Source organism: Bufo gargarizans, chromosome 5 (assembly GCF_014858855.1).
Source record: "Bufo gargarizans isolate SCDJY-AF-19 chromosome 5, ASM1485885v1, whole genome shotgun sequence".
In the NCBI taxonomy this organism is placed as follows: Eukaryota; Metazoa; Chordata; class Amphibia; order Anura; family Bufonidae; genus Bufo; species Bufo gargarizans.
In genome coordinates this window covers 104,591,849-104,736,027 of record NC_058084.1, presented here as the reverse complement: position 1 = coordinate 104,736,027, position 144,179 = coordinate 104,591,849, and the positions used below count along the sequence as shown (strand labels likewise).

General features: G+C 45.4%; 2 protein-coding genes across 4 annotated transcripts; one reads left to right on the top strand and one right to left on the bottom strand.

Annotated features, from left to right (window-relative positions):
- Positions 1-3,426: 3,426 nt before the first annotated feature.
- On the bottom strand, positions 3,427-37,244 carry COPS5 (COP9 signalosome subunit 5). Its single transcript, XM_044295146.1, has 8 exons — positions 37,067-37,244; positions 31,780-32,014; positions 17,874-18,002; positions 17,306-17,371; positions 17,064-17,149; positions 16,341-16,452; positions 6,506-6,654; positions 3,427-3,737 (listed from the first exon to the last, which is right to left on the bottom strand). Exons 1-8 carry the CDS (start codon positions 37,204-37,206, stop codon positions 3,653-3,655), a joined length of 1,002 nt encoding a protein of 333 aa, XP_044151081.1. The 5' UTR covers positions 37,207-37,244; the 3' UTR covers positions 3,427-3,652.
- Positions 37,245-40,985: 3,741 nt separating this feature from the next.
- On the top strand, positions 40,986-143,608 carry CSPP1 (centrosome and spindle pole associated protein 1). 3 transcript variants are annotated; one of them, XM_044293029.1, is made up of 32 exons: positions 40,986-41,062; positions 52,704-52,816; positions 54,160-54,271; positions 56,360-56,463; positions 59,130-59,153; positions 69,215-69,295; positions 70,815-70,937; positions 74,012-74,394; positions 88,881-88,970; positions 90,038-90,139; positions 92,579-92,667; positions 94,832-94,928; positions 96,021-96,078; positions 98,230-98,522; positions 99,808-99,926; positions 102,841-102,931; positions 103,673-103,790; positions 103,900-104,047; positions 105,721-105,858; positions 106,744-106,856; positions 107,432-107,581; positions 107,821-107,979; positions 108,952-109,056; positions 109,702-109,768; positions 115,676-115,802; positions 120,669-120,811; positions 135,633-135,776; positions 136,519-136,562; positions 136,770-136,833; positions 141,474-141,583; positions 142,831-142,984; positions 143,151-143,608. In XM_044293029.1, the coding sequence occupies exons 2-32, from the start codon at positions 52,718-52,720 to the stop codon at positions 143,372-143,374; spliced, it is 3,873 nt and encodes a 1,290-aa protein (XP_044148964.1). In that variant the 5' UTR covers positions 40,986-41,062; positions 52,704-52,717; the 3' UTR covers positions 143,375-143,608. The 3 variants fall into 3 exon arrangements, with proteins under 3 accessions (XP_044148964.1, XP_044148965.1, XP_044148963.1); XM_044293028.1 differs by having other exon boundaries at positions 40,992-41,039; positions 106,708-106,856; XM_044293030.1 differs by lacking the exon at positions 59,130-59,153.
- Positions 143,609-144,179: the final 571 nt, after the last annotated feature.

The following is a 144,179-nucleotide window of genomic DNA, read 5'->3' as shown; positions in this document are numbered from 1 at the left end:
TGAAGATTGGAATACCCCTTTAAAATGGGTTGTCCGGGATCAAGATTGTTTTTTAAAAAAACGTTAAATCACTGTTAATGGATTGAAGGTCCCCCCAGATGTTTTTAGGTATGTTTACACTTCAGCTGGGCTCCTACAGCCCCCCACTGATCGTTTACCTCTATGTTCAGGTGTGCGGTAACTTCCAGCACAGCATCGCCTTGTTTCCTTTGTGCAGCCGTCCCCCTAATTCATATGCCGCCTCCTGCTGCAACTATTCCTCCCTCTTAGTCACGCCCCTAAGCGCCTCCTGGCTCAGTCCCTTCATCCTTGCTAAGAATACTCCCTGCCCAGGACGTCACCGGACCAGAGGGGCAGGGCTTGGCGCAATGTTTGCTGCCTAGTTTCCGCCCCTCAGTGCGCTCTGCATAATCACTGAGGCTGGCAGTGACGTCACCGGGCTCCCTGCGAAGCGGAAGCAGAGGCTTCGCTCTGCAGAAAGGGACCCAGTACGTCACTGAATCTTTGAAAAGTGGCACTTCCAGCAGAGAATTTAGGACAAGAAAACGGGGCATCAGAAAAGTCTTGCAAAGGTACGACAGGACTGTATGTAATATTTATATGCTTGGTGTGGTCTTACAGCAGTGTTCCCAATCCCGGACAACCCCTTTAACTGTTTTACTGGCTGTGTGACTGGTACTTTCACTTTGTCATCTATAAACCCCTATCTCTAAGCTACTGAGAGGTTATAAACACTTATTTAAAGTATAACTGTCATATATATTTTTGGGGAGTATTGGATTGTGGTGATTAATATCTCCTTGGTGGCCCTATTTCAACTTTCCACTGTGTATTCAATTACCCCTTAATTCCACAGTTTTGTTCCCTGTACTGCCTATTTTTACCTGTGCTTAAAATCAGGTTGCTGAGCATGGTCCGTCCTCTGTGTTGAAGGACGGAGGACGCAGAAGCACGGAGCCTGCAAGGTCACATTCCTGACAGCCAGGGACTGTAAGTAAATGATTAAAGCCAGGTCCTCCCCAGCAGCTGATAACAGGGCCTGGGCTGTGTGCACTTCTCCCTGGCCCTGTGCTTGGCAGACGCTCCCTCACTCAGCAGAGCTGGAGAATGCAGAGTTGAAGCAGCACAGACCAGGGAAGGGAGATCTGCAGTCTGCTCAGTGTATAAATGAAAGCAACATGTGGTAAGAGGATCCACATGTGCTGCAGGAGATTAACCCTTTAGGAGGGAGGGCTCTGGTTACTGACACTTTTGGGGGGCTATTGTTACTAGCTAGTGAGGGCAGGCAGGATTAGCCTCAGGGTGAGGGCAGTGGCGGTCATCTTAACAGAATAGAGAAATTGCAGTTTTATGCAGACTGGTTGCTAAGGGCTGAATCTTATTAAATATGGGGTAAGTCAGTCTAATAGTAACTGATTCTGGAATATCATGTTATTAGTAACTACATATATGAAAATTTTAATTAGGGTCTAAGTGTGACAGTTATCCTTTAAGCCACATTCTTATCAGTAAGATAAGAACTGTGCTATAATTCGTGTTTAGAAGGTCAAAGAGCAGAGATAAGAAGTCTGACTGCTCCCCAGATGATGGAAAAGACCGAAAATCTAAAGGGTGCTACTAGAGCATGTCAGCTCTGTACAGAAAAAAGGACACCATATTTTTTAGATCAAATTAAATAATTATTTTTAGCTCAAAATGTGCACAATGCAATAATAAAAAAAATTGCCCCCAAAAGGTGTACATAGCCTTTAATGTTGGCTGAACCTGATGATTTCTGCAGGATCAACTGACCATCTAATGTCAAATGGGGACCTCTTGACTCTCCCCAGAAGGCAGATGTCAGGGGAGACATAGGTTGGGTATTTGAACTGCAACATGTCCGATCTGTTTATTCTCACCAAGATAAGCTGCAGTCAGCAGTGTGTGGTAGAACATGTGTATGGGGATATTGGGCCAGAAAACTGTTGGTCAACTGAGTGTTCATCTGACATATCTAAGGCTACTTTCACACCTGCGTTAGGTGCGGATCCGTCTGGTATCTGCACAGACGGATCCGCACCGATAATGCAAACACTTGTTTCCGTTCAGAATGGATCCGTTTGCATTACCATGAAAATAAATAAATAAATAAATAAATAAATAAATTCATGATAATGCAAACGGATCCGTTTTGACTTACATTGAAAGTCAATGGGAGACTGATCGGTTTTCAATTGCACCATATTGTGTCAGTGAAAAGGGATCCGTCCCCATTGACTTTGTAAGTCAGGACGGATCAGTTTGGCTCTGCATCGTCAAGCCGACATCAAAACGCTGCAAGCAGGGTTTTGGTGTCCGCCTCCAGAGCGGAATGGAGGCGGAGTGGAGGCAAATTGACGCATTCTGGACAGATCCTTATCCATTCAGAATGCATTGGGGCTAAACTGATCCGTTTTGGGCCGCTTGTGAGAGCCTTGAAACTGATCTCACAAGCGGACCCAGAAACGCCAGTGTGGAAGTAGCCTAAAGTGTATGACCAGCTTTACGTTCCAGGCACAACACAGCAGTGTGTTAGAAAGTGTGAAGAGCCAGGTGACCAATCAACAGTCAGGGCACACTCGCATGGGCTGATGCCCAGGGTAATGATTGGGAGCGAACAGTGCGTTCCTGATGAGTGCCCACTCATTCAGCTGCATTCACATGCAGGCTCACCCTTTGTTGGCAGAACATCCCAGAAGGATATTGATACTTTGGAGAGAGTTCAGAGAAGAGCTACTAAACCAGTACATGGATTGCAGGATAAAACTTACCAGGAAAGATTAAAGGACCTTAACATGTATAGCTTGGAAGAAAGACGAGACAGAGGGGATATGATAGAAACTTTTAAATACATAAAAGGGAATCAACAAGGTAAAAGAGGAGAGAATATTTAAAAGAAGAAAAACTGCTACAAGAGGACATAGTTTTAAATTTGAGGGGCAAAAGGTTTAAAAGTAATATCAGGAAGTATTACTTTACTGAGAGAGTAGAGGATGCATGGAATAGCCTTCCTGCAGAAGTGGCAGCTGCAAATACAGTGGAGGAGTTTAAGCATGCATGGGATAGGCATGAGGCCATTCTTCATATAAGATAGGGCCAGGGGCTATTCATAGTATTCAGTATATTGGGCAGACTAGATTGACCAGATGGTTCTTATCTGCCGGCACATTCTATGTTTCTATCCCCATTTACGCAGGGCAGTGTGCTGCCAACAAACAATGTGCCAAGTGAAACATGCAATCATCTGGTAAACAAGTTTGTTCATCAAGTGATCGCCGGCGTCTTTTTAAAAAGGGCAATTATCAGGAGCGAACATCCGTAGGAACGTTCATTCCCAATTATTGTCCTGATCCTCGGCACATGTACAGCAGTCCTTCGCTGCAACCCCTTTTAAAGAAAATAATCTTCCACGGTTTGAACAAAGACTTTATTTTGCACAGAAAGCAACCCTGCTGAAAATGCTCAGTATTGGTGAAGTTATATTACACTATGCTTTCTGTTGCTAAAACTAGGGAGGTACAGTAAGTGTTACCTGGTGAGGGTTTACAGCTTCTGCATAAAAGAAGCAACTTACAGGCACAAAAAAAAAAAAAAAAAAAAAAAAAAAAGACACAAGAAACAGAGGAGAATGACCTTAGAAAGTGTTAATTTGATTAAACAATTTATCTTTTATCACTTGTGACATCAAGCCATGGATTGCTTCAATTGTTGTTTTGCAGCTGAAATAAAAAAAGAAAAGAGAAAAACAAGCAAATTAGTGATAAAAAGATGCAACAAGCTGAATGAAGCTGGCTATACAATTTAGATAAAAACTGGAAATCACCTAAAGATCATGGGGAACACCAGCAGGCATGTTGGATTGCTGGCCCAGGCTGGGGGGGGGAATAGCTGTCAGGCGAACAAGCATTTTACCCACAGTCATGTCATCTGTATGGTCAGATTAGGGCTCTTTTATATGGGAAAAGATTAAAGGGGTATTCCCATCTCAGACAATGGAAGCATATTGCTAGTATATGCCCCCACTGTCTGATCAGGACAGAACCCGAAAATAGCCAAGCAGCGCGCTCAACTATTTTTGTTATGCCTATAGAAATGAATGGGAGCGCACCACGCTTGAGCGGCCACCGCTTCTATTCACTTCTATGGGGCCGGCGGAAACAGCTGAGCCAGAGCTCGGCTATTTTCCACGGCCCGATAGAAATGAATGGAGGTAAGCCGCGCCCTCCTTCACTTTGCCGGCTGGGTTTATGAGATAGGTGCAGGTCCCAGAGGTAGGACCCGTACCTATCAGAACGTTTGTACACTTGTTTGTCGGAAGACCGCATCTTTCATGATGTACCTAAAATCCTAATTTCTCAGCAGCACATTGTCCTGTGTACAAAGGAGATGTGCTGCCAACTGGATGGGAGACAGTCATAATAACCATTCGTCCCCCATTCCTTTTGCACACTGACCCTTTAAAAGAGTAGCGATCAACTTGTATATCGTCAATCACTGCTTGTTATTGGCCTGGCATCAGCTAAATGACAGGACACGTAAAATGTGGGTTATATACGCAGATTTCTATCGAGTTATCTTAAAGGGAATCTGTTCTGTTATCTGCAGTAATACATGAGTATTACTGCAGATAAGGAGCCCTGAAGAAAAAAATTTCAATTTTTCTACTGCCTCCTATTCCCCTGCTCTTAAAGGGAACCTGTCACCAGTTTTATGGTGTCCTAACTAAGGGCAACATAAATAAGTGACTGATTCTCTTAGCAAAATGCTGGGTCACTTTCTTTAATTGACCCAGTCAATCTGCCAACATCTTGTATTGAAAAGCTCCAGCTCATAATGATGAGTCGTGAATATTCTTGAGCTCCTGACTCTTCCCGCCTACCTGCTGCTGATTGACAGTTATTTTCCATATGAATCAGCAGCAGGTGGGCAGGGGAGTGGCTATAGCTCCGAATTAAATATACGCTGGACTCAAATCAGCTCATTAGCATGCAGCATCTTTGTGTGTATATTATGAGGTAACCATCTGTCACACCAGTAAGTGAATACATCTAAGGCGCTTTTTAGTAGTTAATGATTGTATATAATTAGCTAGATTATAATCAAATATCCACATGACAGGTTCCCTTTAAGTTGCACTGAAATACACAGTGTGGACAACAGTGCTACACTAACATAATGGAAAGGATTCCTGTGCATATGCACAGCAGTCCTGACAACGCATTTCAGTGCAGCTATAAGCGCTAACAGCAGAGGAATGGAGGTTAATTGTTTTGCAATCTGGACTCCTTACCTACTGTACTACTGCAGATAACAGTCCAACATCGCGGTGACAGACTCCCTTCAAGCTTCATGTTTACAGCCAATTAAATGACCTTACAGATTATGACATTGGTCTGAATAGGCCAATTACATCCACATCTGTTATAATTTATTCCTTATAATGGAGTTGTCTTTCAGTCGCTGTACACGCTACAGTCATTGTGATTGGCAGAACGACCTTTTCAGCTGACTGCATCTTTTATGTGGGCCAATAAATCGCTGTGATCAGGGAATGTGCTGCAGACAGTAAGCAAACTGTATGGGGACAGAACAGTCGTACTAATGACCATTTGCCCCCTACAGTTTGGTTAATGTAACAATTTGAACAAGCAAAAGGCAATTTTTTAAAATTGTAAATTAGCATTCGTTCTGTCCTGAAATCGGCCCATGTGAAAGGACCCTACGGCTCACGCGCAACATGGAGACTGCGATATCGCATCTAATGACTGTCAATGGAGTCATGATGCAACAAGCGAGTCACAAAAAATCCTGCAATGTGGAATTTTGTTCACAAGTGACTTTGCCATCAAAGATTACAATTAGAGATGAGCGAAGTGAGTTTCGGATGTTACATCCGAAGTCTGTTTGTTCATAACATTCGGATTAATACTGTACGGAGATCATTCTCCATACAGTATTAAAATGTATGGGCTCTGAGCCAAAGCAAGTTATTCACGACATCGCGCGTGACTTTGTTGAATAATTCGGTAATAGATTTTGAAAGTGAAAAACGACATTAAAACTTGAAACCGGACTCTGTTCGAGGTATCAGTCGAAACCGAAGGCGAGTTCGGTTTCAAGTTTTAAAGTGGTTTTCCACCTTAATATTACCAAAGTTATTAAACGAAGTCATGCGCAACTTCGAACAACTAACTTGAGCTCATCGGAGCCTATACATTCTAATACTGTACGGAGACAGATCTTCTAAGTTAGGAACTAAGCGACTTCAGATGTAACAATCGAAGCTCGCTTCTCTTATCAGTAATTACAATGAAGGTCATGCGCGACTTCAAGTTGTCTGAGATTTGGCTGTCTATATCTATAGTCAGATCACAGTTGTAAATAGTCAAGTGACACAAACACGAGTTTTCTGAAATGGCATGGTTCGTCGCCGTGTAGCTCCAGCCTCACAGGTGGCGATTTGCACACATGTATTTTGATAGATTACCTGTCTCTTGTAGCTTTAGCTAGTTTGTCTTCAGACTTTCTATCGTGAGTTTCTAATCCCAACATGAAGCTTCCACGGCCGAGCTGAGCCTCAGATTGCTCTAGTTTCTCAGACAAGTCAAATACCTGTCCCGTTGTGTAGTCAGCATTCTACAGGGAAAAAAAAATATATAACATTTTATGCCTATCACAATAGTAGATGATTAGGATCTTATCAGTAGCAACTGTCCACTAAGATGCTCATAATGCAATTCCCTTGACCAACACACACTGTTAGGACCACAAAACATTTCTCTAACCCTTTTCATCCCCATATCCATCCTGTCTAGTGATATTTTTTATTTATTTATTTTATTTTATTTTTTACTGCAAAGATGCATAGACTTAATGCAAGGAGAGGAATTCTAACCAAAAAGAATATGAACTGAATTACCGATACAAACAGAACTGCTTGAAAACGGTGACCGTTTATGCAGCATGGATGGACCACATCAGTACTCCGGATTTTTTTGTTGTTGGGGCCCCCGTTTGTAACATCTGTAAGGGTTAAGGACCGATAATCTGCCATAGGTACATGCTTGTTAGCGATTATCTAAAAGGTGTAAAAAGTGCCGCCGATTACCCAGTGAATGAGCTAAACGCTCATTCATCAGGCAATAGATCATTCATGCAGACACAAAAATAAACGTTTGCCAGCAGCAGATCGTGCTGTGTAAACAGGATCTGCTACCGGCAAACAATGAGTCAGTGTGGAGGAGATCACTGCATGTAAATACAGCCATCTCCTCCACTGACAAGCAGGTGATTGCCGGGAAGGAACGGTTCCCTCCCAACAATCACCTGCTGTATTGACCCGTGTAAAGGGACCTTTATGGCAGCACAGTGAAAGCACTTACCGGTCTCTTTATTATGCATTAAATGACTCTGTAACCGCTGCTGCAGGATCATGTGACGGAGACTGTTCACTGCATCCTCTACACAGGTCTATGAGGGTCACATCTAGGCTCTCACAGACCTGCAGAGAGAATCTGACTTCCTGCTGACATAGACGCTGAATCAGCCCAGTGTGAGGGGTCTGGCATATGGGGGGGGGGGGGGGGACATTTGTTAGTCTAGGATAACCCCTTTAAAAGGGAATCACCAATATACGTTTTAAACTGCTCCTGGCGCCCTCTAGCTTACATACACCCTTATCCCAGTGGTGACAGAATCCCTTTAAAGCACATTTACACTTGCTGACTGAGCAGGCAATTATTGGGAAGGAACCGATCCTTCCCGATAATTACTTACTCGTCAGTGGATGTAAACAGCTGCATTTACATGCATCAATCACCTCCACTGTATGGGGACGATAGACGACTACTGCCATTGCTCGTCCTCATACAGATTCATTGTTTCTGGAGGGCAGATCACAGTTCACACAGCACAATCTGCTGACCAGAAATGATGATTGAGGTGTCCACATAAACGATGATTTCACACGACGAACAAGCGGTGGTACTAAGGTTTATTCCTGTTAGCAATATTGCTAGCTGGATTTACACTAACAGGGCCCCTAACAAAAAAATTCAGAGTGCTTCTTTATTGCTGTACACAGCGTGGAGGGCACAATAAAACACCTAACAGTAGCACAAGGGCACCTAGTTGCCTTTAAGGATTTTTAGAACTATTACAGAATAAAATGAAAGGGATTTCAGTCTGAAATTCTGGAAAAATTCTATAAAATCGAGTATATATGCTATGGATCGACCGATATTGATATATTTTTTATTTTTTTTTACTAACTTTTAGCCCCCTTAGGGACTAGAACACTTGTCCTATTCACTCTGATCAGGGTAAATAGGATCTCACACTGTCCCTGCTGCTCTGTGCACACAGCAGCATGGAGCTTGCCATGGCTGCCAGGGCTTCAATAGCATCTTGGCTGCCATGGTAACCGATCGGAGCCCCAGGGGAGAGGGGACCCTGTGGCCACTGCCTCCAATGATTAATACTGGGGGGCGCACTGCGCCACCAATGAATATAACTCTCTCGTTCATTCATATACAAGGAGGCGGGAGCTGGCTGCAGAATCACATAGCCGGCTCCCGACCTCTATGAGCTGTAGCTGCGATCCGCGGCACTTGAGGGGTTAACTACCGCAGAGCGCAGCTACCGCTCATAGAGGTCGGGAGTCGGCTACGCGATTCTGCAGCTCCCACCTCCTGTATATGAATTAATGAGAGAGGTATCTTCATTGGTGGCGCAGTGGCCACAGCCCCTCCCCTCCTCTTGTCCTCCTTCCTCTCATTGGCGGCAGCAGCAGCACAGGGGGAGGGAGACACTGCTTCCTTCTCCCCTGTGCTGCTAAGGGGAACACGGAGAGCGCTGACAGCAGCGCGATCTGTGTTCCCAATAAGTTATCGGAATATCTGCAAAATAAATGCCGATAACAGTCAAAATCCTCAATATCGGCCGATAATCGGTCGATCCCTAATCTATGCAAAACAAGCATCTGGAATTTGAATCTACCGCATAAGCAAGCAAGCACTAAATATAAGCCATTATTACATTTATAATCCTAGAGTTAGGCCTGATGCACACGACTATGTATTTTGCGGTCCGCAAAAACGAGATTTTTGTGAACTCACCTGTAAAATCTCTTTCTCGCGTAGTTCATTGGGGGACACAGACCGTGGGTATAGCTGCTTGCTGCCACTAGGAGGCGACACTAGGCTAAGAAGTGATAACTCCTCCCCCGCAGGCTATACCCCCTCCAGCCTGGAGAGAGTATATCAGTTTGTGCCCAAGCAATAGGAGTAGGAGAAAAAAAAAAAATCAATAAGGAAAATACAGTACACCACCCACAACTGACAAACATCAGTCGGAATGCACCAGAACTGAGGACCATACTGGCCCACCAACCGCCAATATGTGCGGCAACAGAACACTGGGTGGGAGCTGTGTCCCCCAATGAACTACGCGAGAAAGAGATTTTACAGGTGAGTTCACAAAAATCTCGTTTTCTCGCTAGTATCATTGGGGGACACAGACCGTGGGACGTCCCAAAGCAGTCCACGGGGAGGGAAAAAAAAAATAAAATCACACGCCCCTGGAGAAAAAACGCCCTCGAGGATGCGGCACCCGCTGCCGCCTGCAAGATCTTGCTGCCCGGAGCAGCAACAGATGATGGCCAGAAAAGACCCCCGAAAAAACCCGGTGAACTTGCCGGAAGACCAAGACGCTGCCCTCTAGAAGCGATGTCTGGAGTAGATGAGCCCGAGAAAGAACGACCGCTGGACGGCCAGGCCATCACTCCGCCAGGAAGCAACCGACAGGCAGACATCCCAGGAAAAAAAGCATCCCGTTGGAAGACGCCAGCTATGACAAGGACCTCCAAGAAAATCAGGCAGAAAACCCATACAGCGGAACGCGCCAACGCGCCAGATATGGACCAGCAAATCTCAGAGGCCAAAATAGAAGGCTGATGGAGCGCCCGCCCTTAAAATACGAGGGAGTAAGAAGAGAAAAACCATGTCCGAGAAGACCCGAAAAGCGGTGACCTTCCGCCAGAAAGAAAATTCGGGCGGAGCACTGCCTGATGCAAATGACAAAGGACAAATGGACGTACAAAAAGTAGAAGAAGTCCCAGAGGGGGGGCTTGCTTGTCCCTGAAACGCCCCCAGCGATCCACCGATCGTCGGGGCGAAGCCGGTTGTAGACCACAACTGTGGGAGCGGAACCAAAATCCAGGTTCGCAGGATCCTCCTCTGGTTAAAAGAAACCGGTAATGGAAAAAACCCCATAACTGACATATATTGACTTCCGGGCAGAGACCAAGATAAGAGAACACTCTCAGTGGAAAAAAATAGATCCCGGATTCCATAGCTATACAACCCATTGCCACCGGTCGAGGAGACCGAAGGGAAAAGGTGGTCAGCAGTCCAGCTAGAGGAAGGACAGGAAAGAAAAATAGGGGTGTTCCGTTCAGGGAACGGAATCCCTACCAGTGGTGACAAGGTGTGACAGTCACCCGCTCAGCCTGGCTTGGGGGGACCGTAGTCCACCCCCGGAAGGAGCAGTGAAAGGAATGACCACCATCGCTTGATGTGACACAGAAGTAACCATAACTGCAGGAAGGAATCACTGTAGTGGTAGACGAGTGCCACAGGGACTAAGTAAACATATCTGACAGACAGTATCACCGTAGTGGTAGACGAGTGCCACAGAGACTAAGCTACCCAGTCGAGCGCGCCCAAGAAGGTGCTGATAGCTATGGCACTGACGCCAATGCAAAACCCGAGTAGACGACACAAGAACAATAGTCGTCAGAGCAACGGACAGTTAACAGTAATGAAGACCGTTGAGAGGTCAGGGCAAAGCCCATTGCCATCAGGGACTGGCACTGTACAGATGTCTTTGAAATGAAACACACCCTTGAGGAGGAGCCCATACAAAGGAAGCTGCCAGAGTAACGCAAAGGCCACACTCCAGCTGAGGAGGATGCCACACCGTACAGGATACCAATCCCAGAGTCGGAAGAAACCGCCGTCTGACGAAGGAACTGTGCAATAGGGATGTTCAGTAGGAACCCTAGCATGTAGTGGAGATGCAAATACCCGTTGTACAGTAATAGCTACCGCCTGCTCCTCCCAGCGTAAAACTGAGGGAGGGGCCTAAGGACACCCAGAAGTAGCATGGAACCAAGCTAACTCAGTCAACCAGAGCCATTCTGAGGCATTCCATCTAAAAAGGGGGCAAAACCAGGGCAACCGCCGAAGCAGTGTCAGGGTAGAACACCTATCCGGGGGGGGGCTGACCCACTGCCCTGAGTCCGATCTCCGGCCCTTGTGAGAACTACCCTTGCTTTTTTGTCAGAAGTGGGATCTGAACCCACGCCTCCATTTGGAGACCCGAACACCCATACACGGAAGAGATTAACTCTTGAGTCTGGCACCTTAGACCACACGGCCATCCTGACTTAGAGAACACGCAGTAGTAGTCAATGCAGAATGCCAGCAAAACACCCTCACCTAATGAGGAAGAGTGGTGGCCCAGAATACAGAGTCAGTGCAACCTTGGGCTCGCTGGGTCGTAATCCCAACATGTGTATAATGGCGTGCACCCACACGCTGTAGAGGACCAAGTTCTGACCGACCTGAATGGTGGAGGCCCATAGGGATGGGAATCTAGGGCACCAGAAGAGCTGCTGAACGACTCCCTCAAGAGAACAAGGAACGACCTATCTGCGCCAACCACCAGTACCAGAAGAGACGGGAGGATACAGTATGGGAGCAGTCCCAGTATCCATATACCTCTAGATGAAGAGTACCAGGCACCAATGGCAACGACTGTTGCCGCGGCCCACCCGTGAAGGAAGCCACGGCATCTAGTGCGGAGGCTTAATTGAATTAAAGCATGCATAGATGCTCAGTGATTTCCCGTTAGATGTAGAAGGGGGTAATGCCACGACTGTTGAATAGTATTCAGTGGTAGCGCAACCCTCCGTCAAGGAAGGAAGGTAGGGAGATAACAGAACCGCATCCAACGGTAGTGTACGTAACGCGTACTGTAAGCACTACCCACAATGGAAGTGCAACCACTCCACCTATGAAGGGGAGAAAAATATATAGGGAGTACTGTATCTTGAGGTTAGCGCCAGTACCTAACCTATGGCAGGGGGTAATGCACCCCGTAGGAATTGACCCCCATTGCAGAGAATCACCCCCCTAACGAAGAGGCTAATGCATACGAATAGTCCCGTTCCCGGTGGGTAGAGAATTCCTCCACCTAAGCAAGGTGGTAATACTTACAGCAAACATTGCCACCCGCGATAAAGCTATAACGCCTCCTATAGGAGAGGCTAATGCATAACGCCAGTATTGTACCAGTGGAACAGCAATCCGTCAACAACCGAAAGGGGAGACGCAAATGGCTGGCACTGACCAGTGCAAGTGCCGCCAGTCCACCTGTGGAAGGAGGGAATACAAAGGGTAAGTACTGTATCCAGTAGCAAAGCAAATGCCGCCTAAGGAAGGGGCAATGCAGACAATCAGTACTGCCATGGATGCAGTCTAGAAGGTTCATATCAGAGTCCGCAGAACTGTTCCCTGTTCCCTCAGAACCAACCCGTCAGAAGGGAGGGTTCTGAATATCACCCTAATGAGGAAGGATGGAGGTGCGGAGGAGACCGAGGAGGAATGTCCTGCTCATGCGCAGCTCTACCTCTTAGTATCCAGCCATGGCAGTTGCAGGCTGTGACAGCGGTGATATAGCCATCAAAACACCCAGGAGGTGGAATCGGCGTCCCTACCTGACCGCTCACAGGATTGTGTGGGCGGTACTCAATCGACCCACAATCCAGGAGGGTGGATTGGGAACTGCCAGAGGTCCTCCATTGGATTGCGCATGTGGATTAACAACCAAATGACCCAAGAGGGTGGATTGGGAATCCAGCAGCTGTGCTCCCCTGGCTTGTGCCGGTGGAGCATTGTCAACCAAACGGCCCCGTAGGGCGGATTGGGAATCCTGCATCTGTGTTCCCCCGGATCCGTGCAGGTGGAGCATTATCAACCAAACGGCCCCTTAGGGCGGATTGGGAATCCTTCAGATGTGCTTCCCCGGATCCGTGCAGGTGGAGTATTATCAACCAACGGCCTCAGCGGGCGGATTGGGAATCCTCAGATGTGCTCCCCTGGATTTGTGCAGGTGGAGCATTAATCAACCAAACGGCCCCGTAGGGCGGATTGGGAATCCTTCAGATGCGCTCCCCTGCATCTTTGTAGGTGGAGTATTACCAACCAAACGGCCCCGTAGGGCGGATTGGGAATCCTCCAGATGCGCTCCCCTGCATTTTTGTAGGTGGAGTATTATCAACCAAACGGCCCCAGCGGGCGGATTGGGAATCCTCCAGATGTGCTCCCCTGTATGTGTGCAGGTGGAGTAATATCAACCAAACGGCCCAGCGGGCGGATTGGGAATCCTGCAGATGTGCTCCCCTGTATTTGTGCAGGTGGAACACTATCAACCAAACGGCCCGTATGGCGGATTGGGAATCCCTCAGATGTGCTCCCCTGGATTTCACAGGTGGTGGCCTATACACTAGACGACCCAGAAGGCGGTCCGGGAAGTCTTCCTATGTGCATTCTCAACTAAACAGCCCCGGAGGGCGGATTGGGAAACTGTGAGCAAACCTCCCCTGTCCAGATAGGACAAGGGCCCAGCCCCATACCCCACCACCAGGGTGGACATGCCGGCAGGAAGGGGTTAGGGTTAACTTCCTAATCTAAGGTAATTGGCCTGCAGCAAGGGGACACTCAGATAATGCAGTGCCGGCTGCAAACCAACGACTTGCCACAAAGGGTTAACCCAGCTCAGAGGACCAGATGCAGAGCCCAGCGGCACCTGGGGGAGGAGCGACAGCTAGTCGGGGAGAATCCGCGCCAAAAAGACGAACCCGCCCCCTCCATAACTGGAATGAAAGTTGCGGCCTAGTAGGCCGCAAGCCGGGACATAAAGTTCGGCGCACAGCCGACCGGGCGGTACTGCCGGCCGGTTACCACAGCGGGGCCTGAAGAGCAACCGCCGATGTCTGCCCACTGATTTGGGGGGGGGAGTGTACACTCTCGCTGCGGGAACCCATCCCGTGCCGCTAAAACAAACGCACGGGCTGAGTCCCGGTAGGCCCGAAGAGGAGCCGGGGGCTAAATTTTTGGCGCCGGCCAAACGAATAGCCGGCCGGGAGTGGAGTGACCGGAGCGGCGCAATGCAAGTGCCCTGAACATCGGCCGCGGGAGCTCACCCCGCAGGCCGTACAACTGGACCAGAATCTGAGGAGAAACCAGGCCCCCCGTCTGGACAGAAGCCCAAACCTACATTGGGCCTGAGGTAATGTGGGGCCCTCACCATGAATGGCCCACCTGAGGAAAAAGGTCCTCCATCTTATGATTAGGTGACCGGGGGGGAAGGGAGAAGGGGGAGGGGAAGGGCCGAGGTACTTACCCAACACGGACTACTCACCCCATCTTCATCCTCTTCTCTTCACCCTTTCTCAGAGTACCAGCAGGGTCACCTCTTCAGCCGCTGGCACACGAAGTGGCAGGAGACTGGAATGGCGGAGGGTCTCGCCGGATTCAGGTGACCCCTTGGCTGGCGGGAAGCAGGGGAGCTGGGCTGCCCTGGTCCACTTCCGTTTCTTGGGGAGGGCGAGCGGTGAGGGGATTCCGACACCGGCCTTGCTCCCGGGGTAGACAGAGTGGCTAGGCGACTCTGTTTCCCCAACCTAAAAGAGGAAAAAGATAAAATAATAAAAGTAAGCCGCCCTGCAAAAGCAGGGAGGTCTGCCTCCTACGACACTAAGCTAAAAACTGATATACTCTCTCCAGGCTGGAGGGGGTATAGCCTGCGGGGGAGGAGTTATCACTTCTTAGCCTAGTGTCGCCTCCTAGTGGCAGCAAGCAGCTATACCCACGGTCTGTGTCCCCCAATGATACTAGCGAGAAAAAACGTTTCCGCAAAAAAATACGGATGACATGCATGTGCATTCTGGGTTTTGTGGAACGGAACAGCTGGCCCCTAATAGAACAATCCTATCCTTGTCTGTAATGCGGACAATAATAGGAATAGGACAGGTTCTATTTTTTTGCGGAACTGAAATACGGACATACGGAAATAGAATGCACACAAATTACCTTCCGTTTTTTTTGTGGACCCATTGAAATGAAAGGTTCCGTATATGGTCCCCACAAAAAAAAAAAAAAAAAAAAAAAAAAAAAAAAAAAAACAACAACAACACATGGAATGAAAATACGTTTGTGTGCATGAACCCTTAGTAAAATGGATTCCAGTTTGTTTGCCCTAAAAGTAGTGCATGGCGATAAATGGTTTCAGAGCCTGCAAAATACTAGTAGCATTAACACGTTGTTTACCCAGACATTAATTAGACGAGGCAGAAAGCATTACCAAACACGCTCTGTTTGCCGAGTATCCATTTCACCTATGATATATGTAATCCAGTCACTCCGCCTGCCCACACATCTTGCAGTGACCAGAACAGCTTCAGCAAACACTGCACTAAATGCTATGACCCTCCTTCAGGCTTTAGCATGTCGTTTGCTTTTTGGAAAATCTCTCATTTTGTTTGATTTTGGTCTCCGAATACAAAAGTACGGCAGTGCAGGAGCCTAAGAGCCACATGCGGCACAAAGGGATTACCAGTGTTTACCGGCCCTTGGAGTCTGTGGCCCATACACACAAATCTCTACTGGAATGTAAAGTCATTCGCGTCTCTCTGAACTGCATCCAACAGGTCTCAGCCTGGCATGTGCGACACATACATACAGCAACCAATGTGCAGAAGATCCATGCGACACGCAGATCCTGTGTTACACAAATGTGCTGCAGATCCATTTTTCCAATTCAAATAGAAAAACATCCTGAAGCACACAGACGACCACATTTTTCTGACTATAAGTCACACCTCCCCCCACCCCCCAAAAGTGAGGTAAAAGTGGCAGTGCGTCTTATAGTCCGAATCATAATCACCGCTTCCATTATGGAAGTAGTCATCAGCATGCGGGAGCCGCGGGAGACGGCGAGGGAAGCGCTGTGCTGGCTCTACTGACCCTTGCACTGGGTTGCACTGCTGCAGCAGCATCAAATGTCAATGAACAAAGGCTTCAAGTTGGGTTACCAGAGTGAAATATCACTATGCAACACTAGTCCAACCATTTCAGTTGCTTTTTCTTTACGATTTATATTTTGTGGATAATAACATGGGATGTGTTGCTGGAGCGCACAAAGATAATACTGAATACTTCATGTACTGTGAAGTTAGTCAAGCATTTGGAGGCACTCACCGTTAACAGACTGGAAGAGCTTAATGTATTCACCCAGTACTTATTCCACAGAAGTTCCAGCAGCTTGCGGTCAAGAGAAGACTTGAAATATGCGACCTCCAAAGCATAATACCTAAAATAAGGCAAAAATACTTGGTCTTTCAAGGCAAAACATTAAGAATATTTCTCCTTTAGTTTATTGTAATAATGCATATGTAATTATGCAGCGGAACAGCATGAGGAAAAGCCACAGCATTTACGGTGGTAGTGAAGTGGAGATTTTAACAAGAGTCCCTAATTAAATCAGCACATAACATGCACGCGTGTTATTGTGGCACGTGACAAGAGGAGCCGGTCACTGCTGTGTCCAGCGATTGACTGCAGTGGTCTCATGCCCCCCTATCAGTGCACTAGGGAGACGAAGAGTCAGCCGCGGAGTGTCAGAAACCAAACCCAGCAGCGGGGACTAGGTAAGTGACCACCGCAGGTCAGCCACTCTGTGAGGTCGGATGTAATGCTGGATAACACCTTTAACAAAGGCGGCAGACTTGTTGCAAACATTTCTGCAAATTAAAATCAGTTCCATTTATCTGAATGGGGCTGCTTAGGCTACAAGAACATGGATTTCTGCAAGCCCAATTCATGTGAATGGGACAGCTTCAGACATTTCAACAAATCTGCCACATGAGAACGTGTCCCAATAATGACCATCAGCTGCTGACACGTTAAACATAAAGCGCTTACTGTTTACAATGCACGCCAAAATCTTCTATTTTATTCAAGGGGATGGTCTGATATTCTGATGGACCTTCATCTGGAGGCTTGTACCCCTAGTGATCAGAAACAAAGCAATATTAAAATGATCACATATATAGATGAATATATATTCTACATGCTATCTGGATATACTGGATAAAGTATCCCATACACATCTACCAAGGCAGGCAAACACATGCTACCTGTACAATGGCCGGTAAATATATTACCTTTGGGTAAGTTCTGAAAGCCCCGAGATTCACTTTGCCAGCAGATATTGTCCTAGTTGGATCGATCTAGGGAAGAATGTGTGATGGTAACAGAAGTATTTATCATGAAAGGATCACTTTGTACAACTGCTTTCACCAGGGTTGTTGGAGCACTACACAGGAGCCGATAAAATCAGGAGTATAAGGCTGGGCTCACATCACGTTTTTTGTCATATGTTTAACGTACACGTTAACGGAAACCTCAGACAGATGCCTCCATTGTAAAAAAAATAAAATGTATACTTTGTTTTTGCTGGACTTTGCAGGATGGAAAAACATGGTACACTACGCTTTCCCATCCTGCACAGGCCTGCAACGTCTTTTGCTTACAATGGAACTCTACGGTGATGGATGCCACAGTATGGCATCTGTCTGAGGCATCCGTTAATGTCTATGTTTTTTGTGTACGCTAAACATATGACAAAAATGTGATCTGAACCCAGCCTAAAACGTAGTCTAGGATTATCTTTACTTCTTCTCAGAAATACTTCCCATGTGATTTTATGATCATGCATATGACAATACTCACCACAACAGCAACAAAAGGTTCCTGGAATTGCTGATTGAGCATCTGAGTGCTGACATCTATTCCTGAGAGCCAGCAGCCATAGCCAGGGTGACTGTGGTACCATCCAATTGCATTTTCAAGTCTTCCAACCTGAGAAAGAGAAGGCAATCAGCAAGGTGTCTGCTGCCCTCTAGTGGCATATTTAATCTAGGCTTCTGGGTGGCCAAGTCCAGATATCGCAGATAGTTTCTGAGGAGCTTTTGCCAATATCCTGTAGCAAATCTGCATGCGTTACACATGGATCATCCATGAGCATTGGGCACTGCAAAAACTGATATCTAACATAATGAACACACTGTTACAGCAGTTCCGCCATGTATGGCTCCAGCCTTAAAAGGGACACTGACAGGCCCAATAAGCAAATTTTTATAAAAAAAATATATATTACACACACACACACACACACACACATACATACACAGGTCTTATAAAGTGTATTCAAATCATCTAAGTATCCCCCCTGTCCACCTTATAAATACAGTAAACTGAAGTTTTATAACTTGCTTGAATCGTCTTCAATCTGCCCAAGGGACGGCGTTCCATCTCCACTTGCGCCCAGCCAGCCGCTCCCAACTGCCGTTTTGAAGCACCGACCAGCTCATCAATATTCACTTCGCTGGGTGGCTTCTGCTGTCCCCGACTTCACAAGATCCGGCGCATGCCCAATACAATCCTATGGGCATCGGCCTCCGTCTCATCTTCAGCGCATGCGCCGGCACCCTCACTGGCCGGGATCACATCGCGCCTGCGTAGTCTGCATCTTAGAGGCCGCTTCAGCCTCTGCATTATGCGCATGCATCGGGCACTGTTCAGCGCAGCGCTTCAGAGCGGGGACAGCAGAAGCCGCCCAGCAAAGTGAATATTGATGAGCTGGGCGGCGCTTCAAAATGGCAGTTGGGGCGAGGCTGGATGGGCGCAAGTGGAGATGAAACGCCGCCCCTTGGGCAGATTGAAGGCGATTCAAGCAGGTTATAAAACTTCAGTTTACTGTATTAATAAGGTGGACAGGGGGGATACTTAGATGATTTTAATACACTTTCTAAGACCTGTACTGTCATATATATACCTAGATATGCTTATTGGGCCTGTCAGTGTCCCTTTAAAGGGGTTCTCCCATGGAGAAGACTCAAGCAGCTGCTACTCGGAAAATGCCTGTCTGGCCTCAGCTTCCCCAGCAAAATCAGCTGTTTTCTGGGCCTGCCAAGAGTGGGACCCCAAGCAATCAGCTGGTCGCCCCAGTGGTTGATGGCTCCCAACTACCAAAGTACCTCGCAGCTCTGGACATCATACTCAATGCACCTGAGATCCTATCTAACGGACAAGCTCAGAAACTTCCATAAAGAGTGGAGGAGAGATGGGCAGGCCAGACTGCTGCTGCCTTGACTCAAACGGTCTATTTGCACTGGCTCAGCAATTTCCATAAGCCCAGTAGAAGTGAACGGACCTGTGGCTGTGCTTGCGCTTCAAAATTTATTTTAATGGGACTTCTGAAAATTTTCGGCGCTCCCATAGGAATGAATGGAGGGCGCTGCACATGCGCGTTGCGCCCTCCAGTAGGGCTGGGCGATATGGCCTAAAATCTATATCAAAATATAATTTGAAGCATGTGCGATAAAACGATATATCGCAATATATTATTTTCTTCTGTATGTATACAAATTACATGGCCATCATCATCATCCATGTCCCCCAGCCAGCGCCATCAGCCCCATGCCATTGCCACCATAATCATGTCCCACAGCCAACGCCATCAGCCCCAAGCCATTGCTACCATCATCATGTCCCCCAGCCAGCACCATCAGCCCCATGCCATTGCCAGTTTGCCACCATCATCATGTCCCCCAGCCAGCGCCATGCCATTGCCACCATCATCATGTCCCCCAGCCAGCGCCGTTCTTTAAAGGAGTTTTCATATTGATGACGTCACACTGCCTAGGAAGAGGCGGAAGCACCCACGGCTCATACAGCGGATCGGCAAGGTATGTTAGCAGTCAAACCATTGATCTGATATTGATGACCTATCGTCAGAATATACCATCAATATCACAATCCCAGAGAACCCCTTTAAAAAAAATATGTTTAACATAAAAACATGATTTAAAAAAAACTAGGTCATTTTCTGCTAACACATTCCCTTTAAAGGGGTTGTCCCTACAGCAGTTTTACTTATGGCCCTGAAAGTGCTCAGTCTGAAGAAAAATATTGGATTACACTTACTGGTAATCGTTTTTCTTTGAGCCTATGACAGCACTCCTGGAGAGACCGCCTCCTCCTCCGGACAGGAAACAGGAACCAGAACGCCTTTTTAAAAGAGGGGGTCCTCCCCTCCACCTCCAGCCCTTTCTCAAGAACTTAGAAACATAACTCCTCCCCCCCCCCCCCCCTTTTTGGGGGTGGGTGGGAATTAACCGGGTGCTGTCATAGGCTCAAAGAAAAACAATTAAAGTATAATCCAATATTTCTCTTTCCACTATGACAGCACCCCTGGAGAATAGAAGGATAGACGCTCAGAGGGTAGCTGTAGCCTATAATGCCTAAAAGAAAGTATAAGGAGAACTCAAGGTAGCTGCTCTACAAATCTGCTCAATTAAAGCTCTCTCTGCCCATGATGTGGAGACCGATTTCACACGGGCGAGTTTTCTGTGCGGGTGCGATGCGTGCGGTGAACGTATTGCACCCGCACTGAATCCGGACCCATTCATTTCTATGGGGCTCACCACGGTGATGGACCATGTGATCTGACGTCACCACAGGTCCTTTAGCCCACAGCTCATTCAAGAAGTAAAGAGACCGGGAACTACGCGATCAAGAGGAGAAGGTTAGGAGAGTTAAAAAAAAAAAAAAAAAAAGTTAATAACCCCTCCAGCACTATTATACCATGCATTCTGTATTCAGAATGCTATTATTTTCCCTTATAACCATGTTATAAGGGAAAATAATACAATCTTCAGAACATCAATCCCAAGCCCGAACTTCTGTGAAGTTCGGGTACCAAACATGCGCAATTTTTCTCACGCGAGTGCAAAACGCATTACAATGTTTTGCACTCGCATGGAAAAATCGCGCATTTTCCCGCAACGCACCCGCCTCTTATCCGGCCCAAAAAACTGACGCCCGTGTGAAAGAGGCCTAAGCCCCAAACCCGAGGGCGGAACTATTCCCTTAGAAGAGTAAGCTAAGGCAATGGCCTGTCTGATCCACCTAGCAATGGTCTGAGAGGAGGCAGCAGAACCCTTCTTAGCTCCCTGACACAAAAGCAGCAGACGAGAGGATGCTCTCCAAGACAGAGTATCCTTCAGATATTGTAAAATACACCTCCTAATGTCTAGGCAATGGAACTCTTGATTCTTTCTCATTCTTAGGGGAGGCACAGAAGGAAGGTAGCACTAAATCCTGAGTGGTGAAAATGAGAAGAGGCTTTTGGTAAAAAAAGGAGATTTTGTATAACTTACCAGTTAAATCTCTTTCTCGCTCTTCCTTGGGGGACACAGACCTTGGGTATAGCTCAGCTCCCTAGGAGGCGTGACACTAAGTAAAACTGTTAAGCCCCTCCTCCATCAGCTATACCCTCAGCCTGGAGATAGAGGCTACCAGTTGCGTGTCCAAGTAGTGAAAGGATAACAACCAATAACGGAAACAACCAGCCAGCAACCCAACGGGGCGCCAGACCATAACCCTGTAACAAAACACAGAAGGGTGGGTGCTGTGTCCCCCAAGGAAGAGCGAGAAAGAGATTTAACTGGTAAGTTATACAAAAATCTCCTTTTCTCGCCCATTTTCCTTGGGGGACACAGACCTTGGGACGTTCAAGAGCAGTCCAAGAAGGGAGGGACCACAAACCCAAGGCGGACCACCACCGGAGCATCAGGAAACCGCTGCCTGCAAAACCAGGCGGCCCAAAGCAGCATCCGCTGATGCATGCGTATGCACTCTATAGAACCTCGTGAAAGTGTGCAGAGAGGACCAAGTGGCTGCTTTGCACAACTGTTCAGCCGAGGCCCGATGCCTCTGCGCCCAGGAAGCTCCGACTGCTCTGGTGGAATGAGCAGTGACGCTGAAAGGCGGAGCTCTACCCTTGGCTCGATAAGCCTCAGACACCGCCAGTTTAATGAAACGGGCAATAGCCACCTTGGAGACCGCCAAACCCTTGCGCGAACCCTCCGGAACCACAAACAGGGAGTCCGTGCGCCGAAAGGATCCGGTGACCTCCAGATAAATCTTCAACGCCCTGACCACATCCAGACGGTGCAGTTCCCGTTCTCTGGGGTGGGAAGGAGAGGGACAGAGCGACGGAAGGACGATGTCCTCATTGATGTGAAAGGCGGAGACCACCTTTGGCAGGAAGGACGGGACAGGCCGAAGCACAACCTTATCCTGGTGGAAGATCAGGAAAGGTTCGGAGCAAGAAAGAGCCGCTAACTCCGACACCCGTCGGAGAGATGTGATGGCCACAAGAAAAATGACCTTGCAGGACAGAAGGCGAAGGGAGACCTCCCGTAAAGGCTCGAAGGGGGCTGATTGGAGCGCCGAGAGCACCACATTCAGGTCCCAGGATGGAACTGGAGGGCGGTACGGCGGAACAGAGTGAGCCACCCCTTGTAAGAAGGTCTTAATTGGCCCCAGAGGGGCCAGGGGACGCTGGAGAAGAATAGACAGCGCCGAAATCTGTCCCTTCAGAGAACTGAGGCTCAGCCCCAGGTCCAGACCCGACTGGAGGAAGGACAGGATCGTGGGAAGAGAAAACCGGAGAGGTGGGATGCTCCGGGACTCACAGAACCCCAGATAGGACCTCCAAACCCGATAGTAGATCCTAGAGGACACGGGCTTACGAGCACGGATCATGGTGCGGACTACGTCCGCGGAGAAACCCCGTCGCGTTAAGACGGCGGTCTCAATAGCCACGCCGTCAAACGTAGCGAGCCTAAATGCTCGTGGAAGATCGGTCCCTGAGAGAGAAGGTCTTCCCTGGAGGGCAGTGGCCACGGTGCGTCTGCCAACAGCAACATTAGGTCGGCGTACCAAGACCGGCGGGGCCAATCCGGGGCGATCAGAATCGCGGGAACGCCCTCTGCCGCGATCCTCCGAAGAACCCGTGGCAGGAGGGGGAAAGGAGGAAAAACGTACAGAAGGGAGAATTCGCGCCACGGAAGGACGAGCGCGTCGGCGCCGTACGCCTTCAGGTCCCGTGCCCTGGCCAGGTATCGGGGGACCTTGTGGTTGAATTTGGAAGCCATGAGGTCCACGTCGGGGCGACCCCAGCGAAGACAAAGGGCTTCGAACACCTCTGGGTGCAGGGACCATTCTCCCGGGTCGATGGTGGACCGGCTCAGGAAATCCGCCGCCCAGTTGTCCACCCCCGGGATGTAAATTGCGGATAAGGCCGGCACATGCGCCTCCGCCCAGAGGAGAATGAGGGTCACCTCTTGCATCGCTGCAGCGCTGCGAGTGCCTCCCTGATGGTTTATGTATGCCACAGCCGTGGCATTGTCCGATTGGATCCGAACAGGGTGGCCCCTCAGTAGATGGGTCCAGTGTCTGAGGGACAGAAGAATCGCCCTCAGTTCCAGAATATTGATTGGAAGTCTGGACTCCGATAGAGACCAAACGCCCTGGACGGACCGGGGAGGGAAAACCCCCCCCCACCCCCGTAAGCTGGCATCGGTGGTAATCACCAGCCAGTTCAGTGGGAGGAAGGACCTCCCCCGTAGAGGGATATGCAACCACCAGCTGAGGGAAGCCCGAGCCAGGGGAGGCAGAAGAAAGGTCCTGTCCAGACTCCTCGGTGATTTGTCCCAGGCCGACAGAATTGCCCTCTGAAAGGTGCGGGATCGGAATTGTGCGAACGGCACCGCTTCGAAACAGGCAACCATCTTCCCCAACAACCGCATGCTGGATCTGAGGGAAGGGCGGTGATGACGGAGGAGACCGCGAACAGACCCGCAAAGGGCCAGACGCTTGTCCGACGGGAGGCGGACCTCCGCCAACTCCGTATCCAGGAGCATCCCCAGGAAGATCAGCCGTCTGGAGGGGGTAAGAGAAGACTTGGGGTGGTTGATGATCCAACCGAACCGCGTCAGGGTCTCCAGAGTGAGTCCCACACTGCCGGATGCCTGAGAGAAGGAGGGTGCCTTGACCAAGATGTCGTCCAAGTAAGGGAGAAGAAAAACACTTCTTGAACGCAGAAGGGCCAAGACAGGGGCCAGGACCTTGGTGAATACTCGAGGAGCCGTCGCCAGACCAAAGGGAAGGGCGACGAATTGGAAGTGATCTTCCCCCACCGCGAAGCGCAGGAAGCGGTGATGACATGGAGCAACCGGAACGTGGAGGTATGCATCCTGAACGTCGATTGAGGCCATGAAATCCCCTCTTTCCAGGGAGGCCACTGCGGACCTGAGAGACTCCATCCGGAATCTCTGCAGTCGGAGAAAACGGTTCAGGCGCTTTAGGTCCAAGATCGGTCGCACTGAGCCTTCCTTCTTGGGAACCACAAAGAGGTTCGAGTAGAACCCCCTGAACCTTTCCGTCGGAGGCACGGGGGCGACGACACCCTTGTCCATTAGAGAGCGAATGGCCGTGAAGAAGGCGGCCGCTCGTACGGGATCCCGCGGAGGACGGGACCGGAAAAAACGGTCTGGCGGAATGGACGCAAATTCGATCTTGTATCCGCAAGATACAATCTCGAGCGCCCATGCGTCTGAGATGTGGGCCCGCCATACGTTCCTGAACAGTAGAAGGCGGCCCCCCACCCGGGTGGGTGGGGGCGCACCTTCAGGCAGAGGGCTGCTGGCCTGAGGGAGCCCGTGTGGGCTGGGGCTTGCGCCAGGTAGATTGCGTCCGAAAAAACGGCTTCTTGCGTCTATCCTGGGCTGGGCCAGAGGAAGAAGAACCGGCCGCGGGTCTAGACCCGGTGGGCTTGCGAAAGGACCGAAAACGGGACGAACCAGCGCGACCGCGGGGGGCGCCCCTCGGCCTGGACTGGGGGAGGTGAGTACTCTTCCCACCCGTGGCCTCAGATATAAGTTCGTCCAGACGGGTTCCGAACAAGCGGGAACCCGAGAACGGTAGGCCAGCCAAAGAGCGTTTGGAAGCGGCGTCCGCCGCCCAAACCTTCAGCCAGAGTTCCCTCCTGACAGAAACTGCCAGGGCAGAGGAACGGGCAATGAGGGCACCCGCATCAAGAGAGGCCTCACAGACAAATTTTCCGGCCTGGACAATTAGTTGGGCTAAGGAACGGAGGTCCTGTAGAGGGACGTCCGACCCTAACTCCCGTTCCAGTTGCAAACCCCATTCAGAGACCGCTTTACCAGCCCAGGCGGAGGCAAAGACCGGTCTAAGGGCCGAACCAGAGGCAGTAAATATGGCCTTGGAGAGGGATTCCGTACGACGGTCCTCAGCAGACTGGAGGGAAGATCCGTCTTGTACAGGAATAGTAGTGCTTTTGGACAGGCGAGCCACGGGAGGATCAACCTTAGGCGGGGACGTCCACGTGGTCACAGAATCCGCTGGAAAGGGATAACAAATGTCCAGCTTTTTGGGTGTAACAAAGCGGACGTTAGGCCGGGTCCAAGCCTTGGACACCACAGAAGAAAAATCTGCGTGGATGGGAAAGACCTTGGAGGCCTGTCTGGGGCGAAGAAAGGACACGCCGGCCTGTTCAGAGTTGGGGGGGTCATCGTGTATGTGAAAGGTATCACGGATGCTAGTGATAAGATGCCCCACCGCGGACGCCAATTTGGACGGAAGCTCTGAGTCCATGTCCACGTCCGAATCCGCCAGCTCTCCCTCAGAAAGCGTATCCCTTTGAGAGGATAGACTTGACTGAGCTCGCACGCATGGCGGAGAGAGCGAAGCATCTGGAGAAGATGTGCGCTCAACCCTTGAACGTTTCTGAATATGCCGGGCCCTGGAAGATTCGCTGGGAGGCAGGGAATCAGTGGGGGCGGCAGAAACGGTAGTCCCAGCGGGTGCGACAGGGATTGTGGCAGCCTGCGGGAGAGGCGGTCTATCCACGAGACGGCCCACTACGTGTGTAAGGCTTTCCACCGCCTGAGACAGAGACCTAGCCCAGTCAGGGGGTTCAGAGGCACCGGGGGGCGCAGCGGGAAGCGGGCCCTGCACCGGGGCCTGACATGCAAGGCAATGCGGCTCAGATTGCCCCCGCGGAAAAAGTTCCTTACAGGCGGTACAGGCATGGTACCAGGGTTTGGGGGCACCCGTGGGATCTGACATGCTGAAAAAGCGGTCGTACCCCAATACAGAGACCACAAGGGATATAGCAGCTATGACCAGGAGGGTTAGGAGAGGGTTAACTGTCCTACCAGTGCCTCAGAAGAACGTCAGGAGTAGAGAGGATCAGCAGCAGCTGCAGCAGCAGCAGCAGCAGCAGCAGGGAGCAGCAAACAGCAGAGAGCCTGCAGATAGCGCCCACAGAAGCCGAGCGATACACCAGGTGCTCAGAGTCCCCCACGTGTCCCAGCTTCCTGTCTAGGAGTGAGGAAACGCGGGAAGAATTCAGCAGAAGCGCGGGGAACAAGCTCCGCCCCCTCCAGCGCTTGAAATGTCTCCTGTGAAGGAGAACCTAACTCCGCCCCCAAAATGGCGCGCGCGCGCGTAAGCCACGCCCCCTGCTGCCGAAAAACCTCGCAGGGCTAAGAAGAAGCAGGGTGCCATGAAATAAAGGGCCCGCAGGCCCCAAGAGTGCGGCGATTATTCCCAGGTGGGTGACCTTCTGCCACCATTGTCCCCTGCCCCGCCGATGCCGATATGGTCATGTCGGGCATAAGCCCCGCCCCCCGTTCGGAACGGAGCGGGCGGCGGCGGGAGGGAGAGAGGGAGAGATCAGCCGACTTAAAGAGTAGCCTGAAAATGGGGGAAAACGGCGTGGGGGGGCAGGATACACGGAGGAGAGCTGGGGAGGGTCTGCTGGAGCGCTCAGAATGAGCGACCACGGGTGCCCCCCTTCAAACCCAGAGGGGTACATGCTTGCCGATAGGGACAGGGTATGGGCTGGAAAAGCCATCTCACCTGTCTTCACCCTCAGTTCCTTCCAGCAGGGTCGCCCCTTCAGCTACTGGCACCGCAGTGGCAGGAAGCTGGGAGAGGGGCTTTGCGTGCGGGCGACCCCCTAGCTGGCGGGATGTAGGGGAGCCATTGCTGCCCAGATCCTCCTATTGCTTCTGTGGGGGAGGCAGCAGTGCAGATAAGTTGGCACTGGCGCAGCTCACCCCGGGAGAGCAGAGAGGCCCAATGCGTCTCTGGTATCTCTAGGAAAAAACAAAAATAAAATAAAATTACAACAAGGAGAAAACAGCCCTGCAGTAGCAGGGAGTGTCTTGCCTCCTTGGACACTAAGCTAAAACTGGTAGCCTCTATCTCCAGGCTGAGGGTATAGCTGATGGAGGAGGGGCTTAACAGTTTTACTTAGTGTCACGCCTCCTAGGGAGCTGAGCTATACCCAAGGTCTGTGTCCCCCAAGGAAAATGGGCGAGAAAGAAGGATCAGGAGAAATTACTACCCGATCCTCCAAGATAACCAAGTAGAAGGGGGGGGGGAAATCAGCAGAGAGTGCACTGATCTCACTAACCCTTCTAGCCGAGGTAATGGCAAGCAGGAAAGCAAGCTTTAGGGAGAGCATCTTAGGGGAGATACTATCAATCGGCTCAAAGGGGTCAGAAGAGAGCGCATAGGGGACCAAGTTCAAATCCCAAACTTTTGATGGCTGGGATGGATAGGGACATTGTAATATGCATCCCTCAGGTCCACAGTGGCCATAAAGCAGTTCGGGAAAATATTGCTTACTGCTGACCTGATGGACTACATACGAAGCCTCTTGTACACCAGATACTGATTTAAAGAGGACCTTTCACCGATCCTGACATTGTGAACTAAGTATACAAACATGTAGAGCGGCACCCAGGGATCTCACTGCACTTACTATTATCCCTGGGCGCCGCTCCGTTCTCCTGCTATGCCCTCCGGTATCTTCGTTCACTAAGTTATGGTAGGTGGAGTCTGCCCTTGTTCTGCTGTAGCACTGGCCAATCGCAGCGCAGAGCTCACAGCCTGGGAGGTTATTTTCTTCCAGGCTGTGAGCTCTGCGCTGCGATTGGCCAGTGCTACAGCAGAACAAGGGCAGACTCCGCTTACTATAACTTAGTGACTGAAATCTCCGCCTACCATAACTTAGTGACCGGAGATACCGGAGGGCATAGCGGGAGAACGGAGCGGCGCCCAGGGATAATAGTAAGTGCAGTGAGATCCCCGGGCGCCGCTCTCCATGTCTGTATACTAAGTTCACAATGTCAGGATCGGTGAAAGGTCCTCTTTAAGCACTTTAGGTTTATTATGGTCCGAAATGAACCATTTGGTTTTTTGACAAAACCCTTATGTCACTTCCTGCTCTTAGAATTTTCTCAATACTTTTTTCTCTTTTAGAGAGAGAACCTCTGTAATGATAGCCGACTGTTTTGCCGGATCTGACCGGTAATCTGTGACCACAAACCTCCCCTCTGGAATGCTGTGAAAATTTTATCTTAGGCCTTCCCTTATCACAGAGTTTATCCAAGCACTGTCGGAAATCTCCTGCCACCGATGTGCAAACAGAGACAGACGACCTCCGACAGGGAACCTGGCGTCATTGGGACAGTTTCTTAGAGGCATTAGACCCGGAAAAAAGAAACCCCTTATTCTTTCTAGTGACTCCAGAAAACTGCTTTGCTCTTTCCTTTCCCTTTAACCCTTCTTTATTAAATCTAGGACGGAAAGATCTAGGGCAGTGATGGCTAACCTTGGCACTCCAGCTGTGGTAAAACTACAACTCCCAAGATGCCCCCTTTGCTTGGCTGCTCCCAGAACTCTATAGAAATAAATGGAGCATGCTGGGAGTCGTAGTTTCACCACAGCTGGAGTGCCAAGGTTAGCCAAAACTGATCTAGGGGGTTGATTAGCGGAGGGAAAACCTTTTTTCTTGTCAGAAGCCTTTTCTAAAAGGTCGTCAACTACTGGGCCAAACAAAAACTCACCCTGACATGGGATAGCGCAAAGCTTAGCCTTAGAGGAAGCGTCCCCATTCCAGCCCTTTAGCCAAATAGCCCTACGGGCAGAGTTGGATAAGGCCGGAGCCCTGGCGGAGAATCTTAAGGAATCCACAGAGGCATCAGCCAAGAAATCTAGGGCATTGTTTATAACGGAGAAGGAGGTAAGCAACTGCTCCCTAGGGGTACCTCCTTTAATATGGGCCTCTAACTCTCCCATCCACACCTTTAGGGACCTAGCGACAGAGGTAGCAACAATAGTAGGTTTAAAGGCTGCTGCAGAGACCTCTGCCCTTCTGTCCATTGGGTCCTTAAGGGAACCCATATCTTCAAAGGGTAGAGAATTTGTCCTGGACGTCTTAGCCTTGGGAGCATCCAGCTTTGGGGCCCAATCCCAGGGGGCGGAGACCTCTTCATCAAATGGATATTTCCGTTTAACAGAGGAAGGAACGAAAAACCTCCCATCTGGTCTCTTCCATTCCCTGGCGATTACTGCCTGAATGTTCTTATGTACATCAAACACCTTCCTCTTTCTAGGACCTAGGCCCTCAGAGTCTTGCACCGATTGCTGAGGTCTTTGATCATCCAATCCCAAAGTAGCTCTAACCGCCTTGACTAGGGAGTTAGTGTTCTCAGTATAAAACAGCGCTTTCCCTGTAGCCTCGTCCTGAGAAGAATCGTTCGATGACAAACACTCCTTCCTCCAACTCAGATAGAATATCGCTGTCACTGGAGGGGGAATCTTTGGATGCAGCAGCAGAAGTACCGGGGCGACATTTAATCAATCCGCTAACCGACTCTCTGACCTCATCCCTGATCATCTGCTTAATACTGCTCATCAAGGATGGAGCTTCATCAAACTTGCTGACACATCCTTGACAAAGGGGTTTAGCCCATGCAGAGGGTAGCTTCTGCTTACAAACCATACACCCCCTCTCTTTAGCTCTGGAGGTCTTCCTGGAAGACTCATTAGACACCAAGGCACAAACCAACATAACCAATAATAAATTAAAATCTGTCGGGGAATGACCCCTCTTACCCCACCATGGTACCAATGTTTTATTGGTGGGCTCAGCGTGCTGAACCTGCTCCATTTCTTACACAACAAACTCAGCCGGAATGGGAAACTGCCAACTCTTCAGGCCGCATGGCAGTGAGCTGGCTGGGCATTCTGTCCTCGCCGCGCGCTGCCGCTTCCCTCCCCTTCCGGTCCGCAGCGGCGGCTTCCTCCCACCGCCGCACCCGGAAGTGCAGACACACGCGGGCCGGCGGCTGAACATGCGAACACGGCCGCAGAGGTTCGTAGAAGACCCAGAACGTACAAACCCCCCCCAGGTCCAAGAAAGGTGAAGGAAAGACTCTGGAGCCCAGACTTAGCAGCGGTTTCCCATGGAGACTTACGCTGCTCGGGGTAACCCTCCTCACTTACATAAATTGCCGGGACCCCCGCAGCTCTAATAGTGTATCGGCGATCCGATTCCTTCCTGACTCTTAAGCCTCATTCACACGTCAGTGTTTTCTTATCAGTGATTCTGAGCCAAAACCAGGATTGGAGCCTCCCCAGACATAAGGTATAAGGGAAAGATCTGCACCTGTTCTGTGTTTAGAGCAGCACCTGGTTTTGGCTCAAAAATCACTGATGAAAATCACTGACAGAACACTGACGTGTGAATGAGGTGCGTTGCAGGAAAATGCGCGATTTTTCAGCGCGAGTGCAAAACATTGTAATGCGTTTTGCACGCGCGCGAGAAAAATTGGCATGTTTGGTACCCAAACCCGAACTTCTTCACAGAAGTTTGGGTTAGGTGTTCTGTAGATTGCTATTATTTTCCCTTATAACCATGTTATAATGGAAAATAATACATTCTTAATACAGAATGCATAGTACAATAGGACTGGAGGGGTTAAAAAATAAAATAAAAATTTAACTCACCTTAATCCACTTGATCGCGCAACCGACATCTCTTCTGTCTTCTTTTTTGCTGTGCACAGGAATAGGACCTTTGATGACGTCACTGTGCTCATTACATGGTCCAACACATGGTTCATCACCATGGTGAGTGACCATGTGATGTGACGTCACCACAGGTCCTTAGCCGGCAGCTCAACATTACAGAAGACAGAGATCCGCAACTACGATCAAGTGGACTCGGTGACTATTTTTTATCCCTCCATCATTCTGTATTCAGAATGCTATTATTTTCCCTTATAACATGGTTATAAGGGAAAATAATACAGATCTGGTCCCCATCCCGATCGTCTCCTAGCAACCATGCGTGAAAATTGCCCCGCATCCGCACCTGCTTGCGATTTTCATGCGGCCCCATTCACTTCTATGGGGCCTGCGTTGCGTAAAAAACGCAGAATATAGAGCAAGCTGCGATTTTCACTCAACGCACAAGTGATGCATGAAAATCACAGCTCGTGTGCACAGCCCCATAGAAATGAATGGGTCCGGACTCACGCATTGCACCCGCGCGGAATACTCGCCCGTGTGAAAGGGGCCTTAGGACAGGAAACAGAACTGGAGGTGGAGGGGAGGATCCTTCTTTCAAAAAGGCGTTCTGTTTCCTGTCCAGAGGTGGAGGCGGTCTCTCCAGGGGTGCTGTCATAGGCGAAAGAGACAGCAAGTAACATTTTACTGCCACTGGTCCCCGGTGGACCATAAGTGTGCCACCCAGTCCTGCGGCATGAGGTAGAACGGAGAATCACACCAAGGGAAAGGAAGCCGAGGGGACCCTCAGTGAATAGTGCTGGTGAATAGGTAAGGGGCTTTTTCAGACAACCCCCTTGAGCCTAAGTATTGAGCATTATTACTCAAGCAATAACATTACCTGCTTTGCATTCTCTATATATGCAGCCATGTATTCATAGGCAGCAGCCTGTGCGTTTACTCGGGTTTCAGTTCCTTCCACTGGTAAAGCAAAGCTATCCATGATAATCATGGTTTCTCCATCCACCTTTCCCAGCATCAGACCCATCACCTCCAGGTTGCCTCCAGATCTGGCATGCATGACCATCTTCAGCAGGGCCAAGGCAGAGACTTTGCAGTATTTGAAGTAATGATGACTGCGATACAAAAAAACAGGGTATACTGATGAAAACCAGACACAAGACATTATATCATATGGTCTACACAGTAGACATGGGTTTTCTTCAGGAAGCAGCTATAGAACTGGCAAGTATGGTAAATGTAGTGAAAACCCCCAAAAAACTTAGATAGTGTCCTGGTCATTCTGTCAATTCGTGCCGTGCAGCTGAATAGGGTTGATTTGGCACAATGTGCATCGGTTTCTTCGCCCATTCAGATCATTTGGACTGACTCACAAATTACTGATGTGTGATTTCACCCTTAAAGGGTTATCCCATCTTAGACAACAGGGGCATATCGCTAGGATATGTCCCCGTTGTCTGATAGGTGTGGGTCCCACCTCTGGAGAACAGAGCGGAGAAAGTTGAGGAGGGTGCACCGCACATGCGCAGCCGCCCTCCATTCATTTCTATGGAGCTGCCGAAAATAGCCGAGCTGGCTCGGCTATTTCCGTCGGCGCCATAGAAATGAATGGGAGTGGTGGCCGCGCATGCGCGGTGCACTCCCATTCACTTCAATGGGAAAGGCGGGGAGCTGCGCCTGGTGGTGGATGGACCGGGGTCCTCCAGCCACAACTCTCCCCGGCTCCGTTCTCCTTGTAGGTGCGGGTCCCAGAGGTGGGACCCGCACCTATCAGACAATGGGGGCATATCCTAGCGATATGCCCCCATTGTCTAAGATGGGATGACCCCTTTAAGGGATGTTCACATGATGGCACATCTCAGAGGGAGGCAGCGCTGAGGATTGAGGCGCAGCAACTTAAAGGGAACCTGTCACCGGGATTTTGTGTATAGAGCTGAGGACAAGGGTTGCTAGATCGCCACTAGCACATCCGCAATACCCAGTCCCCATAGCTCTGTGTGCTTTTATTGTGTATAAAAAACGATTTGATACATATGCAAATTAACCTGAGATGAGTCACGTACAGGACTCATCTCAGGTTAATTTGCATATGTATCAAATCTGTTTTTATACACAATAAAAGCACACAGAGCTATGGGGACTGGGTATTGCGGATGCGCTAGCGGCCATCTAGCAACCCATGTCCTCAGCTCTATACACAAAATCCCGGTGACAGGTTCCCTTTAAAGCCCTGGCCGCATGGAAATGTATGGGAGGCAGAAAGGACACGATCGTGCCAAAATTCTGTTGTAAAAGGAGTCAAGGCCGCTTTCAGACGAGCGTATTTGCAATGCCTATATAGTCCGGATTTAATGGAATGGAATCCGCTGCTAATGATAATGAATGGAGCTATTCACACGGGTGATTAATTTCCGCCAGTGTTTGAAATCTGCACGAGTTTTGTGTGGATTTTTTTCCAAATATGTACATTACGGTCTATGGGAGTACATAAATAATGAAGGAAGAAATAGGCATGTAAATCCTGATGACAGTACTGATGGTGTATCATCAGGATCCTGAGCCAGAATACTGATGGATTTCAATACGCTCGTCTGAAAGCGGCCAAAGGCTGGATTTGTGTGCAGAAAATCTTCAAGAGATATGCCCTAAAACCACACTATTTATTTTTTATGGGGCTTTTGGTGCAGATTTTCTGTTTATGTTAACCGCCCTATTGAAGTCTATGGGGAAAACCACTCCACAGAAATTGTGGAATCACACAAACAACTGAAATTCAGCAGATTTTAAAATGTGAACAAGTCAATTTCCGCACTGAAGAAAAAAGCAAAGTGTACATGAGATTTGTCCGAGAATCGTGCGTAATCCGCATCTTGTGCCCTTTGCAGACGAGCGTGTGTCACGCTGCGAGTCCACAGCGCAGCTCCCAGCATTATATTGATTTACGATGCTATGTAACCCTTATCGTTCTGGAATGTATTAGATGACACCAACAGCATTATGTCAGTGTCATCTAATACTTTCCAGAACTGTAAGGATTACATAGCATCATAAACCAATATAATGCTATGTGACCCCGGCAGTGCTGGGAGGTCTGGACGGGAGCCACGGTGCGGACTCGCAGCGTGACACAGGCTTGTCTGCAAGGGGCCTAAGGGTGCTGCCACATTACATCTGTTTTTTTTTTCCTGGCTTGTAAAAAACACCATGAAATGCAACAGCTATTTTAACAAGTGTTTTTTGGAGGGGCATATTTTAGTCAAACTTCTAGGATTCCTCGGTTCAATTCCGACCAAGGACAACATCCATATGGAGTCTGTACGTTCTCCCCGTGTTTGTGTGGGTTTCCTCCGGGTACTCCAGTTTCCTCCCACACTCCAAAGATAGACTGATATGGACCTTAGATTGTGCGCCCCATTGTGAACCCTCCATAAAGGGAGTCTGTCAGTAGCTTTAACCCCCTTAAAATGACTGAGGCATAAAGCTGTTTAACCATATCTGGGTGGGTGTTCTTGCTTCTTTCATAACTAAAGGTGGATTAACACGTGTAGATTTTCAGGAGCGAACGTTCCTGCCCATGTGAAAGTGCTGCCGATCACCTGATCATGGGCGATTTTTTTTTCTCCCCCCTTTTTAATTCCCTGAGCATATGTAAAGGATTCTTGTCTCTGAGAATCTCCTTAAAGGGGTTATCCAGGAATTTATATGAATGACCTATCCTCTGGATAGCTCATCAGTATCCGATCGGTGGGGACTCCTGCCGATTGGCTGTTAGAAGAGCTCGGCGTTCTGTGAGCGCTTCAGCCTCTTCTAGGCCATGTGTCGTCACGTACATCGGTCACGTGGCCTAGGCACAGCTCAGCCGCCATACTATGTGCGGTGCTGAGCTTGGAAAGCTGCCGGGGGCCGTGTTCACCAGAGTTCTGCTGACCGAGGAGCCTCCCTCAAACAGCTGATCGGCGGGGGTGCCAGGACTTGGACCCCGGCCAATGTGATAATGATGACTTACCCTGAAGATAGCTCATCATTATTAAACCCCTTTAAGAAAACACAGGACTTTCTTTTCAAATCATGCACTGGAGTTTCCATGGTTTCCTACTGATGTTTTTTAGGCTACTTTCACACTAGTGTTCGGGGCTCCGCTTGTGAGTTCCGTTTGAAGGCTCTCACAAGCGTCCCCGAACGGATCCGTACTGCCCCAATGCATTCTGAGTGGATGCGGATCCTCTCAGAATGCATCAGTTTGGCACCGTTTGGCCTCTGCTCCGCTCAGCAGGCGGACACCCGAACGCAGCTTGCAGCGTTTTCGTGTCCGCCCGGCCGTGCGGAGCCAAACGGATCCGTCCAGACTTACAATGCAAGTTAATGGGGACGGATCCGTTTGACGTTGACACAATATGGTGCAATTTCAAACGGATCCGTCCCCCATTGACTTTCAATGTAAAGTCAGGAGTCCCTATTAATATACCATCAGATCGGAGTTTTCTCCGATCCGATGGTATATTTTAACTTGAAGCGTCCCCATCACCATGGGAACGCCTCTATGTTAGAATATACCATCGGATTTGAGTTACATCGTAAAACTCAGATCCGACAGTATATTCTAACACAGAGGCGTTCCCATGGTGATGGGGACGCTTCATGTTAGAATATACTGAGAACTGTGTACATGACTGCCCCCTGCTGCCTGGCAGACCCCCCCTCCTCCTGTAATTAACTTATTGGTGGCCAGTGCGGCCCCGACTCCCTCCCCAGTATTAATTGTAGCCAGTGTGGCCCCCCTCCCTCTATATTCATCAGTGGCCAGTGCGGATTCCCGCACTGGTCATATTTAATACTGGGGAGGGAGGGAGGGGGAGGCCGCACTGATCATAATTTAATACTGGGGAGGGAGGGAGGGAGGGAGGGGAGGCCTCACTGGTCATATTTAATACTGGGAATCCGCACTGGCCACCGATGAATATAGAGGGAAGGGGGCCGCACTGGTTACAATTAATACTGGGGAGGGAGGGGGGGCCGCACTGGCCACCAATAAGTTAAATACAGGAGGGGGGGGGGGGTCTGCCCCCTGCTGCCTGGCAGCATCTGCCAGGCAGCAGGGGGCAGTCATGTACACAGTTCTCAGTATATTCTAACTTGAAGCGTCCCCATCACCATGGGAACGCTTCTGTGTTTAGAATATACTGTCGGATCTGAGTTTTCCGAAGTGAAAAATCAGATCTGAAATAAAGTTATGCAAACGGATCCGTTCTGAACGGATGCAAGCGTTTGCATTATAGGAGCGGATCCGTCTGTGCAGACACCAGACAGATCCGCTCCTAACGCAAGTGTGAAAGTAGCCTTAAAGGGACTGTGCAGTGTGATATTGCCCTATCCTCCAGATCCGTCATCTATATTAGTGGGAACCCGATACCCCCGACGATCAGCTTTTTCAAGGGGTTGCGAGTGCTGTGCTCGCCTAGATTGTACCAGCGATGCAGTGGAACTACAACCACTTGTCCGGGTCGCTTGAATGGGACGAACAGTTGTAATTACACTGCACCACGCTCCTGAGGATAGGTCACCAATAGTGTTGAGCGAACTTGTGTTTTAAGTTCGGCCTCTAAAGTTCGGGTTATCGAAGAATAGCGTTATGGTTCCGCTACCACGGACCATAACGAAATTTAGAATCCCTAACGCGATTGTTCGATAACCCGAACTTTAGAGGCCGAACTTAAAACACAAGTCCGCTCAACACTAGTTATATTTATAGGGGTCTGGAAAACACTACTTTTATTAGCTGAGAAGGCAATTCAAAAGCGACAACCAATATGGCAGCACTTCCTGTTGTCAGTTTTACAAAAATATCAGCAGAACAAAACAGAAAAAGCGCCATTATGACGTGATGTGCAGCAGGAAAGCTCCCAGCGCACATGCTAACCATGCCCATAGGGTTACAGGGGTTACCGTTACCAATAGCAACCAGTCATGTCACGATTTAGATTTTCCTTACGTGCTGGAAGGTGGCTGGTTGCTAAAGGCAACGGCACAGGCCTCAGAGGAGGTCACACTTTGGATGACAAGTCAGCCACCTATAATCTCTGCCCGTCCGGCCACTATGTCTCCCGTGCCTCCTGACCCATCCACCACACACAGCCCATCCCCGGCCCCATGCTGGGGTCAACACTCACTCCTTCGTCCAGGGTTTGGCAGCCAAGATCTCCTGCTGCTGCTTCTTGTCATATTTGTAGATCTCATCAATGCTTTGCACCTCCTGCATGTTATTGGAGAGCTCCCAGGTCTTCTGGGCCACACTGCTGCCGGCCGCCATCTTACCGGAGCCGAACACAACACTGGCTAGCGCGCAACTCAGCTCCTAATCTACCCACTTGGTATCTTCCAATGGAGCTCAAACGTCTTGTTTCTGTCAATTCGGCTTTTGAAACCGAAACCGAAACCTTACTGCGCGGCGAATGAAAAAAATGTTACAGCTAGACCTTGTAGTTGATCTTGTGACGAATTTAAAACCGTGTAAACTACTGTTACTACCTACCCCTTGTTTTATAATGGTATGATCCAATGAACTATAGAAATCGCTCGCAGAGGGGAGCGCCACCTACTGAGAGTTCAGTGTAATTACTACACAGTGTACGCGGATGCAGAGGACTAGTTCTGCTCTGCACATACAGAGGATTACTGCTGGGGGCACAGAGCGGGTCCCATCACCCATCCATTAGGGTACTTTCACACAAGCGTTTTTCTTTTCTGGCACTGAGTTCCGTCCTAGGGACTCAATACTGGAAAAGAACTGATCCGTTTTATCCCCATGCATTCTGAATGGAGAGAAATCCGTTCAGGATGCATCAGGATGTCTTCAGTTCAGTCACTGAACAGCGTTTTGGACGGAGGAAATACTGGATCAGTTGCCGGAATTAAAATGTATAAATGTTGGATCCAGCATTAAAAATACCGCAATGCCAGATCCGTCCTTCCGGTAAAAATGTGAAAAAATAAATAAAAAAGAAACAGATCCGTCTACAAATGCTGTCCGTTTGCATGCAGATTGCCTGATCCGGCGACAGATCACTCTGCTGCAAGTGTGAAAGTAGCCTAAGCATGCACACATAGGATGTAGCATCACCTGCTAACCATCATGTAACACGCCAGTTACTGTCTTTGCTATGCGCATGGTAAATAAATTCTAAATTTGTCCATAAACCAAGATAAGTGAGCTGAAAATCTGCCTCCTCTGAACCTGCCCCCATTGCTACCTAGCATGAACCACAGGTGGCTTCTCAGGACTGGAAACATATGAGCAAGGAAGCTCCTGTTAATAACTTTACAGTATAGGGACTCATTTATATAGAAAATGTTTGTGTCTGCAGCCATTTTGCTCCTTAAACCAAATTTAAAGGGGTTCTGCAGTTTGTTTAAACTGATAATCTATCCTCTGGATAGATTATCAGCTTCTGATCGGCGGGGGTCCGACACCCGGGACCCCCGCCGATTAGCTGTTTGAGAAGGCAGCAGCGCTCCAGCCTTCTCACTGTTTACCGCTGACGTCACGACTAGTATCACTGGCCTGGGCGCGGCTAAGCTCCATTCAAGTGAACAGAGCTTAGCCGCGCCCAGGCCAGTTGATACTAGTCGTGACATCACTGGGCCAGCGGTAAACAGGAGTGCTGCTGCCTTCTCAAACAGCTGATCGGCGGGGGTCCTTGGTGTTGGACCCCTGCCGATCAGAAGCTGATGATCTATCCAGAGGATAGACCATCAGTTTAAACAAAGTGCAGAACACCTTTAATTACAGTTGATCCATCTCAGGTATGAATGGCATCAATCTGCTGTACATAATTAAAGGGGTTGTCCAGCTTTTACTAAGTAATGGCCTATCCTCAGGCGGGGTGCGACACCCCTGCCGATCAGCTGTTCAGGTGTAGCTCGGTCACCAGAAGCGCCATCAACTGTGTAGTGGACAGAGCTGGTTACTGCAGTGCTGCTTCCACTGACTTCAATAGGCGCAGCGATGTAGTAACAAACTCTCTCCACTACAAGGTGGACGGCGCTGCATACCTCCCAACTTTCTGGACGGTCAAAGAGGGACACTTATGGTTTATTATGTGAAAGCTGCACTTTTCCTGCATAGACTAGTTATATACTTCAATAGCTTTTTTTTTTACACAATAGCACAAAAATGATCTGAATACAGAGATTTCTAAAATCAAAATTACATCAAATAAGGAAATAATAGGCAAGGGGGCTTTAATATATAGATAGTAACCAGGGATTCTGGATCAATATTGTAAATGTAATAATGCAAAACTATACCTCAGATCAAAAAGAGGGACATTTATGGTGCAAAGAGGGACATAGGGACTTGGGTCAAAAAGAGGGACTGTCCCTCCAAAAGAGGGACACTTGGGAGGTATGGAGCTGTGTCGCTCCCATGCCAACTTCTGGCAACGGAACGACACCCGAATAGCTGATCGGTGGTGGTGCGGGATGTTGGACACCCGCTGATCAGCTAGTGATAGGTCAGACCCATCACATAGTAAAAAGCTGGACAACCCCTTTAATAATGGTAAAAAGTGAATAATTCAGCCATTTAAAGGGAACCTGTCACATTGGTAATGCAGGTAACATCTAATAGAGCAGGAGGAGCTGAGCAGACTGATGTACAATTTTATGGGAAAAGATTCCATAGAACATGAATTTTATTCACTAGTCCATTGGGCGGTCCTACTATATGGCCCGTATGACTGTGCAGGGGTGGAGACCGCCCCCAATTAAAGGAGTTTTCACCTTCTAACCCCATTTTTAATATGTTCTGCAAAGTGCACCACAAAAATAAAAAATCCACTCGTGCAGGGGGAGGTGACGTCACTGCTGGCTGGGTGCGGTGACGTCATCAGTGACACTAGGGAGGCTGGTCACCGTCACCGCCTGCTATTGGCTGCACCCCTGCACATCGCCGGATGTTTTGATCTGCGCAAAAGGGAGATGCAGCGGCGGCGGTGCAGGGATCCGGAGGGACACGGGGAGCAGGGTAAGAATGATCTATAGGAGGGGCCTCGGCCTTGGGTGGGGGGGGCATTTTTACAATTGGATAACCCCTTTAATTTTTCGGAGAGTAAATTAACCCTGTGTTGTGGCATCACTATTTGCAACAATCCTTTCATGTCTTTATAGGGTTCATTATCCATGCTGTGTGACATCACTGTGTGCAATACACCTTCCCTATACCATTATATTGTTTTATATCCAGGTGCTGTGACATCACTGTGTGCAATACACCTTCCACGGTCTTCATAGTGTTCATTATCCATGTACTGTGAGTGACATCACTGTGTGCAATAACCCTTTCTCAGGTCTATATAGTGTTCATTATCCAGGTGCTGTGACATCACTGTTTGCAATAACCCTTCCCTATACCATTATATTGTTTTATATCCATGTACTGTGACATCACTGTGTGCAATAACCCTTTCTCAGGTCTATATAGTGTTCATTATCCATGTACTGTGACATCACTGTGTGCAATAACCCTTTCTCAGTTCTATATAGTGTTCATTATCCAGGTGCTGTGACATCACTGTGTGCAATAACCCTTCCCTATACCATTATATTGTTTTATATCCATGTACTGTGACATTACTGTGTGCAATACACTTTCCCCAGTCTATATAGTGTTCATTATCCAGCCTGTACTGTGACATCACTGTGTGCAATAACCCTTCCATATACCATTATATTGTCTTATATCCATGTACTGTGACATCACTGTGTGCAGTAACCCTTTCCTAGAATGCCACACTACCATCTCTCTGCATCAGTATAAGTAATGTCCCTCCGCTATATTACAGTGTAAAACTTCTATACTATAATGCAACATTTTTTATTTAAAACTGTTTAACGACGTTACTGTAGGTCTTGGTTAATCCCAGCACATGTGTAATGAGGTTTTCTATCCTTACAATACCATAACGCTATGAAAGGAGCAGGAATGAAGAAGATCTGACCCTTTATTACTGGACTGGGGCTTGAATCCTCCCGTGCACTAGGGGCGCTAGAACACTGCTTTTAGCCAAAACTCAGCTGAGCGCGGTGGGCGGGGCCTGTCTCCACAGAGACGGACAGCTAACGGCGGAGCGTACACAGGCGGCGGTGAGGAGCGGCCGGAGCGCTCGGTAATGATGCTGTGACTGGACGTGTGGTGTGTGAATGCGCTGTTGTGTGAACGGTCACCTAGCAGTGTGCGGGCATTACGTGCAGCAGAGGGTGTAATGGAGGACGTGGAACCAGCTGAGTGAGTGGAGCCGAACTTGTATGGAGCCCGTCATAGACCTGCACTGTATTTAACATGGCCGGCGGTCACTTCATCCCTGCTGGACCCGGATAACGGGGCCCAATGTCCATGGGGCCCAGCAGCAGGTTCTAGGGTCGGGGGTCCGTGAGGTGCTGTGTACACAGTGTGCTGGGGCCATGGATGAGATGTGACCTTATGTGTAGGGGGCTCTAGTTCTAGGTTTGTTTTGTTGTAATATATTTGTGTGAAGATCTATGCTTGTTGTCAGTGAATGGACAACTGTAATGATTTATAGTCAAAAGATGGTGTCAGACACTTGTACCACAGCTGTGTGTTTTTTTTTTATTTTTATTTTTTAACATTCACAGCATCCAAACACCTGCTGTTGGGGGTTGTCAAAAATAATTAAAAATCCCAAACCACTCCCTCCCCAAATACTGTAGAATAAAATAAACTGTATAAATACATATTTACCCGGCGCCGATCTCTGCGCCGCTGCTTGTTTACAGGCTGCATCGGTGAAGTGCAGATATACGGCACGTGACCGCTGCAGCCAATCTCTGTCCTCTGTACCACTAAGGCCAATAATCAGCTGCTGCAGGCTCTTTTTATGTATATATTTTTTTACATTTTACAGGATTTAGAGGCATAGCCAAGATTTATAATTCTCTCAGATAACCCATTTAAGGATATCGGAAACAGGACACGTCCAGAGGATCCCAGTGAGTGGACCAGCATGATGCTATGCTTTCCGAACGAAAGGCAGTGTGTTTCCATTCATTGCCTGCAGGCAGAAATCTGGAAAATCAGGGGGATATTGAAACACTAAGGTCTCTTTCACATTAGCGAACACGCAGCGTCCGGACTGAATCCTGGCCCATTCATTTCAATGGGTGTGTGTTGTTTTTCACATAACGTCTTTGCGTTCAGGAGAAATCGCAGCTTGTTCTCTATTGTGCGTTTTTCACATAGCTCTGGCCCCATAGAAGTGAATAGGGCTTCAGTGAAAAACGGAAGGAATCTGGATACAATGCGTTTTCATTGATGGGTGCTAGGAAATATTGAGGGTTATTCTTCAGTTTTTATTTACGCACAGGGAAAATAATGCGTCAAAACTGATGGAATCCCTGCAGAAAAAACTCAACACAATCGCAGACAAAACTGATTAAGGGCTCGTTCACACGACCGTGGTTTGGTTCCGCATCCGAGCTGCATTATTTGCGGCTCTGGTGCGGACCCATTCACTTCAATGTGGCTTCAAAAGATGCGGACAGCACTCTGTTGCTCCGTTCCGTGGCCCCGCAAAAATTAGGAGTCATGTCCTATTCTTGTCCGTTTTGCGGACGAGAATAGGCATTTCTATAAAGGGCAGTCCGTTCCGCAAATTACAGAAGGCACACGGGCGACATCCGCAAAACACGGTACGGTTGTGTGAGCAAGCCCTAAATCTGCAAAACCATCAGTTTGTACTAGAACAGATCCAGACACAATCCATATCTCTCAAGTAATCTGGTAGGTGCGGTGCGGAACGGAGATTGGAACCCCATGGAAGCACTGTTGTCCGTGCCTCCGGATTCGGATCGCAGACCACAAAAACATGAATGGGTACTGCGTCCGCATACGGCGGCGCCTGTGCATTGTGGACCGCAATTTGTGGTCTGCAGCATGTGCCCGGCCAGCACACATTTATGTGCATGACCCTAAGGCCTCTTTCACATGGTGATGGATCATGTGACGGACCATGTGATGAGCGCAGTGACGTCACCATAGGTCCTTTTCCTCGCAGATGAAGGCAGAAGAGAAGCCGGGCTGCGCGAACAAGTGGATTAAGGTGAGTTAAATTTTTTTTTAAAAAAATTTAACCCCTCCAGCCCTATTTTAGTAAGCATTCTGTATTAAGAATGCAATTATTTTCCCTTATAACCATGTTATAAGGGAAAATAATAATAATGATCAGGTCCCCCTGATTGTCTCCTAGCAGCCGTGCGTGAAAATCGCACCGCATCCGCACTTGCTTGCGGATGCTTACGATTTTCACGCAGCCCCATTCATTTCTATGGGGCCTGCGTTGCGTGAAAAACTCACAATATAGAGCATGCTGCGATTTTCACGCAACGCACAAGTGATGCGTGAAAATCACCGCTCATCTGCACAGCCCCATAGAAATGAATGGGTCCGGATTCAGTGCGGGTGCAATGCGTTCACCTCACGCATTGCACCCGCACGGAAATCTCGCCCGTGTGAAAGAGGCCTTAGTCATAGACATTTTCTGCAACACATTTTGTCATGTGTGAAGGCGCCCCGATGCAGTAACTGTGGAGTATCTTTCAGTATTACAACATGATCAGTATATGGATATCAGCTGCTCTGCTACACTGCTCCGTCCATGGTGTAGAGCAGGGATCGGCAACCTTCAGAACTCCAGCTGTTGTGAAACTACAATTCCCAGCATGCTCTATTCATTTCTATGTGAGTTCTTAGAAGAGCAGAGCAAGTATGCATACTGGGAGTTGTAGTTTCACAACAGCTGGAGTGCTGGAGGTTACCTACCCCTGGTGTAGAGAATGGCGCTGTGCACTTAAGGCCGGAGCTAGATATGCGGAGGTGCGCATAAGCCATCAATATAAAAATCCAGGAAACCCTTTTAACCCCTTAAGGACACATGACGTATCGGTACGGCATGTTTCCCGAGTCCTTAAGGACACATGACGTACCGGTACGTCATGTGTTGTTCCGATCACTGCCGTGCGGCCGGCTGTGATCGGAACAAGGTGCCTGCTCAAATCATTGAGCAGGCACCTCGGCTAAATGCGCGGGGGGGTCCCGTGACCCCCCCATGTCCGCGATCGCAACAAACCGCAGGTCAATTCAGACCTGCGGTTTGTTGCGCTTTCTGCAGTTTCTGATCGCTGCGGTCCCTGACCGCGGCGATCAGAAACTTTAGTGTGGCGAAAATATATATTTATTACCCCCCCTGCACCTCTGAATGATTTTAGCCCGGTGGGAGGTGCAGGGGGGGTGTTGCGGGCGGTGGGGCGGTGCGGGAGGCGGGCGGTGCGGCAGGCGGGATCGCGATCCCCCGCCCGCCTCCTATTGCGTAATCGTTGGTGTACAGTGGGTATACCAGGGTGCCAGCACATTGCTGGCACCCTGGTATAAACGGCTGACATCGGTGATGCGATGTCAGCCGTTTAACCCTTTCCATACAGCGGTCCGTACGGACCGCTGTATGGAAAAAGTTAACAGTAAGAGGGAGCTCCCTCCCTCTCCGATCGGGGGGCTGCAGTGCCTTTGCAGCCCCTCAATGGAGAGGGAGAGAGCCCCCAGACAGCCCCCCCAGAGCCCCGTCCTTACCCTTCCCCGTCTGCGCAGTTCTGACCATAACTGAGCAGACGGGGAAGGTTCCCATGGCAACAGGACGCCTCTCAGGCGTCCTGCTGTCCATGGTGCTGAACAGATCTGTGCTGAAAGCATAGATCTGTTCAGTGTAAGTAAAATATAGTACAGTGCAATATATATTGTACTGTACTGTATTATACAGACATCAGACCCACTGGATCTTCAAGAACCAAGTGGGTCTGGGTCAAAAAAAAAGTGAAAAAAAGGTAAAAATCAAAAAACACATTTATCACTGATTAAAAATTAAAAAAATAAAATTCCCTACACATGTTTGGTATCGCCGCGTCCGTAACGACCTGATCTATAAAACGGTCATGTTACTTTACCCGAACGGTGAACGCCATAAAAATAAAAAATAAAAAACTATGATGAAATTGAAATTTTGTCCACCTTACTTCCCAAAAAAAGGTAATAAAAGTGATCAAAAAAGTCCCATGTACGCCAAAATTGTAACAATCAAACCGTCATCTCATCCCGCAAAAAATGAGACCCTACTTAAGATAATCGCCCAAAAACCTGAAAAAACTATGGCTCTTAGACTATGGAAACACTAAAACATCATTTTTTTTGTTTCAAAAATGAAATCATTGTGTAAAACTTACATAAATAAAAAAAAAGTATACATATTAGGTATCGCCACGTCCGTATCGACCGGCTCTATAAAAATATCACATGACCTAACCCCTCAGGTGACCACCGTAAAAAAATAAAAATAAAAACGGTGTAAAAAAAGCCATTTTTTGTCATCTTACGTCACAAAAAGTGTAATAGCAAGCGATCAAAAAGTCATATGCACCCCAAAATAGTGCCAATCAAACCGTCATCTCATCCCGCAAAAAATGAGACCCTACTTAAGATAATCGCCCAAAAACTGAAAAAACTATGGCTCTTAGACTATGGAAACACTAAAACATCATTTTTTTTGTTTCAAAAATGAAATCATTGTGTAAAACTTACATAAATAAAAAAAAGTATACATATTAGGTATCGCCGCGTCCGTATCGACCGGCTCTATAAAAATATCACATGACCTAACCCCTCAGGTGACCACCGTAAAAAAATAAAAATAAAAACGGTGTAAAAAAAGCCATTTTTTGTCATCTTACGTCACAAAAAGTGTAATAGCAAGCGATCAAAAAGTCATATGCACCCCAAAATAGTGCCAATCAAACCGTCATCTCATCCCGCAAAAAATGAGACCCTACTTAAGATAATCACCCAAAAACTGAAAAAACAATGGCTCTTAGACTATGGAGACACTAAAACATTTTTTCTGTTTTAAAAATGAAATCATTGTGTAAAACGTACATAAATAAAAAAAATTGTATACATATTAGGTATCGCCGCGTCCGTGACAACCTGCTCTATAAAATTACCACGTGATCTAACCTGTCAGATGAATGTTGTAAATAAAAAAATAAAAAACGCTGCCAAAAAAGCTATTTCTTGTTACCTTGCCGCACAAAAAGTGTAATATAGAGCAACCAAAAATCATATGTACCCTAAACTAGTACCAACAAAACTGCCACCCTATCCCGTAGTTTCTAAAATGGGGTCACTTTTTTGGAGTTTCTACTCTAGGGGTGCATCAGGGGGGCTTCAAATGGGACATGGTGTAAAAAAAAACAGTCCAGCAAAACCTGCCTTCCAAAAACCGTATGGCATTCCTTTCCTTCTGCGCCCTGCCGTGTGCCCGTACAGCGGTTTACGACCACATATGGGGTGTTTCTGTAAACTACAGAATCAGGGCCATAAATAATGAGTTTTGTTTGGCTGTTAACCCTTGCTTTGTAACTGGAAAAAAAAAATTAAAATGGAAAATCTGCCAAAAAAGTGAAATTTTGAAATTGTATCTCTATTTTCCATTAAATCTTGTGCAACACCTAAAGGGTTAACAAAGTTTGTAAAATCCGTTTTGAATACCTTGATGGGTGTAGTTTCTTAGATGGGGTCACTTTTATGGAGTTTATAATCTGGGGGTGCATCAGGGGGGCTTCAAATGGGACTTGGTGTCAAAAAACCGGTCCATAAAAATCAGCCCTCCAAAAAACAAACGGCGCACCTTTCCCTCTACGCCCCGCTGTGTGGCCGTACAGTAGTTTACGGCCACATATGGGGTGTTTCTGTAAACAGCAGAGTCAGGGCAATAAAGATACAGTCTTGTTTGGCTGTTAACCCTTGCTTTGTTAGTGGAAAAAATGGGTTAAAATGGAAAATTAGGCAAAAAAATGAAATTCTCAAATTTCATCGCCATTTGCCAATAACTCTTGTGCAACACCTAAAGGGTTAACGACGTATGTAAAATCAGTTTTGAATACCTTGAGGGGTGTAGTTTCTTAGATGGGGTCACTTTTATGGAGTTTCTACTCTAGGGGTGCATCAGGGGGCTTCAAATGGGACATGGTGTAAATAAACCAGTCCATAAAAATCAGCCTTCCAAAAACCAAACGGCGCACCTTTCACTCTACGCCCCGCTGTGTGGCCGTACAGTAGTTTACGGCCACATATTGGGTGTTTCTGTAAACGGCAGAGTCAGGGCAATAAAGATACCGTCTTGTTTGGCTGTTAACCCTTGCTTTGTTAGTGGAAAAAATGGGTTAAAATGAAAAATTAGACAAAAAAATAAAATTCTCAAATTTCCTCCCCATTTGCCAATAACTCTTGTGCAACACCTAAAGGGTTAACAACGTATTCAAAATCAGTTTTGAATACCTTGAGGGGTGTAGTTTCTTAGATGGGGTCATTTTTGGGTGGTTTCTATTATGTAAGCCTCGCAAAGTGACTTGAGACCTGAACTGGTCCCTAAAAATTGAGTTTCTGTAAATTTCTGAAAAATTTCAAGATTTGCTTCTAAACTTCTAAGCCTTATAACATCCCCAAAAAATAAAATATCATTCCCAAAATAATTCAAACATGAAGTAGACATATGGGGAATGTAAAGTCATCCAAATTTTTGGGGGTATTACTATGTATTACAGAAGTAGAGAAACTGGAACTTTGAAATTTGCTAATTTTTCCAAATTTTTGTTAAATTTGGTATTTTTTGGTGCAAAAAAAATAATTTTTTTGACTTCATTTTACCAGTGTCATGAAGTACAATATGTGACGAAAAAACAATCTCAGAATGGCCTGGATAAGTCAAAGCGTTTTAAAGTTATCAGCACTTAAAGTGACTCTGGTCAGATTTGCAAAAAATGGCCTGGTCCTTAAGGTGAAATAGGGCTGTGTCCTTAAGGGGTTAAAGAGGATGTCCGAGTGTTACAGCCTCCCAAGCACAGCGGCGTCCATTAGATAGCATCTGTACTTGGTATTGCAGCCCAGGTCCATATAAATGTGGCCTATTGTGTCAAGTGGGTCTCCCTTGAGTTAACCTTATCCAGTATAAGGGTCCATCCACACGTCCGTAGTGTATTGCGGATCCGCAATACACCCATAGAACTGCCTAATTGCGGACAAGAATAGAACATGTTCTATTTTTTTGGGGGGAGCTGCGGACCGGAAGATCGGGGCCGCGCTCCAGAAATGCGGACACTGTGTGCTGTTTACATCTCTTCCGACCCCATAGAGAATGAATGGGTCCGGATTCGTTCTGCAACGTTGTGGAATGAATCCGAACCCATTCTACGGACATGTGAATGGACCTAACTAAGTGATGTGTAGACCGGACTAGTCTGGACTCTTTACCTTCTGGGGGCTTCTGAAACGTGTTTTACCTAAACTTCTAATGTCAGTAGTTATGGAAGGTTCTCATAGTCCAGCGCACTTTCTTTATCATTTCCTGATGGTTTTTAGGATCTCTGCTTGCAGTTATGCAGTAGGACCCTTAGGGTAAATGCACATGTTCAGGTTTTCTGTGTGGGCAATCTGCACTGAAATGCGTAGGTGTTAGCAGGGAAATCTGTGCGGTCAATCCTCATCAGTTGGTGCGGAATTACGTGCGGATTTTCCTCTCTCCCCGTTGTATGGAAAACTGCAGTATAAATTGACCTGCGATGCGTATTTGAAATCTTCAGCGTGTCAATTTATGCTACAGATCTCCCCCACAGATTTCACCCTTTTGCAATGGACAGGGTGAAGCTGTTTGTGCAGCAAAACACACATTTAATGCATTTGGCTTTTGTTGCGTTTTTTTTTGCCGTGCAACGGCGGCAGAAAACGCAGCAGCAGGCTTTTCCTCTGTATTTCCAGGCATGTGTGGGCATAGCCTTAAAGGGGTTGTCCCATCGCTCTGGTGCGCTGCTGTTTCAGTAGATCTCTTTGCCGGGATGAAGAAAATATATATTCTCCAGATTGACAGTTCTTTTTCAGACTGCAGCAGAGCTCCGGGAGCAGCCAAACAGCGATTTTGCAGTGTCAATCAAGGGTTATGTCTGGAGGATTTTTTCACATCTACCCCCGATAGAAGCCACTGCCATCTGTCAGCCATAGTCTCCCATGTTAAAAAAACACATACCGTATTTTTCGCCCCCATAAGACGCATTCTCCCCCCCCCCCCCAAAAAAAAAAAGTGGGGGGGAAATGCCCATGCGTCTTATGGGGTAAATACTAATGAGCGCTTCTTTAGTACCGGAGGACCAGCAAGCAGTGAAGGCTCTGTACTCACCGCTTCCTGGTCCTCTGCAGTCGGCTGTGCAGTGGCTGCGCACAGCATGAGGGCGCTCTGTGACCTCACGCTGTGTGCGCCAGTTTACAGCACAGCCGACAGCAGGAGGAAGCAGATCGCGGGCAGTATGGGACGGCGGCGAGCAGGATAGTTAAGTGGATTAATTTATTAAACATGAAGCGCTGGGGGTCAAAATGATAGGCAATAGGGGGCTACAGAGGGCTCCTATGAGGCAATGAGAGCAATATGAGAGGCAATGGGGAACTACAGAGGGCTCTTATGAGGCAATGGGGGCTGCTGGGCGCTAATAGGAGAGGCAGTGGGGACTGATATGAGGTGTGATTGGGGGTCATTGACATTAGGGTCTGAGCTGAAGTCTGATTGTGGGTCTGAGCTTAGGTCTTGTTGGGGTCTTATTAACATTGAGGCTCTGATTGGGGCTGTTAGCTGAGGTCTGATCTGAGGTCTAATGAAAAATATTTTTTTCTTATTGTCCTCCTCTAAAACCTAGAGGTGCGTCTTATAGGGCGAAAAATACGGTATATCTCATGTTGCCTCTGTATAGAACAGCACAGCATAAAAAACGGAGTATACTGAAGTTTAGTTTTGTGGGCTTTACAGACGTTTACTTCATAATTAATATCTGCCCCCTGTTTGGAGTGCATCCGTCCTATGACAGGTATGGGACACCCAACGATTTGGGAATCTCCTGACTGGGGCTCTTCAGCGATGCTTGGAGTGATCGGCTGCATTCATCGTTTACCAGTGATCAGCAGCTCCTGCAGTTTCTCCATTTGATTACAGTGGGCCGTCTGGGAGATTTGAAGGGCTAAAAGATAAAGGGATATGCCTGAGCGCCATATGGTGGTGCCCCTAGGCCATGGACACCCCACCAATGACAGGCCAGAGGTGAACCTCGCTTTATTTCAGATTCCATGTTTTCACTTGCTGTGATATTTGCACGTACCGTGTACCCAAACATTTGCTGATAAATCCCTGTGCCTCGGGTTGCCCCCATTGTACACATCATAAGCCTCACGTATGGCCAGTGTGATAGCATTTGTCTGCGATGCCTGTAAGCGTGTTATGAAATTCCCATTTTTCATGATGGTTTATTTTTTTTATTACTTTTTGCTATATATGGCCATCCCTAATAAATAGTAAGTCTAGTATTAAAGCCCATTCTTGTAGATATTGGACAGGAGAGGCAGTTTTGTGGGAAATAGATGCTCCATCTGGTTGTCAGTGTTTCTGCACCGTGTCTTCCTTTTGTTGTGTTCCTGTTGCCTTGGAGTCTTAAGAGCCATGAACCATCTGCGTGGACGGCTTCTCCTTATCCTAGCAACCTCCGCAGGGCGATCACCGCGCCAGCCTTCTGAATGTTTGTGCTGAGCATGGCACACAGTATTGTCACATCACTATTTTATCTTTGCTTTGTATTTATTACTATATGAACGTCCAGGCTTGTATCATGCCACTGAAAGTGTTTTGAAGACAAAGGCCTCTTTCACATGGTCAGTATTTGTAAGCCAAAACCAGGAGTGGGTGCAAAACACAGAAGAGGCAGAATATTTCTATTCTACCTTTTCTCTGTAGAAACCACACGTGGTTTTGGCTTACAAATACTGAAAGGGGTCCAAAAGGCTGGGTTCACATCACAGCTTAGCTTTCCATTCTTCTGATCTGTCAGAATAGGGGGGGGGAACGAAAAAACATGTTTTTTGAGCATCAGTTATTATCAGTTTGTGCCACTTCCATCAGAGATCTGTTATTTTTGATGGGACTGGACCTTTTCTCCTCTCAAAAATAACTGATCTCTGATGGAAGTGGCACAAACTGATCATAACTGATGCTCCAAAAAAGACGGTTCAGTTATTCTTAGTGCAGACTGATGCTCAAGATAACATCCGTGTTTTTTTAATTTTCTGTTCGTCTGATGGATCAAAAAAACAGAAAGCAAACGTTGATGTGAACTCAGCCTAAAGCCTCATTCACAGGTCGGTGTTCCATAGACATAGCACACGTCCCCATTCACTTTAATGTGTGTATTCAGACATCAGTGTCTTAGCACAGTCCGTGGGTCAGTGTTTTTAGCACGCATGCATGCTCTATTTTGTCCGTGTTGACGGATCCATCACACCCATTATAGTCTATGGTTCCATGAAAACCACGGATGCTTTGAAAACATTTTTCAGCTGTGTAGTGTCAGTGAAACACGGACAGCAAAAAACGGACACATAGATCCTTCACGGATGCATCACTGACCACCTGCTCACGGATTTGAGCATGAACGTGTGAATGAGGCTTTAGGCCTCATTCACACAGTCAGTATTTGGTCAGTGATTTCCATCAGTGATTTTGAGCCAAAGCCAGATGCGGCTCTAAACACAGAACAGGAGCAGAACTTTTCATTATGCATTATCTCTGAGTAGCCTCCACTCCTGGTTCTGGCTCAGTCACTGATGGAAATCACTGAGGCCTCTTGCACACGACCATATGTATTTTGCGGTCTGAAAAAATACAGATGACGTCCGTGTGTGTTCTGTAATTTGCAGAACGGAACAGCTGGCCCCTGTTAGAATAGTACTATCCTTATCCGTAATGTGGACAATAATAGGACACGTTCTTTTTTTTGCGGAACGGAAATACGGACATACAGAAACGGAATGCACTCAGAGTACCGGAACGGACACGGAAAGAAAATACGTTTGTGTGCAAGAGGCCTGACCAAACACGGACGTGCGAATAAGGCATTAGGCTGGTCACGCTTTAATTTTTTTTAATGCTAGTTTTTGCTTTATTTTCATCTGGCGGGTGTTACTTTTGAAGTCTATAGTTATGAAATTCACTACAAAGCATTTTTTGCACTGTGTTTGTAGGTTTCTAAATTTATAGTGAAAACACATCCTGCTTTAGGTTTAAAAAAATTTTCAGGCATTTTCCCTCAGGAATCTATATGGATGTTGAAAAAAAAATAAGGGTACTTTCACATTAGCGGCAGGACGGATCCGACAGGCTGTTCACCCTGTCGGATCCGTCCTGCCGCTATTTAGTCGTGCCGCCGAACTGCCTCTCCGTCCCCATTGACTAAAAGTCCTGCATGTCCAACTTTTTAGTACGGTGGCCTCTCACCGCGCACTGCCGTGCTGTGCCGGAGCTCCGCCCCCATTATAGTCAATGGGGACGGAGCGGCAGTCCGGCGGCACGGCGAAATAGCGGCAGGGCGGATCAGACAGGGTGACCAGCCTGACGCTAGTGTGAAAGTACCCTAAGCGTGCAGCCATTGACTGTGATAAATAGGTATTTTTTTTGGGGGGGAGGGGGGGGGGGGGCTTAGTGACATGGGTGAAGATAATAAATTCTGTTTTAAATAGCGCTGAATGCAATCTTGAGGTTATGACTACATTTTTAAGAAATGGTAATCTCCGCCTCAGGTTTCTATGATGTCCTCACGCTTGTTTCAGTATTGTGTGTTTCTTATGATAATGTTATTTCTCAACATGCATTGTCATTTTCACAGGAATCCTATTTAAAATGGGGGAAGAACTAGATCATTTTCTTGAGGAGCAAAGGGCCAAACTAGCACGAGACAAGGCTGAACTGGAAAAGGATCCTCCGTACATGGAAATAAGGGTAGATAAGCTTTTTAGCCTTTTATTTTGTTTGGTGGATACAAGAAGGAAATATTTCTGTTAAGATAGTAAACTAAATCCTTTCCATTGGAAGTTGCTACTACAAAAGTGGTGGTCTCCTCACTACAACGCCTGAAGCTGGACCAGCCATCGCTTGATCACTGCAGGTCTGGCTTCAGAGACCCTTGGAGAACCGCTGCTATCGCTGAGGAAGCTCCGACTGGCCTTATGTGTTCCTGTGGTTGTGCATCTGTGGTTTGATCGTGTGTGTATTACGCTGGACAAGATAGATAGAAAATTATGTTCAAGTTTAAGGACTCGTGCACACAAGCGTGTGTGCCCCGTGCCTGTATTGCGGTCCGCAATATATGAGCACCAGCCATGTGCACTCCGTATCACAGATGAGGACCCATTCACTTGAATGGGTCTGCAATCCTCAAGATACGGAGCGGTGCGGAGTGGAGGCATGATGCCTAAATAAAATGACCTCTACCGTGCGGGCATTGTGTACTAATCGTGTGAGCCTCAGGATCTCAACCTGATTAACTAATTGGGCTACAGCATGCATATTACTATGTGCAAGCTGGTGGCCTAATTAATAATTGAATTGAACTTTATGCTGTCTATCCGACTACCGTGGAATCCATTACTGATTCTGATTGCTTGCCCACCGTAGAGGACAAGTCAGTTTTTAGTTCTGCTTGATTCATGTCAAATAACTGGTATTACTGGCAGTCTGGCTCTTTGGTAATCCAGAGGATTACTCTTACCAGACTTTTATTGTACTACTTTATATTATCTTACTGCAAAACAAGTGATACTAATCTGAAAAGCTTAGTTAAGGTGGATTTACAGGCGCAGAGGAGCAGCCAATTATAGGGTAGGAAAAGTTCCTTCCTGACAGTCGTCTGCTTGTTCAGTGGGAGTGAAGCGCTGTATTTACTATCAGCGATCTCCTCCACAGTATGAGGACGATCAGTCACTATTGCAGTCGCTCATCATACAGCTGCATTGTTTATGGGCAGCAGATCACTTTTTAGACTGCACAATCTGCTGCCCAGAAATGATAATTTACTTGCCCGCACGAACGGCAGTTTCACCCGATGAACAAGTATTTCACTTCAGCTGCACCTTAGACGGGCAGATTGTCAGGAATGAGCATTCACAGGAACATTAATTTCCAATAATCTCCCTGACTGTTGGGACGTGTGAACCCACCATTAGACTAGGACATCTAGTTGACTACTACATGGTTGACTGTTGCTGTGTTTGCGTTATAAATGACCTGTGCAGCCGCCTGGATTCACAGCAAATAACAAACTATATATCAATGTGGTTTTTCAGAGCAAACGGTTTGAGAATACCCATGTAGCTGAACAACCAAGGACATATGCCAAGGAAAATATCCCACCTAACAGGCAATCTCAAAAAGAATCTGTACAGAAGCAAGTAGGAGGTATGATGAGAAAGTGTGCGCGCTCACCTGTCTGATCACGGCTGACCCAGGGCACTGTAAAAAGGGAATGTGTCATCAGAAAATGACCTATTGTTTAAATCACTTTTTTATATTTAACATATCTTTTTATATTTTTTATATCATTTTTAATTTTCCATGTCAATATCTATATTTAACCCCTTAAAGGGGTTGTCTCATTTTAGTAAGTAGCATTTATCATGTAGAGAAAGTTAATACAAGCCACTTACTAATGTGCTGTGACTGTCCATATTGCCTCCTTTGCTGGCTGGATTCATTTTTCCATCACATTATACACTGCTCGTTTCCATGGTTACAGACCACCCTGCAATCCATCAGTGGTGGTCGTGCTTGCAATACGATTACAAAAATACCAAATGTATTGTAAGGGATCGCTTTCTTTCAGGGGTCACGCTCACAGATATCTTCAGACAACCGCTTTTTAGGTCCAAACTTGTGCTATATGTTTTGCTGGTGCAAAAATAAACCCCTGCCCGTCTGGGCACTACCTAATACATAAACAGAATCCCTGACTCACCTACAGGATACAGTTAATACCTGACATCAGGCCCGGCTTTCTCCGCCAAATAGTCCACCAGCCCCCAGGCTGTACTAATATGAGTACCGTTGGGGATTGTGGTCCAGCAGTCCTCCCAACTATGACCTTGTGACCCCTGTTCCGCAGGCATCACTGCGTCCCCCAAACTTCAGGCTTTCGCCTAGCCTCGTGGCCCCTCATCCTACCCAGCTGAGACCACTCAGAACCTCTGCAGGTCTCTGTTCAACTCTCTTCTGACTGACACACTGGGAGGTGCTTTATGCTAGCCTGATCAGAACAGGCTTCACCTGCGATCCCCTCAGGGCAAAGGGAACACCCGTACTGGAAGGGTGTGGATTGGCAGATCCCACTACCAGATCTATCTACTAATCCAACTAAAATCCAGCCCAGAACACACCTTAAACAACATTGTCCAGGCAAACTACGCACTGCATTCTGGATTTTAGTTATTCCACCCAGCTGAGGTACCTGAGTGGGATATACTCGCCTTCCTGGACTGTACACCTTACCACCTTTTTTTTCAGTACATAAAAAATAAAAATAAACCTTTTGAAAAAAATCTAAATGTTCTTTGCATCGCCATTTTCTGACAGCCATAACTTTTTTGTCACTGCATCAACCCGATCCATATAAGCTGTATAGTATGGGTATGTCACGATGGCTGAAGGGGTTAAACAAACGCCATAAAATCCAGCAGCTTTCATATTGGCCACTAAGGCTGGTTTCACATATGCGCTTTAACTCCGGCAGTCTGTTCCGGCAGAGGAGCAGACTGCCATAATTCATTGTATGCAGCGTACATGCTGGTCTTCGGTCAGACAAAAATACACTCAGCATTTTTTTGTCCCACTGAAAGTGTCTATGCCCAACGGGGCTGCCGTAAAGCGGTTTTCTAAATTCTAAGAACAGCTTAGGCAAGATGGCCGCCCCCGTAATCATGTTAAAAAAATAGAATACATAAATCTGGAATCGCAAAATAAAAACATAGCAAAAAAAAAAAGGATATGTGTTGCTATCTGTGTTTAACTAGCAGATACAATTTTTAAGGCATTTCGTTCATGCACTATCCCTTGTCACTAAAGGAGTTATCCGAGACATATAATGCCCCCCAAGGCCCCAGGCCCCTCTCACAGGTTATACTTACCTCTCTCCCCGACACCTGCACCACCGCCGCTGCATCTCCCCGTCACACAGATCATTACAGCAGTCACAGACAGCCGCTTCCTGTAGCCTACTTCTCAGCTTCTTGTTAATAAATGGTAGCCACTAGTCCTGTGAGAAGAATGTTTGCACAGAATGCAGGCTTCTATAAACCTGATTCCTATTCTGCTGATGGATCTTAAGGACAATGATGTGGAGTACACATATTCAAACTGGAGCTCCACTTTACATGTCAGTATTATTTAATTTTCAAGGGTAGTGGAGTTTTTAGCCTTATGTAGTTTGTGTGTTACTTGTAGTTATTTCAGTTGTTTTTAACTTTTACCCTGAAATCATTCCAAACCTTTCAGATACTAGCTATGGGTTGAGTTTACCTCTTGGAGAAGATTATGAAAGAAAAAAGCACAAACTAAAGGAAGAATTACGGCAAGATTATCGAAAATACCTCAATCAGGTAAGCACGGTCATGCAATCTAGAAGACGTGTTCAAGAAGTTCAGTCCTGTTATATATATTTACGTATCAGAGTAAGCGCTAATTCACACCTTTTCTCCATTCCTGGCATGTAAATGGATCACATGCAGCCATGGGCGCAATGGGAACCTAAAGTGGCCCTAGAAAAAAAATAAAAAAATTGGCCACGTGTTATTGCCCCAAAAGCTGTTCTTTCTCTGGTGGCCATCGGTAGTGGTGAGATGCAGGCCACAGCAGTTGAATTCAGGAGGGCGACTGTGGTCACTGGCTGGGTACATGAGTACCTGATTCTCACAGCTTTAATTACCACTGAGAACTCATTAGATAACTCATTAGATAACCTGCTAGCGGCAGAAAGCCCGTCGTGAAATTTCCCTGTAAGGTCTATGGCAATCTGCCCCTGCGTGCAACCATGAACCGTCATTGGTAAAATATCAACCTGCAACACAAGACCTTAAACGTTCTGCAGTTCAAGACTGAGTCTGCTATTGCAGTGAGGCATGTGTTTCAATGGTGGTTTGGCTTTCATCTGCCAATGCCAAAGAGCGTTTGTCGTTGGCATCGACAATTTCAGGAAATAGGCTGTTTGTGTGTGTGTGTGTGTGTGTGTGTGTGTGTGTGTGTGTGGCGGGGAGAGGGATGAAGCACAGGGTGGCCAAACACTTCAGATAAAAATGTGTTAACACAGAATTTTATAACTCATTAAAGGGGATGTCAGAGTTCTATAAAAACTCAGCCAGCCCCTTTAAATGGTCTAAAATAACAAATGAATGGGTACTCGCCAATTTTTTTTTCCCTGGTTGTTTTTTTTTTTTTTTTTTTTTTTTTTTTTTTTTTTAGACCTACGCTCCAGTCTTCCTGCTGCTGCTGATGGCATCTTCTTGGTGGCATAAGTGATGTTCCATGCTGAGGTCACTGCTGCAGTCTGTAGCCTTTACACTGGACGTGTCTGCTGAGGCCAGTGACTGGCTGCAGCGATGACCTGTGTGCAGAGAACATAAACACTGCAGCCAGAAAAACAAAGAGCAGCAATGAGGAGCGGAGCACAGCCTAAGAAGCAGAGGAGAAAAGAGGTCAATATCCGTTTATTAGTTATTTTAGGTAGTTTACAGGGGTTACCCGAGTTTTTACAAAATTTGGACAACCCCATTAATCTGTAGCTTTTTGGGTAATTGTAACGTGTCGCCATCGTGAAATACTGCTTTGAAATCGGGTCCATCGTTTTGAGTTGCCTTGTAGAGCACAAGCGTCTGTTCATTTCACATGTATTAACACCTATATTGAATTAAATTATACTGAATGGTAAGCCGAGACGGTCTCTAGTAAATGTTCATAAGGTCCCTTTAACATGGCAGTATTCTGGTCAAAACCAGGAGTGCAACCTACAAAGAAAAAGTGCAGTTCTTTCCATTATGAATTTTCCAATTTTTTTTTTTTTTTTTTTTTTTTTTTAATATTTTCCCTGCTCCTGATTTTGGCTTACAAAATTCCCAAAAAAGAGAAAAAAACATGGATCACACATCCCCATATTATGCATTGATCTACAGAGTGGGCCATTTATATGGATACACCTTAATAAAATGGGAATGGTTGGTGATATTAACTTCCTGTTTGTGGCACATTAGTATATGTGAGGGGGGAAACTTTTCAAGATGGATGGTGACTTTTGTTTTTTCAATAGGAAGAGGGTCATGTGACATATCAAACTTATTGGGAAAAACAATGATGTGCTTGGTTTTAACGTAACTTTATTCTTTCATGAGTTATTTGCAAGTTTCTGACCACTTATAAAATGTGTTCAATGTGCTGCCCATTGTAATGGATTGTCAGTGCAACCTCTTCTCCCACTCTTCACACACTGATGGCAACACTGCAGGAGAAATGCTAGCACAGGCTTCCAGTATCCGTAGTTTCAGGTGCTGCACATCTCGTATTTTCACAGTATATGCTGTGAAGATACGAGATGTGCAGCACCTGAAACTACGGATACCGCCATGGTCACCACCCATCTTGAAAAGTTTCGCCCCTCACATATACTAATGTGCCACAAACAGGAAGTTAATATCACCAACCATTCCCATTTTATTAAGGTGTATCCATATAAATGGCCCACCCTGTATTATTACTTCTCAGCACAATTCATATCACTTCTCAGCGTAAATAATAGTATACAAAGCCCCGATCTACATAGTATACACAAGGCATTAGTATACATTTGATCAGAAGCATAGGCACACTCACCATGCCAAGGTTACCTCTACAATTCCGGTACTTATTCTATACTGCACCACCGCTGCAACACCACGCCAGCAGGTTGTGCAACCCTGCAGTCCAACAGCACCCCTGCTGTCAGACCTAGCCCCCATGGCACTAGGCAGCACCACAGCAACAACAGCCGCCATGCAGCACTGCACCACGTGAACAGATTTGCAATCTGTGTTTTTTTTTTTTCCTCTGTTTTTGGAATTTTACAAAATGCTGATGTAAAGTACTTACTAGAAAACTGCAACGTAAAATAGGCCTTGCAAATATTTTTGCCGTTGGACAATCTAGAAGAATCTTCTCGGCCTCCCTGTTTGGTCAAAGTGAAGAGTCTTCCTTGTGATCCTTTCCATGTAATAGTGTGCTGTATTTTCCTGACTTCTAGGGAAATGCTGAGGCCAAACGAAAGGTAGGAGGCTGGTGTTTGGCTTCATGCTAGTGTGTCATTTGCTGCGTCATAATACATTTTGTGAACAAATAATCCTCATAATGTGTGTTTCCTTACTAACTTCATCTGTAAATCATATGATTTATTAGCTTGGTACATATACCTTGTTTTGTTTTTAGCAGCTGAATCTAAATCATCTCAAGGCCAGGATCACACAGTGTCATTTTGATGATTTTTTTATTTTTTTTTTATTATTATTTTTTTTAAATTCAAACCTGCACTGTGGTGAGACCTTCTGCTTGCTTTGTGTTGGCGCTTTGCTACCCGCTAGCTCCTGAATGTTACGGTTATTGCATAATTGCATTAGCCCTTGCCTGCTTATTTACTGTATGTATGTCTATGTATATTAATTTCATTTATTCACTTTCTGTTGACGTCACGTCTGGGGCTTGTGCCATTTCGTATATTTTTTATTTAATACTGGTTTAATGAATTTTTTTATTTATTTATTTATTTGTAATCGGTGTAAGCTAAAATATATTTACTACATCCTATCAATAGATTTCTTTGATTGGTCAGAGAACTTCCTTCTGATATGGTTGTCTTTAACTAGCATGTGGTTGGCAGCAGTGTGAGGTCTCGGGTCTAGCATATTTCTCCTGCTCAAAATAAATTTGTGCTTGATTTATAAATACATGCGTGTTCCGAAGTGTGAGACCCCTTTTCATGACATCCATGTGTCCTAATATGTTCTTCTGGGACAACCCCTTTAATGAGAGCATTGACCGATCACGCTCGGTGTGCTAGCAGTTTATGTACAGTGACACAACAGGCGTGTTGTCAAAACTATTAAAACATCTATTATTGGACTGGGCTTCCATGTTGCGACCACAGGGTAGTACTGTACAGTCTGGCTAAGACCGTGACGAAACTGCTGCGATTTCATGGCAAGTACAATTTATGTGCCTCACCTGCACTTGCTCTGAATCCTTGGCAAGTTACAATCTTGCAACTTGGCGCTTAGCCGCACAGAACGCTACTGCCCCGCGGCTGTAACATGGAAACGCAGCCTAAGGGGACACCAAGTTCACGCCTGCAATGCGAGTTAATTAAAGAAGCACTCCCAAAATAATGTTTATTCTCTGACATGATGTAAACTGACTGTAGTGAATGTAATCTTACCAGTGACTGTATTTGTAAGTTATAAACTCCCTTCTGATCCTCAGCTGTGTCATGTGACCAGCACTCTGACTCTCCAAATGACACAGCATCTTATGTGTATACAGGAAGCCAGTTTCTCTATGTATTGGGAGCCTCAATGTCGGCCTCGTAGGAATGAATAGAGAAATAACTGACTTCCTGTCATGTGTCAGTTGTAAAGCAGAGTGCTGGTCACGTGACACATCTGAAGATCAGAAGGGAGGTTATAACTCACAAATACAGTAAACACACGTAGTAAACAGAAGTAGGCAGCACAGCTGTACACTCTATAGCAGTCCATACACCGAACACCAACACAGATGTCTCGCACACCTCCACGTGTTCACTGCAATCTTGTGGTGCAACGCCAATCCAAAGCAATGCCAGAACAGGTCAGATGCACAGAGGTTAAGAAATGATAAGCTCAGAGTCCTCTCTACAAATGCTCGCAGTTTAGGTAAAAAAATCAATGAACTTGGGTCAATAATGGCATCTGAGAATGTAGATTTAGTGGCTGTTACGGAGACATGGTTTAATGAAAGAAATGACTGGGACATAACCATACCAGGGTACTCTTTATACAGAAGAGACAGAGAAGGCAAGAAAGGAGGAGGAGTGGCCCTGTATGTGAAAGATAGCATTAAATCTAACCTAATACAAGTTGGTGAGGCCAACATAGAGTCAGTTTGGGTTACGTTGCAGTTTGCTAATCATGCAGTAACTCGTGTAGGTGTGATATATAGACCACCTGATCAAGTTAAAGAACTAGATGATCTACTAGTTGAAGAAATAGCTAAAATGACAATGAAAGGAGAAGTTATCATTATGGGAGATTTCAATCTTCCAGATATAAACTGGAAAACCAAAATGGCAAGTTCTACCAGGAGTACAGATATTCTAAATTCCCTACTGGGGTTATCCCTACAACAAATGGTTGAGGAGCCAACCCGGAGGGAGGCCATTTTGGATTTGATATTCACAAATGGTGATTCGGTATATGATGTCATTGTAGGCGAAACCTTGGGATCTAGTGATCACCAGTCAGTGTGGTTTAATATAAGAACTGTGAAAGAGTCCCACCACACAAAAACAAAAGTTTTAGATTTTAGAAAAACAGACTTTTCAAAAATGAAATTAGTCATAAATGAGTCCTTATCAGACTGGAACGGATTACATGGAGTCCAGGAGAAATGGGACTACTTAAAAGGTGCATTATTGAAGGCAACAGAAAATTGCATTAGACTTGTCAGTAAAAGCAAAAAAAGGAAGAGACCACTGTGGTACTCGGCAGAAGTGGCCCAAATCATTAAAAATAAAAAGCTAGCATTTTGTAATTATAAAAAAACCCAGAGCAATGAAGATAAGGAAATCTACAAGATTAGGCAGAAAGAGGCCAAGCAAGTTATAAGAACTTCTAAAGCGCAGGCAGAAGAAAAACTAGCTCAGTCTATGAAAAAAGGGGATAAGACATTCTTCAGATATATAAATGAAAAAAGGAAATTAAAACAAGGAATAACTAAATTAAAAATAAAGGACGGAAGGTATGTAGAAGAGAATAAAGGGCTAGCCGACTGCCTTAATGAATACTTCTGTTCAGTTTTTACAAAAGAAAAAGAAGGACCTCCACTAGAAAGGATGACTATTAAATCGTTTGATGCATGTGTCTTTACAGAGGAAGATGTTCTAAGTTTGCTGTCTAAAGTGAAGACAAATAAGTCACAGGGGCCTGATGAGATACACCCAAAATTATTAAAAGAGCTTAGTGGTGAGCTGGCAAAACCGTTAACAGATTTATTTAACCAATCATTAGTAACAGGAGTCGTCCCGGAAGATTGGAAATTGGCAAATGTCGTGCCCATTCACAAGAAAGGTAGTAGGGAGGAATCGAGCAACTATAGACCAGTGAGTCTGACATCAATAGTGGGGAAATTAATGGAAACCCTATTAAAGGATAGGATTGTGGAACATCTAAAATCCCATGGATTGCAAGATGAAAAACAGCTTCGGGTTTACTTCAGGGAGATCATGTCAAACAAATCTTATAGATTTTTTTGACTGGGTGACTAAAATAATAGACGGTGGAGGTGCAGTAGACATCGCATATCTAGATTTTAGTAAGGCTTTTGACACTGTCCCACACAGAAGACTTATCAATAAACTGCAGTCATTGAGCATGGACTCCCATATTGTTGAGTGGATTAGGCAGTGGCTGAGTGACAGACAACAGAGGGTTGTAGTCAATGGAGAACATTCAAAACAAGGTCATGTTACCAGTGGGATTCCACAGGGATCTGTACTGGGACCAATTTTGTTTAATATCTTCATAAGTGACATTGCAAAAGGCCTCGATGGTAAGGTTTGTCTTTTTGCTGATGACACAAAGATATGTAACAGGGTTGATGTTCCTGGAGGGAAACGCCAAATGGAAAAGGACTTAGGAAAACTAGAAGAATGGTCAGAACTCTGGCAACTGAAATTTAATGTGGATAAGTGCAAGATAATGCACCTGGGGCGTAAAAACCCAAGGGCAGAATATAGAATATTCGACACAGTCCTGACCTCAGTATCTGAGGAAAGGGATTTAGGAGTAATTATTTCAGAAGACTTAAAGGTGGGAAGACAATGTAATAAAGCAGCACGAAATGCAAGCAGAATGCTTGGATGTATAGGGAGAGGTATAAGCAGTAGAAAGAGTGAAGTGCTTATGCCGCTGTACAGATCACTAGTGAGACCTCACTTGGAGTATTGTGCGCAGTACTGGAGGCCATATCTCCAGAAGGATATAGATACTCTAGAGAGAGTTCAGAGAAGAGCTACTAAACTGGTCCATGGATTGCAGGATAAAACTTACCAGGAAAGGTTAAAAGACCTTAACATGTATAGCTTGGAAGAAAGAAGAGACCGAGGGGATATGATAGAAACTTTTAAATACATAAAGGGAATCAACTCGGTAAAGGAGGAGAGCATATTTAAAAGAAGAAAAACTACCACAAGAGGACACAGTTTTAAATTAGAGGGGCAAAGGTTTAAAAGTAATATAAGGAAGTATTACTTTACTGAGAGGGTAGTGGATGCATGGAATAGCCTTCCTGCAGAAGTGGTAGCTGCAAATACAGTGAAGGAGTTTAAGCATGCATGGGATAGGCATAAGGCCATCCTTCATATAAGATAGGGCCGGGGCTATTCATAGGATTCAGATTAGATGGGCCAAATGGTTCTTATCTGCCGACACATTCTATGTTTCTATGTTTCAAAGACATGTCAATAAGTTAAAAAATAGAGAAAGTAAGAAGGCAGCACTCACCCATGCAGTAATTTACAAAAACGATCCTTTATTCATCCGGGATATGATTTAACAATATCGGCAGAAATGACAGGGGCGAAATGCAGATGATCCACACATAGCGGCGACGGCCGTTGTCGGGCAGAATTGCGCTTCTTCGAGCCACTGACTCGAGCGCGTACTAACGCGCTGACTTTTAATCCACCCTGGAGAAGGTTGTCATGACAACACAAGACAAATTAGCGTCCTGGTGTCCAATAAAACAAAAGACATAACGTCTACTATAAAAACAAGGATGCAACAATGGATACATCTACAAGAACACACTCAAATCATTACGATCATTTAAGCCTAATTTACCCAGGGCATCTGTACGCAAAATCCACCTAGCCTCTCGTTGCAACAGTAATTTATGCCCATCTCCCCCTGCAGATGGATTACAAACGAGTTCAATGCAGGCAAATTCAAGAGCTTTACAATTGCTATCATGTGCCTCCCTCATATGTTTAACCACCTCACATCCGCCCATAGGCTATAAACGTCCTATGGGTGGATGTTTAACTCTAAATGGACGTTCTGGAACGTCCATTCAGAGATTGCCGCCGCATGCTAATCCTGCAGCTGCAGAGTGGGTTTCCCACCAAGAGAGAAGGCAGGGGCAGTTCCCAGGGGTCCCTGCTTTCTAGATCGCTGTATACACAGTGTTTAATGATCACTGTGTATACAGATCAGGAGGTGCTATGCCTCCTCCGGGGCTGGGAGAGTGCAGGAGCTATCGGGTCTTCTACAGACCTCGATCAGCCCTGCACTGGGGCTGTACAGCGTTGTATAGTGCTGTACAGCCTCTCTGGGGGGTGTTTTCCCCTGTAAGGTCCCATTCACACGTCCGTAGCGTGTTTTGCGGATCCACGCATCTGAAAAACATGGACACCAGCAAATGTTCCGCATTTTGTGGACCGCACAAAGTCAAGTCGCCCTCAGAGGTCTTGTATGACCTTATGGGGGACACAAAGTGTAAAATAAAAAAAATTGTGTTTTATAAAAAATAAAAAGTTTCACATGTAAAAAAAAAATCCCCAATTAAGTAATACATTTATTTTTAAATAGGAAGAAATTAATAAAATAGACATATTTGGTATTGCTGCGTCTGTGACGGCCGGCTCTATAAATATATCACATGATCCACCCTGTGCGGTAAACACCATAAAAAATTAAAACTGTGTAAAAAAAAAAAAAAGCCATTTTTGTCACCTTACATCACAAAAAGTGTAATAGCAAGCGATCAAAAAGGTGTATGCCCCCCAAAATAGTACCAATCTAACAGTGACCTCATCCTGCCAAAAATGATCCCCTACCTAAGACAATCGCCCAAAAAATAAAAAAAACTATGGCTCTCAGACTATGGAGACACTAAAATATCATTTTTTTTTTCTTTTTTTTAAAAATGCTGTTATTGTGTAAAACCTAAGTAAATAAAAAAGTATACATATTAGGTATCGCCGCGTCTGTAAGAACCTGCTGTATAAAAATATCACATTACCTAACCCCTCAGGTGAACACCGTAAAAAATAAATATAATAATTGTCAAAAAAGTCATTTTTTTTTTTTGTCACCTTACATCACTAAAAGTGTAATACCAAGAGATCAAAAAGTAATATGCATCCTAAAATGGTACCAATCAAACCGTCATCTCATACAAAAAAAAATGACATCCTACCTAATACAATCGCCCAAAAAAAACTAAAAAAAAACTATTTTTCCCAAAAAAGTTGTCATATTTGGTATTGTCACGTCCGTAACAACCTGCTCTAGAAAAATCGCACATAATCTAACCTGTCAGATGAACACTGTAAGTAACAAAAATTATAAATTATAACTGTAACAAAACAGCAATTTTTTGTTACCTTGCCTCACAAAAAGTGTAATATAGAGCAACCAGAAATCATATGTACCCTAAAATAGTACCAACAAAACTGCCAACTTATCCCGTAGTTTTCAAAATGGGGTCACTTTTTTGGAGTTTCTACTCTAGGGGTGCATCAGAGGGTTTTGCTGGACTGCCTTCCAAAAACCATATGGCGTTCCTTTCCTTCTGCGCCCTGCTGTGTGCCCGTATAGCAGTTTATGACCACATATGGGGTGTTTCTGTAAACTACAGAATCAGGGCAATAAATATTGAGTTTTGTTTGGCTGTTAACCCTTGCTTTGTTACTGGAATAAAAAATGGATTAAAATGGAAAATGTGCCCAAAAAGTTAAATTCAGAAATCTCATATCCATTTTCAATTAATTCTTGTGGAACACCTAAAGGGTTAACAAAGTTTGTAAAATCAGTTTTGAATACCTTGAGGGGTGTAGTTTCTAAAATAGGGTCATTATTGGGTGGGTTCTATTATGTAAGCCTCACAAAGCGAGTTCAGACCTGAACTGGTCCTTTTAAAAAGTGGGTTTTGCTTCTAAACTTCTAAGCCTTGTAACGTCCTCAAAAAATAGAATAGCATTCATAAAATGATCCAAACATGAAGTAGTCATATGGGTAATGTAAAGTAATAACTGTTTTTGGAGGTATTACTATCTATAATAAAATTAGAGAACTTGAAATGTGCAAATTTTTCTACATTTTTGGTAAATTTGGTATTTTTTTTATAATTAAAGTTGAAATTTTTTGACTCCATTTTACCAGTGTAATGAAGTACATACAATATGTGACGAGAAAACTATCTCAGAATGGCTTGGATAAGAAAAACAGTTTTAAAGTTATTACCACATGAAGTGACACATGTCAGATTTGCAAAAAATGGCTCTGTCAGGATGGGGGAAATGGCCCGGATGTGAATCTTGGGCAGCCCTTACCTGGATGTATGGAGTTTATGTACTCCGTGATCCTTTCATAAAGGCATCTAATGGTTTTGCCTATATAAAAGTGACCACAGCTACATGAAAGCAAATAAACCACAAAGGTACTCCTACAAGTAATAAAATCTGTGACTCTATGGTGCACGCCTCCGTTATTTAATGTCTTCTTTTGGGAGTTATACCTGCAAAAAGAACAATTGCTGCACTTATAGTTACCTTCGGGTATTCTATCACGTAACCAGTTAAGACTAGTGTCATGGGTAAAGCGACTCCTGACCAGCCTGTCCCTAATAGTGTGACGACTCCTGCAGGTCACCAAGGGTCTCTACATATTCTGTGAGTACAACATCTCTTTTTAAGATCTCCCTATGTCTATATATGGTTTTCCTTATATGTTCAGCAATCGGGCTGAACTTAAAGGAGAAGACAAACTTCTTCTTGTAGCCCTCATTGTCGATCCTATGTTGTCTACTCTCACTCTGAGATTTTTTTCTTGTGGGTAAGTAGATCATTTTGGGAGAATTTCCTTGCCTTATTTAAAGCTATGTCCAATATTTCCATAGGGTAACCCCTTTTCCTTAACCGTTCGTTTAACTCTACAGCTTGCTTCTTAAAACCTTCCTCAGTACTATTGATGCGTCTGAGACTGATAAACTGTCCATAAGGGACAGATTTTTTCACAGTATACGGATGGAAACTGTCATTGTGGAGTAAGGAGTTGGTCGCTGTGGGCTTACGATACCCACTAGTGACCAACCCGTCATCCACCACCCCAACAGCCACATCCAGAAACTCAAGTTCTAACCCTCTAAAATGAAGGGTGAAAAACATACCCTTGTCATTACTTTCATTGAGGAATGTAACAAACTCAGTGCATTGATCTTTAGTACCAGACCAGATCAGAAAATGTCATCGACATATCTCAGGAAAAGTTTGATATAACTTAAGTAGGGGTTGCTGATAGAAAATACATAGCTGTCCTCTAATCTCGACACATAAATGTTGGCAAATGTGCATGAAGCAGGAGTGCCCATCGCCATGCCTAACTTCTGTCTGTACCAGTTATTTCCAAAAGTGAACACATTGTTGGTAAGTATAAACAAAAGTTTCCCCTCACAAAATCAAAATATAAAGTGCTCTTACCTACATTATTTAGGATGTCCAAAACAGCCTCCTCACCCAGATCATGAGGGATTCAGATGTAGAGGCTTTTGGCGTCCAGGGACACCAACTGATAACCCCCCCTGCCACTGAAAATCATTCAGTGTCAAAAGGAAATCATTAGTGTCCCGCAAATAAGCAGGGGCACTGGTAAGAAGATGTCTAAGTAACCAATCAATGTACAGGGGTTCAGTCAACGAGCCGATCCCCGCCAAAATAGGACAGCCAGGGGGTCGACTCAGGGACTTATGAACCTTAGGTAAGAAGTACCAACAAGGATTAATTGGAAAAGCGGCACCAGGCTTTCTGCCTGTTTGCTCGATATAAAATCCAGCATCACATATTTCTGCAATAAACTCCTAAGCTGCTGTTGTATAATAGGCAAAGGGTTCTCCCGCATCATTACATACAGATTTTATCTTGCAACTGTCTGAGAGCTTCAGATACGTAGTACTCCTTAATCATGAGCACCAGGTTACCCCCTTTATCGGCAGGTTTCACCACCATGTCCTTTTGAGATCTCAGCCAGCATAAAGCTAGATGTAGCCATTGTTGCATCCTTGTTTTTATAGTAGACGTTATGTCTTTTGTTTTATTGGACACCAGAAGGGTGTTAGTTTGTCTTGTGCTGTCATGTCCACCCCCCGGGTGGATTAAAAGTCAGAGCGTTAGTATGCGCTCACTTCAGTGGCCTGAAGAAGCGCAATTTTGCGCAAAACAGCCATCGCCGATATGTGTGGATCGTCTGCATTCCGCCCCTGTCATTTCTGCCGATATTGTTAAATCATATCCTGGATGAATAAAGGATCGTTTTTGTAAATTACTGCATGGGTAAGTGCCGCCTTCTTACTTTCTCTATTTTTGAACTCCCAAATACAGTCACCGATAAGCAGATTAACTTCACTACAGTTTACGTCAAGTGTATAGAAGCGATCCGTACCATTGAAATGAATGGGACGGCTTGGGTGTAATTACACCTGCTTACCGCTGCAGATGCAATGGCGAGCAGGTAAACTATGAAGAGGAGGCAGCATTGGCACGGCGCGCGCCTTCTCTTCAAATAACTGATCGGCCGGGGTGCCTGGTGTCGGACTCCAGCTGATCAGCTATTGATGACCTATCCGGAGGATAGGTCCTCAATAAATATAACTTGGACAACCCCTTTAAATGAAAATACAAACAACCTGGCAAATATTTAATGTTTTGTGTGTACAGCTCCTATAATCTAAGACCAGGAAGTGCTGAGTACATATCCTGCACAGGGAGTTCACCACTCCCCAATATTGCTGCATAATGGAAGCATTCATTAGTATTCACCCCATAAGACGCACTTTGGGGGTACGTCTTATAGGGTGAAATATACAGCATACTCATTTCTACCTTTACCCTACTTCTTGCTAAACTGCATTCAGTAGGTTACCGAGATTGCAGTTTCTGAATCAGATGAGATAATCAATCTTTTTTTAATGTAAGACAGGACAACCCCTTTTAACAGTGGTATTCCACTTAAGTTCTGTTGCTCCAGTTTTTGTATAAAGAAATACTGAATAGTTTGCAGATTCTTATATTCTCTTATCATTTAGAAACACCTGAGAAGTACAGCTGAAGTAAACCCACTCACTTTTGGATTGTCTCTCCCCATTGGTGAGCGTCTGTCAGCCAAGGTAAGTCGTCTACTTTGGAGTAAGCACAAATTGCCTGGCCACGGTCTGACCAGCTGCACGCGCAGGGCATGGCCACCCACATAGACTGGCTGTGCCCACCCATTGACAGCTGTGGGTGGAGGTTGCTTAAGGCCATACTATTTGACCTTATCCTTGTACTTTACTTTAGAAACGTAATTCACAATTTTATTTAATTATATTTTTAGCTCATGGTAAAGTTCTGAGCATACAAAGTGACCTTTTGTGCACATACAGTTGCAAGAAAAAGTATGTGAACCCTTTGGAATAATATGGATTTCTGCACAAATTGGTCATAAAATGTCATCTGATCTTCATCTAAGGCTACTTTCACACCTGCGTTAGGTGCGGATCCGTCTGGTATCTGCACAGACTGATCCGCACCTATAATGCAAACGCTTGTATCTGTTCAGAACGGATCCGTTTGCATTACCATGAACAAAAAAATAAAATAAAAATAAAATGTATTTATTTATTTTTGTTCTTGATAATGCAAACGGATCAGTTTTGACTTACACTGAAAGTCAATGGGAGGCGGATCAGTTTTCAATTGCACCATATTGTGTCAGTGAAAACGGATCCGTCCCCATTGACTTAAATTGTAAGTCAGGACGGATTCGTTTGGCTCTGCGTTGTCAGGCGGACATCAAAACGCTGCGAAATGGAGGCTGAACTGGAGGCAAACTGATTTAATTCTGAACGGATCGTTATCCATTCAGAATGCATTGGGGCTAAACTGATCTGTTTTGGGCCGCTTGTGAGAGCCTTGAAACAGATCTCACAAGCGGACCCAGAAACGCCAGTGTGAAAGTAGCCTAAGTCACAACAATAGACAATCACAGTCTGCTTAAACTAATAACACACAAAGAAATAAATGTGACCATGTTTTTATTGAACACACCATGTAAACATTCACAGTGCAGGTGAAAAAAGTATGTGAACCCTTGGATTTAATAACTGGTTGAACCTCCTTTGTCAGCAATAACTTCAACCAAACGTTTCCTGTAGCTGCAGATCAGACGTGCACAATGGTCAGGAGTAATTATTGACCATTCCTTTTTAAAGAACTGTTTCAGTTCAGCAATATTCTTGGGATGTCTGGTGTGAATCGCTTTCTTGAGGTCATGCCACAGCATCTCAATCGGGTTGAGGTCAGGACTCTGACTGGGCCACTCCAGAAGGCGTATTTTCTTCTGTTTAAGCCATTCTGTTGTTGATTTACTTCTATGCATTGGGTCGTTGTCCTGTTGCAACATCCATCTTCTGTTGAGCTTCAGCTGGTGGACAGATGGCCTTAAGTTCTCCTGCAAAATGTCTTGATAATTTGTGCAGAAATCCATATCATTCCAAAGGGTTCACGTACTTTTTCTTTCAACTGTAGGTTGGATGTCTAGATGTATTCATTATATTAGTGATTCCTTCCGTTTGTCACACGAGTCTTTCATCTTGTCTATAGTTTCTTGTAAGACGATCTCATGTATATGATGTTTTTAAATTTAAGGGAAGACTACGTCTTGAGAGGAACCAAGAGTACAATCAGTTCCTCAGGATGAAGGAAGATGAGCATGATGAGAGGCTGCAGAAAGCAGCTCTGGAGGAAGAAGAATATGAAGAATATGCTCAGGTAGTCCAGAAATAAAAATTAAAATAATCACTTTAATTTGTAGATTCCATAGAACCTTGCCATGCATTTTTATGGGATGCACAGGAGCTCACGCTTGTTATGATGGTGTTATGTTCTTAGGCACATTTTGTTACACATAGGAGAAGTACAGGGTGGGCCATTTATATGGATACACCTTAATAAAATGGAAATGGTTGGTGATATTAACTTCCTGTTTGTGGCACATTAGTATATGTGAGGGGGGAAACTTTTCAAGATGGGTGGTGACCATGGCGGCCATTTTGAATCCAACTTTTGTTTTTTCAATAGGAAGAGGGTCATGTGACACATCAAACGTATTGGGGATTTCACAAGAAAAACAATGGTGTGCTTGGTTTTAACGTAACTTTGTTTCATGAGTTATTTGCAAGTTTCTGACCACTTATAAAATGTGTTCAATGTGCTGCCCATTGTGCTGGATTGTCAATGCAACCTCTTCTCCAACTCTTCACACACTGATAGCAACACCGCAGGAGAAATGCTAGCACATGCTTCCAGTATCCGTAGTTTCAGGTGCTGCACATCTCGTATCTTCACAGCATAGACAATTGCCTTCAGATGACCCCAAAGATAAAAGTCTAAGGGGGTCAGATCGGCCACTGGATATGCAAAATTGCTACATGATGTGTTTCCCTCTTTATGCACTGAAGCTGGCACGTTCCCTGAGTTTTTCCAGCAAGATGGTGCACCACCACATTATGGGTGTCAGGTCCGAGCATTCCTAGATGAACAGTTTCCTGGAAAGTTGATTGGTCGTCGTGGGCCAATTGAATGGCCCCCAAGGTCTCCCGATCTGACCCCCTTAGACTTTTATCTTTGGGGTCATCTGAAGGCAATTGTCTATGCTGTGAAGATACGAGATGTGCAGCACCTGAAACTACGGATACTGGAAGCCTGTGCTAGCATTTCTCCTGCGGTGTTGCTATTAGGCCTCATGCACACGACCAATGTGTGCATCCGCGGCCGTTGTTCCGTTTTCCGTTTTTTTCCGCGCACCCATTGACTTTCAATGGGTCAGTGGAAAAATCGGAAAGTGCACCGTTTGGCATCCGCGTCTGTGATCCGCGTTTCCAGGCCGTGAAAAAAATATGACCTGTCCTATTTTTTTCACTGACCCATTCAAGTCAATGGGTCCGTGAAAAATCACGGATGCACACAAGATTGTCATCCGCGTCCGTGATCCGTGTCCGTTTTTTCCTATCATTTCAAAGGCAAACTTGACTTAGATTTTTTTTTCATTTTTCATGTCCGTGGATCCTCCAAAAATCAAGGAAGACCCACGGAAGAAAAAACGGACACGGATCACGGACCTACGGACCCTGTTTTTGTGGACCTTAAAAAAAAAACGGTCGTCCGCATGAGGCCTTAGTGTGTGAAGAGTAGGAGAAGAGGGTTGCATTGACAATCCAACACAATGGGCAGCACATTGAACACATTTTATAATTGGTCAGAAACTTGTAAATAGCTCATGAAAGAATAAAGTTATGTTAAAACCAAGCACACCATTGTTTTTCTTGTAAAATTCCCAATAAGTTTGATGTGTCACATGACCCTCTTCCTATTGAAAAAAACAAAAGTTGGATTCAAAATGGCCGCCATGGTCACCACCCATCTTGAAAAGTTTCCCCCCTCACATATACTAATGTGCGACAAACAGGAAGTTTATATCACCAACCATTCCCATCTTATTAAGGTGTATCCATATAAATGGCCCACCCTGTATAATATTTACTGACTGCTCATTTGGTGGCAAACTTCAAGTTTTGTATGAGTATACATTTGCATACTATATATTTGGATGCAGATGGAAATCGATCCGGCATGCATTAAATAAAATTCTTTGTTTTATTAATCACATGAGTAGACTTACAGCATGGGAGTTAGGGACGAGGCGTTGAGGCAGATCTGCCTGCAGGAATTTTTGCCAAAAATCTGAAGTGGATTCAAAAGGAATTAAAAGTATAAAGGAAAGATTTACATTAGTTTCACACTGATATTAGACATCTCCGGGAGAGATGTCTGGATCCGGACTGTCGGACGCTACCTGACACCCGCCAGCCCCATTGACTATAATGGGGACCGGTGGAGATCCGGACACAACTGCGACCGGATCTCCGCAGTTCTTCATTAAAGTGAGTGGGGGTGGACGGTGATGCAGTAGCTTCCGGCAATGTCGGAATGCAGAGAAATCCAGCAGGCTGTTCTCTGCCGGAACAGCCTGCCGAATCTAAAAGCGCTAGTGTGAAATTAGCCTTATACTTCTCTTTCCTGGTTGATCCACTTCTTGCTTTGGCTGAAAATCCTGCAGGCAGATCTGCCTTAACACCTCGTCCAAAAAACATTGTGTGGCCGTGCCCTTCACCTAATCTTACATAAGCACCCAATTAAAAACAGCTGAAACATGTCAGTAAATGCTCCAATTAGAGCAGCAAAATCGCATCAATGTGAATTACCATATACACATATTCTACTGCATATGTCAGGCTGGAATATTTGTGACATACATAAGATTAATAATACTGCATGTGACGAGCAAAACTAAAAATAGTTTGAAGTGCAGTAAAAATCTAAGCGGAAGCGTCCACTCTGTAACAGGAGAGATATTTATTTCTTTGTTGGAACAAGTGAGGGATCCCTGATGTGCATACAATCAGTTTTGCCGGGTGAACTGGCTATTTTCTATTTGGACTTTACTAGATTTGGATGTATCTGAAAAAAAACTTTACATGACCCCATTAAAAAACCTGTTTCCCAAACTGGTGCCAGCTGTATTACTTTTTTTTGTATTATATGTTCTTCTGTTTGGCAATGTACATCTGACATAAATCATAATGTGTAAATGACAGTGGTGATCGGATCCCTGGTAATCAGTAAAATTGCTATGAAAAATCAATAAAACCTCCCACTCATATTTTACTGACATACAGCATTAAAGGGCTTCTGTCCAGTCAGTTTACTATGTAAAGAGCAGCCATAGCTCCGTTTTTCTCTGGCCATGAAAATAAAATTGAAATGTTTTCCCTTACATGTTACAGAGTAATAAAACTCAGAACAGAATAAAACCTCAACAGTACCCGTCGGTGCCAATATCCAGTCGAGACCAAGCCCTTCCCAAGAAGGATGCTTACAGTTCCATGGAAGTTTATGAGCGGCTCCTCAAAGACCGACGGTCTGAAGCTGAGAGGACTGGGAGAAGAGACAATCAAACTGAAACGGAGGATCCTTTTATCAGAAGGCCAAATGTTGGTAACGACATGATGGATCATCCTCGATACATTTCAAGAGATCGGGACGCAGAAAGAAGACCCCTCAGACTTAATTTAAATGGCGAGGTTGATGACAATTATTCCAGTAGATTAAAATATGACAGAGAAGTACAAGACAGAAGACCCATAAGAAATAACCCACGTCCTGAAAGGTATTTGGCCTGATGCTAAGTGCATTACCAAAGTGTTTGAGTAGATGAAGGTGAAATATGTCCTATGCTCATGTTAAAGGGGTGTCGCTGTAATGTACAATAGGGTTGCAAAGTAAGGCAAACCTGGTGACCTATAAATCAATGTAATCCAACTTTTCCTAAAGCTTTGTGCACATTGGGGGAGATTTATCAAACCGGTGTAAATTAGAACAGGCTTAGCTGCCCATAGAAAAAAAACAAAGATAAAAACATCCTGCATGATATGATAGATAAATGTGCGGATGTCCCTGGCCATATTCATGAAAAAAAAATTACAGAAAAAAGATGATAATGCACTTAATGAATAGATGCAAGCATTATATATGGACCAAGCCCTCACTCTGATGTAATAAAATCTGAGGCACTTAGCCAATATATTTAGATTTCTGTGATTTTTCTGTTTATGTAGTATATGCTTGAGGGAGTGGCACCTTCAAGTGTGAATGCGCTCCTATTTTATCTTGGGAGTAGCATTCCTCTGCACTTTTATCCTTCCTGTCTAATAGACCGCCTTGGTGGTACATATAGGTGTGCTTGCTCCTCCTCTCATTGGTTGCTTGATGCACATGGAGGCGACTAGGAGCAGCACACCATATGTGCGGCGTCTGCGCTCCTGAACATAGAAGCCCAACGGCTTAGGTAGGTTTAGCGTAGGACCGCCTGACCTGAGACCACCCTGGCGTTTGGTAGGAGGGCACAGATGTGTTTTGATCAAAATATATTGGCTAAGTGTCTCAGATTTTGTTACATCAGAGTGAGGGCTTGGTCCAAATATAATGCTTGCATCTATTCTATTAAGTGCATTATTATCTTTTTTTTTCTGTAATTTTTTTTTTTAGTTGCCCATAGCAACAAATCAGATTCCACTTTAGATTTTTCACAGCTCCTTTGGAAAATGAAAGGTGGAATCTGGTTGCTACGGGCAACTAAGCCATTTCTACTTTACACCAGTTGGATAAATCTCCCCCATTGTGTCTGACCCTTTCAACGGCTCGACCATTTCCTGACGTATAAGGGCTCTTTCACACTTGTGTTTTGGCATTCCGGTTTTGAGATCCAGCAGAGGATCTGAAAACCGGGCCAAAACGGTTCAGTTTTCTCCCCATTCATTGTCAGTGGGGACAAAACTGATCAGGATGCATTCCATTCTGTTTTGTTGTGTTTTTTGACTGAAGACACAACCGCTGCATGCTGCAGTTCTGTGTCCAGTCTGTAAAACGGAGCAAACCAGATCAGGCAGAAAAATTGATGCAAGTCAGTGATGCCGGATCGTTTTTGTTTTTTTTTAGTTTTTTTTTTATCGGATCTGAAAAAAATGGATCTGTCACCATTGACTTACAATTATTTTAGTGCCAGATCTGGTTTGTTACGTTTTGATGTAGCACAACCGCATCCTAACAAAATGGATACATCCGGATGTGTTAACATCAAATGGAACAGTTTTGGTCCGGTTTTGAGATCCTCTGCATACTCTCAATCTTGCATTGACATAAGTATTCAGACCATTTGCTCAGGACTTAGTTGAAGCACCTTTGGCAGCCTCCAGTCTTCTTGGGTATGACACTACAAGGTTTGCACATCTGGATTTAGGGATATTCTGCAATTCTTCTCTGTCGATCCTGTGTAGCTCTGTCAGGCTGGATGGGGACTGCCATTTTCAGGTCTCTCCAGACATGTTTGATTGTGATCATTTCAAGGCTCTGGCTGGGCCATTCAAGGGCATTGATAGAGTTGTCCCTATGTCGCTCTTGTCTTGGCTGTGAGCTTAGGGTCATTGTCTTGATGAAAGGTGAGCTTTCGGTCCAGTCTGAGGTGCAGAGCACTCTGTATCAGGTTTTCATTAAGAATATGCATAATCTGCTCGGCACCCCAGATAGATTGATCGGTGCTCAGTGGTAAGAGTAATCCATAATAAATCAAAAAATCATGGCACACTCTTAGATGTAAACAGTGGGGGTCTATTACTAACAGATGCTAACGGATGCATGCCATTTTTGGCGTATATCTGGCGCAGATTGCGCCACAATCTGCGACTTTTCCCCGCTCACGCTAGATCCAAAAAAGGGTCTGGGCCGGCAAGTCTGTCTCATTTATAATTTTCTACGCCTGATTTAGGCCTAGAAAATGGTTTAAATGTAAGACAGCAAGGAAGCTGGCTTACATTTAGACAGGCGGTGGACACGCCGATGCCTCTACATAAAATGGGCTCATCCACCACTTGTGCAAAGGGGTATTAAGACCGGCATCTAAAATGCTGGTCTTAATAAATGACCCCTACTTTATTAAAGGTGCTCCAAAATTTCAATGAAAAATGGCCAACATTAGTGTTTCTGACCCATATATTGGACCTTGTTCATGGCTGAGCAGAGAATTTGCTGACTGAAAAAATGTTGAGATTCAAAATTCAATGACGTTGTTGTGGAAAACCACTCGGAAAACGCATTCTTCAGGAAGAATAAGGTTTATTGCGGCTAGCCGGGAGCATTAACAGCTTCAATCGCACAAAGGCAAATGCTCAAAGGGGGGGAGAGGCCCACACTCATCTTATACACATAACCATCCTAAACTTCACATACTTGTCTTATCCTCATTGGATTGGTTAAACTCTCTCTACAACCCCATTGGACATCTCCATGCATGGACAATGCGTGCTTGCTTCATGTTCTTCTTGGCCAACATCTGTTATTCATTACCAATGCTTGCTTCATCCTGTCTAATCTACAGCCCCTCACCCAAGTGAGTCCCCCCACCTTATTAATGTGTACACACACATAAGATTTGGGAATGTATTGTATGGTATAATCAGGCGGCATTATACTATATATTTTTCATTTTCTCCTTTATTCCCCCTTTGTTGGTTTTCCCAAAACACACACAAGGATACTGACATTTTATACTACACACACAATGTCTCTGGCTTTCTGCAATTCAATATATGATGTTCTCCTCGTCCAATGAACAAAGTTCATACTCCGAATCTTTGACTTCCTCTGTAGCAACAGGTGCGTAGGTGAGCATCATGGTGGCTTTCAAGAACAGTCTTTTACAACACGAAAACAACAATAGGCCTACAAGACACAATAACAGTACTGGAGCACATGCAAGCATGACGGTCTTCAGTAATGGCAAGAACCCAGACGGAAGATTCAGAGACCACCCTGAGAACCAGTCACCTGTAACTGCAGCTTCATCAATCATTTGCTTATTCAAGGAATGGAGGTGCTCGATTTCCCTAACAAGAGTCCCATTTTGCTCATCATCATTCGCTGGCATGAAAGTACAGCAAGAGTCTCCACTAACTGCAGAAACTCCTCCTTGAGAAGCGAGAATCATGTTGAGAGCATATCGGTTTTGTACCGCTGTGAATCTCAGACCTCTGAGCTCCTCCTTAATGGCATCCAAGGCCTCATCTGTAATATTTATAAACGTTAATGGCTTGTACCTATTTTTCTGGATCCATTTTGCATTTGCTGCTGCTTTTTTCTCCAGGAGTCAACCAACTTGCAAAAAACATTACAGCTTTTGAAAAGATTTTAAAATCACCTGGAACCTCTGGAGCAAAATATGGATTTCTCGCCCAGTTTCCTTGGGGGACACAGAAGACCTTGGGTATAGCTCATCTCCCTAGGAGGCGTGACACTAAGAAAAAACTGTTAAGCCCCTCCTCCACAGCTATACCCTCAGCCTGGAGAGAAAGGCTGCCAGTTTTTGCTTAGTGTCCAAGGAGGCAAGACACTCCCTGCTCTGCAGGGCTGTTTTTCTCCTTGTTTAAATTTTGATTTTTACTTTTTTTCTTTTCTTTTTTGTTCCAGACAATCAGGGACAACAGAGTCGCACTAGACCTCTCTGTTTCTCCCGGGGTCGAGCTGCGCCAGTGCCGGTCATCCGCACTGCTGCCTCCCCCACAGAAGGCAAGGTGGACCAGGGCAGCCCAGCTCCCCTGCATCCCGCCAGCGCAAGGGTCGCCCGCACGCCAAGCCCCTCTTCCAGCGTCCTGCCACTACGGTGCCAGTAGCTGAAGGGGCGACCCTGCTGGAACGGACCGAGGGTGAAGACGGCTATGGTGAGAGAGTGGCTTCTCCAGCCCTACGACCCCCTCCCCCCACCCCGGTCTCCTGCGTGACTGACCCCCATGATGGTAGCCTATCAAGCAGAGTGGCTATTGGGTGGCCCTGCTGGACCTAGGCTGGTCCCTGGGGTGTCGCAAGGCGGCAATCTGCTACAGCACTCACCCATTCCTCCATAGATCATAAGCTGGCTGCAGGATGGAGGTCCGCGCAAAGAGGGGGCGCTTGCCGGTGCGCTGCTCAGGGCGCCGCAAAAAATTTAGTCCACGCTTCGCGGCCCGCTGGGCCGCACCATCCGGTGCTCCTTCCCGGGCACCTGACTCTTCCTGGCCCCGGGGTGGGCTCCCGCGGCCGGCGTTACATGTGCGAGCTATGCTCCAACTAGGCCCGGCCGACCATCGGTCCGGTCGGCCGGACGCCGCAAATTTCGGCCCAGGCATCGCGCCTGCTGGGCCGCACCTCACGCTCCTCTCGGGTCCCTGATTCTTCCGGCCGCGGGGTGGGCACCCGCGGCCGGCATTGGCTAGAGCTGTGCTCCAACAGGCCCCGGCCGGCCGTCGGTGCATTCCGGCCGGCCGGGCGCTGCATAGTTTGTTTAGGCTTCGCGGCCTGCTGGCCGCAATTCCGGCGCTCGGGGTGGGCACCCGCGACCGGTATGGGGGCTCCGGCGGCCGGTATGTGGGCACCCGCGGCTGGCTTAGGCCCGGCCGGTACTTTAAATGCTTGCGGCTCCGGTCGTCCGGGCGCCGCTAAAATTTAGGCCCCGGCTTCACGGCCTACTAGGCCGCAAATTCAGGCCTCTGTGGGGGGGGGGGCGGGAACTCTCCAGGCGCGAATTCTTCCCGCCTGGAGGTTCCCCCGCCCCCAAGAGTTCGCAGCGCGCCCCCCAGCCCAGGTGCCTGTTAACCCTTTGGGTACTGGCCGGCTCCTGATGGGCCTGTACGGCCTGTGCCCCTGTATGGTGGCCCCCCTTTCTGCCTCAGGGAGGTTGTAATATTAATAAAAATAAATTAAATAAATAATGATAATTAAAAAAAAATAAAAAAAAAATAAAAAAAAAATAAAAAAATGAAAAAATTATTATAATTTTGTTTTAAATAACTGGGCTTGTGGGCTGCGCAGGATGCGGCAGCCTCATCATTCGGTATGCTGTCTGTAGGCATGCCCCCCTCTCTTAGGCGGTGTGTCGCGCTCCCCGGCTGCGGCGCTGGCCAGGGCATGTTCCCCCTCCCAGGCGTTTTCTTGCCCTCTCCCGGGATACGGCACTGGCCAAGTGCATGCAAAATTTCTGCCCAGAATTCGTCACCCAGTTCTGGTGGCTGCAGGTGCATGGCCCTCCTTCCTAGGCGGAATACTGCACTCTCTCTGGCTGCAGCCTGGCCGTGTGCATGACCCCCCTTTTCTAGGCGGACTGCTGCACTCTCACCAGCTGCGGTGCTGGCCATGTGCACGACCCCCTTCCACAGGCGGGACGTTGCACTCACTGGATTCGCTGCCGGCCATGTGCATGAACCCCTTCATAGGCGGAATACTGCACTCTCACCGGTTACGGTGCTGGCCATGTGCATGAACCCCTTCCATAGGAGGTATACTGCACTCTCCCCGGATACGGTGCCGGCCATGTGCACGTTCCCCTTCCTAGGCGGAACACTGGACTCTCACTGGATTCGCTGCCGGCCATGTGCATGAACCCTTCCATAGGCGGAATACTGCACTCTCACTGGATACGGTGCCGGCCATGTGCGTGTACCCCTCCCATGGGAGGTACACTGCACTCTCCACGGATACGGTGCCGGCCATGTGCACGTTCCCCTTCCATAGGCGGAACACTGAACCTCACTGGATCTGTTGCCGGCCATATGCATGACCCCCCCCCCCCCCCCTTCCGTGGGCGGTGTGCCGCACTCTCACTGGTTTCGCTGCTGGCCTTGGACATGTCTCCTTTCCTCGGGCGACATACGTACACTCTCACTGACTGTGTTTGTTCTCTCGCCAGTGCGTTGCTGGCCATGTGCATGGCCCCATCCATGGCGGGGTGCTCGCACGCTCACTGGATGCGTTGATGGCCATGTGCATGACCCCCATTTCTGGGCGGAATACTGCACTCGCTGGGTGCGTTGCCGCCCTCTACCTTGGGTGGAATGCTTGCACTCCCATTGGAAGCTGTGCTGGTTATGTGTATGGCCACCCCTTATTCCATGGGCGGCATTTTGCACGCTCACGCGATCCACAGCTGTCCGTGTTTATGCGGTGCTGGACTGGTACACGTCCCCCTTCATTGGCGGAGTGGTGCACTCTCACGAAATTCGGTGTTGGGTGGATTTTTGCACAATCACTGAATGATAGAATAACCCTGTGCATGCCCCCTTTCCCTAAGTGTACCTTCCTGCGTTCTGCTGGACATGTGCGGCCATAGGCATGGCCCCCTTCTGGGCGGAATATGGTATGTCCTACTTTTCCGACGTAGGTACTGGCCTTGGTATCCCCCCTTTTTGGTGCGGGCTTCTGCACTCTTGCCGACTGCAGTGTTGGCCAGGTACATTCCCCCCTTTTTCTGGGCGGACTGCTTGCGTTCCATTGCATGCCGTGCTGGTCTTGTGCATGACTGCCTTTCAGGTTGCACTTTGCACTTCCGTTAGTACGGTTGGACTCTGGCTGACTCTTCGCTGAGTGACTATTTTTTTGCAGTGAGCGGACTTTCTTGTGCGCTCTGTCCGTTGTTTGGGCCGGGTGTGCCTTCTCCTCCCATGGGTGGGTTGGCCTTCTCACTGCTTACGGGGCTACTCGTACGTATGCCTCCCGTTCTCCTGCGACATACTTTTTTTCTCTTGAGATACGATGCTTGCAGCAAGCCTTGCGCTATTTCTCTAAAGAGCTCGTTCTGTCCACCTGTGTGAGCCTAAGGTGGTGTTCAACAAACAGCGAATGACTGCCAAATGTGTTCAAAGGTATATACCTTATGTATAAGTAGACGAGCTCTACTTGTTCGCTACTGCACCGAGCTGGGTGGTACTCATTCCTTTCGTTGGCCCTTCCGCCCGGGGTGTGTTCGTGGTCCCTAGATACGTACCCATTCGTCCTCCCGCGGCATTGTTTCCCTGCGTTAGTGGTCACATGGTCGAGAGTGCTGCACCTTCATCTGCCAAGCGCACATGTAACAGAGCTGCGTCCCTCGAATTCTGCGTTTTCTCTGGCGGGACTACGGTTCCCTCGCCTACTACCATTTCCTCCTCTTCAGATGCGGTGTGGTATGAGTCCTTCCGGCTGGCGCCCTCTGCGCTTCAGTCTGATCTGTTACCAGGTTCGGGCCACTCTTCTCGGGAAGGTCACCCAACTTCTCTTGGGTGCTCGCGTACCCAGGTCCGGAGGACCTCCATCTTGGGTTCTTCAGGGTATTCGCCTACTGCGAGGCGGTGAACCGGGCGTCTCGGTGTAGCGGGGTTCTGCTCTCGAGCTGTCCTATGGCTTCCTTGTTGCCCACCCCTCCTTTCGGTTGGAGGGTGTTATGCCGGCCTCTGTCTCGACTGTCTTTTCTCGCCGGCTCTGTTTGGCTCCCGCTCGGTACAGATCACTCCGATGTGGCTTCTGTCCCGGCCACGCTTCAGAGGCTGTTCCTTCACTGCCCTCCCCTCTGGGGAGAGCATGGTTGTTCATGTGGATGGTTCCGGTGTTCCTTTTGGCCTCGTACTGTCTCCCTTGTTCACACTGGCTGTACTAGCTGTGTGCCTATTTACCGGGTCTGCCGCGTTTTGTCCTCCAGCTGGGTGCAGATTGCGTTTTTTCCATTCTCGGCAATGGTTCTGCTATGGACTTACCTTCTCGGTAACTTGGGAGGACTACCATTCGGTCAGGATTGCCCTTGGATCTCCCACACCGGGACTGTAGAACGTCTTCGGTTCTGCCCGTGTTACTGGTCTGCGCCTGATCTCGTTGGGTTTTCGCCCGCTTGCCCAGGCGACTCTAGCGGACTCGTTAGTGTTCGCTCCTGGCCGTGTTTCGTCCAGGATCTGTTGTAGGACTTAGGGTTGTTACCTGGGGTTCTATGGGAAGCTGGGCGTTTTCCCCTCTCTGCCTTTCTTTCTCCATGGTTCTGTCTTTCTCCAGTCCAGCCTGGACCTGGGAATGGGACCCTGTTGCTTCGTGTCGGCGCTGTCCCTCCTCTTTCAGCGTTCCACGGCCCTCTGGGTCTGTCAAGACCTTCTTCCATGGAGCGGCTCTTGGGTTCCTTTTTGTACTGCCCTCCGGTACCGCCCTGGGATCTACATACTGGGTTCTTGGCGCTCCTATCTTTCCTTTGGAGCCGTTACAGTAGTTTTCTCTACTCCTTCTGTCCTGTGCGGTTGTGTTTCCGTAGCCATCGGGTCTCTGACGGGTGCCTGAGTGGCGGTCCTTCTCGTTCCGAGCCTTCTGTCTTTCCCTAGGACAGGGCTGTTCTCCATCCCGTCTCTTCCTTCCTTCTGAAGGTGGTGTTTGTCTTTCAGTTCCGCGAGGCATTCGTCCTCCCCTTCCCGCCCCCGGGAACGGACACTTCACCGTTTGGACGTTGTTTGGGCCTTGCGTTTTTACTTGGAGATCTCCGGCTCTTGTCGACGTTTGGTCTCTTGTGTTTCTAGGAGGTCCGTGCAAGGGTTGCGGCCTCCAGGGTGGCTTTCCTCCGCTTTCTCAGAGTGGCTATTGCTGTGGTTACCGCACCAGGGGCAGGGTTCTGCTTTTGGTGTCACTGTTCATTTTCCAGAGCGGTTGGTGTCCCCTGGGCCGGAGGCATTGGGCTTCGGCCATGCATTTGTGCAAGGCGGTCACTGGTCTTCCTTGCACACCTTACCGTGTTCTACAGGGTGCATACTCGGGCTTCAGCGGATGCTGTCTTGGGCTGCCTGGTCTGCAGGCGGCGGTTTCTTGATGCCTTCGGGTGCTTCGCCTTGGTGCTGTAGTCCCTCCCCTCTTGGACTGCTATTGAACGTCCCAAGGTCTTCTGTGTCCCCCAAGGAAACTGGGCGAGAAAATGAGATTTTTGTATAACTTACCAGTAAAATCTCTTTCTCGCTCTTTCCTTGGGGGACACAGCACCCACCCATTCTTTGTTTTTTCTCTACACGAGTTTCCGAGTTTGTTTTACCCGTTGGGTAGTTGGCTTGTTGGTTCCACTTCTTGGGCTTTGCCTTTTCTCACTACTTGGACACGCAACTGGCAGCCTTTCTCTCCAGGCTGAGGGTATAGCTGTGGAGGAGGGGCTTAACAGTTTTTTCTTAGTGTCACGCCTCCTAGGGAGATGAGCTATACCCAAGGTCTTCTGTGTCCCCCAAGGAAAGAGCGAGAAAGAGATTTTACTGGTAAGTTATACAAAAATCTCGTTTTCTCTTGATTCGCACACGCTCACCTGGAACCCACACCTGCTTAGGGATTACCAACAAGGGGTGGATTAATTTAACCATTGAGCACACACCTGACCAGTCTCCAGGGAGCCTGGTATATGCCAGACTACCACATTGCCAATATACATCCATCAGTACAGCAGTCCCTTGACTCAAATATCTCTCATATTTGACCAACTTGCATCGTCTGTTTGTTCCCAACCTTTGCCCGTTCCCATCATTAGAATAACATACATTAAATTCCCTCTTTTCTGTGACTTTCAGACCTTTCTCTTCTGGATCTTCACTCCATGTTAACGAGGTTACCAAATCTCTCCATACTTTATTACACCGATCAGTATTGTTTACCAAGCGGAAGTTGGAAGTGAAGTTCCAAAGAGTCTGGCCTGCACAACCACAATACTTCTATAAAACCTACTAATATTCCTAATCTATATGCAGCTAAACCTGAAATTATATGTTATATAGACATCATTATAAATCAGTAACACTAATAAGCCTAACACCCACTTATTCACATTGTACAGTATAAAATTCCAGCAATATGGTGTCATCAGCTCCTCCTCAGTAACAGGGATAGAAAACATAACACTGGAATCATTTGAACAATTTGTACATATCAAACAATCAAATTGATAATTTTTACAGTAGCCATATGACGATTAATAAATGTATTGTCCTAAATGTCCTCATAAGTCCAATAAGCAGCACAATACAGAGACTGAAGACTCTCCTTGTGTTTCCCTTTAGTTACAGATGTATTCGTAATGGTTGGTGTGTCTCCAGGTGGTTTCTCCTTCAAACGCTTCACTAATTTTGAAGTGATCAAAATCAGTAATTGAAAGTTTTCTTTATGTCTCTTAACACATGCCCAATCATCAATGCTCACAGGGTTTGTGGAAAGGTAAAGCCCCTGAATTCCCATCTGGAAGGGAATCACACACCTAGTTATCTACAGCAATCAGTTGGTTTTGTAGGACTCCCATACAGATGTCACACTAGCAGCTTGTCTCCACTGCTTCTCTTCAAAACAACTATAAATTCTAGACTGTATTACAGATCTCCACAAACTTGTCCAAGATCACAACCTGTCTCCTGATTACTAGTACATCCTGTATCTTGTACAAAGTATAGCCCAATTCCCCACTTTGGTGTCTCTGATCCTCATGGGTCAGAAGTCACATACCATATCAATAAGTAGTAAAATAAAAAATACAGTATCTGGGCCTGTTGGAGATAATACTGTATAGTCCTCTCCTAGATAATATAGCCCAAGAATATCTCATACGGTGACAAGAAGATTTTCTTCTGAGGCACGATCCTTCCTGAATACAGAACTATGGAGTGACATTATTTCCCTTTGCCTTGATCTTTCAATAACATGTCATTATTCTATCTCTCCACCATACCCAATGTTCTTCTATGAAATTAATTCCCTTATTACCCTCCATCCTCTCTGGAACCCCATATCTATATACTACCTCAGCCAGTATCTTCGTAGCTGTTGCCTTTGCTACAGGCCAGGTTTTTTAATATCCTGGAAAGAGATCAATACAGACAAGGACATATTCACACTGTTCTACCTTTGGTAATTGTATGTAGTCAATACGCAGTCTCTAAAATGGGTAAGATGACCTGAGCATATGCCTCCCTGGAAGTCCCATAGTTCTCCCATAATTATTATAGCAAACCTCATTCAACCTTGAACTAACCTGGTGGCAACCAGGAGCCATCCACCACTGAACCCAATCACATATTCCCTCTCTTGATTTGCCCATGATCTAAATCCATCCTCATTGGGTAGAATGCTCTCTGAAAGGTAGAGTTTACACCCCTCCAGAGTTCATTCTCACTCATCACAGCCTGTATCGGACTCACATTTTAGAAGTCTACTGGCCCTAAACCAGCCTGTATCACAGACCCCCACTTACAGTAGGCTTTAGGTAATAGTATAGCCTTTAGCTCCTCAGGTAGCATCAGGGCATCAAACACCTTTCACACATTCAACATTCATTATTGATGGGCTTACCCATGGATCCAACAAAATCTCTGCTCCTCCAGATTACACTATAATAATGGATGATGCCAAAGGCATACCTAAAATCTATATAATCTATATTAATGTTAGCAGTCTTACCCTGAGCCATCTTACAAATCTCAGCGAGTGCCTTCAGCTCAGTCTCCTGCACTGACATTGCTGGAGAGAGTGGTTCTTACTTGACAACATCAGTTTGGGTAGAGGCAGTATATCCTGTCCAAGATGATCCATCTTTGAATAACCTGAAACCAGTCTGGATTATTAATTACAGTAGATATTTCTATCCCAATTTTAGATTTGGACAGCAGTGACGCGAACCTGACTGTTACCCTTTACTCATAAATATTAAATATTCTATTAATAAACGTTACTCTTCCTGAGAATGGCAAAAAAAATAAAAAAATGTCTTCACCTGAACTAACCCCCCTACTTACTGGACTATGGTGGCCACTGGAAAAAAACTGTGTGGACAGACTTTAGCAAAGCAAGGTGTCTGCTTACCTGTAATTTGCTTTGCTGAGATTTTGATGATGGTCACACTGCCAGCACGTAGGGTTAGAGTATCTGTGATCATGTCGGGGTCACCAAGAAATGTTGTGGAAAACCACTCAGAAAGCGCATTCTTCAGGAAGAATAAGGTTTATTGCGGCTAGCCGGGAGCATTAACAGCTTCAATCGCACAAAGGAAAATGCTCAAAGGGGGAAAGGCCCACACTCATCTTATACACATAACCATCCTAAACTTAATAAACTTGTCTTATCCTCCATTAGATAGGTTAAACTCTACAACCCCATTGGACATCTCCATGCATGGACAATGCGTGCTTGCTTCATGTTCTTCTTGGCCAACATCTGTTATTCATTACCAATGCTTGCTTCATCCTGTCTAGTCTATGGCCCCAAGTGAGTGCCCCCACCTTATGAAATGTATACACACACACACATAAGATTTGGGAATGTATTGTCTGGTATAATCAGGCGGCATTATACTATATATTTTTCATTTTCTCCTTCAACGTCTTAAAGCGTCTATGGCCACTCGGCCATAAGGACCAGATTTTTGGAGTGCTGCAGTTATAGTTGACCTTCTGGAAGTTTCTCCCTTCTGCGCACAGGATCTTTTGGAGCTCAGTCAGCATGACCATTGAGTTCTTGGTCACCTCTCTTACCAAGGCCGTTTTGCCACAATTACTCATGGCTTTGTTTTTGCTCTGATAGGAATGTTCAGCTGTAATATATAGACAGGGTGTGTCTTTCCAAATCATGTCCAATCAACTGAATTTAACACAGTGGACTCCAGGGTGTAGAAACATCTTGAGATAATCAAAAGAAATGGAAGGCCCCCAGAGCTATATTTCAAGTCGCATAGCAAAGGCCCTGAATACTGGTCCATAAGAAAGTTTAGTTTTAAATTTTTAATACATTTCCATAATTTTATAAAATTCAGTTTTTTATTTGGCATTGTATAGATTGATTTGGGAACCTTGATTTTTTTATTTTTAGCACAGGGCCACAACATAACAAAATGTAAAAAAAAAAAGTGAAAGGGTCTGAAGACTTTCCGAATGCACTGTACAATTCATAACGAGGATCAGTGAGCCACCAAGCACCAGTGTGATTATTACATGGCCTAGTTGGATTGTCAACTGCTGGAAATAAACGGTGACGTTTCCCGTTAAATGACTACAAGCGGCAAAATTATTAAGAATTGACAAATAAGGCTACTTTCACACTGGCGCTTTGGTTTCCGTTTGTGAGATCCGTTTCAGGGCTCTCACAAGCGGTCCAAAACTGATCAGTTTTGCCCTAATGCCTTCTGAATGGATAAGGATCCGCTCAGAGTACATCAGTTTGCCTCCATTCCGCTCTGGAAGGCAATGGGGATGGCACAATAGAAAACTGATCCGTCTCCCTTTGACTTTCAATGGTGTTCAAGACTGATTCATTTTGGCAATGTAAGGCCTCTTTCACACTTGCGTTGTCCGGATCCGGCGTGTACTCCACTTGCCGGAATTACACGCCGGATCCGGAATAACGCAAGTGTACTGAAAGCATTTGAAGACGGATCAGTCTTCAAAATGCTTTCAGTGTTACTATGGCACCCAGGACGCTATTAAAGTCCTGGTTGCCATAGTAGGAGCGGGGGAGCGGTATACTTACAGTCCGCGCGGCTCCCGGGGCGCTCCAGAGTGACGTCAGAGCGCCCCATGCGCATGGATGATGTGCCATGCGATCACGTGATCCATGCGCTTGGGGCGCCCTTACGTCACTCTGGAGCGCCCCGGGAGCTGCACGGATGGTAAGTATGCTGCTCCCCCGCTTCCCGCTACACTTTACCATGGCTGCCAGGACTTTAGCGTCCCGGCAGCCATGGTAACCACTCTAAAAAAAGCTAAACGCCGGATCCGGCAATGCGCCGAAACGACGTTTAGCTTAAGGCTGGATCCGGATCAATGCCTTTCAATGGGCATTAATTCCGGATCCGGCCTTGCGGCAAGTCTTCAGGATTTTTGGCCAGAGCAAAAAGTGCAGCATGCTGCGGTATTTTCTCCGGCCAAAAAACGTTCCGTTCCGGAACTGAAGACATCCTGATGCATCCTGAACGGATTTCACTCCATTCAGAATGCATGGGGATAATCCTGATCAGGATTCTTCCGGCATAGAGCCCCGACGACGGAACTCTATGCCGGAAGACAATAACGCAAGTGTGAAAGAGCCCTTAAAGAGAATCCAAAAGGATTCGTTCTGAACGGATGTATGCTGTTGCATTATCAGTGTGGATCTGTCTGTGCAGATCCATGACGGATCCGCACCAAACGCGAGTGTGAAAGTAGCCTTAGTGATATTTGCTGAAATTTGCAGTGAAACAGCAAATTGATATTGACATTACTGGATTTTTGTGCTCACAACTTCAACTAAATGCACCATAATTGCCATAATAAGACCATAAATAACAGAACTCATTTACAGGGTATTACATCAGCATGGTGACGTTCAGGAGAGCGATGAATACCGACCAGATCGAGCCTCCTATTTTCAGATGGAAAGGAGTGATCACAGGTAGGAAACCCTTTGTCTTAATCCACCACAGCAATCAATATAACACTGTTTTCTTTTTTTTTTTTTGGTTCCAAGCACCCTTGACAAACTAGTGATTTTGCTGGGGAAAAGACTAGCCTAACATGTCCCCTGCAGGCCCATGTATTACATGATCTTCTCTTAAATAGTAGCTCTCCATTTATTCTGGCTTATAGAAGGTGGGTCCCAAGTGAGGAACCCCCCCCCCCTTTAGGATGTCTGTATGCCTTCATAATACAATCACTTTAAGTGAACTGGACTGAGCTGCAGAGGTGCAGCTACCTGGATCAAGACTGATGGGGCCGTAGCAGTCTCTATTGAACCACAGCCCCTTTATACTGCTTGTTATGGTTTTAGGATGCCCATCTCCCATACATTGATGAGGCTTGTATGCCACTAGTTATCTAACAATATAACATTCATTTGCAAAGGCAGGTGCACTCTGCGATCTTACTAAACCCTCAAACTGATGATAAAATTGAGAAATTAGCCAACATATCCTACTGTGGAGGACATGTCTGAGCCCGAGCACCGCGCCAAGGTTTCTCAAGTAGCTCAGACCTAACACTCGCCTACCTGAGCCGTATGAGCAATACCATGAGCCAGTGGGCGAATTACAGGAGCGTAAGGTCCGACTCATAGCCAACTCACCAGTTACCTCCAGCATGTAGCAATGGGAGGAGGGAGTAGTCTGCGAGTCCCACTCAAGACTGGCCGATATGGCCCAGGCCTCGCAGGTGCACCTAAATGTAGCCTGTAGATGGAAAACAGGCACATTTAGATTGAAGTTTATACACCTCCAAGCATCTCTATATACAAACCAACAGAAAAAATGGCGTGGTGTTAAACAGGCAGGATTATCATGCAGGATTGTTGTTCTTCATATTTGATAGGAGTATACTGCTGCTAACCAAAAGTGTAGACCGCCACAGTTCATGCTGCTCTTACCTGTATGCTGTAGGAGAGCGCGCGGTTTGCCCTTCCTTCTAGACTCCATGAAAGGGATAGGAAATGCAATACTTATGTTTTTTTTCCTCTAAAAAATACAGGCCTTATAAAGATAGGAAAGATCAAGAATATCCTGTTAATTATGAAGATGATTTCCAAGAGCAACCAAATCGAAGGCCTGTTACTTCAGTTATGAGGAACAGGTAAATTTAGTCACTTCCATAGGCAAGGATCAGGTCTCTCACTTATTATTTTCTCTTTGCTGGTATTCAGTCTTCAAGGATAACTGTCATATATCTTTTTTTTTATTTGCTAGTTTATTAGAGCTATGCATGTATACCTGAGTTAGTCTGTCAATGATTATCAGAAGGTCTGTAATTACTTTATAATAGGTTCCCTTTAATGAAAGCTGTTATCTGGATTTTGGGTATAGAGCTGAGGACATGGACTGCTAGATGGCCGCTAGCACATCCGCAATACCCAGTCCCCATAGCTCTGTGTGCTTTTTTTGTGTACAAAAAACGATTTGATACATATGCAAATTAACCTGAGATGAGTCCTGTCCCTGACTCATCTCACATACAGGACTCATCTCAGGTTAATTTGCATATGTATCAAATCGTTTTTTGTACACAAAAAAAGCACACAGAGCTATGGGGACTGGGTATTGCGGATGTGCTAGCGGCCATCTAGCAACCCATGTCCTCAGCTCTATACCCAAAATCCTTGTGACAGGTTCCCTTTAATGTCCTCTGTCCGTTTCCACTGCTCCCTTAAACCCTTGAATTCTTTTTATTTATTTTTTTGCGTTTTCGTTTTGCGCTCCCTGCCTTCCCAGAGTCATAACTTTTTTATTTGTCTGTTCACATAGCCATATGAGGACTTGTTTTTTGCGGGACAAGTTGTACTTTCCAACGCCACAATTTAATATTGCATATGATGTAGTTGGAAGCTGGAAAAAAATTCCAAATGGGGTGAAATTGCCCCAAAAAAAGCAATTCCACCAGTTTTACACATTTTTTATTTACGAAATTCGATGGTCGATGTACTGACCGATTACTTTTATTCTACAGGTCAGTACGAATCCGGCGATACCTTATATGTATAGTTTTTCTTGCATTTTAATAGTGATAAAAAATTTAAAAGTGGGGAAAAAAAATCAGTTTTATTTTTTTGTCGCTATATTTTGACACCTATAACATTTTTGTAATGTGTACGGAGCTGTATGGGGGCTAATTTTTTGTGGGGCGATTTGAACTTTTCATTGATACCATTCTGGGGTGTGTATGACTTTTTGATCACTGTTTATTTAACTTTATGTAAAAAATGAAGCTACCAAAAAACGGCGAATCAGCCATTTGGGCGCTTTTTTCCCGTTTTGCCGTATGGGGAATATATATTTTTATTTTTATACTATGGGTGTTATTGCACATTGCGACACCCATGATGTGTATTTTTTTATTTTTATTTTGGGAAAAGGGGGGTGATTAGAATTAAAAAAGACTTTTTTATAGTTCACATAGGGAATTATAACATGCAATTATTAGATTGCTATTCTGATAGACTCTAATGCACTAGCATTGGAGTCTATGAGAAAATTGCTTGTTTCCTATGGAGCCCTATTACAGGCAAGGGCTCCATAGGAAATACTATGCAGCAGCCTCCTGTCATTCACAAAGACAGGGGCTGCTGTACACAAGCTCCGGCTCCTCCGATCGCCGCACGGCGCTGGTCGGGAAGGGGTTAAAAGACCATTGCTAGGGCTTGTCTGTCTTCCTTTTAGTATAAACAGAAGACAGAGGGGGCGGTTTTCCACACTGCATGCCTGGATTAGGCTTCAGAGTGAAGAGGCGTGTCTCTCAGTAATCCAATCTGATTGGCTGGCAGGGAGCTGCTGGCTATGGGAAGTGAGGGAAAGCAGTTTTGGCCTCAGAACTGCCAGAGGAGCCATTATACTGTAAATATTTAAACAGCCGTAACTAAGGGAAAAACGCAAGAAAAACAGTGGTATTTGAAGAAACTAAAGATTGCTTTATGCATAATGCTGCTGTAGCAGTAACATATGCTAAAATGTTATTTTTTTTAATGAAAAAATGAGTTACCCTATAAGCTTATAGTAGATCTGCAGATAATTGTATAGATCTTCGTTAGCGATGATCTGGCAGTGTAATACTCCGATCATTCTTCGGGTAAAATCTTTCAGCAGGTTTAAAAATCCTAATTTGCCGGTGGTAGATCGTGGTGTGTAATTATTCTGCCTCTAGCAAATAATGATTCAGTATGGGGACAAGTGACGGTGACACACTGAGGAGGAGATTGCTTCATGTAATAGCAGCGGTCTCCTCCGCTGAGCAGCAGCCAATTGCGGGAAAGAAGGAACACTTCCATCCCGACAACTGCCTGGGTGATATACTCGTCTAATATAAGCCTTAGATTTGATAAAACAAGATCTTCTGAACCTGACTGCAGTTAATCGGTGATTCTTTTAAAAACTGTATTTGCATTAATTCTATATTTGTATCTTAGGAACAATGGGAAGTATTAGAAGAGGCTGCTTGCAATTACTTATCAACATTCAGATCTAGTCTGCCTGGTTTAGGTCTTCAACTGTAATGTTTGATTCCGTACTTTTCTTCTTCCAGGACAAAAATTGAAAACCCAGTTCAGCAGAATGAACGCTCAAAGTCTGCCAACATTAAAGACGAAAACTTCTCAATGGGCCTTCTACTTGGTATGGCAAATTGAATTCACAATTGTATGTAGGAAACAGAATTGCAGTCTCACATGCATTATATTAACGGAAAGGAAACCTGTAATCACTTTCTAAGCCTATTTATCCACTCACTTTTCTATAAATACGTTTCAATGCATTAATAATGATATTAAAATCAATTTTGAACGAACTATCAGTTCAGAGAAAAACCAAAAAGAAATTTTCCTGCCATATATGTAAATGCCCTTAGATGCGTCCTGTCTCCTCCATGCTTCAGAGATGCGTTCTCTGGCTCTTTGAGTGCAGCCATGACTACAAACGAATAAACACACCCTCTACGATTGCTCATCTCCACCCCTTCCAAGTCTTGCAGCTGCACAGTATACATTATATTATCAGTGTGAGATGAGTAGTGTTGATCGCGAATATTCTACTCGCAAATTTTTATCGCGAATATCGGCACTTCGAGAATTCGCAAAGATCTAGAATATAGTGCTATATCTTCGGAATAGTGAATATTCTAGATTTTCTTCCATCAGTGAATGAGGTGACTGGTTCTGCACATGCGCTGGATTTGGGATGTGAGTTCGGGAGGAGGGGTAGGATCTTTAGATTCTATCACTCTGATAACGGGAGGTGGGGTTAGGAATGGGAAGTGATGAGGTAAGCATTTTAATTTACATAACATGAAAAAAGCGAAAATGGACTGTAAAAGAAGTACATGGAGGTGTTTAAAAAAACAAAACTAAAAAAACACTAGGATGATTAGCGTGGGGGAGAACTCTCTCAGGATGCCGATGATTCTTATGGTTAAAAACCGGTGACAGGTTCCCTTTAATCTCATGCACACTGGTCATTAGGGAGTCTATATACTGTATTTGCAAAGAAGAAGGCAAAACGGTGTATAAGAGGGTGTGGGAGTCCCTGCAGCTCCCTGCTGTGTGATTTCATATAGCGGTATGCATGATGCTGAATTTTAGAGAGATTCTCCCCTACAGTCAATACTTCAAATAGACAAACATTTTGCATGAGAGGCCCCATGGAAATATATTTCTGCTATCTTCAACTTGGTCGTTGTATGGAGTCTTAATACAATCACATAAGAGCTGTACATTGAACAGTTTTTGTATTTTTGAATAAATATGTGCAATAATCTTATACATGGATTGGTATAAACAAACCTTATAAGGTTATGTTGCTCTGGCAATATCTTTTCAACTGTAAGTCCCAGCTGTTATGAATCGTTAGTCTCCAACCTGCCTTGAAGGCCGGGATTTGGGTCTGTGTTACAAGCGCCTGTATAGTGCTTTTGTTAAACCAGCCCTGGGGCATATTGCTAGGATATACCACCAGTGTCTGGGTGGTGATCCAACCAGTGGTGGTAGTGCCTGAAAAGTCCCATGCCAATTGTCCTCTCTCTGCTTGGCTTAGAGGCTGCAGGGTCAGCTTTTGGACGTGACGGGCCGATCATTGGGAATAAATATTCATACAAACTCCTGTTCCCAATAATTGGCCAGTGTAAATGTGCTGCTGATCACCCAATGACTGAGCAAATACTTGTTCATTGTGTGAAAGCATTTGTTTTACTGTGAATTCTAAGATACAGGAATAAGATAGGCGTAACAAGGATTAATTGAATAAAAAATGTACTAATCTGGGACATGGCTGACAGCCCATGGTAATACCAAGAGAGAGATAGTCACAAGACATCATCTTTCCTGATCAATGTCATCAATTGAGCTGAGCTTTTTGTTACATGCATAGAAGTTTATGCTTTCTAGCTCAGTGACTGGCCCCTCCTAAAAGGTCTCCAGTGTGCAGTACGCATGTACAGCAACCTCAGCCATTATGAATGCGACATAGTTCTAGTTACCAGTTCTGGAACTATAGGGCCTTTATCTGCTCACTACATTAAACACATAATATCCCTAAACCACTACATTAAAAGGTAATAAGGGAAAGAACCATTAAGCGAAATCCGCACTTTAAATGGTAACCTTGCAACCGAAAATTATGGTGTTTGGGCAGCAGATGGTTGTGGAAACAGCAATATGCTATCCAGAAACAATGAATCTGTATCAGGACAAGTGATTACAGTAGAGATTGTTTGCCCCCATACAGTGGGAATGATTGCTGAGTGTAGGTGTGATTTTTAGAATTTTTTATTTTTTTTGTATCATAGGTGGATCAGATAAAGATGAGGCTCAGAAGAGAAGGAAAGAGCGTTACAGGCAAGAACTAATGGAACAGATGGCTGAGCAGCAGAGAAACAAAAGACGGTAAATGTGTGTTTTGTTGCTGTATTCCAACTTGGGAATGTAAGGAGGACCTCTCAGCTGATTTACCGGTGAATACTTGTATTGTGCTGTTCCTCTGTTTTCCCCATGGAAATGTATGAATAAATGCGTGTGGCAGTACTCAATGTCAGTAGGTTGTGTCCCTACACAGTGCTGACTATGAGAATTTTTTTTCATACATTTAGATTTACAAATGAAATGCACAGTGCAGAATTCTAAGAAACAATGCTCCATATGTGTTTCTGTTTTTACTAAAGCATCTAGAAAGCTGACAGTGTTATAAACATCACTTAAAGTTTTGGGCTGTTTGGTTTAGAAAGTTTATTCAAATACCCTATAAACTGAATTCTGAATTCCAACAGCAGGATAGAGAGCAGGAGAAGATTAATACAGAATTTTGTGGGACACGATTCAGTAAAACTTGTAATTCATTCATATAAATCTCTGCTATTTCTGACTTCATTGTTCACGTGGGAGGTATTTTCAGTGACTGATAGCATTCTCTTTGTGTGTATACAGAGATGGCTGTCAGTCACTGATCACACCTTCCCTGTGAACAATGAAGTCAGAAATAGCAGATTTAATTGAATAAATTATAAGTTTTACTGAATCATTTCTCACAAAACTATATATTAATCCGCTTAGCTCCTCCTGCTCTATAACATGCTGCCTGCAGATTGCACTGCATTTCGTGGTAACGGGTCCTCTTTAAAAGGAGCATCTCTGATTCTGGAGAATCTGATGTGTTCATTATGTGGACAGACCATTGATTTCAGTGGGAACCATGTCATTTTTTTTTTATTTGACCCGTGATAGTGCTGCGGGTTATCTAAACACTTGTTTCCAAGTTCCCCCACAGATTACAGCTGATCACTGGGGGTCCCAACAATGGGACACCCTGTGAGTAGCTTATTTTCAGTTAAACCTTCTGGCAAAAATAAAATATAATTTTAATAAATGTATAGGTAATACAGCTTAATATGAGGGAGCTACAGTATTCCCACTTCTCATTTTTAATCATGTTTAATCTTAAACTTCTTGCATTTAATTGATGGGGGATGTATCATTTTTCAGAGAGAAAGAACTGGAACTAAAAGTTGCTGCTACTGGAGCCATAGATCCAGAGAAACAGGTGAGTAACAGCACTCAGCTACCTCAGTAATGTTACTGGCAGAGCCTAATTGCTTGGCTGTAAAATTCTGGCAGGCAATAATAATACACTACAATACAAGAGTATTGCAGTGTATTATATGTGTGATTACATGATGGCATGGTCAAGTTCCAACCTCCTATTTAGCATCTACTTACTTTATTTTGATGTAGGTAAGTACTTTTATGTTCACAGTTTTTTGTTTAAACCAGCTCAGTTTAGTAATAAACGGTATGTCTATTATGCTGTGCTTTGTCTTAAGTGCATTATTTTGCTAATTTGTTCTTACACGCTTTTTCTAGCTAAATGAAGAGGAGGTAAATTGAGCTGATTTTTGTTAAAATACTATTTGTTTCTCTCTTCTGTAAGGATACTGTACAATGATGAATGGCTTATTTCCTTATCTTTTTGCTTGCATGGTTGTTGTAGTGTGGATCATAGACCTCAGCACTTTTTGACATTTGCATGCATTTGGAACTGGTTTGAAAAGCTGCTACTGGTAGCAGGATGTATTCAGCTTAAGCAACCTTTCTCTTATACCTAGCACAAAAAAACAGCAATTTGTGTGCTTACATGTTCTGAGCACTGTAGGCCTGTTAGCTAAAGCAGCCATTAAGAGCCCTGCCGTGACTTGAAATGGGTAAGCTATGTGTTTTTTTATTGTTGGGTATAATACATAAGTTGCTTTAGCCAAATTAGTGTCCTTGAGATGAACCGTTAGATTGAGATACACATGACATAGCTGTCAGCCAGCAGCTTTCTCACATTCCTCCATAAGCATTTGTCTTAGCCAATTGTGCATGATATTTCAGTAGAAAGAGGGAGAGGAACAAATAGGTTGAAATCCAAAACGTTTACTCTACACGTTAGATTATCATGGAATTTAATAGTTTATCGGTGTTTTCACAGCTTTTGTCAAGCATTTCAGTAGATAGATGCAGATCATATTCCATTCAAAACTGGCCAAGAATAGAATATTAAAAAATCACTCGAGCTTAGATTTTTAGGGGACGCACTAGCAATTTCTTGTTGTTCTGTTTTTCTGTAAAACCTACAGTACATAAAAACATAGACATACAGTGGTTTTAACAGCCTAGTTTACCTCCCAGTCTCTTGAGCACCTAGGCATACTCCAGGATAGATCCGGTAGCACAGTCCCATGCCTCTCATTGAAGCATCAGAGTTATTCCTGCAAGGCCTCCTAAATATCTGGCACCATATCTCTTTTTATACTCCTGAGCTCTTGCTTAAAGGCGATGTACACCTTCGGGGCAATTTCTTTACGATTACATTTTACTCATTTTGGGCTAAATCCATGTTTTCAATTAGTCTTTATAAAAATATTTAGCCGTTCTGTCACAAAGGGTTAACTATCTAGCTGTGAGAATCGTACTTTCACTTCGTGCTGGTCATCTATTATCTCTAAATTTCTAAAAGGTCATAAACACTTATTTAAGCCACATTCTTATAAGTAAGATAAGAAGTGAGCTATAAGTGTTTAGGAGGAGGCCGGAAATCAGAGATAAAGAGCCATCTGCTGAGCTGCCTGATTTGATAGAGTGAAAACAGACAGCATGCTACTAGAGAATCTCAGGGCTGTACAGAGAAAAAGGCTCACAATTTTTAATAAAGACCAATTGAAAAAATGTATTTTTAGCTCAAAATGAATACAATGCAATAATAACAAAAAAAAAAAATGGCCCCCAAAGGTGTCCATAGCCTTTAGGCCACTGAATTGGAACTTGCTCCTTGCCATTCTGAGTGTGGTTGGCATCTTTCTTGTGGTGTAAGAGAACATTAACCTGTTGGCTCAGATGCTTCATGGATGTTTTCCAACCCACTAGTAAACTAAATTAACCAGTGTTTGCAGATGTGCCATAGCCAGCATAGATAAATATAAATTTTTTTTTATTTTTTTTAAATGAATGTATGTAAATAAGCTCAGAGAGGCACTAGAGAGTCAGCATTTTTATGCCTGGGTAAGAGCTCATTTACCTAAAAAAAAAAAGTAAAAACACAGCTATGTTTCTTCCTCTTTTTTTAAGTATTTAGCTTTTAACAGTAATAAAAACTCTGAAATGAAAACTTAATGTAAAAACCAACGCTGAAACATCTTTGCATTTCTTTGAAAAGCCTGACCGGTTACGACAATTTGGGGCAATATATCGTCAGCAGGAAATGTCAGATCGAAATGTCCCCTATCGTCCTGGAATACTGGTTGACCAACAGAAGACAAGCAGAACAGTGATTGAAAATAAACCACTTATTGATGAAAGGTCTCCACCGGAAAGACCTAGAGTAGCCTTTCAGACTCCTGTGCCTGAGCCTGCTGTCACTGGTAATGGCTTTCCTATAGCTTATCATCCAGCCAACGAGGAATATCACCGAGGAATATCCAACACTCTTGGAGAAATAGTCGCTCCCAGGTAGATATATCAGACCAATGTGTATATCTTTATTAAAGGGGTCAACTGACCCCTGAAATGCCCCCATATGCCCAGGCCCCTCAAACACAATATATTTATCTTGCTCCACGGCACCCGCTTTGCTCCTGGTCTGCACAGGGAGAAGCAGCGGTGACCAGGAGCGACGCGGGTGATGGGGAGCAAGGTAAGTATATAGTGTTTGAGGGGCCCGGGCATATGGGGGGGGGGGGCATTTAGGGGCCGTATAACCCCTTTAAGTTCTTCCTTTTTGTGTATGTCTTGCTTAAGGCATATTGCTCATTATAATTGGCCTAATTTGTTAAAGGGGTAGTCTCACTTCAGCAAATGGCATTTATCACTTAAACAAAGTTAATATAAGGCTCTTACTAATGTATTGTGATTGTCCATATTGCCTCCTAATGACGAGGACCTCATAAAACCGTCCAAGTGACAAAGTATTGTCCCTGCTCTCCCTATCACAGCTCAGGGGGCAGTTGAAAGATGAAACGGAGCATGTGAGCAGGTCAAAGAAATAAGAAAAAAAACAAACTGCAGGTGGCGCTATACAGATACATTTTATTGAATAACTCAGTTTCTATTCAAAATTTTTAATTAAATGCAATTACAAAAGTATTCATATCCAGGTGCTGGTTTGAAAACTGTAGAATATAAAGACTGAATACATTTAAAGGTAATTTTATGCCCAAGTATGTAAGAGTGCAATGGAGAAGAGGAGCCTAAAACAGCCGCCTGAGGTGGAGGGAGGAAAACATTAAGGATATTAGACTTAGAGTAATTAATCTTGAAACTAGAAAGGGAGCAATCCATTGTAAAAATATCTACAAGTCTGGGCATAGCCCCAATTGGATTAGAGAGTGACAATAATAAGTCATCTCTGAATGCAAACCTAAGGTTTTTAAATAGTACACTGTCAAATAAGTATTTGGGGCATCAAATACATGGACACTTCTTTGAGAGGACCACTCATAGGTTTTATACCACTGATCACTCACAGCATTATACGTATGAAATGGCAAAAGAGAATAGCTGTCTGTCAGCCACAGACTGTGTCTTCATTTTCCTGATATAATAATTAATAATTCAGTAATAAATAAATAAAAACAGGCGACAGATCCTTCTCCATTTTGTGGTAGCCTTCTCTATTAAATGGTACACCCTGCACAATACAATACTCAACGTGGTAAACCCTGCACATATTAAAGTATGTTATTTTTAATATAAAGTGATGTAAACTTTTGTTTCATATGTTTTCTCTGTTTTACAGGATTGCAGTGGTACCTCCTCCTCAGCCCCCGATTCTAGTAGATAACTACCGGACACCTTATGATGATGCTTATTACTACTATGGCGCTCGGAACCCGCTGGACCCAAACCTTGCTTATTGTAAGAGATAATTATTTTGTCTAATAGGGAAAGCTTGTAATGTTGGCTATATTTTACATTCAAAGTAAGATCTTTTCAATTTATAGAATATTTAATTTTCTACCTCCGTATTTCTAGTTTCATGTAATCTGCACATTCTGTTCACTGGACTATTTGATTACACACAGTATAGTCTTGTGTCGGCTTCAGTGACTTAGTCATTGTACAATTATACCTAAACTTGCTGATGGGTCTGTGTGTATGTCATTAGCTCCAAGATCATCATGTTGAATTACAGTAAGGTGGAATATTGTTGTAATTGTCATTTTTCATAATGTACAGTATGATACGAGGATGACGTATAGGCCCAGGTGTCCTTGTCTCATAAGTCTCACAATATCCATGAAATCAGAGCAGTAAAGTGTAATGGCGGATAAGGTAGTATAAATGTTTTACCTTGAAAGCATACAATTAGAGTTTTCTCAGTGGCGGCCAACAGTAGAAGTCATTACTGTCAGTAAACCTTTCAGGGCATATCTGTAAAGAATAAATCAAGGCAACTGGACTTACTGTAGATTTTTTAAAAACGTTTCACTCGTTCTTCCAACGAGCTTTCTCAATTCTGAGTGACTGTACAAGAATTCTCTGGGAATAAAAAAGGGCATAGTATACTGCTGCAAGTAGGCCTAGTTATTGTGAGCCAAAACCAGGTGCGGGTCAAAAACACAGAACAGAAGGACAGCTTGCCATTATAACGTATCTCTGTGGAGGCTTCACAATAAGGGCTCAATTAGAATGTTTTTTGCTGTCCACAAAATGCAGAGCCGTGTTTTTTCTGACAGTTCAGCATGTTTGTGGACCCATAGACTTCAATGGGGCCACGTCCTGATTTTCACTGACAAGTATAGGACATGTTTTATTTGTTCTGCGGGGCTGTGAAACAGAAGAAAAGATGCGGAAAGCACACTGCCTCTTCTGGGGCCCTATAGAAGTGAATCGGTCCGCATCTAGTCCGCAAAACTGCAGATCAGATGCGGAAAGCAACATACAGTGAGGAACTGAAGTATTTGAACACCTTGCGATTTTGCAAGTTCTCCCACTTAGAAATCATGGAGGGGTCTAAAATTCACATTGTAGGTGCATTCCCACTCTGAGACACAGAATTAAAAACAAAATTCAGGAAATCATATTGTATGATTTTTAAAGAATGTATTTGTCTTGCACTGCTGAACATAAGTATTTGAACACCTGAGAAACAGCAAGAATTATGGCTCCCAAAGACCCGTTTCTGTGTCTTTTAAAAAGTCCACCTGTACTCCACTCATTAATCTAACTTAATAGCACCTGCCTGAGCTGTTTAAAGACCCCATCCACCCCACAGTCAGTCAGATGCCATCTACTACCATGGGCAAGAACAAAGAGCTGTCCAAAGACACCAGAGACAAAATTGTGGACCTCCACAAGGCTGGAAAGGGCTACGGGGCAATTGCCAAGCAGCTTGGTGAAAATAGATTAACTGTTGGAGCAATTGTTAGAAAATGGAAGAGGCTAAAGACGACTGTCAGTCTCCCTCGGACTGGGGCTCCATGCAAGATCTCACCTCGTCGGGGTATTACTGATGATAAGAAAGGTGAGGAATCAGCCCAGAACTACAAGGGTAAGCTGGTCAATGATATGAAGAGAGATGGGACCACAGTTTCTAAGGTCACTGTCGGTAGAGAACTACGCCGTCATGGTTTCAAATCATGCATCGCACGAAAGGTTCTCTTGCTCAAGTCATCACAGGTCCAGGCCCCACTGAAGTTAACCAATGACCATCTGGATGATCCAGAGGAGGCATAGGAGAATGTCATGTGGTCAGATGAGACCAAAGTATAACTTTTTGGTCAAAACTTCACTCGTCGTGTTTGGAGGAAAAAGAAGGTTGAGTTGCATCCCAAGAACACCATCCCTAATGTGAAGCATGGGAGTAGTAACATCATGGTTTGGGGGTGCTTTTCTGCGAAGGGGACAGGACAACTGCACTGTATTAAAGAGAGGGTGAATTGGCCCATTTATTGTGAGATTTTGAGCAACAACCTCCTTCCCTCAATCAGAGCATTGAAGATGGGTCGTGGCTGGGTCTTCCAACATGAGAACGACCCAAAGCACACAGCCAGGATAACCAAGGAGTGGCTCCGTAAGAAGCATATCAAGGTTCTGGAGTGGCCTAGCCAGTCTCCAAACCTAAATCCAGTAAAACATCTTTGGAGGAAGCTGAAACTCCATGTTGCTCAGCGACAGCCCCGAAACCTGACAGATCTAGAGATCTGTGTGGAGGAGTGGGCCAAAATCCCTGTTGCAGTGTGTGCAAACCTGGTCAAGAACTACAGGAAATTTGACCTCTAATTGCAAACAAAGGCTTCTGTACCGAATATTAACCCTGATTTTCTCAGGTGTTCAAATACTTTATGTTCAGCAGTGCAAGACAAATACATTCTTTAAAAATCATCATACAATGTGATTTCCTGAATTTCGTTTTTTAAATTCTCTCTCTGAGTGGGAATGCACCTACAATGTGAATTTCAGACCCCTCCATGATATTATAGCCTGCCTACATTCAGTGCGCTGCCTGTGCTGTTCATAGTGCATCCTGCACTGATGAATGGCAGGAAAAGTCTAAGGCATATTGGTACAGCATAGACTTTTTCCAGGGTGCGTCTGCCCACAGAGAGGGCTCAAAGTGCCGCCTCTGGCACCTGTGCCATAGATTCGCCACCACTGACATAGACTTAACAAATGGTCAAAATGAAATGTAAACAGGCCCTAAAATGGAAGTAAACAGCGCCAGAGCATGTAAGCGCTCACCTGCAATCTGTTTGGTCAGTGTTCCGGAAGAGATATGTTGTTGGGTTAGAAATGGTTTAGAATTATGAATGTATCCCTCTTCTCACAGATCCCCCAGGTGTGATGGCTATGCAGGCCGCCCCAGGAATTGGCATCCCTGCGACAAATGCCATGCAGACTTATCCAGAGGGTCACACCGTGTAAGTAAATATAATAAAAACCTTTTCTTTATCCACAGCTGGAGCTAGGCATTTGGTAACCAGGGCAAAGATTCAGACAAACACCCTAACCCAGTGATTGGCTGATTTAAAGCAATATATAGAAGACCGCAGCACCATGTAAGGTCGAAACAACACACATTTTGGAGTATAAATTACTTCTTTTCTGAAGACTTTGAGAGTGCTGTGGTCTTCTTCTATATTGTGCACAAAGGGGGTACTACAGACTGGTACCCATAACTACTTGCACCACCACAATTTTTGACAATACAACTTTTTCCCCCAAGTGCTGCTACACCCCTTTTTTTTTTTATATTTTTATAGCTGATTTAAAGGATTTTTTCCTGGTCTTCTATATTGGTGACCTATCCTCAGGAATAGTCAGCAACATATGATTGGTGAGAGGTCTGACTCCTGGGACCCCCCCACCCTTCTGCTGTTTGTAGAGGCGTAGCTCTCTGGTGAGCACTGCAGTCTCCTCACAGCGTTCAAGACACCATTCATTTTAAAGAGGCTGTTCTTGGTGTTGCAGCGCACTTTAATGGGACTGAGCTGCACATAGGCTATGTGACTGATGAATGTGACATAACTGGCCTAGGAAGAGTGCTCAGCGCTCACTGGAGCTCAGGACATGGATGTTTGGAACTTTCTTTTACAAATCAAGTCATGGTTTATTTCGATATGGTGAAAGTGCACAGTTAACAATGCCTTGATGTTCCACAGTGACAATAAACAGAGATCAGGTGCTGGAAGGGGGGCCAGCTTAGGAACATTTCCAGAAGAAAGACCACGACAGACACGAGAAGCTGTTCTTTCATATCAGGAGGAGCTGGAGCATCAGGTTTGTTATTTAATAAAGTTTAATGGCCTTGAACTATTTCCAAGGGTTTTCAATGCAAATCCTAACACTGTTATAAACCTAGTATGATGATACATTGCTTTATTTGCAGATAAGGGAGAAAAATGAAAGACGCAGAAAAGATAAAGAAGAGACAGAACGTTATGACGCTAAACTAGAAGCAGATATAAAAAACTACAACCCATGGGGTAAAGGCGGTGGAGGAGCTCCACTGAAGGATCAAAAGGGAAATCTAATTAGTAAGTACCCCTCCTGAGCTTCAGAAAGGGCACACTGGATAATTAGATGCACTAACGCAAAAAAAAAAAGAGGATGCCTGATCACCACTGGATAGATTGATAGACATTTGGCAGTCTCCAGACTCTGTCTTATTTTAGGGCATGCAAGCTTTGGAGGTGCTTAGTGGATGTAGTAGTAGACTTGAACCATTACAGTGTAACTGTCATTCTATTTTTATTTGTGTAATGCGTAGGGGCAGTGATGTTAACTATTTTTGTAATATACTTTAATTACTGAAATCATACATTTCTCATCGAAAAATAGCTCTAAAGTGGCCCATTTTGAGCCTTAGCAACGCTCCTCTGTCTTCTGTTTACATAACAGTGTAGACTTGCTCAGCACTGACTGTGTTATGTAAACAGAAGACAGAGGAGCGTTTTTAAGGCTCAAAATGGGCCACTTTAGAGCTATTTTTCGATTAGAAATGTGTGATTTCAGTAATAATACATTACACAAATAAAAATAGAATGGCAGTTATACTTTAAAGCAAAGTATTTTAAGGAAATGTAATATTTGATGTTTAGCATGTGATGAAGGCGATTGGCAATATTTTTACAGCTTTGTGAGTTTGATATTAGACTTTAGTATGGAGGCCTTTAACTCCAACTTCTACTGCACCTGTCCTAAAGTCAGCTGAAACCACCAATTTTGACAGGACTGGCCTGGGGGTGTTTATGGGGGTCTCCTGACTCTCCCCTGACCAATGATGTTGGAGGGTAAGAAGGATCGCATCTTGAATTCCAATTCCTGATACTTTTGTTCTCAGGGAAGATATGCCTCCACCGGAGAGGTGTCTGGCAGTGAGTAAAGGTAAATTTAGATGAGCAGTTAATCGGGCAGATTATCCGGAATGACCATTCCTGCGAACGCTCGTTCCTGACAATCTGCCCCTCTAAAGGTGCAGCAAATTACCCGATGAATGAGCGAAACGCATGCACCTGAATTATCGTTTCTGGGCAGCGGATCATGCTGTCTAAAACAATGCAGCTTTATGAGGACGAGCAATCGCAATAGCTCTGGAGGTAATCGCAGCTTGTCAATGTAGCACTTTACCTCCACTTAACGAGCAGCCGACTGTCAGAAGGAATAATTCTAAATCCACCTTAACTCCCCTTGGCCTAGCATGCATGTGTATGGGAGGAGTGAAGAGGAATAGCTGTCAGCCGAACAAGCGTTCAGCCAACAGCCATTGAAGATGGGCAGCTTAAGATTTATTGGGAACCTATGCTTTGTAATGAGCTTATTGCTAACTTGTGGTCAAAACTGATACTTTATGATCCATTCTTGATAATTAGAATCGTCAGATGACTAATAAGCAGAGACCTTTAGTTGTCTGGTTTATGCAACCCCTTTTAGTATTCCCTACTAGGAAATTATTAAAGGGGTTATCGGGTTCAGAGCTGAACGTGGACATATTCCTTTCTTCCCCCCCACTCAGCCCCTCTGACATGAGCATAGGAGCATTTCATGCTGCTGCTGCTGGTGACGTCACCGGACAACCCCTTTAATCTCCTATGAACACATTTTTGCTTACTCATAAGTTTAGGCAAACTGTATGCCTACCTCATTTTTATGTAGGCAATATATACAGATATATCCATGTGAATAAAAATAATCTCCATTATTATTTCAGCGGACCTTAAGCAAATGCATAAGCACAATGAAGATGCTTACCAAAATCCTGAAGTTAATGCCTATCAAGATAAACGGGCAGCTGTTGCAATGGACACCAGTCTGGCTGATAATATATCATCTACTGGCAAGATACCAGGTAGATCAATGCTGTTTTCCATCTAAGGCAGGGGCATGAATTTCCATTTATTAAAAAGAGACAAGTTTTGCAGCATTGCTGGGCACATGACAACCAAGAAGAGGCCATTCCATGGATGAAGTAGCATTGCAGTTGCCAGTGCATCACTAGTATATTAAAGATATAAGCCCACAAGTTTGTTATGTAGGATGTATTGTCTTGTAAAATAAACTAGTCACAACCAAAGTGTAACACAGATCAGCATGGTATATGTTGTGGAACCAGGTTATATGTAAATGTCCTTCACATTCACAGCACTTCACTTGTCCTTCACTCCATCTACTACCACATAGTAGATGGAGCTGTGTATTGTCAGCATCGGAGCTGCACCTGAACAGCTGATCGGTGGGGGTGCAAATTGTCAGACCCCTGCTGATCTGATATTTAATGGATAGGCCATCAATATAAAAACCCTGGAAAAGCCACTTAATGACACCACTTTTAGGGTACTTTCACACTAGCGGCAGGGGGCTCCGGCATGCTGTTCCAGCGGGTGAACAGCCTGTCGTATCCGTCCTGCTGCTAGTTCACGTATGCCCCCGGACTGCCACTCCGTCCCCTTTGACGATAATGGGGGTGGAGTTCCGGCAGCAGCATGGCAGTGCACACCGAGAGGCAGCTGGCAGTCTGGGGGCACGCGTGAACTAGCGACAGGACGGATCCGACAGGCTGTTCACCCACTGGAACAGCCTGCCAAAGTCCCCTGCTGCTAGTGTAAAACTAGCCTTACAAAGTTACAGGCAATTTCTAAGTAGATATCGCAACTGTTACTTTTTTTTTTTTTTTTCTCACTGATTCATGATTCTATAGATATCCTCGAGACTTTCACTTGCTTTTCATTGTCAGGATTCTCATTTGCAAATAATTCCCAATTTGCAAGAGGAAATGTATTTTCGGAGCCACCAACTGATCAGCAGGTGCAGCAACAAGAATCTTACAAGAACTTCTTACGCCAACAGGTGACTAGTTACTGTATATGTTCTCCTAGCACAGTTAATGCACAGCCAAACAGTAACCATTGTCAGTTATGGTAAACTTGATTTTTGTTTCTGAGCTATTGCGTAGCATATTTTGGACTGAATTAAAGGAAGGACACATTGGGCACATGCTAAGAAAATGTGGAGAGGTGGCCATAGTGCTTGTAGTGAGTAATTCTCTACACTGCATTGACATGTGCAGTACAGGATGCTTCTGCCTCCTTTTTCATTCATTACATGATTGTTATATGATTATTGGGAATTTGCTAAGAGATTTGAGTTGCTGGTTCAAGAATGAGATCAGCTCTGATTGTCACAATTTTTGCAATAAAGTCAGAAAATGTATAGTTACACTATCCCTCACCCCTCAAAGATCTGGTGTTAAGACATGCACTGTGAAAAATGGTTAATGAAATGATAATAAATATACAGTTTTGATAAATTAGCAAATCGTACTGCCAACTGAAACCATAGTCGTGCAAACCTCAGTAAATACTAGTGACGTGACCTTGATGATGGATGCCTAATCGGAAATAAGAAACTTCTGTCTGATACAGATTGAAGAGAAGAGACGAAAAGAAGAGGAGGAACGCGAACAAATTCGTCTTGAAGAAGAAAGAGAAGAAAAACGCCTAGCTGAACAGAGGGCCAAGATTCAACGAGAATTTGAAGAAGAGCAAAATAGAAAGAAAATGAAGGAGGAAGAGGTAATGGAATATTGAGCAAAGTTCAAAGTTACTAGTAACAAATCTCTCCCCACGGAGTTGTATAGAGTGGTAGTGTGCATGCTCGACTGTCCCTCCAATCAGGGCCCCCCCCCCCCCCCCCCCCAGACACTTGCTACCTATCATTGTGGATAGGAGATAAGTGGCCATTTTGGGAACAACCCCTTATATCTATTAATGTAAATTTTCTGATATTGTAAGTTAGTTCTATTATTTTTTAGCAACGGCAAAAAAATGAGGAACTGGTTCGTCTGGCTGATGAAAGGCGGAAAGAAGCTGAAAGAAAAAGGAAAGAAGAGGAAGCAAAACATGAAGAAGGACTGAAACGATTATATGAGCAGGAGGAGAGAGCAGCTAATGTAGCTGAAGAGCAAGAGAGGGTGAGTGGGAACATAAAACCCTTGTATCTTCGCCTTTCTCTCTGGCTGATTATGCTATAGATTTCATCTGAAAAGTAACAAGTTACAAGGTGCAAGCAGTTCGAATTCTTATTATTTATACTGGATCCCCATTCAGTGCTCTGCTCATTATATCCACATCCTAAGATGATATAAAACAGTAAAAGCAACAATATGGCACTATAGTACTAAAGCAGGGATGCTCAACCTGCGGCCCTCCAGCTGTTGCAAAAGTACAACTTCTAGCATGCCTGGACAGCCTTTCAGCTATTAAGGCATGCTGGGAGTTGTAGTTTTGCAACAGCTGGAGGGCCGCAGGTTGAGTATTCCTCTACTAAAGTATAACAACACGGTAAACTTGCAAAATACTTAAGGGAGTTGTCCAACTTAAGCTCTTTTTTTATTTTATTTTTTTAAACCATAGCAGGACTCTGGGAGAAAGGGGGAGGTCTGGAGGGGGAGTATTAGGGTAGGTCATCAATATCGTGACACTGCACAACCCTTTTAACGCTCTTTCATTACGGCTGCCTAAAGGAAACAGAGCACTCTACACCGTTGATGCAGCCAATGAAGGAAAACTGTATGTGCCTCTGATATGGCTGCCATTAGGAAACTTTTTAAAAATACCTACCACCTTTAAAAATTGTAATACATATTGTGTATGTCTTTTAAAGGCTTATGTTAAGCTAAAATCAAACACATGGTACATTGCCATTCAGTTCCTCATCTTTCGTTAAAGACAGTCTCCTATGAGAATGAAGCTGTGATGTGCGTGCGTGGCCACCACTCATTCCCTGGGACTGCTGGAGATAGACAGGCACTATACAGTTCTACACAAGTGGAAATTAGTAGGGAAGCCCCTTTAATAGCACACAAAGTGCTGTTAGACCTCTTTGGTAGGGTGACCTGCAGTGATTTTCCACTTGTATAATACTACTGGATTTTCTTTTACAGCCTCCAAGGCAGCCTTCACCAGTGATCCCAACTTTACAGCACAAGCTCTCGTCTCGTACACAGAGGCCACCAACTGCAGAGAGTGAAGTGTCTATCCAGTCACGTGTATGTTTTCTTCATATCAAATGTTCAGTTACAAAAACTACAGCTATTCCAGTAATTACTGTAGAAAAAAAAATGATTTGTGGATCAAAACTCAAAGGGGTATTCCGATCTCAGACATGGGTGGCAAATCATTAGGATATGCCCCCACTGTCTGATAGGTGCAGGTCCCAACTCTGGCACCAACACCTATTTCATAAACACAGCCAAAAACAAAGCCAGCAAAGTGGTGGCTGGCAGTGCCGGGTCTGTCCACCACCAAGCGTTCCCATTGGCCCGCCGAAAGTAGCCGAGTGGTGCGCTCAGCTATTTTCAGAATCCCCTTAGAAATGAATTGGAGCACACACAGTGCTTGTGCGGCAACCGCTTCCATTTAGTTCTATTAGGCCGACGTAAAATGGCCTATTTTTGGCACTCCTATAGAAATGAATGAAGGGGATCTGCGAATGCCGCCTGTGTTTACGAGATACAATGGGAGCATATCCTAGCAATATGACCCATTTTCTAAAATGGGAAAACCCCTTTAATCTCTAGAGGAGGAGATCCACCTGCTTATTCCTTAATCATACTGCAAATGTCACCATCTCCCAGATGGTTGTTTTACACTATAGAAGACTAATATCTTGTTCGATCTATTTTATAAAATAGGGTGAGCCACAGTCCAGGGCAGTTTCTCCACCGGTCCCAGCTAGAAGAAATCAGCTGAGAGCTTATGGTAAGTATTGCAAATCTTACAGGAGGAAATTGTGACTAAATATCACAATTGTAAGAGAGCCATCCAGAAGTTAGAGATAATATATACTTTGTGTTGCAGAGTATAAATAACAAAAAAAAATACATGTTTTTATTATGCTTGTTGCATCTCTAGGAGCATCTCTTGCTGTGATGGGTTTATTTTTCTGTTTGCCCTGTTAGGACCAGTTTGGCTTGTAGTGATTCTCCAGTGTGGCTCTGTGCAGTTCAGAAAAAGAACTGCAAGTATGTTGCATGTAAATGATGGCGAGCCTGAAGGCACCCATATATATGCCACAAACATGAAAGGTAGCTGTGTTCCAGTTTTCACCAGAGGACTTAAGAAAGACTCTAGTGCAGTGATGGCTAACATTGGCACTCCACCTGTGGTGAAACTACGACTCCCAGCATGCTCCATTTATTTCTATAGAGTTCTGAGAGCAACCAAGCAAGGAGGGCATCTTGGGAGTTGTAGTTTTACCACAGCTGGAGTGCCAAGGGTAGCCGTCACTGCTCTAGTGGAAGCTAAGTGTCACAAAGGTGATTAAGCATTTGTCACCTTGAAGTGAAATGCAACTGTCATCCAGGTACAATGGGCAGGCCCGTCATTGCCCTAGGGATTCACATTACAGGGGCTTTCTCCCTCATTTGGTTTCTGACAAGAGGAGAAGCCTTACCAACCAGTTTGGAACCAGCTTGTCCTAAGCTTTTTAGATTTGTTTGTACGTAGAGTGAAGCTATTTAGTATTTGCATTGTGTTTGCTTTTCTCGCCCAGTTTCCTTGGGGGACACAGAAGACCTTGGGTATAGCTCATCTCCCTAGGAGGCGTGACACTAAGAAAAAACTGTTAAGCCCCTCCTCCACAGCTATACCCTCAGCCTGGAGAGAGAGGCTGCCAGTTTTTAGCTTAGTGTCCAAGGAGGCAAGACACTCCCTGCTACTGCAGGGCTGTTTTCTCCTTGTTTAAATTTTGATTTTCCCGCGGCCGGCATCTGGCTGAGCACGATGCTCCAACGATTCCGGCCGGCCGTCGGCGACTTCCGGTCGGCCGGGCGCCGCAAATTTTGGCCCAGGCTTCGGGCCTACTGGGCCGCATTCCGGCGCTCCACCCGGGCCCCTGACTTCCGGTCCGCGGGGTGGGCTTCCGCGGCCGGTTTGTCCGGGCAGTCCGCTCCGGTTTCCTGTGCGGCCCCGGTCAGCCGGGTGCCGCAGAAAATTTAGGCCCCGGCTTCACGGCCTGCTAGGCCGCAATCTTCCGGCCTCTGTTGAGGGGGCGGGAACTTCTCCGGGCGCGAATCCTTCCCGCCTGGAGGTTCCCCGCCCCCAGGGGATCACGGCGCCGCCTCCTCCTCCCTTCCAGGTTGGTTGGCTGTTAACCCTTCGGGTACCGGCGGCTCCCGATGGGCCTATATGGCTGGCGCCCCTCCCCCCTCTACTTCTATGCTGGGCACCTGTATGGTGGCACTTCTTTCTGCCTCAGTGAGGCTATTTTTTATTTAGAAATGCATAAAATGGTTAACTAATGGATATCTTGTGCGCTGCGCAGGACGCTGCAGCCTTATCTCGGTAGCGCCGCCTGTATGCGTGCTCCTTCCATGAGCGGCATTGTGTCGCACTCCCCGGCTGGTGCATGTTTCCCTTCTAAGTGGTTCTTGCCCTCTCCGGGATACAGCGCTGGCCAAGTGCATGCGCTCTCTTTTTTTCTGTAGGCAGAGTTCGTCACCCTCCAGCTATGGTGCCTGCCATGTGCAGACAACCCCTTCCTAGGCGGGATACTGCACTCTCTCGGGTTGCAGGCTTGCCTGGTGCATGACCCCCCGCTTAGGTGGAATACTGCACTCTCACCGAATACGGTGTTGGCCATGTGCACGAGAACTCTGCACTCATTGGATTCGCTGCAGGCCATGTGCACAACCCCCTTCCATAGGCGGAATGCTGCACTCATTGGATTCGTTGCCGGTCTTGTGCATGTCCTCCTTCCATAGGTGGAATCTGCACTCTCACCAGATACGGTGTTAGTCTGGTGCACGACCCCCTTCCATAGGGGAACGCTGCACTTTCACTGGATTCACTGCCGGCCATGTGCGTGATTCCTTTCCATAGGCGAAACGCTGCACTCACTGGATTTGATACCGGCCATGTGCATGACCCCCTTCCGTAGGCGGAATGCTGCACTCACTGGATTCGCTGACGGTCTTGTGCATGACCCCCTTCCATAGGCGGAATGCTGCACTCACTGGATTCGCTGCCGGTCTTGTGCATGACCCCCTTCCATAGGCGGAATGCTGCACTCACTGGATTCGCTGCCGGTCTTGTGCATGACCCCCTTCCATAGGCGGAATGCTGCACTCACTGGATTGCTGCCGGTCTTGTGCATGACCCCCTTCCAGGGGGGGGGAGTGCTGCACTCACTGGATTTGCTGCCGGTCTTGTGCATGACCCCCTTCCTTAGGCGGAATACTGCACTTCATTGGTTATGGTGCTGGGCAGCCGGCCATGTGCATAACCCCCTTCCATAGGCGGTATGCTGCATTCTCATTGGATTCGCTGCCGGCCTTGGGCATGCCTTCGTCCCTCAAGCGCCATGCATACGCCCTCACTGACTGGGGTCGTTCTCTCGCTGGTAAGTTGCTGGCCGCGTGCATGACCCCCTTCCATGGTGGGATGCTTGCAACTCACTAAATCCACTGCCGGCCATATACATGTTCCCCCTTCCGTGGGCGGTGTACGGCACTCTTACTGGATTCGCTGCCGGCCATGGGCATGTCTCCTTTCCTCAGGCAACATACACACACTCTCACTGACTGTATTTGTTCTCTCGCCAGTGTGCTGCTGGCCAGGTGCCTGACCCCCATCCATGGCGGGGTGCTCGCATTCTCCCTGGTTGCATTACTGGCCATGGGCATGGCTCCCCCTTCTGGGCAGCATACTGCACTCTCACCAGATACGTTGCTGGCCTCTAAGATGGGTGGAATGCTTGCACTCCCATTGGATACGGTGCTGGCCTTGTGCGTGACCACCCCTCATTCCATGGGTGGACTTTTTGTGCGCTCACAGGACTCACAACTGTCCTTGTATATGCTGTGCTGGACTTGTACTTGTCCCCATTCATTGGCGGAGTAGTTGTACTCTCACAAAATTCGGTGTTTGGTGGATTATTGCACACTCACTTAATGCTAGGATTACCCTGTGCATGTCCACTTTTCACTAGGTGGACGTCCTGCTGGATGCGGTGTGGCCATGTGCATGGCCCTCTTCTGGGCGGAATATGGTATGTCTTACTTCTCTGAAGTAGGTGCTGGTCTTGGGCATCACCCCCTTGTGGGGCGGGCTTTGCACGCTTGCTGCCCGCAATGTTTGCCAAGTACATTGCCCTCTCTTCTGGGCGGACTGCTTGCGTTCCGTCGCATGCCATACTAGTCCTTTGTGTATGTCCCCCCTTCCGGTTGCACTTTGCACTTCCGTGGATTCTGTGGGACTCTGTGGCTGGCCCTCTTTGCTGTTTGACTATTTCGCAGTGGGCGGACGCTCTTGGGCACTCTGTGCGTTGTTGGGCTGTGTATGCCTTCTCCTTCCGTAGGTGGGTTGGCTTTCTCACTGCTTATGGGGCTGCTTGTACGTATGCCTCCATTCTTCCTGCGACTTGACGTTTTTCTCTTGGGATACGGTGATTGCCGCCGGCCTGGCATTCTTCTCTGAAGAGATCTTTCTGTTCACCTGGCCTGGACGGGCTCTATTGCTCTCTACTGCAGCGAGCTGGGTGGTATCCATTCTCTGTTCAGAGGGTATATTTGGTGTTTCCGTTGTGACGGTATCCACCATATTCGTTGGCCCTTCCGCCTGGGGAGTGTTTGTGGTTCCTAGATGTGTACCCATTAGTTAACCTGTGGCATTGCTTCCCAGCGCAAGCGGTCACATGGTCGAGAGTGCTGTCTCCAGCGTCCCTCGCAGTCTACGTTGGCTCTGGCGGGATTACGGTTCCCTCGCCTGTTGCCTTTCCTCCTCTTGGATGCGTTTTGGTTTGAGTCCTTCCTGTTGGCACCCTCCGTGCTTCAGTTTGTTTTGCTACCAGGTTCTAGCCGCTCTTTTCGAGCAGGTCGCCCAACTTCTCTTGGTTGCTCGATTACCCAGGTCTCAGGGACCTCCACTTTCGATTCGTTAGGGTATTCGCCTTCTGCGAATTGGTGAGCCGGACATCTCGGAGTAGCGGAGTTCTGCTTTTGAGCGGTCCTGTGGCTTCCCTGTTGCCCGCTCCTCCTTGCGGTTGGAGGCTGTCATCCGTCTTCTCGGCTATTTTTCTCTCGACGGCTCTGTTTTGGCTTCTCCGGGGTCAGTTTTACTCCGATGTGGCTTCTGCCCCGGCCAGGCTTCAGGGGCTGTTCCTTCACTGCCCTCCCCCCTGGGGAGACCATGGTTGTTCATATGGATGGTCCCGGTGTTCCTTATGACCTCGTACTGTCTCCATGGTTCACACTGGCTGTACTAGCTGTGTGCCTATTACCGGGTTTGCCGCATTCTGTCCTCCCGCTGGGTGCAGATTACTTTTACCATTCTGGGCGATGGTCCTACTTGGACTTTACCTTCTCGGTAACCTGGCGGGCCTACTTTCTTCTGTCAAGATTACCCTTCAGGCCCCCACTCCGGGACTGTAGAACACCACCTTCTTGTGGTGGCTACAACGACAAGGACTTTAGCCTGACTTGTCCTGGAGTCTGTTGGATACTGGCCGGGTCCCTTTCGGTTCCTTCCGTTTGTCCATCTGCTCCCCCACTCCGCGTGGATTCGGGACGGCGTTGCTCGGGGGCCGACGGGACCAGTTTTCCCGACCTTTTTGCCCGTGTCACTGATTTGCGCTTACTCGCATTGGGTTTCCTCCCGTCTGCCCAGACGAGTCCAGCGAGCACACTAGTGTTAGCTCCCGGCCGTGCTTCGTCCAGGTTCTGTTGTCTGACTTAGGGTCTTCCCTGGGGTTCTTTAGGAAGCTGGTCATTCACCCAATTCTGCCTTTCTCTTCCCATGATTCGGTCTTCTCCAGTCTGGCCTGGACCTGCGACTGGGACTCTGTTACTTGAAGTGTCTGCGGTTTTTTGTTTGGACGTCTCCGACTCTTGTCGACGCCCGGTCTCTTGTTTCCAGGAGGTCCGCGCCAAGGTTAACGGCTCCTGGGTGCTTTCCTCCGCTTTAACCAAATGGCTATTGCTGTGGTTACTGCTCAAGGGCAGGGTTCTGTTTTTTTGGTGTCACCGTTCATTTCACCAGAGCGGTTGGTGCCTCCGGGGCCAGAGGCCTTGGGCTTCAGCCATGTCATTGTGCAGGGTGGCCACGGTCTTCCTTGCACTCTTTACCAGGTTCTCCTGAGTGCGTACTCTGGCTTCGGCGGCGGCTGCTGCCTTGGGCCGCCTGGTTTTTGCAGGCGGCATTTCCTTGCTGCCTTCGGGTGCTTCGCCTTGGTGCTGTGGTCCCTCCCCTCTTGGACTGCTTTTGAACGTCCCAAGGTCTTCTGTGTCCCCCAAGGAAACTGGGCGAGAAAACGAGATTTTTGTATTACTTACCAGTAAAATCTCTTTCTCGCTCTTTCCTTGGGGGACACAGCACCCACCCATTCTTTGGTTTTCTCTGCACGGTTTCCGAGTTGTTTTACCCGTTGGGTAGTTGGCTTGTTGGTTCCACTTTTGGACTTTGCCTTTTTTCACTACTTGGACACGCAACTGGCAGCCTCTCTCTCCAGGCTGAGGGTATAGCTGTGGAGGAGGGGCTTAACAGTTTTTTCTTAGTGTCACGCCTCCTAGGGAGATGAGCTATACCCAAGGTCTTCTGTGTCCCCCAAGGAAAGAGCGAGAAAGAGATTTTACTGGTAAGTAATACAAAAATCTCGTTTTTTCCCACCAGATGAGAAGAAGAGCGTGATCAGTGAGCTGACTGAATTGAGGAAGCAGCTGAGAAGTGAGCAGAGACGCCTAGAGGGCCGACTACAAGATACAGAGCGAGATAATGATTCATTACCTTCCATGAGCGGGTACTGTATTCTGTATGTTCACCTCATAGTCACCATTAGACCGGAAAGCACTAGACCACAGGGTTCAAATTGGTATTTTAAAAACTGTTACTTTTGTGTATGTTAGAATTCATTTTGTGGATACCTTGCTGTGTTGTACAGTTCTAATATTAAAGAGTAACATAGTAACCTAGTACATAAGGCCGAAAAAAGACATCTGTCCATCCAGTTCGGCCTGTTATCCTGCAAGTTGATCCAGAGGAAGGCAAAAAAAATAACCCTGTGAGGTAGAAGCCAATTTTCCTCACTTTAGGGGAATAAAAAATTCCTTCCCCACTCCAATCAGGCAATCAGAATAACTCCCTGGATCAACGACCCCTCTCTAGTAGCTATAGCCTGTAATATTATTAAGCTCCAGAAATACATCCAGGCCCCTCTTGAATTCCTTTAGTGAACTCACCATCACCACCTCCTCAGGCAGAGAGTTCCATAGTCTCACTGCTCTTACCGTAAAGAATCCTTTTCTATGTTTATGTACAAACCTTCTTTCCTCCAGACGCAGAGGATGTCCCCTCGTCACAGTCCTGGGGATAAATAGATGATGGGATGGATCTCTGTACTGACCCCTGATATATTTATACATATTAATTAGATCTCCTCTCAGTCGTCTTTTTTTCTAAAGTGAATAGCCCTAATTTTGATAATCTTTCCGGGTACTGTAGTTGCCCCATTCCAGTTATTACTTTAGTTGCCCTCCTCTGGACCTTCTCCAGCTCTGCTATGTCTGTCTTGTTTACAGGAGCCCAGAACTGTACACAGTACTCCATGTGTGGTCTGACTATCGATTTGTAAAGTGGTAGGACTATGTTCTTATCACGGGCATCTATGCCCCTTCTGATGCAACCCATTATCTTATTGGCCTTGGCAGCAGCTGCATGACACTGGTTTTTGCAGCTTAGTTTGCTGTTTATAAAAATTCCTACATCCTTTTCCATGTCAGTATTACCGAGTGTTGTATCATTTAGTATGTACGGGTGACTTGCATTATTCCTTCCCATGTGCATAACTTTACATTTGTCAGTGTTAAACCTCATCTGCCACTTATCTGCCCAAGCCTCCAATCTATCCAGATCCCTCTGTAGTGGTATACTGTCCTCATCAGTGTAAATTACTTTACACAATTTAGTGTCATCTGCGAAAATTGATACTTTACTAGGCAAGCCTTCTACAAGATCATTAATAAATATATTGAAGAGAATAGGGCCCAATACTGACCCCTGAGGTACTCCACTAGTGACGGTGACCCAATCTGAGTATGTACCGTTAATAACCACCCTCTTTTTTCTATCACTGAGCCAGTTACTTACCCACATACAGACGTTTTCTCCCAGTCCGAGCAGTCTCATTTTATATACTAACCTTTTATGTGGTACAGTTTTAAATGCTTTGCAGAAGTCCAGATATACGACATCTATTGAATCGCCGCTGTCAAGTCTAGAACTTAACTCCAAATAGAAAATGATAAAATTAGTTTGGCATGACCGATCCCTCATGAAGCCATGCTAATATGGCGTTATTTGCTCATTTCCGTTGAGATGCTCTAAGATAGCATCTCTCAGAAAACCTTCAAACAGCTTACCCACAACAGATGTTAAACTTACCGGCCTTTAGTTTCCAGGCTCTGTTTTTGGACCCTTTTTGAATATTAGCACCACATTTGCCATGCGCCAATCCTGTGGGACATTCCCTGTCAATATAGAGTCCGCAAATATCAGAAATAAGGGTCTGGCTATGACATTACTTCTCATTTAGGATACGAGGGTGTATGCCAATCCGGTCCTGGCGATTTGTCTATTTTAATCTTTTTAAGTCGCTGTTGCACTTCTTCCTGGGTCAGACAGGACACTTTTAATGGGGAATTTATTTTTACATTCTGCATGTCATCTGACAATTTCTTTTCCTCAGTGAATACATTGGAGAAAAAAATATTTAACAGCTTTGCTTTCTCCTCGTCGCTCTCTGCAACTCCCCCCTCATTACTCTTTAAAGGCCCACACCTTTAGATTTATACTTTTTAACATTTATATAATTGAAGAACATTTTAGGGTTAGTTTTACTCTCTTTGGCAATTAATCTCTCGGTCTCTAGTTTGGCCGCTTTTATTTGTTTTTTACATGTTCTATTTTTTTCCTTAAAGTTTTTCAGTGCTTCAGTGCTACCCTCCTGTTTTAGTGATTTTTATGCTTTCTTTTTGTCATGTATTGCTTTCTTTACAGTTCTGTTTATCCACATTGGTTTCTTTTTGTTCCTTAACCTTTTATTCCCGTACGGTATTTACCTCTCACAATGAGATTTTAGGATGTTTTTAAAGATATCCCATTTTGTGGCTGTATTTTTATTTTTGAGGACTTTGTCCCAGTTAGTTAGGCCTATGGCCTCTCTTAGTTGGCTAAATTTAGCTTTTTTGAAGTTTGATATTTTTGTTCCTCCCTGTAGAAACGCTCTTTTGATTAATAATTGGAAGGTTATTACTTTATGGTCACTATTTCCCAGGTGTCCCCCAACCTGCACGTCTGTTCTTCTGTCAGGCTTATTGGTTAATACTAATTTCCAGTATGGCCGTCCCTCTAGTCGGGTCCTGAACCAGTTGGGAGAGGTAATTGTCTTTGGTTATTGCCAAGAACTTGTTTCCCTCATGAGATATACAAGTTTCAGTTTCCCAGTCTATATCTGGGTAGTTGAAGTCCCCCATAATAACCACCTCATTATGATTTGCCGCCTCGTCTATCTCGTTTAGTAGTAGATTTTCTGTGGACTCTGGTATATTAGGTGGTTTATAGTAAACTCCTATTAGTAATTTATTGTTGTTTTTAGCTCCATGTATCTCTACCCACAGTGACTCCACATGTTTATGTCCCTCACTTATATCTTCACGGACTGTGGGCTTTAGACAGGACTTTACATAAAGGAGAACCCCTCTCCGGGTTTGACGATCCTTTCTAAACAGACTGTATCCTTGTACGTTAACCGCCCAGTCATAGCTATCATCCAGCCATGTCTCAGTTATTCCCACTATGTCATAGTTCTCCTCACACATCACTAATTCCAGTTCCCCAGTTTTATTAGTCAGGCTTCTGGCATTAGTATACATATAATTAAGAGGTTTATGTATATTTTTTACCCTACACCTTTCCTTCTGAACTGTCCTAGTCCCTCCTTCCATTCCTCCCCCAGTCCCACTACCTTGCTCCTGGTCTCTATCTGCACTATCTTCCCCTCCTATAGTGTAATTACCCCCCCCCCCCCAGTCCCTAGTTTAAACACTCCTCCAACCTTCTAGCCATTTTTCTCCCCCAGCACAGCTGCCCCTTCCCCATTGAGGTGCAGCCCGTCCCTTTGATAGAGCCTGTAGCCGATAGAGAAGTCGGCCCAGTTCTCCAGGAACCCAAACTCCTCCTTCCTACACCAGTTCTTGAGCCACTTGTTAATCTCCCTAATCTCCCACTGCCTTTCTTGTGTGGCTCGTGGTACAGGCAGTATTTCGGAAAATACTACCTTTGAGGTTCTTGCCCTAAGCTTTTGACCTAAATCCCTGAAATCATTTTTAAGGACTCTCCACCTACCTCTAACTTTGTCATTAGACCGGAAAGCACTAGACCACAGGGTTCAAATTGGTATTTTAAAAACTGTTACTTTTGTGTATGTTAGAATTCATTTTGTGGATACCTTGCTGTGTTGTACAGTTCTAATATTAAAGAGTACTGTCTGGTGGGTGGAAATTTAATATAACCCTTACTGGTAGTTTTTGCGTGGTACCACAGCATGGCCATTGTTCATCCTCTGTGCAGGCTTCTGGTGGATGTAGATTAGAATGCTGTCCCAGGCCAGATGTCTAAGGGCTGCAGTGGTGTAATACTGGAAACTAGGGATATGCGTTTTGGCTTCCCTTATCGTATGTATTGCCCTTTCTGCAAACATGGGATGGTGGTGGAAATGAAAGGATTTTGGAGTTGCTTTTTGGTCTTTTCCTTAAAGGGACACTGACAGGCACAATTAGCATATTTAGGTATATATATGTCAGTACAGGTCTTATAAAGTCCTATTAAAATCATCTAAGTATCCCCCCCTGTCCACCTTATAAATACCGAAATATAAAGTTTTATAACCTGCTTGTCCGGTCACAAATCTGCCCAAGGGGCGGCGTTTCATGTCAAAATGCGCCCAGCCAGCTGCTCCCAACTGCCGTTCTGAAGCCCCGCCCAGCTCATCAATATTCACTTCGCTGGGCGGCGGCTACAACTCTCCGGCGTCAAGATCCTGCGCACGGCCCATTCAATCCTCTGGGCACGTCCTCTGTCCAATCTTCAGCGCATGCGCCCGGCCGAGGTCAGATCGCGCCTGCGTACAGAGCGCTGCAGCCCCTGCTTTATGCGCATGCGCCGACCAGTTGAGTCGGGAGAGTTGTAGCCGCCGCCCAGCGAAATGAGTATTGATGAGCTGGGCGGGGCTTCAGAACGGCAGTTGGGAGCGGCTGGCTGGGCGCATTTTGAGATTAAACGCCGCCCCTTGGGCAGATTGGTGACCGGACAAGCAAGTTATAAAACTTTATATTTCGGTATTTATAAGGTGGACAGGGGGGATACTTAGATGATTTTTATAGACTTTATAAGACCTTTATAAGACCTAAATATGCTAATTGGGCCTGTCGGTGTCCCTTTAATCCTACTAAACCTAAATTCCAAGGTTACCTTTGATAATGGTTTTGTACAACATTCCAGCTTTTGTGTGTTGTCATGGGACTTTCTGCACATAGAAATACATTTGCTAGTGCTTTTTTTTTTTTTAACATGTGAACTTGTGTCACAATATATTCACTTCATATTTCAGAAGAAGAAGGGAGAGGAGTTCAGCGGATGTCTTTGACCTGGCCAGACAGAAGCTTCAAGCAACTGTAAGGAGGCCGTCTTTAAAGGGCCTGGATAGTGTGAATATTCAGAACATCAGAGAGTTCAATGACCTTAAGTACAGGGGTAAGTACAACACAGCAGACATCCACACATCCATTTACCCTCACTTTGACTAATGCAGAATATTTAAATTACAATCCATATTTTATTTTTGTTCTTTTGATGAGGTTGTTAGATGTATATATTAATGTATAACGTCCATAGCAGCGGCCCAGCAATAGACAGACTTGCTAATCAGCTCTTCAGTTTTGAAGTACAGTTGAAACCAGAAGTTTACATACTGTACACTATATAAAAAGACACATACGCATGTTTTTCTCAATATCTGACATAAAATCTGAATGAACCTTTCCTGTTTTTGGTCAATTAGGATTACCATAATTATTATTTGCTAAATGCCAGAATAATATGAGACAGAGAATGTTTTAAAGGCATTTTTATTACTTTCTGCAATGTCAAAAGTTTGCATACACTTATATTACTATGCCTTTAAACAATTCTGGACTGCCCATATGATGATGTCATGTGTTTGGAAGCTTCTGTTAGGTTTGTTGGCAACATCTGAGTTAATTAGAGACACATCTGTGGATGTATTTAAATGAACACCTGAAACACACTGCTTCTTTGTGTAGCATCATGGGAAACTGTAAAGAAATCAGCCAAGATATCAGGAAGAGAATTGTGGACTTGCACAACCTCGGGGGCAATTTCAAGATACCTGAAGGTGCCTCGTTCATCTGTACCATTATACGCAAGTACAAACAAGATGGGAATGTCCAGCCATCATACCGCTCAGGAAGGGGACGGGTTCTGTGTCCCAGAGATTAACGTGCTTTGGTCCGACATGTGAATATAAGGCCAAGAACAAAAGCAAAAGGCCTTGTGAAGATGATGGTGGAAGCTGGTAAGATTGTGTCAATATCCACAGTGAAACGAGTACTGTACCAACATGGGCTGAAAGGTCACTCTGCCAGGAAGAAGTCATTACTCCAAAAGAAACCTAAAAAAGCCAGTTTAATGTTTGCAAATGCACACAGGAACAAAGACCTACATTTTTGGAGACATGTCCTGTGGTCTGACGAAATTAAAATTGAACTTTTTCGTTACGTTTGGCGGAAAAAGGGAGAAGCTTGGAAGCTTAAGAACACCATCCCAACTATGAAAGACGGGGGTGGCAGCATCATGTTGTGGGGTTGTATTGCTGCAGGAGGGACTGATGCACTGCACAAAATAGATGGCATCATGAGGAAAGAAGATTATGTGGAAATACTGAAGCAACATCTCAAGACATTAGCCAGAAAGTTAAAGCTTGGGCGGAAATGGGTCTTCCAAATAGACAATGACCTGAAGCATACTGCTGAACTGGTTACAAAGTGGCTTAAAGGGAACCTGTCACCGGGATTTTGTGTATAGAGCTGAGGACATGGGTTGCTAGATGGCCGCTAGGACATCCACAATACCCAGTCCCCATAACTCTGTGTGCTTTTATTGCTTTAAAAAAAACGATTTGATACATATGCAAATTAACCCGAGATGAGTCCCGTATGTGAGATGAGTCAGGGACAGGACTAATCTCAGGTTAATTTGCATATGTATCAAATCGTTTTTTTTCCCCACAATAAAAGCACACAGAGCTATGGGGACTGAGTATTGTGGATGTGCTAGCGGCCATCTAGCAGCCCATGTCCCCAGCTCTATGCACAAAAACCTGGTGACAGGTTCCCTTTAAGGATAACAAAGTCAATGTTTTGGAGTGGCCATCACAAAGCCTTGATCTCAATTCTATTGAAAATCTATGAGCAAAGCTGAAAAGGCAGGTGCGAGCAAGGCGACCAACAAGCATGGCTCAGTTACACTAGTTTTGTCAGGAGGAATGGGCCCAAATTCCAACCAACTATTGTAAGAAGCTTGTGGAAGGATGTCCAAAACATTTGATCCAAGTCATACAGTTTAAGGGCAATGGTACCAAATATTAATGAAATTCATGTAAACTTTTGACTTGGTTTTATGGAATTTTTATTACTTTCTACATTCTCTCTCTCTCTCTCTCATATTATTCTGGCATTTGGCAAATAATAATTATGATATTCGTATCTGACCAAAAACAGGAAAGGTTAAATGTCAGATATTGAGAAAAACATGCATATGTGTCTTTTTATATAGGTCTTCTGGTGGGGGCGGAGCTTGGTCATGTGACAATATGGCCGCTTAACCCGTCATCTCCGTGGATGAGCCAAAACGAACAAATATACACAAAATAAGTACTTTAATATACTTACTGACTCCCGGTCTCCTGTGATGTCGAAGGGGAAGAAAAGTGAGCGGGTACCGCGCCGCATTTCAGAGTTAGTCACAGCAACGAACTCTCCACAAGATGGCACCGGTCCCTCACAAAACAGCCTAACAATGGCTGTTATTAATGAATCCAGCGGGGGGCAGCAGTAACAGTAAAATGCCGATATTAACTCCAAACAAATCGGCTATTATCCCTAAAACCACACTTCTACCCCAGATAATAAATTAGAAAGAGAAAAAAAACTAAAGGATACTAACCTTTTCTCTTCAAACCCCTACGAACACCAACGAACCTGGAAGAAAACACAATATACCCTCCCAAAACTCCTCAAAATACTCTCCAAGCCATGATATGTCGCTAAACAAACAACCCATTATAGAAAACATACTGAAAGAAATGCTAACTCTATGCTCGCGTACCTCCCACATAGAAAACAAAATGGAGGAATTTATCACCGCCCATAACGACCTAACAGACGCATACAACAATACAAATTCTGAGATAAAATGGCTGAAGGAAAAAATTACAGATCTAGAAGACAGATCGTGCAGAAATAATGTAAAGATAAGAGGAATACCTGAAGAAGTTGACCCCCCCCCCCCCAATTTAGAAAACTACGTACAACAACTTCTGAAATCGATTCTACCTACACGTGACAATATGCTACTCATAATTGATCGAGCACACCAGATACCCAAATCTAAATCTGCGCCTCCAAACGCTCCAAGAGATGTGCTAACTAGAATACATTTTACCACATAAAAGATCAACTTGTACAGGAAAACAGAAGAAGGAAAGCCCTACCTGAGCCATATCAAAATTTTTCTGGATCTTCTAGCAAGAAAAGATCTGTCTAACATCACCAGTGTTCTCCGGGAGAACGAAATCGGATACAAATGGGGCTTCCCTTAAAAAAAAGAAGATACTACATATATAATAAGAAACCAAGAAGAAGGGGACAGCTACTACAACAATGGAACCTAACGCAGGCTTTCAAACAAACACCAGCCCAAAACATAACCCCCCAAAAAATTAAACAAGAATGGAAGATAGTCGGAAAGAGGAAATCACTCCTAAAACATTGCAACTAACCAATCTAATAACACCACCAAATGGCACTAATCCGCCCAACCTGATCTCTCCGCCACACAGATTATATGCCTACTATAGGTAATATAAACTATAACCGTTTATATTTGCATTTATTCTTATGTTATGTAATATTTCTCATTATATTTTAAGATAATAATTCCCTATGGTTGGACATGCCCATACTCAACACGAACACTCAATATACTGTCCTGCAAGATAAGTAGATATACACCACTACACACACTAATTGAAGATACATACAATATATAAAAAGGTAAATCTATTCCCTTTTTGTTTATTTATTTTTTAAGAAAAAATAAATAAATATGACTATAACCATTACCTCTATTAATGCTAAAGGCCTAAATTGTCCCACTAAACGTTTCTAAGGCTACTTTCACACTTGCGTTTTTCTTTTCCGGCGTAGAGTTCCGTCACAGGGGCTCTATACCGGAAAAGAACTGATCAGTTTTATCCCCATGCATTCTGAATGGAGAGTAATCCGTTCAGTTTGCATCAGGATGTCTTCAGTTCAGTCGTTTTGACTGATCAGGCAAAAGAGAAAACAGCAGCATGCTACGGTTTTCTCTCCAGCGAAAAAAACGGAAGACTTGCCTGAACGCCGGATTCAGCATTTTTTCCCATAGGAATGTTATAGTGCCGGATCCGGCATTCAGAATACCGGAATGCCGGATCCGTCGTTCCGGCTTGCGCATGCGCAGATCAGTAAAAATGTGAAAACATGTACAAGACGGATCCGTCGGTCCGCATGACAAGCGGAGAGACGGATCCGTCCTTGCAATGCATTTGTGAGACGGATCCGCATCCGGATGCGTCTCATAAATGCTTTCAGTCAGCGGCAGATCGGCTGATCCGGCAGGCAGTTCCGACGACGGAACTGCGCTCCGGATCACACTGCCGCAAGTGTGAAAGTAGCCTTACTGTGGAACGAGGCAATGTCTCAGAAACTGAAAAAAGGCACTGGGCTCAAATAGAAGAGAATTTTTAAAATCAGACCCCATTACTATACTTAAAACAATTAATCCACAAAAAAGGAACAACACAAATCCATATTAAGTATAAAGGCCACACAAACCATCTGGGAAAATCTATGTCAATAAATATCCTATATCTAACAAAATTAATATACACTAATTTCCTATTGGATAAATCAAAACAATCTGTCCAGATATCAATCTTTCCAACTGGGAAAAAAACTGAATTAAAAAAAATTAAAGACTTAACCGACCCAAATAACCTAAAACAGACTTCTACAAATATTTAAGAATCGGACATTCTTTTCCCCAAATCTGATGTAACGACCCAATTTTTCCTAAATCTGCGTTTACATTTTTCTCTACTCAAAATCCTATAACGAAAGGTATTTATAACTTCTATGCTGATATTAATAACATTGAAAATAATCTAAAGAATAAATATCTACTACTATTGGAAAGAGACCTGGGAACAACCTATTCCTCCAAAAACTGGAGATCTGCGTTTAACTGGACTAATGAAATATTTAAAGGAATGTGAACTCTCACGAGAAATACTTCTGAGATGGCTTCTAACACCAGTAAAGCTAAACCACATTGACCCCAGCTACTCTGATCTATGCTGGAAAAATTGTGGAGCTCAAGGAACCTATCTACATCTATGGTGGTCATGCCCAAGAATTCAAACATTTTGGAAAACGGTATTTGAAAAACTAAACAAGATGCTACATATGAACTTTCAACCATCTCCAGACTTACCCTTATGTTTTCTACCAAATCAACTTATTCCACAACATGCCAAAACAGTAGGATCCCATATAATACTAGCCGCAAGAAGCCTCATAGCACAAAAATTGAAAAGGATCTCAGAAGTATGGACATCGGTCTCACACGCATACAGTATGGAAATTAAGTTTACATCATATTTACTATCTTTGAGAAAAACTGAAAAATATTGATCTTTATGGAACCCGAACTATCTAAGTACCATACCAAACTGATCTTCCCTTAATCATAGATATTTTTCCAGACTAATGTTGATATTATTTACGTGTTATATCTATATTATAAAAATATATAATAACTAATCCTTAAATATTTAAGATAAATATATATGTGGGTGTGTGCACATAATGTGTACGCATGTACACTATTGTCTTTACAAATATATTGTGCGTATTATATATAGATATATATGTCTAGATGTGTGTATATATGGGCATGTGTGCATGCATATATGTGGACAATCTAAGATGGATTTTTTGAATATGTATAAATACATGTGTGTGGATGTGGGTGTGCGTTTTTACACATATGCGCATATATTCGAACTGTTATTTAGTTATGTTACTTAATGCCTGAGCACATGTTGATATCAATATTTATCAATGTTATTAACTATTCATTAACTCATATCGACATGTCCAACCTACCCCCCTATCCCTCTTATTAATTTTAATATCACTTGAGTGATTTATAACTTATATACTTATTTGTAGTTAATGTATGTATATGTATGTGGGATATTCACGAGTGTGTATGTGTATATGCACATATACCGTATACCGGAAAACGCCCCTGCGTCTCATGGGGCGAATACTAATGAAGCACTTCCATTTTGGAATTGCTTCATTAGGACCAGGAAGCGGTGAAGGGTCTGTACTCATCGCTTCCTGGTCCACCTCTTGGCTGTCTGCTGTGCAGAGCTGTGCACCATGTGACCTCACTGTGCGCAGCCTTCACAGCTGACAGCCGAGAACCAGAAAGAAGAGAGCGCACGCTGGTGCTGAGGAGCGGTGGCGTCCAGGAGCAGGAGTGGTAAGTTATTTTCTCGCCCATATTCATTGGGGGACACAGAGACCTTGGGTATAGCTATGTCCTCTAGGAGGCGTTGACACTAGATAAAGCTGTTAGCTCCTCCCCTGGTAGCTATACCCCCTCCAGCCTGGAGAGAGAGCTTCAGTTTTCTCTAGTGTCAATAGGAGGCAAGACCTCCCTGCTCTGCAGGGATCTCCTGAAGATTTTATTTTTTTCCTTCCTTTTCAGATGGGACAACAGTGGTCGCCTCGCCTCCCTGTTCTCCCGGGGTCGAGTTGCGCCAGTGCCGATTCCGCACTGCTGCCTCCCCCACAGAAGACAAAGTGGATCAGGGCAGCCTCGCTCCCCTGCATCCCGCCAGCCAAGGGGTCACCTAGGTCCGCCAAAGAGAAGACCCTCCCGCCATACCAGACGCCTGCCACTCCGGTGCCAGCTGCTGAGGAGGTGACCCTGCTGGAAAAGGTGACCTTGAGGGTCCACTTCGGGAGGGTGAAGAGAAGAGGATGAGAGAGGTGAGTACATGGGACTAGGTGAGTATGAAGACCTCTTCCCCCTCCCTCCATCTTTGACAGTCTGGGTCGCCCTATGGTTAACGGCCAGGGGGCTTTAATCAACTATGACAAGACCCCTAAAAGAGAGAAGGGGTTAATCCGGCGGGCGCCATGCGACACGCGGTCCCCCTTTCACTTGCCCTCTAGGCCGACTGTTTCCGGCTCTTAGAGGGTTAATGTATCTTCTCCCCGGGCACCTCCGGCAAAAGACTGGGCGCAGTCCGTCTCCACTGGCTGCAGTATCCTTTAATTTACTCTTTCGGGAGCAGGCGTCACGCACGCAGCTCCGAAAGGGTTAACGCCCCTGGCTGTTCGCGGACATCTGACCCCTTGCGGTAGTCTCGCGCCGAGGGGCACTTACTTAACATGGACCTCCAGCTGTCACGATTCCGGCCGCGGGGTGAACATCCCGGTCCTCCGGGCGCCGCTGCAAATTTAGGCCCCGGCTTCTCTTGGGGCCTATAGGCTTCCTTCCCCTGTTGTCATCCCGGCCGCGGTGCGGCTTCTCAGGCGGGATGTGTGTCGCGCTCCGCTCCGGGTCCCTCCACCCTCCGGCTGACTTCAGTACAGAGGGGGAGGGTCCGGGGTGGCTGTGCATCGGTACTTTAGGCCCTGGTTTCGCGACCTGCTAGGCCGCGACTCAGAGGGGGAGGGTGGCGGGCTGGCGCGAATTCTTCCCGCCTAGCTGCCGCTGCCCCGCCCCCATCAGCACCGCCCCTGGACCTAATGTCGTTATTGGTTAACCCTTTCCGGCCAGCCACTTCTGTTGGGCCAGCTCCGGATTATCAGGGGTTGGATGGCCTGGGAAACATAAAATTGCTTATTGCACTGTTAACCCCTTCCTGCCTCTTATCCACTTGAGGCTAGGCAGACCAGTTTAAAAAAAAAAAAAAAAAAAAAAGAGGTTAAATGAAGCTGGAAATAAATGTCTACCTCCATTCAGGCCCTACTCCCCTCAGTCATGTCCACTCTGACTGTGCGGCACAAAAATGGGCCCGTGTCCTGCCCCGGACATGTGACGACCTCTCTTACCGTAGTTTCCCACTCCGCCCTCTGGGCCGTTTGGTTGATAATCCTCCACCTGCGTAGTCCAGTGGAGGACCTCTGACAGTTCCCAACCCACCCTCAGGGGAAGCTTGGTTGATTCTTTCCACCGGTGCAATGCAGTTGAGGACCGCTGCAGTTACCAATCCACCCTCCGGGGTCATTGGTCATGATTCTCCACCTGCTCAATACAGCGGAGAGCCTCTGGAACTCCCATTCCACCCTCCGGGGTAGTTTGGTTGATAATTCTCCACCTGTTCAATACAGTGGAGAGCCTCCGCAATTCCCAATTCACCCTCCGGGGTCGTTTGGTTGATAATTCTCCACCGGCTCAATACAGTGGAGAACCTCTGGAATTCCCATTCCACCCTCCGGGGTCGTTTGGTTGGTAGTTCTCTACCTGTTCGATACAGCGGAGAGCCTCCACAATTCCTAATCCACCCTCCGGGGTTGTTTGGTTGATAATTCTCCGCCTGCTCAATACAGCGGAGAACCTCTGGAATTCCCATTCCACCCTCTGGGGTCGTTTGGTTGATAACTCTCCACCTTCGCAACTCACAGGAGGACAGCTGAAGTATTCCCGTAATTCTCCACCTGCGCAATTCAGTTAAGGATCTCTGCGGGATCCCAATCCATCCTCCGGTGCCGTTTGGTCGATATTCTCTACCTGAGCCATACTGTGGAGAACCTCTGGAATTCCCAATCCACCCCATGGGGTCGTTTGGTTGATAATTCCCCACCTGCGCGATTCCAGTGGGGGGAAAAGACTGGAAATTCCCAATCCACCCTCTAGGGTTGTTGGGTTGATCATTTTCCGCGGGTTCCTTTTGTATACGGGACCTCTGTTCCCAATCCACCCCCAGGTAGTTTGGTTGATAAGCCCCAACTGCGCAGTCCGCGACTGCTAGGGGCGATTTTCTAATGCATATACCTGCGCGCAAGCGGACCACAGCAGGTCGACTTCTCCTCGATATCTCCACACCCCCTCCCTTCCTCCCAGGGTCACGCTCGGGTGCACCCTCTCTCACGGGAGTGGGTCCGCCCGAAGTGGGGGGTGAGGAGAATCACTGATTCGGGCCTTGACGTGAATCCGAATCAATCTCCTTAGGTTGCGTCTACGGTGGCCAGTGGCACTTGTCGGGGGCATTACCCCCTTCCTTAGGCGGTATAGTTGCACCACTACGATACGGTGTTCACCTTTATACTTTGTCCCCTGCCATGGGTGGACTAGGTACAATAACACTATTTTCAGTGCATTCCCCCTTCTGTAGGTGGCGGAATTGTACCTCCACTGGGTTCTGTACCTGCCGTGTTCATTAGCTCCTTCCATTGGTGGAGCGATTCCATTCTCACTGGTCACAAGGGGTACTGTATCCATTACCTCCTGTCTCGGGTGCTAATTGCTCTCCCATAGGGTACAGGATTGCCATATGCACTAGTTTTCACCGTGGATATTAACCCCCCTTCTGGTGGGGTGTCTGCCTGTGGCACCAGTTTGGATACGGTCCGACTGTCGCACTATCCTTCCTTAGGCGGAGTGTTGCGCGTCATTGTTCTTACTACTTGCCTTACCCTCTTTCGCTAGTGATCACTAGAGGGGGAGTATCTGTACATCTTCAGATTCTGCAATTCCACGGCTCTAGGTGCCTGCGCTTATTTCATTGGGGGCGTGGCGACAGTCGGTACTTGACGGTGCTCGGTACACTTACTCTAGTACTATATGAGTTCCGCCAGTGCATACGTGGCTATTCCTCATTGTGTTCCTTGGAGCTGGTTTTGGGCAGGATTATAACTCCTGCCCAAACCCACTTGTGTCCTAGGGGCTCCCATCTCTATGGGTTTCCATTGTCCCAATCGGGAACGGTGTTGTCCGCATCAGTAGTGGTGCGTACACCATTGCACATATCTGGTTTGCGTGCCGACGGGCCAAGTGTTACACTGACTCCTTACTCTCTTCCACCATTCCTGATGTGGGAAGTGTTTGGGTTGGCACTCTGGTTTAGCTTTGCAGCCTATTCAGCCTGTGCGGGTACTAGCGTTCGCAGTCGCTACAGTGGGGCATTCTATCAGGTAGGGGTTCTACCCTGACGCTTGCTGGGCAGTTGTTCCTGTTCAGCGCCCTTCCCGGGTGGAGCGTTTAAAGTTAGCTCTCCTTCCCTGGGGCGGTATGGTACCGTGGCTTCTACCGGATTCCTCTACGGTATGGGGGTCCTGTAGTAGCCATTGCGTAATCTGGCTCCTCCTGTACGGCTCCTTCGTCAGTTGACGGATTCTTCTGTCTCCGTATTCGGTGGCGTACGCTGCATAGGCTCCTCCTTGGCGGGGTATGGCATCCCTGCTTCATCCGGTGGCTACTTCTGTATACTGCTAGTCTCGGATGGGGAACGGACTTCGTCCTTCCCCCTTCTCTTTCCGTTCTTCCTTCTCTGGCTCGGGGTTCACGGCCATTCCGCAAACCTTGGTGGTTCCTCTGTTGCTACTCCCCCTCATCTATGTGATGCAGGGTTTTTGGTTCTGTGGTTTTTTTCTTTTTCTTTCGGTCTCGTTCCGGACCGACTGTTGGCCTGTGGCGTTCCTGTACTCCTCCTTCTACAGGTGACTCCTACCGTTGGTCCTGGGCGCGCTACCGGTGTGTACCTCTACCTCTCGATACTTGACTGGTGTCGGCATGTCTGTCCGATGTAGTCATGCCTTTTCGCTACGCATTCCGTGACTAGACTATGAGACTCCCCACGCCAGGATGTGCGGGGGTGCTGTCGCGTCTGTTGATGGAGTTTTGTTCCTGGAACGGGACACCCCTTCTCTTCTTCCTCCTTAAGGCAGAAGTTTTTCTCTAATCTTGGTTTGGTTGTTTGCTTCCGTCAAGCGGTTTTGCTACACCGTCGATACACGGTCGCTAACGGAGTTCTTCCGTCAATGATTCTCATATCGTCACTACCTTTGACTATCCAATGTGTTGATTCCTGGCTTGCGGTTGGGCATGCCTCATTCAGGCAGCTTCTCAGTCTCCCGTCACACCTGGTCGGCTCGGGGGGACATTGGTGGACCACTTCCGTTTCCGTGGAGCGCTTCCCCTTAGCAGGGGTGGATCCGGGGTTTTTTGCTTGGGCTTTGGTTCTTAGCTGGGTAGGTTCGGCACTGTGTGGCCTTCCAGCGTCCTCTGACCCACCCAGGGTCCTCAATTCCTTCCTACTGGGAATAGCCGTACGGTTCCTCCATGCCGTCCTCCTTTTACCGCCTTGGGATCAGACCTTGGTCTTTTTAGCACTCCGGAATTCTCCCCTTGAACCTGTCCTGGTTTTGCCAGGGGTAGGAGCTTCCCTGGGGCCGTTCTTCCTTTCTCCCGACGGTGATCTCTGATTTTCATCTCAATGAAGAATCTGGCCTTCTATCACTGCGTACCTCCCCTTCACACCCTCAGGAACAGGTGTTGGGTCGTTTGGCCGTTGTCAGGGCTCTGACTGTTTATTTGTCAGCCTCCAGTTCCTTCCGGCGTACGTGCTTTCCGGAGGGTCCTCGCATAACATTGGCGGCCTCCAGGGTGTCAATTGCACGTCTGCATTTGTTTGAACTTCTGTCCCCGGGGCAGGGTTCCACCCTTCAGTGTTGCGGCTCCTTTCACCAGAGGGGTTAGCGCTCTTGGGCTCGGATGGTTCAAGGTTCAGCCGCAGTTGTGCGGGGCGGCTACTGCCCTCCTCCGCTCATTCACAAATATTTGCCAAGTGCATACTTATGCATCGGCGGGCACCGCCTCTGGAAGCTTGGTCTTGCAGGCAGCAGTTTTCTGTTGCCTGCAGGGGCGATGGCTCCATGGGTCTGTGTTTTCTTTCCCCCCCCTTGTGGACTGCTCTTGGACGTCCCAAGGTCTCTGTGTCCCCCAATGAATATGGGCGAGAAAAGGAGATTTTTGTATAACTTACCAGTAAAATCTCTTTCTCGCTCTTCATTGGGGGACACAGCACCCACCCAGTATTGTTGTTTGGTCACAGTTGTGGCAGTTGATGGTTTGAGCCTGTTGGGTCCTTGCCATGGTTGGTGTTCTGTGTTTTTTATTAGCTTGCTTCTCCTACTGCTTCTCACAAACTGAAGCTCTCTCTCCAGGCTGGAGGGGGTATAGCTACCAGGGGAGGAGCTAACAGCTTTATCTAGTGTCAACGCCTCCTAGAGGACATAGCTATACCCAAGGTCTCTGTGTCCCCCAATGAAGAGCGAGAAAGAGATTTTACTGGTAAGTTATACAAAAATCTCCTTTTTATTTATTTTTCTATTTGTGCTGATGGCTGACATGGGGGTCTGATCTGAGGTCTCATTAACATTGGGGGTCTGATTGCTGGTCTGACCTGTGGTGTAATGTAAAATATTATTTTCTTATTATCCTCCTAGGTGCGTCTTATACGGCGAAAAATACGGTACACGTGTGTCTTTTTGTAATGGCTATACATGAATTAATAACAACTGAAAACCAGATGTTATAACGACAAATTATTCTCCACTCCACTCAACGATAATATAAAGAAACTGTTCTAGAAGTTCTGTTTACTGATCAATTGTTAAATTAAAGACATGAAATGTAACCTTATAATATATAAAAAACCAATACAAATTTACTGATTAAATATGTGTCTTCTTGTTTCAACTGCACATATAGATCTTTTTCAAGGTGATGTCTTTGGTGGTTTAGGTGGTAGCATTGGTATAGATTTGGCATTGTGGCCCAAGAGCATTACCCTTCAGTATTGATACCTTTAATATGTGATACAATACAATGTAATGATTAGTAGATATGACCTTAAATGTTTACCCAAACTCTTCTAGTGGGTGGAAAGTGAACAGCACCAATTATAGTGCACAATAGAAAAGAAGGAGCAGAAAACTAAAAACACAGTTTTTGTCATTCTTCAAGGGTTTTCCAGATTTCTGCAACAGTCTTGTCGAATTATGTTTTTGTTATGTTTTTGCTCAGGTTCTGGAAAGAAAAGGGATGGGACAGAATTTTGTTTCGTGTCAAAATGCAGTAAAGGCTCACTGAGGGCAGCATAAAATAGTGACAGAAATGCTGATGTCAGCGGTGTGTCACTCATGAGCTAAAAGTAGGTGGTTGCCGAGAACCAGCATCATAATCATTGCAGCCTGGGCCTTGAAAAGAGTCACATCTACCTGAGAAGAGTCCTGGTTATTCCTAATCTCCTGCTCTCTCACCATCTGCTGATGATTGGCAGTTCTCTCCTAGAGAGAAAGGGAGAAAACTAGGTAGAAGACTGTCAGCCATCAGCAGGTGGCAGGAGAGCAGGAATTCATGAATAACCAGGACTCTTCTCAGGTGGACGTGACTCTTTTCCGGGCCCGGTCTGCAATGATTGTGATGTTGGTTCTCGGCAACCACTTACTTTTAACTTAAGAAAGGCAGACCGCTAAAATCAACTCATCTGTCTCTACTTTTATTTTCCCGTTAGTATGGGCAGCATAAAGTTGATGACAGGTTCCCTTTAAAGCAAAGATCAGCAACCTCTGGCACTCCAGCTGTTGTGAAACTACAATTCCCAGCATGCTTGATTCATTTCTATGTGAGTTCTTAGAATAGCAGAGCAAGTATGCATGCTGAGAGTTGTAGTTTCACAACAGCTGGAGTGCTGGAGGTTGCCTACCCCTACTTTAAAGAGAATGTGTCATCACAAAATGATTTGCTGTTTAAATCACATTTTTATGTTACACATTTTTTTTTAGCTTTTGGTGGTTTTTGTTTTTATTTTACTTGTTACTGTGTATATTAAAAAAATTGCAGTTTTTGCACTGGCCACTAGACTTAAAGGGGTTGTCTCACTACAGGAAATAGCATTTATTATGTTGAGAAAGTTAATACAAGCAACTTACCAATGCATTGTTAGTATCCATATTGCTTCCTTTGCTGGCTGGGTTCACTTTTCTATTACATTATACACTGCTCGTTTCCATGGTTACGACCACCCTGAAATCCGTCAGCAGTAGTCGTACTTGCAAACTATAGGAAAAAGCACTGGCCTATGTGAGCTCCCACAGTCGTGACCACCAAAGAGGCCGGAGCTTTTTCCTATAGTGTGCAAGCACGGCCACCACTGATGGAGTGCAGGGTGGTCGTAACCATGGAATTGAGCAGTGTATACTGTGATGGAAAAAATAATCCAGCCAGTAAAGAAGGCAATATGTACAATCATAATACATTAGTAACTGCCTTGTATTTATCTACAGTACATGATCAATGCCACTTGCTGAAGTGAGAACCCCTTTAATATTCTGTTTAACCTTCCTGTTCAGTACAGGTAACTTTTCAGTAGCCATCACATGATCATCAGCATTATCTTATAACCGGTATCACTTCTGTATACAGTGCTTTGCAAAAGTATTCACCACCACCTGGACTTTTTTTTTGTGTTTTGTTACATTACAGCCTTAGGCTACATTCACACGTCAGTATTTTTCTATATCCCGAATTTCGGTCCGTTTTTTGCGGATCCGTTGTTCCTGAAAATGTTTCCGTATGTCATCCGTTTTTTGCGGATCCGCAAAAAATGGAAACATGTATAAATTTCACAAAGCAAGTAAAGTTGTTTGGATTTCTTTGAAAAAAAAAAGTGAATGTGATTTTCTGTGGGCAGGATTTAATTTCCAGGAACGGATTCCGCATAAAACGGATGACATACGTAATGACATACGAATGTCATCCGTTTTTTGCGGAACCATTGACTTTGTATTGTACCAGGATCCGATTTTTGCGGAAAAGAATAGGACAAGTTTTATATTTAATCAGACATGCGGAACGGAACAATGGAAACGGACAGCACACATTGTCTTGGGAAATAAAATAAAAAATCACCAAAAGTTCAAAAAAAATAAGTTTCATATAAAAACATGCTTTAAACAATAGGTCATTTTCTGAAGACACATTCCTTTAAGCGTGACGCCTCTCCTCAGAGCTATTGTCCTCATAGCCTAAGCTCAGGAAGGGGGATCATATAATAAATTTAGACTTCTTTAAGCTTGACAAGATTTCTCTGAAGCCGTAGCAAATATGAATTTGGCTTATGCTAAAATGAATTGCTCTTTTCATCCAGATACTGACACGCGCGAAGGTGTTAGGATCATGTTTCCTGACCCTCCAAAGGATGATCAGACGCTAGAGATCCAGCAACAGGCATTGCTGAGGGAGCAGCAGAAAAACATGAACAAGATAAAGAGGAGAGCAGTGATGCCAGATGGTAAGGGGGGTTGTTTCATATGAGAAGCTGGATGAGTTCAAAAACACCGGCCTTCTCATAAACCTTTGGACACCTATAGTAAAAGTCACCCCTTACTAATGTTAAGATAAATTCATTAGATCAATGTCAGCTGAACTTGAAGATTTTGGTGGGACTGGTCAACCATCTAATGCAGGGATGCCCAACCTGCGGCCCTCCAGCTGTTGCAAAACTACAACTCCCAGCATACCTGGACAGCCTATAGCTATTAGGGCATGCTCAGAGTTGTAGTTTTGCAACAGCTGGATGGTTGAGCATCCCTGATCTAATGTGTTTGAGGTGTCTCAAACACATTAGATGTTGGATACTCAGATATGTCTGATAGCAGCATATTCTCTCCTCTCCATTGGAGAACACATGCACACTCAACCAAGCCATTCATGCATGTTTATGGGGGACAGGAGGAATATCATTCAGGGAAACACTGGCTATTTAAGATTTGTGGCAACTTGAAGTCATTTGATATTTAAATTCTTTATAATTGTATAATCCTTATAATGATGCACCGCTCTAGTGCGAGGATGAGATATCACAGAGTCTGTTTATGCCAGTGTATTCTAGCTTTGTTAGTTGTCCCAAATAATGTTGAATATTCCTCTGATCGGACATGGTCCAATGTGATGAACAAAAATGCTTCTATCTAATAATATATCAGTATATTAATATATAATATAATATATCTCTATTCTGAACTATAATATAGAGTTTGGACCAGTCCCTGCACGCAGCCTCCACCGCCCAGGAATGGTAAGTAACTGCGCTCTTCATAAATCTTGAATATGCCAGTGACTTCTGACCGTTGTACAGGTTTATATGATTCAAATCCTAAACACCATGAAGTCAGCCAATAATTGAAGCTTCTTATAGTTGTAACTGTCTGGTTTACTGGGAAAACTGGCGAGTGCTGAGTGCATTTAGTTCATTTAAAAAAATAATGCTTTTTTCTGACCACAGCTCAGCAATCCATCAAAGGACCTAATGAAGACCTCACTGCTGGAATCTGAGAGTGCCTTCATAGGTAATAAGAAGTATTTCACCTATGTGTATGTCACACATTTGTGCATTTTTGGTTGGAACAATTATTTACCGATATCTGTCCTGGTAAATTAATATACAGCATGAATATCTGCAGTGTGAGCGAAGTCTAATACTACCGTATGTGGTTTTAAAGGTAGTCCGTCACCAGAAAATTCACTGATAAGCCAGGCACAATGATTTGTAGGACTTGCTCAGCTGAATGTAAGGATACCTATCGCTTAGCAATCTATTGCATCATTCTGGAGAAAAAGTACTTAAAGGGGTTGTCTCATCATAGACAATGGGGATCATATCGCTAGGATATGCCCCCATTGTATTATAGGTGCAGGTCCCACCGCTGGGACCCGCACCTATATAGATAACGGAGCCCTGCAAGGTGGTGGCTGGAGGACTACGGTCTGGCCACCACCTAGCTGGCTCCCCATAGAAGTGAATGGGAGCTTACGGTGCATGCGCGGCCCCCGCTCCCTTTTATTTCTATTGCGCAGACGGAAAATGAATGGAGGGTGGCTGCGCATGCACAGTACACCCTCCTTCACTTGCGGGGCTCCGTTCTCGATATAGGTGCGGGTCCCAGCGGTGGGACCTGCACCTATAAGACAATGGGGGCATATCCTTAGTGCACTTATATATTTAATCTGGTTTTATTTTTCAAAACATAACACATACAAAGGCAGAAAAGAACAATATAATATATTATCATAAAGTAAAGCGTAAACAGCCAGTAAGCATTATGAAATTGTTGTCAGAAGCCAAGGCATAAAATTGCCAAGCAAAATCTAGCCAACTTCATGAGCGTGCTCTTTACGGCTTCCCTACGAAGCCATGTCATGTCAATAAGTAACTGTGCAACACCTTAGCAGAAAGTTAGTTGAAACAAGGTTGGAGATGATGTGGCTAGAAGACTAGAGGGGGAGATTAAAGGAGAGGGTAAGAGGATAATAAACAAAAGGAGGAATAAAAAAAAACCCTATATATATGCCTGTATGTACTTACATACCCAAACACACGTACACATACATTTATAGAAAGGAATTGTAAGGAATGGTCACACCAGAGTATGGAGCTAGCTCTCATTTAACATGTTAGAGATAGCCTAACCAATTGGCAGGTACCCCCTACAGCTGATTGAGGAGACTCTGGGGAGTCCACGAGGTCCAGAGAGCCACAAAAGCAGAGGAGTGATCATGGGCCTCTGCAAGTAGTTTCCCCATTTTTTTATGTCATGGACCTCTGCGGAGGTCACATGAGTAAGGGGGCATGTTCTCCCAAAACATCACGTGGAGGGGAGCAGGTGTGATGTCTGTCAGCTTCCCTCATGAAGTGCCATTTTATACTGGAATTAAGTACCAGCAACTTGTATGTGAGTATGACTTCTATTGCTCACTTACATACAATATTGGCACAATGAGGTAAAAAGTGCCCAATGCGCAGGTGCACGTTGCCATGGCTAGAAACACAAAGAAAAAAATTGGTGTAAAAATTTGGTAAAAAGAACACAGAAGCCTGCAAGTTTGAAAGACTGTCAGTGCTGGGTTAGCAGAGCTCCCGGTGTGGACTTGCATGTGCCACAGGTGGCTGAAGTGCTACATATTATACATGGACCTCTGCAGCCTATTCACAGAGCGAGGGCACCTCCACCAATGCCTAGGAATCCGCCATGAGATGACGACATAGAATGCTTAGAGAAGCGTGTATTATGCCTCATTCACACGTCAGTGTTCGATCAGTGATTTCCATCAGTGATTTTTAGCCAAAACCAGGTGCGGCTCTAAACACAGAACAGGAGCAGATTTTTTCATTATACCTTATTTCTGTGGAAGCTCCAATCCTGGTTTTGGCTCACAATCACTGATGGAAATCACTGACGTGTAAATGAGGCTTCAGGGTGGTATTTCCTCAAGTACCTGCCATATATGTGCAAGATTTGGTCCATAAAAGCCTTGATAGCAGGGCACTCCAACTAAATATGCAACATCCCAAGCTGGCAGCAGTACCTGAGAGTAGCCAGCAGCATGTGTGTAACTATCATTTTCTTCCTGCAGGTAGTTGAAGCAAAAGCTGTAAAAACTTTCTTTAATCCCCTGCCGCCAGCGTGCTTCTCTGGTCAGGCTTGAAGTCACGGAGGCAGCGACCTCCTTGCTTCAAGTCACAGTAACCACGCCCCCTTCCCTGCCCCTTCGCTGTGATTGACAGCGTTTATGCACGACAGTTTGGCTGGCTTTGCTTAACTGTCAGCTGTCAATCACAGCGAAGGGGCAGGGAAGGGGGCGTGGTTACCGTTGTTGTGGAAAACCACTCAGAAAACGCATTCTTCAGGAAGAATAAGGTTTATTGCGGCTAGCCGGGAGCATTAACCGCTTCAATCGCACAAAGAAAAATGCTCAAAGGGGGAGAGGCCCACACTCATCTTATACACATAACCCCCCTAAACTTCACATACTTGTCTTATCCTCATTGGATAGGTTAAACTCTACAACCCCATTGGACATCTCCTTGCATGGACAATGCGTGCTTGCTTCATGTTCTTCTTGGCCAACATCTGTTATTCATTACCCATGCTTGCTTCATCTAGTCTATAGCCCCTCAACCAAGTAATTCTACCCCCCACCTTAGGAATGTGTACACACACATAAGATTTGGGAATGTAGTGTCTGGTATAATCAGGCGGCATTATACTATATATTTTCTCCTTCACCGTGACTTGAAGCAAGGAGGCCGCTACCTCCGCGTCTTCGAGCCTAACTAGAGAAGCGCGCCGGCAGGGGATTAAAGAAAGTTTTTACAGCTTTTGCTTCAACTACCTGCAGGAAGAAAATGATTGTTACACACATGCTGCTGGCTACTCTCAGGTACTGCTGCCGGCTTGGGATGTTTTTAGGAGGTGACAGGTTCCCTTTAAGGCAACCAGTCCTCACATTCTAGCACAGGTTGCTGGCAGCTATTTTAAATCATTCCTGAAGAATCCCTTTAAGTGAAGGTGTAGTGCTGCATTTACATGCCAAGATCACCTCCACAGTATGAGGGCGAGCAATCGCTGCTGCTATCACTCGTCCCCATACAAAATGATTGTTCTTGGGCAGAAAAGTGCCATTTAGCTAGCATGACCTGCTCTCCAGGAATGATGATTGAGTATGCAGCGTTCATCTGGTGATCTGCAGAATGAAGCAATGGATATGTAAGTGAAAAATATCATTACATCCAGCTGAGCTAGCCCTACAAGCAACCAATCAGATTACACCTGTTGTTTTCAAAAGGAGCTCTGAAAAATGAAAGGTAGAATCTGATTGGTTGCTATTCCATTACACCAGTTTTGATAACTCTCCCCCATTGTGCTTGGTTTAACAGGGAACTTCCTGGTGATAGATTCTCTTTAACACACTTTACTAAGATAAGTTTGCATTAATTTGTGCCCCCCCAAAAAATGGCTTAAAGGGAACCGGTCACCAGGATTTTGCGCATAGAGCTGGGGACATGGGTTGCTAGATGGCCGCTAGCACATCCGCAATACCCAGTCCCCATAGCTCTGTGTGCTTTTATTGTGTAAAAAAACGATTTGATACATATGCAAATTAACCTGAGATGAGTCCTGTCCCTGACTCATCTCACGTACAGGACTCATCGCAGGTTAATTTGCATATGTATACAATCGTTTTTCTTTACACAATAAAAGCACACAGAGCTATGGGGACTGGGTATTGCGGATGTGCTAGCGGACATCTAGCAACCCATGTCCTTAGCTCTATACACAAAATCCTGGTGACAGGTTCCCTTTAACGGGAAAGAGGTGTAGCTTAAGATGTGGCTCCGTTTGCCAAAAATGCACCAAAATTTTGATGCAAAATTATGGCACAAAGTGTCCCAACTAATAGGTGGTGTAAACTTGTCTAAAGATCAGGGCTGGTGTTAGGTGGGGAATAGTGGGCAATAGCCCTGGGCCTCCAACCCTGAAGACGCGCCCTGGACAGTGTCAGAACACCGTACCACTGAGCAGCAGCAGGGTCTCCTTTTCTCCAGGCACTGAAGAGCCGAATGCTGTGCACAGGATCTTCCCTCCTCACCTGACAAAGACTGGAGGAGTTCTCTCCTTGTACTCTTCTGCTGGCTGTGAGGAAGTGTCTGCAGAGCATTGCACAAGAATAGATAGGGGGAAGATCCTGTGTGCATCAGCAACGTCATTGTACTTTACAGCTGGGACTTGCAGTCCCACACATACAACATGAGTATCAATTTTATTCACTCACTTTGCAGAGCAAATCCCCCCCCCCCCCCTTTAATTTGGCCTAGGGACACACTTTGTCGAACATGTTCCCTTCTAAAGATGCACCAAATTTATCAGCCAAAACAAGCTACTTTGACTATTTTGGAAGATCTATAGACTGTCTAGTCTCATTTTACACTGTCTAAATCTTAAAGGGACACCACTTCTTGGAGATTTTTTTTTTTAACCCAGTATTCATAGAAGACTGTCTTTTCTAGAATTTTTATCTGTTTCTAGTTTCAGCAGTACGATGGTGTGCCGGGATATCGGGCATGACATTTAGCCTTTCTTAGTCATGCAGTTCTACAATGTACAAGTATATTATTTGGTATTACTATTGAGTAATCTTTCTTTTTAAGGTGAAAATGGAGAACCATATAACGCATTCTTTGATCGATTCCCTGATCCAGAAGAATTACCTTCAGCCAGAGAGCGCAGGAGGCACAAGAATAAGGTCTTGGACTATGATGTACGCTAACGTTACTTGTATTTATAACTTGTAAACAAAGAGTTAACAAAAAAAAACTTCATTAATCTTACCAAAAAGGTCTAAAAGATACTAACATTACCAGTCTATTTAAAGTCTAACTCAAATCCCGGACACTATGTGGCTGCAGTAAAAACCAGGCCTTCCCCATCCTCCATTCTATTATTTTTGCTGGGGTCCTAGAAGCTGACATGTGAGGACTATGCCTGAAGAACAGCTTCAGCTGTGACTGACAGCACCCTAGAAGGAGCATTGTGGTCACTAATGTTCTTTGTTAGCAGTTCTGTGAGGTTTTATAAAGCAGAGAGAAATTGATCTGTAGCCCAACCACAGCTAAACTAAACCACATTGTGTTTGACATAAGGCTTTAGACCCCCTTTTTGCGGTGGCTGCACATACACAACTCTCTCCATTCTCTTCTGTTGGTGTCTGGAAAAAGCTGAGTAAACAAGTTTGGCTATTTTTGGAGCCCCCATAGAAGTGAATGAACAGATACGGGCCAATAGTCCGTTCATAGCAGCGGTGGCAGGGAACCCCAGTTCTTGAGATAGACGGAAATCTCACCTAATGGACATTAATGTTATATAATAAATGAACTTTTAAATACCTAAACTAGAAAAGTTAAAGAAAATTTTATTAAGTTTTGGTGTTGAGTTTCTAATAAAAAAAAAAAACCATATAAATTCATGTAATTAAAGGGACACTGACAGGCCCAATAAGCATAATTATATATATATATATATATATATATATATATATATATATATCACAGGTCTTCTAATGTGTAATAAAAACATAAAAGTATAACCCCTGTCCACCTAATAAATACAGCAAACTCATGTTTTATAACCTGTTGTAATCGCTCTTCTTTCTGCCCAAGGGGCGGTGTTTCAGCTTCACTTGTGCCCAGCCAGCAGCGCCCCAACCGCCACTTCACTTCGCTGGGCGGCTTCTGCTGTCCCCGACGTTCCGAGATCCCGCGCATGCCCAGTAGAAAGCTATGGGATCTCGGAACGTCGGGGAGTGGCACTTCTGCAAGTGCTCCAGGGGCGATCCTGCAGGCTGCAGTGCTTCAGGCTCAGACAGGTGGTGCACAGGCCCTCTCCCCTCTGCTGTCACATCTGTAGCGGTCTCCTGGTTGGATGCCAAAGTTAAAATCCTCCATAAATTACTGATTCATTGCTCCAGGTTATCTGATGAGTTTTTAACGACTATATATGTGTCCACAGAATGATGTTCCTCCTGTGCCTCCCATCCCCTTAAATCAACCAGACCGTTACTCATTGAACTCTGCTGCTAGCTTCAATGTAGATGAACTGCGGACCAGAAATGATGAGCGTCTCAGAAGATTAAGTAACTTCCAGAGAAGCATGGTCAGCATAGGTAAGGTCCAAGAACGCACAGCAGTGTCCAGATGTCCACTGTCCATAACTAACATTATGATTATATTGTCATGTGTGGAAGAAGGGTCTCTAGATTCAAAACCTGTTCTTAAGATTTGGCTGCATTGTTTCTTTGGTTGCTAATCATGTACTTTTATGTCCTCAAGATGATAATCCAGATGGTTTTGGAAATGCAGAGGACCTTCTGAAACCGTTTCCTACCAAGCCTGGTGACAGACCTCACTCTGTGGACACAGTTGCAACAGATCCATGGATGCGTCCAGGCACATCGGAGACACTTAAGAGGTTCATGACTGGACAGATGAGCCATGATAACAATGAAAATGCCTTAACCTTCAACTGGCAGGGCCTGTCCACTGCTCATGGGTAATGGTCATTGGACAGAACCATTGGTGATTTGAAGAGCTTGTTTTTCATTTCCAACATTATTTTTCACCCTTTATTGTGGGTGGATAAGAGAACATTTTGGAATTAGAATTTCCAGTTTCAGATTTGACCTTTCAGCACAGCCCTTTATGTGCCTTTCCAATAGATTGAATGTTGATCACTATAGCACTTTTCACATTTTGTGGCTGATAATAAATGTTACCTACAGACACTTGAACTATGATACTAGTCTGACCGATATTTCCGTGTTGCCAGTTTTATAGGGCAAACTGTAGAACAGAAATAATTTCAGTTTCATCTAAGGCTGCTATATAGCATATATACTTTAGAGCATGGCATTTTTTATTCTAGATTTCTTTTTTTATTGTTTGTTTCTTTTTTAATGTTTTTAATTCATCCTTCAACCAGGCAGTGATGTAGTGTAGATGTCTTAACTGCAGCACGCAACCATCTTAAGCATTATAATTATAGTAGATGTGCTCAACGCCATAAGGCATAGATGTATGTGCAACTCTCCAGCTGCTTCTAATATACAGCTTGAAGACCTGTCCCCCCTCGACATGTCTGTTTTATTAACTGCTTCCATTCCCCATGTAATAACAATTCTGAAGCATCTGTTCTTGTAACTATATGTTGTGTTGTTTCTCTATTCCTAAATACAGATTGACAACTGGGTGTTACCATTCCCAGTCTCAAAGGGCTGTGTCCCTGCACAGTGTGCCGCTGTCAGCAATGATTGAAAAGTGTCAAACTGTGCAGGAGCACACCCTCAGTTAGTAACACTTATT

Coding starts and splice junctions, on each gene's coding strand:
- COPS5 (XM_044295146.1), bottom strand. CDS start 37,206: ATGGCGGCCGGCAGCAGTGTGGCCCAGAAGACCTGGGAGCTCTCCAAT. Junction 17,372..17,873: donor AACCTTTTGTTGCTGTTGTG/GTGAGTATTGTC, acceptor ATTCTTCCCTAG/ATCGATCCAACTAGGACAAT. Junction 6,655..16,340: donor GCTCTTCCAGTCTGTTAACG/GTGAGTGCCTCC, acceptor TTTTCCCTGTAG/AATGCTGACTACACAACGGG.
- CSPP1 (XM_044293028.1), top strand. CDS start 52,718: ATGGGGGAAGAACTAGATCATTTTCTTGAGGAGCAAAGGGCCAAACTA. Junction 94,929..96,020: donor CAGCAGAGAAACAAAAGACG/GTAAATGTGTGT, acceptor ATCATTTTTCAG/AGAGAAAGAACTGGAACTAA. Junction 102,932..103,672: donor TATCCAGAGGGTCACACCGT/GTAAGTAAATAT, acceptor GATGTTCCACAG/TGACAATAAACAGAGATCAG.